The sequence below is a fragment of the Emydura macquarii genome, unplaced genomic scaffold (genome assembly GCF_026122565.2).
Source record: "Emydura macquarii macquarii isolate MOO-44397 ecotype Brisbane River unplaced genomic scaffold, CSIRO-AGI_Emac_v2 contig_1876, whole genome shotgun sequence".
Lineage (NCBI taxonomy): Eukaryota > Metazoa > Chordata > Testudines > Chelidae > Emydura > Emydura macquarii.
The window spans coordinates 24,980,896-25,123,091 of NW_027132013.1; the positions used below are offsets into that span (position 1 = coordinate 24,980,896).

At 43.5% G+C, this 142,196-nt stretch overlaps 1 protein-coding gene and 1 long non-coding RNA gene across 2 annotated transcripts; one reads left to right on the top strand and one right to left on the bottom strand.

Annotated features, from left to right (window-relative positions):
- Window positions 1–9,475: 9,475 nt before the first annotated feature.
- BAHD1 (bromo adjacent homology domain containing 1) lies at window positions 9,476–75,876 on the bottom strand. Its single transcript, XM_067557997.1, has 7 exons — window positions 75,764–75,876; window positions 28,406–30,049; window positions 22,727–23,088; window positions 20,366–20,525; window positions 19,265–19,341; window positions 16,541–16,632; window positions 9,476–13,014 (listed from the first exon to the last, which is right to left on the bottom strand). Exons 2-7 carry the CDS (start codon window positions 30,030–30,032, stop codon window positions 12,825–12,827), a joined length of 2,508 nt encoding a protein of 835 aa, XP_067414098.1. The 5' UTR covers window positions 30,033–30,049; window positions 75,764–75,876; the 3' UTR covers window positions 9,476–12,824.
- Window positions 75,877–92,030: 16,154 nt separating this feature from the next.
- Window positions 92,031–94,191, top strand: LOC137159692 (uncharacterized). The gene is made up of 2 exons (XR_010921695.1): window positions 92,031–92,140; window positions 93,126–94,191. It is a non-coding gene; the product is annotated as an uncharacterized lncRNA (long non-coding RNA).
- The last annotated feature ends 48,005 nt before the right edge of the window (window positions 94,192–142,196 follow it).

A 142,196-nucleotide genomic window follows, 5' to 3' on the forward strand; every position in this document is an offset into this window, starting at 1 on the left:
TCATTGTCCTTCACTTTTGTAAGTTGAAGCCTTATTTACATATTGTCGATGATCTCTGAACTACCTGTGCCTGTATCTTAGATTCCAAATTCAAATTCTACCCAAGGTATATGCAGTCATAGCCATTCATCACCTCCCGAGTTCTGCAGTCACAGAGACACTCTAGTGGAAAGCTGTGCTTAATCCGTGTCCTGCCTGATGGAAAGGAGACAAAGAGGCCATTCAGTATCCAAGAGAAGAATCTGAAGCATCTGTTTTGCTGGAACCAGCAGCAGAAGAAACTTATATCAGGCTTTTCAAAAAAATTTTATATTTCCCCAAATCTCTAGAACACTGGGAGAAAGAAGCCAGTATACACCGACAGAAGTGCTTAACATTTGTTTTCATTATCAAAACTGTCCAGGTGCAGGTGGGGGCGTACTTTATTACTTACATAAAACCATAGATATGCACGGTGCTTTCCAGAAGGAACACTGTGTCCTGGCCCTGAAGAATTTACTGAGGGACTATCTAACTCCCACTGAAGTCGATTCAAGACTTTTCTTTTACTTCAAAGGGAGTGGGATTGGGCAATACATACATTTACAGGAAGAGATGACAAGCACAGGAGAGGATTACCAGGGAGTAGGTAATAACACTAGAGGGTCACTTGGCTCCTGTTTTCTCGTGGTAGTTATTTATTTTCTATTAATACATATGACTAGTTTACAAACCTCCATTGAGTGAATTTTGAGAGAGGAGATTAATGTAATTTTATACATACATACAGATTATTATATATGAATGATGTACATTCAGTCAGTACAGTGTATTAAGGAATCATGTTGGCCACTCACCTGTATGATCAATAAATGATCTGAACCAAAACTCTGGATCCAATCATGCTTAAACTTTGCAAGAGTTCAGATCTACATTTTGACTTCGTGACTGGCTCTTTTTTTAAAATGGTTGAACACTCCTGAATTTTACAGAAGCTCAGATCAGACCCAAACTTTGCAGCTCAAAGTCACCTCTAGTCCTCTAACCTGTGCTGGTTGTGAGGGGTATATACAGCTTTCTAGAGGCACAGTTAGATGGTGCTTGGTGAGTCTTGAATAGAGATGAAAAGCTCCTCTACATAAAACAAAACATACAGTAGTGAAATACACACAGGGGAAGGACTGAACTAAGGATGTTTCTCCTTGTTAAATGTGTTCTGCAAAGGGAAAATCTAGGGGTGTGCCCTTTATTTCTCTGTCTGGATGTAGAAGACTTGAAAAACTTTTGGTTTCTTTTTCTTATATGAAAAATTCAGATCCTCGGTAGCCTGGAAGACTCTATGGTGATGGGAGAACCGATGAAATGTTGACATTGCAAGAGTCAAGAAACTGAAAGTTAAGCAATTGAGAGGGGAAGGGTTTTTTAGCCAGATAATTTAGAACTCTGGATTTTTCTTTGTTTTTACTAACACTTTGAACTTCAATAACTCATTAACATTTTGGATAAAATGTGTTTGTTAACTATCCTTACAGTCAGAAAGTTTTTCCTAATATCCAACCCAAATCTCTCCCTTGCAGCAGATTAAGCCCATACCTTTTGTCCTGCCTTCGGTGGACTTGGAGAACAACTGACCACAGTCTTCTTTATAACAGCCCTTTAAATATTTAAAGACTTATCAGGTCCCCCCCCCCCCCCCTTCACTCTTCTTTTTCTCAAGACTAACCATGCCCAGTTTTTTTAACCTTTCCTCACAGATCAGGTTTTCTAAATCTTTTCTTTTTTTTTGCTCTCCTCCGGGCTCTCTCCAATTTGTCCACAACTATCTTAAGGTGCGGCATCCAGAGTTGGACACAGTACTTCAGCTGACGCCTTATCAGTGCTAAGTAGAGCAGAACAACTACCTCTCCTGTCTTGTACCTGACACTCCTGTTAATACACCACAGAATATTAGCCTTTTTTTGCAACGCATCCCATTGTTGACTCATATTCATTTGTGATCCACTGTAACTCCCAGGTCTTTTTCAGCAGTACTACCACCTTGACCATTATTCCCCCTTTTGTAGTAGTGTGTTTGATTTTTTTTCCATCCTAAGTATAGTACTTTGTACTTGTCTTTACTGAATTTCATCTTGTTGATTTGAGACCAATTCTCCAAATTGTCGAGGTCATTTTGAATTTTAATCCTGTCTTCCAGTGCTTGCAACCCCTCAGCTTGGTGTCATCTGCAAATTTTATAAGCACACTTTACTATCCAAATATTAATGAAAGATACGTCCTCCAGTTTGACTGTGAACCATTGATAAGGACTCTTCAAGTATCGTTTTTCAACCAGTTACACAACCCCTTATAGTAGTTTCATCTAGACCACATTTCTCTCATTTGCTTATGAGAATGTCTCATGGGACTGTGTCAAAAGCCTTATAAAAATCAAGATATATCATGTCTACTGTTTCCCCCTTATCTGCAAGGCCAGTAACCCTATCAAAGAAAGAAATTAGGTTGGTCTGACATGATTTATTCTTGACAAATCCATGTTGGCTATTCTGTGTAAATTTATTATCCTCTAGGTGCTTACAAATTGCTTATTTAATAATTTGTTCCAGTATCTTTCCAGGTATTGAAGTAGTTTGATGGGTCTCTAATTCCCAAGGTTCCCTTTGTTCCTCTTAATATGTTGGAGCTCATGATAAACCTCCCTGTGACTTGTAAGAAGTCCTCCTGTAAAACCAGAAAAGAAAAGACTTGACATTCCTGATATTTCTCAGGTTTAAAACAAAAGCAGATTTTTTCTTTTAAACATGGAAAAGAAAATTCTCAGACATTCTTTCTCCATCATAAACAAACACAAAAAGGCAAAAGCCCATTTGTAACAAATCCTTTGCAGGTCACTTTTAAAGTTTTGCTCTTCAAGCTAGGGTAGAAGGTGCTTTTTATCTTGGCAGGATGTCTGTTCTCAAGTGTGCTGATCCATTAGTTCTGAGGAAGCTCACTCACCCAACTGTTCTTTTGTTGACGGTGCTGCTGCTACCTCAGAAAAGAACAAAGGCGGCATGATAGTAAACAGCAATTGTGTTTCTCTTGAAGACAAGTGTTGGGTTTGTGAATAAGACTTTCAAGTTTATAAATAATTATTGATCTGGGAAAATGGTGTTGGCTGAAAGGGAGAGAGAAAAAGTCTATATCTCAACTGCAGTCCCTGGAGGGGCTGCCTCTCTGTCAGACCCGCTATTCAAACCATGATTTGTCTTTCCTGGCTGTCCTACACTAGTTAATATGGGCCTATCCTAATGCTCCCACTTTTTCCTGGAAGATTCTCCCTCTCTCCGGGCCTGATCCTGCCATCTTTAATCAATCAAAACACTCAGATACACAAGCTGTTTTGTCCGTGGCTCATTTATCAGTAGTCACTTTAATGGGAGAAAGCTGTGGGAAAATTGTTAAGAGTATTCCATCACTTTAATCTGACAGTCAGACCTGCTCCTGTCACTTTGCTGTGATAATCTGTGGCACAATTACTGTCATTTGCAATTACACATGTTAACATGGCAGTTAAATGTAACCAACAGCTCATGGCTTTTGCTCTCTGACTTCATAACACTATGGCATCCAGGAACTGTCCACTAACTAGATGAGGGGGTGGGGTCCCTTCTGGTCTTACCCTCAATGAAATAAGTACCACACGTGATAAGAGTTTATGTCGCCGGAGGAAAAGCTGTGCATGGGCTAACCTATCGGAGTTAGCGTGGGTAACAGAGCAGTGAAGGCACGGCAGTATGGGCCTCAGCCCAGGTAGTACCAGCCTGGCACAAAGCCTGTAGAAATACCCGGAGTTTCAAGCTGACAGAGATGCACAGTAGGTCCCCCGTATTTCTCCATTCTACAGGTGGGGAAGATACCCTAGAATCCATCACTTGCCAAAGAATTTGGCTCCAGAATCTCAGCTTTCATCTTTTTAAAAAGTTTTTTATCTCCAAAATAATGAAGAAAAGCGTAATACCACAAAGCAAATGTAAACAGATGGTGTTGTCTTTGTGAGACTGCAGACAGTATGAAACAATAGCTCTGAGGTCTGAACTGTCTCATTCATCTCAGTAGACTTCATTCTGAAACCAAAATTTAACAATTTAAATGTCAACATCCATCTGATTTGCCACAACCCTAAACTACCTCCAATGCCAAATGCCTGAATGGTTCCTTCCACTGTGCCCAAACCTCCAGCTTCCGCCTGCAACTTCTACAATGTATTTACCCGTTTTCACTACAGATGTGGCACACCGACAATATGGAGCAATATGAATTTAATAGCTAAACAAACAGCACTCTGGCTCCTGCACTGCTTGCATTAATCACTGTCATTTAGTTCATTAAAGCAGCAAGTTTGTAATTTAAATGAAACTACCATGAACTCCTGAGCCTGACACATCAAAGTGCTCGAGAATCCACAGGTCCTGCTGCAGATCTTAGGTCCAGCTTGCCAGAGTACATGTTGCCTGGCTTATTAGCTCATACAGTCCATCTCTCTAGCAATGCATGGTTGTCACACCTATTATAGTGATCATAAGAAGGGTCATACTGGGTCAGACCAATGGTCCATCTAGCCCAGTATCCTGTCTTCTGACACTGGCTGGTGCTTCAGCAGGAATGAACAGAACGGGCAATCACTGAATGATCCATCCCGTTGCCCATTCCCAGCCTCTGTCGGTCAGAGGCTTAGGGACACCCAGAGCATGTGGTCACAAAGACCTCTGTAGCGAGCTGGACCCATTTGGTGTTTCAGGCCAGAAATTCCATGTCAATATCAGGTTCACAAAAGGAGTTTGTTTACTGTAAATATGAAAACGGTTGGTTGTAGGTACAGTATTCCTCCATGTTGCATGCTTTGATATGAAATCCGATTCTCCTTTACATCGTCCCCATGCTTCCGATGGGTGTCAGATTTGTGTTGACAATGCCTAGGGAAGCTAACAAGGTGAAGCTGGAGGATTTGGCCTTTGATGGAGGCCCATGAGGAGTTTTTAGCTGAGGAGAAGACATGGGAGGTGACTGGGATTGGGGGACAGAAATATTAGCTGGATTTTTTCAGCTAAAATGATCAGCAGTTAAATAGTTAATGCTGACAACATTGTCATTGCTGGGTTTCAGTAGTAACAAGCACTAATCACACACTTCCCTTAGAGCTATTGTTTCAGGCTCCCTCCAGACCCTGGAAGAAAAACAACATATTGAGTTAAAGTCGATTCAATTTTGCAAAGGATCTCTTTGCGACCAAAAGGATTAGATTTTATTTATTTATTTAAACAGCAGAGATTCTGGAGCAAAGGCCAGCAGTCATGGAAGCGGGAATACACAGGGCTCTAGCTCCTGAATTTATTCGTCTGTGCAGTCTAATTTAAATATTATAAGCAGAAGATCCCCACTTCCTTTGGGAGATTATTCCACAGCTTAATCAATTTCATTGTCAAGAGGTTTTTTTTCCTGATCTCACCCTACATTCTCTCTTATTTCTATCCATTTCTCTAGTTTACAGGTAAAACTTGCACAGAGTTTTCTGCAAGGAACAGCACTCGTAACAAGGATCCTTGGTAAAAAAACTGCAGGTAACGTATCCGCTGGCAAAAAGCATAATCCCCCGAAAAAGCAGGTCCTGGAGCTTTTAATGGAACATGATAGAAGACTGGCAGGGGCGGTATGAGAACACTCCCTTTAAAAGCAGTTCAGGAGCTGCACCTGTGTCTTTCTAAAAGCCAGTAAGGGCCTAACAACACTGCACCAGAACATGTCTGAACTGGGCTTTGCAAATATGGCTGGTTGTAAACACTTGTGTCCACACAGCATGATTCCACGAAGCAAAACCGTGTCTCAGCACTGCATATCCTCACTTACCATGCTTCAAAACAGTCTTTGCACCAGTGCATTGTGGGAGAGTTTGTGCATACTTGCAAGCTCAGGTTTCTGTGATAACATTTACTGAATCTTACTTGGATTCCTTCAATATCAGGAAGCGTTCCATAATTTTGAATTGTCTCTGAGGTTTATCTCCTACAACTCCATAGCTTCACCTTCACCCAGCAATCTGGATAAACTTGTAAATGAATTGTATCTGGAGGTAAAGAAAAGCCAAAGAAAACCCATATTCTTTAAGATAGCACAAAAAGAGACAGCCTAGAACTGGGATCCACGACACCCAAAAGGCAACTCTAAAAATCCACAAGAAAAGTCATTGTTCAGACAAGAGGTCTGTGTTGAGCTTTCACAGATCTGCAAGTTGTTTCTCTGTATCCTCACTGTCTGCCTACACAGCACCCCTGTTCTGAAATGGGCAAGGACAGGTAGGATGTGAGGAGTGGGTAGTAGTGAGTGTACGGGCAATAGAATAGCCTCCTGTGGCATGGAGGGGGTTAAAGATAGGATGCATGACTGGAGCTCTGGGAGTGAAAGCTGAGATTACTGCCCTCACCAGAAGCCAGTTCTGCTTTTACACCACTCCCTGTATTTATGACATGCTGGGCTGGGGTCTGAGGCATTTTGCACGCATGTGGTCACCCCACCTATGTCCCTTTGGCACCTTCTGTCCCTTCCACAAACCACACCAAGTCACTTCCTTCTCTATACTTGGGAGTTAATTCAGTATCAGTAACAGACATTGATTCTTTTTTCCCCCCTCCTCCCTCATCTTGCTCCCAGAACCTCATTCTCTCCCTTTGCTTGTGTATGAGGTCCATCTCTCATCAATGAACAACAGTCCATCACTTCTGTAAATTGTCCTTTCCATTTCCAAGGGCCTACAGAGAGGAAATCACTACCCATAATCCAAACTACTCTCTGTCTGCCCATATTGAGGTGCTCAGCCAAGCCTCATGGAATAGCACTCAAGGCATTGCTGAGTTTTGGAGAACTTCCTGGTTCTTATCACATGTCCGGGTTAGCAGCTCAGGGTGCTGCCCTCTATCCTGACCCTCCCATCCAGCTGCAGTTTTTCTCCGGACAGCTTATGCTTGGTGGGTGTTATACAGCTATAGGCACTACAGGCCAATCTTGCAGTCCTCAGTCCTTTTGAAAACAAAACTCTCATGGAGGGACGGGGAGGTTTCTTTTCTGTAACTTGAGTAAGGAATCCAGGATTTGGCTCCTTTTAAAGTAATAATGATAGTTAGATCAGTTCTTACCCTCACTGCCATGCACAGCACCCTGGCTATGCTTTCCAATCATGAGTCTGCCACCAGATGGCAGACGTACCTAATGGTCAAGCACTCCTCAGAAGTCCTGCTTCCCCTCTCCTCCTCAAAATCCCAAACTTTAAATTGTATCAAGATATACAAAACTATGCTCACCCCTGCCCTTCGGGGCTCTCTCCATTGGAGTCGTTTTTGCTTTTTTTCAAGCACAAACCCATTCTTATATGATTGTTTTACAGACCTGGATTGAGACAACATCGGCAGATGATGTCGTCACATGCCGCTGCAGATGGGTTTCTACACATGGAGGTGGTCACTGAGGGAAAGGCCATGGGATCACCTCCAATTTCCTAGTGCAGACAGCTCCACGTGTAGAATCCTTCTGTGCCTGAGTGTGGTGCTACTGCACTTGCTGCTACTGCACCAGGAAGAAACCAAGATACTCTGGAGAGAAAAAGCGCACAAGAGAGAATGAACGAACACACAGGTTACTATTCCACTGTAAAAGAACACGGCAAGAAGTGGCACTATGGCTTCCTCAAGGACTAAGCAGAGATCTGAGGTTTAATAGAAGCCTTTCTTGGAAGTGAGATGGGAAGCAAATAAATATATATAGAATCAGTTAATGCTGCAGAGAAAAGATTAAAGGCAGCAAAAATGCAGAATTAGAGCAGCCAAAGAGCGTAAGGGTGTGGGGGTGGGGGGAAAGAGGGGAGACACAAGGATATGACTAATATGAGAAAGTCAGAAAAAAAATAAAAGTCTATTACTAATTGTGGAGAGAGGATCAATAAATGCTCTTTGGTGGTTGTGATGCACAATGCTTCTCCAAATCTGTGCTTGAGAAGGAAAATAAAAAGGAGAGACATTTGAACAATTCAGAAGTAAGCAAAGAGCTTGTGAAAGCCACTCTTGATAAACAGTTAGCAAGGGATACTTGGGAAATTTGACCATGCAAGTCCAGAGACGTCCAACACTGTAAAATTTTCAAAATATAGAAATCAAAATAATGAAGTATACAGCTTTGTAACCCAATACATTCACTAACTCCCTGCATGCGTCACACCCTCCTCGTGCCTTCATTAACTGCTGGTGACTTTGCCAATAGATAGGGCTGTGTGCCCAGTCACCTGATGGTGCACACCATGCAGCCTGCAAAACCAAGTTTTCCCACCCAGCTCGCAAACCTCACAGACCTATTTCTGCAGCCACCTCAACCTCCAAGCTTTCTTCAACCTGCTGCAGTGGACGAACTTCCTCTCCAGGGGATTCCAAATCCCACACCAAACCTGCCAACATCCTCAGGAAAAACACAATATTTAATTGGTGTAAAATAAACCAGCGCAACGTAGATAATTTAGATTTGCACACACAATGATGGACAAAGAGAGTGAGTCCAATGGATGGTGCGTCAGCGTGGGAGTCAGGAGACCTGGGTTCTATACCCAGGCCTGCTGGGTGAGCATAAGCAAATCACTTCACCCCTCTCTGCCTCTGTTTCCTCTCCACCCTTTCTTTGTCCTATCTATTTAGACTGTAAGCTCTCTGGGACAGGGATGGTCTCTCGCTATGTACAATGCCCAGCACAACAGGTCTCACTGTCACAGCTGGGGCCTGTAGGCACTACTGTAATACAAACAACAGACATCCACTGATCTCTGGATGATGCTGAAGGAACACCACCCTCCTCTACCTCCTCCCTCCCCACCCCCAGGAGATAATCCATCTTCCCACAGAATGCTTTGCTGAACATCTGTTCCAACAGGAATTTCTGTCTGGTGTTTTGAAGACACGACTTGGAGGTCGGCCTGCAGAACCTTGGGAAAACACGAGGGGTTTTGCATTCACCATAAAGAGGTCTTCTGTTTTTCTATTCAAGAGGAAGATATCCTCTCTCAGATACTCCTGGGATGGAAGCCATAGAAAAACCAGATTTGAAAAAAACAAAACAACACAATGCTCCATCTGGTGCTCACTCAGCATCCTCCTCCTCAGGCACCTCTCCCAACACACTCAAAGATTCCTAACTACCTTGCCTTTCCCGGCTCATTCTACAACCTTACAGATATGCACACTTACATGAGTATCTCTCCCCACTCCCCATCCCCACTGCAAGTGTCCCATCAATCACACATACAAGGTCGCACATTAACATCTACTCCTAACTGACTCAATCTTGTTCACTTCTTATTCCTGGATTACTGGCCTCTACTCAATTCTCCTCTTACATTGTTCAAACTGAAAACTGGCCAGTGCTGGAAGGAACATGGAATTCTGAGTGACAGCGAAAAATAAAAACTGCACAACACTTGACATTTGTTTTCTAAATCAATACAATTTTTCAAATTTATTTTTTAAGAATTACTTCTAATATATCTTTCTCACAGAAGGAGGGTATAGGGAATGTTCTCATTCCATCTGTAAACACTGAAATACAGATCCGGGAAACCAGGGAAGAGACACAAAAAAGTGCATTTTACAAAATTATCAACTAAAATATATTTTACATGTATTACGTTTCAATTTAAATTCTACCAACTGCATTTTCAGTTTCAAAAAATATTTCCATATCTAATAGATTAAAAAAGCATGAAATATTCTCATTACGGATAAGACATTTTGATTCATTTACATGCTGTTTGCACAACAGCATAAGCAACCATTTGAATCTTGAACAATGTTCTTAGCCTGAAGCAGATTCTGACATAACATCAGAAGAGACAGGATTTCTCCTTTCCAGACGGGGGTAACAGCGCATCCCAGAGCCTGGGTAAATACAATTTTTCCTCTCCCCTTTAGGCAAGTTTGATTTCTTTTCCCCCGCCTGGAAAGGAGAAAGGACAAAGGTGGAGAGGGAACCAGGAGAAGAAAGATTTTCAGCAAGTTACTGTGGTTTCTGAGGCTGGTTATTAAACCCTTTACTGACTTTGCAGTAGTGTGTGGAGTCTGAATTAGCAGGAGAGCTGTCACCACACCAGTAAATAAAGCTACTCCTTTTGCAGAAGAGGATCACCAGGCATCTTAGCCTGGACTACCTGAACCCCTTTGATTCTATTCAGGATGGCTGTCCCAACGGGTCCCAACTCTGACTCAGGACATATCAGCTTGTCCACATAGGAGTTCCTAAGACTTTCCCATATCATCAATCTGGGTTGTTTCCCCTATATTAGTCCAACAGCTCAATTTTCCTTGCATGCCTCTCTGCACTCTGTCGCCTCAACAACTGCTCTCACCATGGGACCAGAAGGGCAGGTAGCAGCTACAGAAATTACAATATTGCTCCACAACCACACCGCCGTTTACTACTAGGGAGCAAGAGCCATGCCCTCCTCCATCTAGAATCAGTGAGCATCCCTGCAGGATACTCTCACTTGGCCAAGCAAGAGACCTGAGGTTACTCCTGACCCTGCTCTTGTGCTGTAGTGAAGCGTGCTCTGTAGTGCTAATGGCCTGACCTCCTTATTCCAAGTAATCGTTAAGGGAAATGCAGACAATTACTTGGACACCAACAGTACCTTGAGGGATTAGATGGGATTAAGATGCTTAAACGATGGATCTGTGCTCACTTGCCTAGGGTTAAACCTCTTGAAAATGAAGGCTCGAGACTTTCCCCCTAGGGCGCACTGGCAGGGACTTTGGAATTTTTCATCATCCTCTGGAATACTGAGCAGGAATTGTCCATTGAGATCAGGTGAACGTGTGCCACGCTTTCAGGCCTGGCCCTCATGGGCCTCAGACCTTCCCATCTTCTTTCAGGGTTCTCTCGTCCTCCATAAACATCCTCCTCTTTGGTATGTAGAGCAAATCTATGGATACAACTCCTGTGTTAACAGAAACACAGGCTGCGCAATTTTCACTTAACGGAAGTGAATGTGGTAGGGATATTTTCTCCAGGCCAGGTAGGCCTAGCCTCAGTGATCAGAGCAAGAGGGAAATCCCTTTGATTCCAGCTCCGTCAGTGTCCGTGGTGAGTACAGGTAGTGCTACTTCCACTTAAAGGACAACAACATTAAAGCAGTATGAACACTTCTATTGTTTAACACTAGTTCAGGCGCCCAAAAAACTGAAAATGCAGGTCCCTAGTTTAAATGAGTGACTCCAGCAGTCAGCAGGTACATGGACTGATACAGTGTTGATTCTCATTCTTTAAATTAGTGCAATCTACAAATGGATTCCCAGCTTTGTGTGACTGATTCAATGGACTCTGTTATGCTGTCCTTTGGTTTTCTTTTAGAATTAACGTCAATAGTTTGTGTTAAGATAAACTAAAGTATCTCTAGGATCTATACACATAAGGCAAGAGGCAAAAGTATCTGTAGGAATCAAGTAGCATTTTTCAACAATGCAAATCTCTCATTGGTCAGTTCCTTTCAGAAGCCACAAAGCCACCCTGGTGAGCATGTTCATGTCAGTACAAGTGGTAGGGTAGGAGGATGAAAGGCAGTGCCAAGGGAGAACACTGCTCATTTTCTCAGCAATACGACCATGCCCAAGACCAAGAGAGTCATGTCAGGTGTCATTTTTAGGATGAAATGGCCCAAGGAAATATTTTTCATTTCTTCCCCTGCCTTTATCTTACCCACCTATGGTGGAATGTGCATATCTAAGGTCTACAAGGACTAAACTACAGCAAAGAAAACTGAACTTGGAAGGGATAGAATAACCCATTTATACTGCTAGGGAAGGCCTCTGATGTCAGTTAGGGCAAAGAGATGAGTATTCTGGGGAGAACACAATCACGGCTTTCACCTACAGAGCACACCTTGTGCGCGCCAAGTCTTAACAAAACAGTTATGTGCCTGCTGGAGGTGTGCTTTGTTGGCCAAGGATCTCTGACAGACCTGCAGCTTTTCCATAATGGCGTGAGGTAAGGCTTATTATCCTTTGTCCCATTTTCTGCCTTGGAGCTGGAACACAGTTCAACGCCTGCCTAAAGATCCTAATCTGGGCAGTAAATCATAGATTACAGAAAAAATGTCCAGGGAAAAGGGGTCCCGTCCCTCTCCCTTTACAAAGCAAAAAGCTATTCAGCATGGCAGAGGGCCGGTTGGCACACAGCACAACTTCAAGAGGAACTGTTGGATTTCGAAGTAGCAGTGCCATCAAGAATCCCCCGCACTCTGCCTTTTCTGCTGAGCATGCATGACTATCTTGCGCTGTGTAAAGGAACTGGTCTTTCTCTCCCTTCACAGTAGGACGTGAAAACCATGACTCATACCTGCACCACATACCTGCTTGACTCATACCTGCACCACGGCATCCTTCCTGCATGTTCTGACCATCCCCACCAATGATGGCTTTGGATTTAGTATACTGGCTTTTCTCCCTTGCAAAACCCCTTTCAATATATGCATCTCTATATACATATATAGATATAGATTTAACACTTGCAAGTACCTATATCTATATATATATTTATTTATAGGTATATATTTTAATTTATGCTCTTTAATGAAGTGCTGTGCTTTGAACTGCTGCCTTCCTTGACAGGGATCTGTTCCTGAATGCGGAAATCTTTTCAGTCTTTGAGGACAGAGTGCTTGGACATTCCTTCCAGCCTGCAAGCAGTACTAGAAAAGTTGCTGAGCATGCATGGATGTCCCAGATGTTCAACCTGCCATTGGCTCTCTGGTGCCACAGTCATCGCCATAGCTGGACTAAAGCGTGTTACTACTGCGGATTCTTCAAAATGCGCCCATGTCGGAAATCATAGACATGACGGCAGAGGAAAACCAGGTCAGGATCAGTGTCCTCCGGCACTTTGCGATGTGGAGGTGTGGAATACTCTTCTGACGGAGGAACCATCATGGTTTTTCTGCCTGGAATCCCCTCAACCCGACGTTTTGCCAAGGCACAAAATCTGCAATGTAATTAAACACAGAAGGGAATCTTCATTTAGTGCCTTCACTGCTCAAGCTTTCACTATTCCTGCTAAAGCCTACTGGAGGAGGCTATAATCTTTGTCTGCTCCTTGGAGTTATCATCCATTATATTATATTCCTGACAGCATACAGCAGGAATGGAGAGGATAAAGTTATGGATTATCCTTTCTTCAAGAACAGATCTAGAGGTTGGTTGACAAGTTATAACTACTCTGAGCATTACCAAGTAGCACACTGGTTTATATTTCCTGGCTGGTAGATTCTGTACAATATTACAGTACAGAGGATTACAGCAATTAATCTGCATTGTTTAACCACCTTCACTTTATTTCTGTTGAATAGCACTGGAAAAAAAAATGGTTGCTCAAATAAAGATGAAGGTGATGAAGCAAGAACATAGCCAGGTCACAAAACATTCCATTCTCTGCGTCAACAAGGCCAATTTACTGGTCCTGCAAAATGACAAAAAAATTAAATTAATACATGCTGGAGTTGGATACTCTGCAACAATACCTGCCATTTGTGAGCCCTGGTCCGGGAGAAGGCATATGCCCTCATGGATTTCAGCCCTTTAAAACAATTTGGGGGGGGATCTCAGAAAAAATGTGTGCGTATAAAACTATCAGCCAGCCAGTCAACCTGAATTATATCACAGTATTTTAATTTATAAGCATGCATGGCAGGAGGCTACTGGGCACCTTCAAAATATAAACATTTGAAAGCACAAATTGACAGAATGTGCACAAACAGAGCCGAGAACAGAAGCAGAACAAAGCATGCCAGCTAAACACATTAAACATTAAAAAAAGTGAGCCTTGCCCAGTGGGATGACACAGACATGCAGTGGAGAGTGTTGAGAGGGACAGCATTCCCAGCCCTGCAGAGAAAAGCCTGTCTCCTGTCCTTTCTAGAGTTTATTTATAGCTAAACAGCTGTAACAACCTCATTGAGCTCAGCTGCAGCAGCAGGACATAAGCAGGCAATACCTGATGTAGAATAGCCCTCTTACATAAAGCTGGGTGACTATATCCATAAAACAGTGATACATTAGCTACCTGTTCAGCAAGTAAACAACCTATGGAATGTGGGTGCAAAACTTGGGGGCAAAGCTCTTGCACAGTAGTCAAGCTTGTTCTGCAATAGCTGCAGAATTGGAGTGGTTTTAAGGGCACAAGAGTGCACACAACGGTAATCCAGTCTAAAGATCAAAGGCTTGAATCTCCATGCTAAGGTTGGCATCAGGAAGAAAGCTCCTAAATTTGAAATATTTTGAAGATTACAATTAACCAACCAACCAATTTTTCACCACTGATGGAACATGGGCGTCAGTGATCAAACTTCTTGTTGAACATGATTCTTATGGTGAGAACCTTATCCATGTGCTTGGTACATAGCCCAGAGACAGAGCTGCCAATGAAGCAGCAAAATCCTCCATGCACAAGTAAAATCTCCTTCCTCTCTAGCTTGAGTTTCAAACACTTACTTTGCATCAACTGTGGTAGCACTGAGATGGAATCACCATGAACAAGACTTATGTAATTTTGGGTATCTGCTTAGTAACCCAGCTAGTTGAACTCTCACCTGGATAGCATAGAGGTATTTAGAAACGGGGAAGGATAGCTGCAAGAGCACAATGCAATGGATACCACAGATCATGCTATCTTATCAGTTCTTCAAGTGGTTTCGAACAAACATTGTGCCACAACAGTTGTCTCAACGGGAATCCATATAGGAGGTTCTTCTGAGACAGTAAATTCAGCTTTGCTGACTAGTTCGTGAAAACACCTTCCCACTGCCTGTGCTGATGTCTTTAGACTCCCTGAGCATTCAAACCAGTCTAGCTCAGGTCAGCAATAAACCAATCATACAGTGTGCAGAAGGTACATTTCTAAGGAACACCACCAACAGGTCCAATTAGCATCACATTTGTAAAGTTGGCTCCACACAGTACAGTAAAAATATATATCAACATTTGGCCACTGGGTCAGGAATAGCCCCTGTGGGTACTGAGAGGGGTAACCCCTCAGCAAACAATTTATGAGAAAAGGCTGCATACTAATCACAGCAGTTTCATGTCAGAGCTGCCGCAACTTCATAGATTCAAAGTAATTAGAGCAGAAACAAACCTATCCTATTTTGTTGGTGGTTTTTACCTAAACATACCAAGCAGATTTGTAAGAACTGCCTTGCCATCTCTTTTGCCAGGGCTCATTGTATAAACAAGCTTTTCTTTACTACATTTTCATTCTACGGCTCACTTTAGCAAGTGCTTCTGAAAGTTTAGTTATGCCAAAAGGAAAATGAGAGAAAATGATCTTTCAAAATTTATTTTAAATTACTCAGAGTGGATTTATTCCACTTTTATTAAAGTTCCATAAAGGCACATTTGGAATAGTTCAGAGCTGCTCTTGTTGCTTTAATGTAACATCCACCTGCCTCTGTCAAGCCATGCCACAGAGAAATGGGACTTCTCTTCAGAAGCTTCAAACCCATGCAAAACTGAACAGTATATTACACCCAGCCACCCATGTCTGCTTTTTAGGGGAGTGAGTTATTAAAAAAGCAGCAGGTAGGTTCAGAACCAGGATGTACATAGTGAACAAAAGAACTATTGTAAAAATTAGTATAAGTTCATTTAATTAAAAAGAACTGTTTAGAAACTAACCTTTGGTTTTAGAAACCCAAACTGTGAAGCACTGGGACATATCACAAGGACCTTTGTGAAACTGGTTGGGCTAGTTTTACTGTCCAAGATCAGCTAAGCATATAATGTAACCATCAGCACATAGTAAAAAAGCACGTATAACAGGATCGATTTTAAAAGGTTATTTTCCATTTTAATAATCTACGGTCTGGACTTTAAAGCTAATTTTTATTTTGCTACTGTTCGTTTAAATGGTGCAATTTGTTAGAAAATACAGATACTCTGCAGTCCTTGGTCACTAAAACAGATTAAAAATAGCAAAAATTAAACTGTAAAGTGAGTTAAATATTTCTCTAGTCACGATATTGGATAACCTAATTACCAAAACATCTAATACTACAGGCATGCCTACAAAATATGATAAGGACAACAAACACATTAGCATGCATTTTAGTTGAACTTGAAGCACACGTGCAGGCTGGGGAAATGTATAATCCTTGTATGGGTTCGCTACATTTTTCTATTGCACTTTAGTTTTGTAACTGAAATATTGTGTTTTACTGTATCTATTGATGACCATGTGCTGTGGTAGAAAGGTCGTGTATGTGTAAACACTTATAAACCTCTTAAAGTGTTTATAAAACACAAAGCAAATAGATATCCAAAGGAGCTACTAGTGTATGACAACACTCCTAGATCAGTATATCACACCCATTCTCTAAATGTACTGCAGTACAGATTAAAGTAAGCTGCAAAGCACACACAGATCTGTTGAATGATGTTGGGTAATAGAAACGTTGAAAAAAACTGGCGATACAGAGAAGTTTCGAAAGCAACAGCAAGTTAAGAGCACCACCTACCTGCAGTACTCTGCAAAGGTCAGAACGTAACACTTTTCCTCAATGCAGGCAACACTGTTTTCATCCTGATGTCGGGATGCAAAGATCTCATTCTGCAAAAGGATATACAACAAGGACAGTCACTCAACTGGACAGGAACACTTAGAGAGGCAAGGCAGTCATATGTACTCTCTCGTAATTGTAAAGAAGAGAAAGGTTATGCACGCATGCAACAACACGCTTCTTAAAGAGAAAGCACAATCCCCCCCCGAAGTCGAATGCGGCAATTAACCCAAACAATTTACAGTTATAATTTTATAGCCTGTCTAACTGCTTTAGTGACCAAAAGAACTTCACTGTTTGACTTTTGATCAAAATGTTATAGCTTTCCCATCATGTAACTCACCACCATCCTACTTTATATTAGCAGGTCTCCACAAGTACTGCTAGCGTTACAAATATAACTGTTTGGTAAGACGGCACCTCAGTGATGATGCTTATAACCAAATCTCTCATTTCAAATGCAACTGAGTGTCTGAGACTTATATTGTGATAAGCGTTTCTCTCCAGGTGACCTTTCAGAATGCTGCACTGAGTAATATGAATGCAGCTTTTTAAAAAAATGCTCTTCCAATACCCGGCACAGCAAGAAGATAATTTAAAGGGAAAACACCCTGTAATGTCTGTCAGAGAGACATTGCAAAAGGCCCAAGATGCAAAGAAATCCAAAATAAAGCCCCAGTAAAGACAGGATTTTTCACCCCATCCAATCTCAGCATCAGACCTCTGAAACTGGACATGGAAAGACTGGAAAAACTGCATGGCAAAGAATGACCCTTCTTATCCCCCACTTTCTTTAGCCATTCTAGGCAGAAGTGCTCTTCCTCCCAAATTTCCAATATCCTGGGGATGGTCTCACTTTTCTCTCTCCTGTGCTGGGAACCTTTTCTGATTCATTTTCACAAATAAGGGATATGAATGGAGTATGAAAGGAACTTAGTCAGCCTCTCCACTAACCTCTAAATTACTGTAGTGATCAGTCTCAGAGCAAATAAATTGTCCCTTTTTCTTCTCCAACACCCCCCCTCATCAATTGAGAGAGCCATTTTAAGTGATGAAGAAATGGCAGTAGCCTTTTCTTCCCAGTTGGAATCTCAAAAGCGTGCATCTAAAACAGTTAGGGAGTGGTTGACAAGTGCTGCCACTGGGCGTAGGCCAACCCAGCTGGAGCTAATTTAAAGAATATCAGGTGTGGTGATCAGAAGCCAAGAGGATCTGGGGTAATAAGGGTGCTGTTGTGTAAGTGTCTGGAAGCAGTAGCCAGCAGTGTGCTTCAGGGTTTGTTTCGCACGGAACCCCAGGGAAGCAGGGTAGGTGGAGGACAAGCTGCAGTACAACCTCAGGGGCAGAGTTTGGGAACGTGTTCAACAACTAGACAAGCAACAAAAAACTAACAAACCAACCCCAAGACTTACAGGTGTGTGAATGTTTTGGTTTACTCCTTAAATCAAGTTTATCTGAGTCACCTTTGGCAAGCCTATTCCTCCTACTCACCCCAGTGGCGGCCTCTCCTTTGAAAACAGTTTTTGTATAGCAAGGCAGGTGTGGGAAGAGGAAAGTGTTGTTAGTTCCTCCCTAACCCAGACTTCTTGGTCTCTACACACTAAAATGCAGCTAAATACACTTTGAATTAGTTTATGGTCTTAAAATGTTACAAGGTACCAAACTGGTTTCCAAAATAAAAACTGGGGACTGTACACGCAGCATGTACAACTACTGAACTAAATTTCAAAACAACACATCGTGGACTTTTTGTTGGATTGAAAAATGGCAGCAACTCATTCCTCTCAAATCTCTCAGCTCTTTTGATTTAAAAACGTACCTTTCCCCCTCCATGCAAAACCAAGCAAAGCAACAGACCTATGTTTGAAGACATACTGGGTCACAAATTTTACTTTTAAAAGTGAATCCTCTGTGTAGAAGCATAATATCCTTTGTAAATCTGTTTTAACATTCATAATAAATCCAGCCTTTTCTGCCCTATACAGATTTACATTCACATTATACAAAAAAGGAACAGAAGACTTTGGTCTTGTATGTCTAATTTCAGGCCAGAGGGATTGGAGTTTCTAATGTAAAGTCACAAATTCATAGATTTAAGGCAAGAAGGGACCCATTAGGATCATCTAAGTCTGATGTCCTGCATGACACAGGCCACAGATTCTCACCCAGTAATTCCTGCATTGAGCTCATAACCAAAGCATATCTTTTAGAAAGACATCAAATCTTGATTTAATACATAACACAGCAGTGAGTGGAATAGGACAGATCTGAACTCATGATTTTCTGATTCCCAACAAAGTGCACCTTCCCCTAGCTAAAGTCAAATAGCCTCTTTTTTAAACAAGGCACAATCTTGTTTTCAGACGAGAGAAAATAGTAAATTTTAAATCAAAGAAGGTCCAATGAAAGGTACAGAGAGTCTTCCATTACCACTTAAGCTTGCTACTCACGGCATTAGATTGCTTGTGCCCTACAAGAAACAGCTTTTATCCATTCAACACAAAAATATGGCAGCATCTATGGAGCAGCCAGGATCCTGCCTCCATGTGTTCTGAAGGGCTATGCATGAATGTTCAGCAGTGATGCTCATTCCAGTCGCATCTCCCTGGAATAGAGGGGATGTACCAGGATCCTTGCCAAATATCCCCTAACCTTCCCAGCTAGGGATTTGGAACTGCTCACCTGATGCATGCTGGGACTGCGACCTCCCTGAGTGTGCTCTGGTCTGTAATACCACAGGAGACTCATCATTAGCTCTCCTGGAAGGAGACAAGAGACATTTTAAATTCAGTGACGAACACACAACGAAGGAGTATCACCATCCAGTTTCAGCTCTCCTGTTTCATCCATCAGCCCTTGCATTTCCATAGCCCTCACTTAACTGCAGCTATACTGTGATAAATATTTGATGCTGAGCTGAGTTTCCTTTTGTTACAGCAACTGCCTAGGTAAAACAAATGGTGTCGCTATTCCATTGCACCCTTACCATTGAATAAGCACTCACAGTCCTAGGTTAAGAGGTCACTAGTGAACAAAGCCAAACGTTCAAATATGAAACAACAGCTGAGCTGGGATTTATCAAGTACACTAGTCTAAGGTTTAGGACTTGCAATATTTAGTCCTGGTAAATGCAAAAAAAAAGCACTACTAGCATGGTACCAGTTTACTGTCTTAAGTTTCGCTCTCTCACAAGCTGTCAGGGTTAGGACTTGCTCTGTACCATTTAGAATAACGAGCTTCCAATTTATACATAGAATTAGGCTCTAGCCCCGGATGCTTGTCTGATATGGGAACTTACAATCAAAATAACACTATTGCAATCAATCACCATTCAGCTTGTCCCTATTACATGATTTCCAGTGCTAATATCAAGAATTTCTGCAGCTACTAACCAATGCTTAATTTCCCAGCCTATAAACTGTCTAGAACACTTGCACAATTAGTGGTTCATGAGATACCTGCTCCTACAAAATTACTTAGAAGAAACTGTTGCAAAGATCTTTAGTTGGCAGATCTGTACAGAAGCTTTCAGGACAATTACTGGCTCTGGGTCAGCGATTAAAAAGATGAAATTTCAGTTCCGGCAGCAGAAATCACCAGGCACAGCTATGGAGCTCTGATTATCTAACCCCTTCCCTTTATCACCTAAACTGGTAATGGTGAGTTATTCTGGCAAACTAGCATCCACTGCTCAATTCTACCACTAAACCCATTTCCATTCAGTTCTTCAGGACTTGACAGGCAGAATGTCAACATACTGTCCTCTGACTTTCTGCCCAATACCTGTTTTGGGGTCTTCCCACAGCGCTGATATTTTTGCCACATAAGGCATAGATTTCTTTCGTGGTCCCGATTTCAAAAGGACTGTATCTCGTACGCGGATAATTTCCCCATCTCTCTCCACAGCCTGGTAGCTCTTACGAACAGTTGGCTCTGGCTCATTCTACAATGTTAGCAGAGGAAAGACAGGCAGAAAGTTAGGCTAAGAAATACTTTAGAACAACTATTCCAAACTGCATTTAATCTTCCTCATCTTGGTTAAAACAGTTCACTAAAAGCCCTGTCCAAAGTAGTGTGCGTTGGTTGCAAGAGATCCCAGAGAGAAGTCACACGGCACAAACCCACTCGTAGCATCTCTACACCCAGAGGGTCAATTTGAAAAGCGGGTGTGAACTATTTACTAATAAACCCAGAAAAAAGCCACAGAACAGGTTCCACTCCTAGGTTCAGTAACCAAGTGTCTTCAGATCAGGTAGGACCACCAGTCTGACTTTCAGAAAGGCGATGGAGAAAACATACGGCTATTACAGCACAGACTGCAGAATCTTCACCTCACCAGTTTAAGAATCAGTCTTAGTCTAAAAGGAAAAAGTAGTACTTCAAAACCATCTCTCCTGCTGTATTTTAAATTAATCCAAAGTGAGCACTCCTACACCTATGTACACACAAACCTGCTTTCAGGTTAGTGTCCCTGTGACAACAAATTTTTAATATCAATCTAGATATTGTAGGTTTTCAGCTACTTGTGCTACTGCTGCCAATGGAGACGAAATGTGTTGTTTGTTTTGAAATGTAATAGTTATGCTTCCGAAGAGAGTGCTAAAAACTATTTGTAAGAATGCAAAGCACGTAATATGTCCTCTTGAAAACATAGGCTAAATGAAATCTACTTTACCAGCCAAGTGAGGCCAAGGGGTTGTGACGACACAGACGGGACTGGTGCAAAAATGTTTGGGCTGAGTTACTTGATTCTTGGCTTCTCATTCTTCCTCCAATACTGCAGCAGCATATGCCCAACATGTCCCCAGCATGACATGAGCAAAGAAAAAGCCTAAAAAGGTTAAGGTTGCTTTTCTATTCTGTTCCCATCTGATCTCTTGGGCATGAGGAACAAAAGTAACAGGCTCTGTCTCTATGGGTAGGTCTACACTGAAAAAACCCAAAGACGACATTCCCACTCAGGCTGGAGCTTGGGCTCTGAAACTCAACAAGGTGGTTGGTCTCAGAGCCCAAGCTCCAGCCTGTGCAGGAACATCTACACTGCTATTTTTAGCTCTGCAGTGCATGCCAGAGTCTGTAGACCTGGGTTCTGAAACTCAACCTAGGTTGTTCCTGTTTTGCAGTGTAGCTAGAACCTACCTGTGAGTTAAGAGCCTTCTGTACTGAGATAGTTTCCTTCAGATTTTTTTTGCCCATCTCTGTGTGCGCTTCGATACTATGGATAAAATGAAACCGCTCAACAGGCTAAGCCTCTGTGCAGTAGAGTTAACTCACTGGAACAGATATCTACCCCTATACCTACAGCTTCAGACTGTCTGAGGTCTGTCGAAGGGGGAAGCCTAGTTGGAAAAGCTGAATGGAGAAGAACAGCTGGCTAAGCCACTATAAATAGGGCATAAAAGATGTGAGTTGTTGGGGCCCCGACTGGACTTACTTTGTGTCCTTCCAAGGACATGTACTGGGCAACAGAGGGGAATTATTGCTGGAGCTACAGGTACCACCAATGGCTGATGGGAAAGGCTCAAACAGCTTGGCAGTAGCTATTCTTGCCTTAGAATTGCCCTTAGACTGCTCCTTCCTCTATTCTCTGTAGTGGAGCTAGAAGACACCACTTGCCACTTCCCTGCTCGGGATCACTGCTTCCCTGATCCAGCACTTGTGTCCTGGCCTACAGGAGATAGTCTGGGTGATCTTTCCTTACGATGGACTGAGGTGAGCATGGGGTGCCACTCTCATCCTGGCTACAAACCCACTATCCATTATGTGGGAAAAGGTACTGGAGAAGCAGGTTTTCCTTTCAGGCTTTTTCTCTGCTTGCCTGTCACGCCAGACGCAAGGGCACACCAGGTCTTGTGCTGCTGCAGTACTGGAGAAAGAATGAGAAGCCAACGGTCAAGTGGCTAAGCCCCAAAGCCCAGCGAAAATGTTTTGCGCCAATCCAATTGTTTACATGCAGTGATATGCTGTTACAGAGGTAACAGTTCCCAGCAGGCAAGTCACTCTGGAGAATGTTCTTGTAGGTGCAGGCAAGTCTACGTAACCTGAAACCCTCCAACCTCCCTTCCTTGTCCCTACAGGATCTCAGTTTACTGTACAACATGCTTGGAGGCATACATAGGAAAGCAGTAATTTTCCAGCACTTACCACAACATACACGGCCTTTTCGCAGGCTGCACCCACGGGTATCCAGCCATTGGTCGCTCTCCTCCTGCTGATGCGCTGCTGCTTTGGATGAGAGTGACCTCCTGCTGCTTTGCTATCACAGGCATGTAAGCAGCCCATTGTATTTCGGAGACCAGATTTGGAGCCACTGGGGGGCTTGGAGCTCTGTGGACATTCTCGGGCCATGGTCTGAGGTTCCGAGTTGGGGGCTTGCAAGTGAGGAACTGGTTCTGCAGCTGGTGGCACACTGGGTACAGGACATCCTGAGAGTGGGTGGGCAGGTGATGCAGGGTGCCCTGCCACAGGGATTGTGAGGCTCAGCTGGTCTAGAGATTTGCAGCCTTCTAATGAGAGAGAGGGAGATGGGGAAAGAGTGGTATATTTGTACTATAGGTTCTGGATAACGACTAAATTAGCAAGATGATCCCAAGCTAAGCAATACTTTCCTACAGAGTTCTCTTTATTGCATTACTAGTAGTGGACAATACTTATATTTAAGGTAAACATGGACTCCTTGTACTATGAAGCATTGTGTACTACTGCTCGAGTCTAAAAGCAACGACACTTAAATGTGCTATGAAAATACATTGAATAACATCCTCACTACCACAAAGCCATTTGATATTCCCCTTAGTAGTGCCAGCCAACCATTGGTGGTTAGTGCCCAAAGTGATACTTGACTTCAGTGATTCCATCCTGTCAACATACATGTAAAGGGGAGTAGCTGAAGGACTTATATTGTGAGAGAAGTGAGAACTGGCAAAGGACTAAACTATACATTAAACATCTGTCAGGGGCGATCTAGATATACTTAATCCTGCCTCAGCACAGGGTGGAGGACTAGATGACCTCTTGAGGTCCCTATCGGCCCTACATATCTATCACTCTGTACTAATACAAAAGCCCAATTTCCTTCAAGGTGCCAAATTAGATACTAAATTTAGTCGGTGAAAGTAAAGAGCTTTCTCTAATGAGATTCAAATCAATGATAAAACATGGGGCCAAGCTTGAAAAAAGCATGTGCTGTTGCTTTTAGGACAGCCGTATATCCAAGAAGCAGACAGATTTAGTACATGATAGTCTAGCAAGTCAGTTGACAAAGCCTTCCAAAGCATTTTGATAATACACATCCAAAAGTCTCAGTGCAAGAAATGTTCAATCCATGACAACAAGCCTGAGTAAAAAAGAAAGAAGCTTAGATCTGAACAAGTCTAATGACACAGCATTATCAACTCGGGCAGAGAGGGAGTCCCCAGCTTAACAAACGGTCCAGTACATAAGAAAATCCCCATGCTTCATAAATCCGAAAACATGCATTCTGGAAATGCCAACAGGGCAGCTTCAGCAATCTCAGAAAGCAATAAGGTTCACAAAGACAGCTGCTTTGATACATCTGCAGGTCCCCAAGTGGGCACCGCCTTAAAAATCAAAGCCATTTAAGAGAATCAGCGTAATAACTGATTCAATTTACAGAATGAAGCATGACTGGGGCTACTCCAAACAGTGGGAAACTGCTGCCCCCTGCCTCCCACTCAATGAGCTGTAAAAGGTTATGAAACAATCACCATCCATGGAGATAGGAGCAGTAACAAAAGAAAGTTGCATTCACAGATTAGCAGTAACAGCTATAAAAACAAGTACAGCTAATAGAGCTGGTCAGAAAGATTTTTGACAGCTTGTAGTGCAGCTTGCAGACAGCTTGTAGTGCTACAGATGTATAGCACTGCTCCCCTTGAAGGGCATGTGTTTGCTGTCACTCTGCAGCTTCCCTCCGACTCTTTAGCTGATGGGGCTGGTGAGTGATTGTGATGGTATTTAAAAGATGGTAAAAAGGGAGGAAAAATGTTGGAGGGTGCAGGGGGGTAAAGAAGGAGAACAGAGCAGTTGTACTACGATAGGGGGAAAAGCTCAGAATGATGATGTAGGAAAGCCTTAGGAACTCCTAAATGGATTTGAGTCAGATTTGGGACCCCTTGGATAGCCATCCGGTGTAGCTTTATTTAATGGTGCGAAGATCAGGAACTGAACTCTGACCCCCTGTTAAATCTGCTAATTCCACAGATGACCTATGTAGTAATGTAGCAGCCTCAGGGACACTTGGATCACAAGCCATTCTCACAATGACAAACAGCTTCACTAATAGTTACCCACCCCCAGAAAGGGAAAGACTTCATTCATCAGGTGCTCAATTGGGTCACATGAACCCCCTTATGTCCTACATTCCCATCTGCCACGTACACATTTCCACCACCAAAAATGGTCATTGCCGAGGTTTAATCTCCCTAGCATCTCTTGACCACCCATTAATTCATCTGTTCCAAATGCTATCAATATAGCATCCCCCATGACTAAAAGAGTGAACCACTGCGGCTATCTCTTCATCTAGTCTGCTCAGTCTTAACCTTATTACCCTGCCTGCAGTTTTCCATAGCAGGCTGCTGTCACTGGAACACGAGTAATCCTCTCTCTCTCTCTGCTGGCTGTGGCGAATAAGCACTGCCTGGTCACCAGCCTAATTCCTTCACCTGTATACCACAGACCCCTCCGTCATTCACCTACAAGTGAACAAACCCTCCCCAGTGAATGAGACTGGCACCTCATTCTTACAATGCATTGTGCTCTTCTGAGTACAAAATCAACCCTTGTCCCCTGTAAAGAGAAGGCTAATATCTACGAACAGCATTTAACGAAACCCATCATCACCAAGGTGACAGCATTAAAAATTAGTTACCTCTACAAGGGCAGTTTGGCCCCACTGGGTACCCAACTAACCTCTCTAACAACAAACTGTAATCAACAATAGAGATGCCAGGCACTTGAGATGTCAAACTGGCAACACTTGGGGAATCAACCTTGACCCCTCTTCTCTGAATAAGACATTATTCAGGTTAACGTAACCCTTTTAACTCACTGAAACTGGCCTTTCCAAGGAAGATTCAAATCTTTTTCACAAACCTCAACAAACCAGCACTAGAACATTAAACTCTATTCTAAACTTCTTTAGAATAAGAGACCTTCCCCTCCACACTTCACCTAGGAAAAACAGAAACTCTAGAGTATTTCAATATTGCAGAATTCTAAATGGCAGTTACTCAGCAAGGAAGACAAGATAATACGGGGAATCCACACATTTGAACACACAACCTGAAGGCACCACATTTAAGAAGTTTGATACCTTGGCCCTTGCCTTTAAAAAGAAAAATCTAGCAGGGAAGGTCTTAATACTTTGGAGGAATCCTACCCATAGGACAGACTGGCACTACTCATGGCACCTGAGCTAACAAATCACTTTTCCAAGGCAGGATGACATCAATCAGCAAACTAGACTCTTCTCCCTCTCCATAGGAAATCACTCAGTACACCACCAAAACATCCTCACAATGCTTTCATCTGAATGTTAGGCTAGCATCACTAAGGTGTCTGACCCAATTCCTTTTAGTACAGCATAGACTGGTGTGAGTCGAGGCCCTATACAGAGGTGTATATCAAAGGCCAGTATTCTTATCTCTGAACTAGTCTTCTCAAGTATTATTCAGTTATGAAAACCCTTAGAGCTGTTATTAAGACCTTTATGTACTGTTTAGCATCAGGGCAGCAGAGATATATTTTGGAAAAAGGAAACCTATGCTTCACTCAAGTGCTCCGGAGTTACAGCAACTTCTTAGAACGGAAGGAGGCCATAAAACCCACCTCACCCTGTACTGATGACTTCGAAGATTCATCCACCTACCTAAAACCCCCCAGCAGTTTTAACTGGATAAGTTATGCTCCCCTTTGAATCCTAAACTGTACAGCATTGCTTCAGAGACAATTCCATCTCAGAGGTAGATGAAGCAATCCTGGTTTATAAATTACACTGTATTTTGGTAATAGCAACACACCCACCCCTTTATAGCTTGGTGGCTTTTATGCTGAAAATGTATGGGTATATGACTGTCCTGGCAATTCTGGTAGCCAGCTTTAAATATTTAAAATAGATATTTTTCTATATAGTGAAGAACATAGGAACATAAGAATGGCCATACTGGGTCAGACCAATGGTCCATCTAGCCCAGTATCCTGTCTTCCGACAGTGGCCAATGTCAGGTGCTTCAGAGGGAATGAACAGAACAGGTAATCATCAAGCGATCCATCCCACTGCCCACTCCTAGCTTCTGGCAAACAGCAATTCCTGCCCATCCTGGCTAATAGCCAGGCAAAACTCCCGGACAAAAACATAGTACTATGGCTGTGAAAAATACATCTAGGGAAAAAAAAGCTCCACAAATACCTGCATTATTTATTAAACAGATTACACTTCTGTGTTTGAATGTCTCACAGGCTACACATAAAACCAGGGAAAGGGATCTAATAGGATCTCAAGAATCCACTGACATTCAGTGAGTTAATTATCTCAATATACGGGGTGCAATTATGTTACAGATCTCACTACTAACGTCTTTTGGTGTTTTTCCAGTGGTACCAGCACTCTGATCACTGGATCACCAGGTAAATCACCCCAGAGTAAACCTGAGGAGCAAAGCTGTGCCTAATTGATAGATTGGGGTTGGGCAGGAGAGAACTACAAGGCTAATTAATCCATCAGCCCAGAAAGTAGAAAACACCCAGGAAGGATGTACTCCAGGGGAAGAGAGAGAGAATGGCAGGCAGGCTTTTCAGGGTCCGAGCCAGAACCAGGAGAGATCTCTCAGAAGGAAGATCCCTTCTGTCTCCCCTCCTAGGTTGAGTGAGCTAAGGAGCATATACTATTGTAAATCCAGAGCTGCACAAGTCTGGAATGATAGCAGGGAGAACTCTGTCATAAATTCCACAAGGGGGTTGTCCAGAAGAAGGTCTCCAAACAGTTTGGGGCTAGAAAAGGGACAGGAGCAGGACGATGCCCTGCCACAGGTAGCATCAGCTGAAACAGTGGATAACTTTGGTGTATTCAAAGGAAAGAAAAAAACCAAAGAAGAGATTTTGTGAGATCTCCATAAAATGTACTTTGAGAACGGCACCGCTGTTGAAAGGTGTCTGACAACCTAGAGACTGAAGCCCACAGATCAGGTATAGGGTAGAAGGCAGTGCCAGCTTCCACACACTGCCCAGTCAACCTACCTCAACCCTTCACTAACATGAGTACCTCTCAGGATGAAAGGGTAATTTGATCTCCAGGGTCTGCATCATCTTTGGATTCAGCTGGGACTATGAATTAGAGCACTTATACACAGTGGTGGCAGTTTGGCAAACTGGACCACTCGTCCACTAGGAACTAAACAGAGCACCCCCTCCTTTCACATAGATTAGATAGCCATTTTAGTGTGGTTACTTCCAACCTGGCAGAATTCAAACCAAGGACAAACTTCTTTCTGCCCCAAATCTTATTACCAGCCCTCTGAGTCTATTTTCCCAGACCCATAAAACATTCTAATGGAAACAGAGCCATTAGAGGAAAAAAAAGGAATGCCATAACATCTGGAAGTGTAGCTGAATTGCTACATCTTCCTCACCAACAGACAGTACATGTCCCAGATTTAGTTGAACCAAATACATAGGGAGCATACCCTCTTACTTGGTCATACATAGGCAACAAGATGCCCCCTCTCCCCCCGCTTATTAATGTACTAATCTCACCCCCTTCACTTAGGAATGCTAAGACCGTGATTTGTTACTTTGTCTTACCTGCTGCAAAAGGCATTTTGTAGGGGTAGCTGTTCCGTCCTGTATGCACACTGCTAATCCTGCTCTCTGGCACATGCATAACTCCACAAAGGCTGTAACTGTTAACAGCCGTTCCTTCGCCACAACAGTATGGAGAGTTACACCAGTGAAGTGGCTGGAAAGGAGTACCTGATGGCAATGAAGTTGGAGATACCAAGAGCCCCTCACAGGTAGATTGTGAAAGCTCATCCTTAGGGTAAACCGAGCAGGGAGAGTAGCCACTGTATCCACTTTGGCCATAATAAATGTAAAACCTGTTCAATGGAGTCAAATCTGAAGATTCACAGAGACATCCACAATCCGTGTGATTTCCTGGCACAGGCAAGGGATGGAACTGCTGCACGGGGAAGGAAGGCTGATGAAATTCCTGTTTGGGAGTAGGAGATTTCTCCCCAGGTCTCCCATACTCAGGCTTCATGGAAGCTTGCCCACCCGTAAGCAAAGGCAGTCTGTGGTAGAAACCCTCTGTGCTATCATAGGAATTAGATAATGGTTCATAATGGAGCGATTCCATTTTCCCATGGATTCGAGAGGAGTCCTGATGGTCTGCTTTCCTAAAAGCACTTGCAGGAACTCCTTGCCAGCCATGTGGTCCCTCCATTTTTACATTGGACATTTCCTTTTTGGATTTGACACAATTCTTCCTATTGGCTTTGGCCCACCTGAGCCTCGATTTGGAACAATGGTTCTCAGACTTGCCCTCTGCATCTGATTTACTCCTCTGCTTCAAAGGTTGGTCTTTTTCATGGGTCAATTTCAAAAATGCCACAGCATTGAGACTGGCCAATCGCTTTGGGGTGGGATGATGGGGCATTCCACTATCCTCCCTCTTTGTTCCATCTTCAAAGACCTCATCCAATGAATGATCAGAGCTATTGCATTTCTGACTTGATCCACTCTGATTCTTTCCCTTTACTGTTTTTACAGCTGATTTTCCCAATAAGGGCCAGTTGCCACTAGCTTTGCAGTGCAAGCCCTTAGTGCTACAATCTCCACTGGCTTTGACAGAGTCTTTCCGAAAACGCCTGCCAGATAATAAACCATCATCCCGTTCAAACAGCAGATTATTCACTGCTTCTGCATTCAGTGAGGCTAGTCTTCGTTTCCTGGGCTCCAAAGGAGTAGCACTGGGTTCCTGTTCTGTTCCAGGACAAGTTATTGTACACTTTTCCCCAAATGGATCACTCTTCCCTGTTCCCACAGTCTGAACTTGTTCTGGGAAACAGGCAGGTCTGAAGTCATCCATCCAGCTGGAGAGATCTCTTTTTGTGCCACTCTGGGTTTCTTTTGACAGTGATCCAGCCACGTCCTCTAGTCTGGTGAGAAGCACTTTGCACGTTTTTTTGTCCACAGAAGTGATCAGACGTTTCCTTAAAGGGTATGTCTTTCTGATCTCTGGCAAATTCCTGTTTTTGTTCACAGACGCAAACCCACTCTGGCAGTTTTGAATCTCAGTGGTATCTCCTTGCTCACTGCACTTTGTCTCAGTCCTATCCATTCTTTCACCGTCTATTGGTGACAAAGTTTGGCCAGCAGAACCAGCTGGATGTTTTAGAAGGAAAAGTTGTTTCTTCCGGGCATGAGTCATAGGACCAGTGTCCACTCCTGTAAACAATCAGAAAAAAATGTCTGTTAATATTATCGAAAGGGACCAATCTCCTCACAATATACCAACTGTCAATTAGGAAATATTTGGGGATGTGGGTTACTATATAAAGTAGAGTCTTTTTGGGTCGTGGCCAGTTTAAACCAATCAGAAAACAGAATGTAATGAGATGTGGTTTAACATTAAACCATAGAACATGACAGTAATTAAAGACATGGCTGAAACTGAAAGCCCCAGAATCCAGGAAAATCAGGGTTAAAGCCAACATTTAATCCCTCACATGCCTTATTATGCCTAACTACTATTCCAAGCATATTACATGAAAGTCCAGTCTCCAGTTACATTGACATGATTTTTATTAAGTCACAGATTTTAATTAAACAAATTAAAGTTAATTTAAACCCATGCCCAAGGTGTATGGTGTAAATACTTTCTATATTTTTGACTACTCGTGTGTTGTTACAAGCAGGGCTAGTTCACAGTCATTTCCCAGGACAATTAGACAAAAGATAACAAGTTCACCTTAGCAGGTCCTGTGAAAGCTGAACTTTAAAGAAAGACAAATGGATAGAGACTTGCCACCTAACACATTAATGTAACATATGCACAAATCCTTGTGCAGGTAAAAACTTGGCTAAGTGCTACTCCTAACGATTAGTCTGACATTTTTAATGTTTTAAGGACTACCACCTTTAAGCCATCTGATCTGTAAATAGGCTTGCATAATAATTGAACCCCAAGATTGCGTTTTAGAAGGAAAAGACTTTTATTCCACTAAATTAAAGTCTAACCTTTCACACAGATTTTAAGAGTCAAAAATGCTATTCAAAACTGAGCTAATGAGTAACAAAAATATGAAAGTGGATGTTATAAGCATCTGTCTGCAGAACAGGAACAGGTTCTTCTACCTGCATGGTTGAGTGAATGTATGATTGGTGTTTTCCTAGTATTTCAGTTCCAACTTTTTGCTAGCTTTGCATTTTTAAAACTTATTTCTGAGTTTGGACCTTTTAGGACTGTTGAGATAATGTCTGGGACTGACTCGACCTCAAATGTCTCAAAATATCTATGGACCTGCTCACTGACAGGATATATGTTTGGCTCCATGATGTTTGAGTTCATAATTACAGAAGTGGGGAAGGGTCTTCATTTGCATAAGGGTGAACTAATCAAACACATAAGGTGATACTAGTGACTTTAGAAGAAGATGCAATTCTCATCTGCCATGGGACTTCTGAGGAGAGTTTCCCACAGGGAGGAACCAGACACACCACCATCCTCAAAAACTGAAGGATAAGAAGAAGCCATTACTTGTTACTTCAGACTTGTTGTCCACAAACCACTGATTGCTTGCAACGACTGTTGCCGTCGCTGCTGTGGACTTTGGCTGCTGGCCTCTGGCCATGAGATACCACCATGTCTGACCACAAGGCCTGTGCTTCCTCCACCCTCCCAGGTGGCCACCAAGGGGTCGGAGTCCAGCACCATACAATATCGAAGTTTCGATGTCTACAAGCAAGTAGCTTCTAACCAATCAGCAAGTCCACCACTGTTAAAATATGAGCCAACAAGATCACCTGCTAATCTTTTCGACCACATACTAGCTTTCTCAGGCTGTCCACAAGAATTGATAACCATCCTGCATATGTATCAGCCTTTTTGGCTTGTTTTCTTTTCCAATTGTCATTAGTAGAGGAATACCTCTACCTTAGCATTCTTCCACTTTTAACTTCAGCAGATGGCTGATAATGAGCAGCAATGTGTATGGATAAAACCCACAGAATCTGAGAACAGCACCTTATAGAACAGTACCACCAATACCTGAAACTGCCATAGGTTAACCAACTTTGTTGACTGAAAGATCACACTCATATTTCATGGGTTAGGCGTTGAAGCTTGTTCCTGAGAAATCCTGTTTGTTTCACCTAAATTTGTCATTTGAATTTTAAAAATAACAAGCTATCATCTTGAACTGTACTGGAACATTTCAAATAACCCTGTGATTGGGGGTCGGTAGCGTGCAAGACTGGCTATTACCTAACCACCATTAATTATGGGCAAGCTCACTTAATTGGCATCAAAGCTCAACATTAACTTGAAGCTGCTGCCTTCCCAAATTATTAGATACAGCTTTCAAAGAACTGTTGATTGTGCTATTCTGAGTACAAAATTAACACTTGTCCCCTGTAAAGAGAAGGCTAGTTTTTTCCATACCTGATGCTGGAGCAGGAACACTGTTGATTTTTGAGGGAAAGTTGATTTATGTACTGATCACTTCTTCCAATAAGCAATGTAGGTTTTAGAACCTTTGAGGGGCTGGGATGGTGAATATCAGCTGATCAATCTACAGGCTGACCAATTCCCCTTATTTTCTCATATGTCAGTGGGCAAATTTAACTTCAAAAATATCAAGAGCAATCAGAAATAGGCAACAAGATCTTGTTCCCTCTATTTAAAAGAAATGTCAAATTGAGAGAAGAGTCTGACTTGGCCAGCAAACACGTACAATATGGGCAGTGGTAGTGCAACCATCTTACACAACCCTTCTACCAGATTACATGGACAATTAGTTTGTTATAGTATGGCTGTTTCTATGATCCTATTTCTTCTTGTCCACATCAAAAGGATAAGTCTCTGACATTAAGTGTGCTGCAGAGAATTATCCCCAGGTTGTCCAGAGAGTCTCTTGAAACTGACACCAGCTGTCCCCTTTCTCTGCTAGCGCCCACCATTCCTTTGTAAGACTCAATCTATTTCCCAATGAACAGGCATTTCTTTCCAATATTTTATAAATACAATTAATAAAATAGTAGTATTTTAATTATATCCATGTCCAAAAAGCCTGACTTAAATGGATGTTCAAATTTCATTAATATCCCCCTCCTCTCTAGTGGCCATTTACAACAAATTGCCCCTTAAATGAAAAAGGGTGATGCAAACTCACAAGGAAGGGGATTTTTATGACAGTAACTATGAATCAGTTTACAGCCCATGATACATCCCTTACATGTTTGGTGGCATAGCCAATGCTACCAAGAGACTAACTGCTTAAAATGCTTTTCAAAAACTGTAAATATGAATGCTGAAAATCATATGCCAACACACCTGAAAACTACATTAAGATATCTTTCAATAGTAAATATCACTTAGAATTCAGACGAAAATTCATACACTCCCCCAACCTTGGCTTTGAAATATATGTTGTATTGCACAATATCTAGGCAGAACATGGCAAGTTGTGGTTTATTTATAGCTAGTAGTTTAAAAAAACCATTCAACATTGAAGGACTCAAATCCCACAGATCAAGAGACACTGGATTTATGGTTTATTACAACAATCTATAACCCATTAACAACCTTCTCTAGCTTCTCCCTTTCCTTTTCTCCTTAACTAGAGGGGTGTTAGCAGGCCACTTCACCTTGAATGGTCCCTTGAAATACGTGTTTACCTATGCTAAACAATCTGCTCCGCCTTGTATTTAGCTGTGACACTGAGTAAGTTTTCCAGACCTGAGGAAGAGCTCTGTGTAAACTCAAAGCTTGTATCTCTCACCAACAGAAGTTGGCCCAATAAAAGATATTACCTCACCCACCTTCTCTCTTTCTACATATCAAGAGAAGCATTTACAGTAGTTTATCGTGTAAAGATATTATAATAGGTATCTCTATACAGTAAAACCTCACAGTTACAAACACCAGAGTTACGAACTGATCAGTCAACCACACACCGCATTTGGAACCGGAAGTGCGCATCAGAGACCACCAAAAAAAACCCAAATACAGTGCAGTACTGTTTTAAATGTAAACTACTAAAAAGAAAGGAAAGAAGCATTTTTCTTCTGTATAGTAAGGTTTCAAAGCTGTATTAAGTCAATGGTCAGTTGTTAACTTTTGAAAGAACAACCATAACATTTGGTTCAGAGTTATGAACATTTCAGAGTTATGAACAATCTCAATTCCCAGGGTGTTCATAACTTTGAGGTTTTACTGTACTAGAAAATAACACATTAAAAGGTAAACTTATCAAGAATTAATATGTATCCAGATTCCACACAATATGTTTAAGATGGACTGATTTAAATCAACGCAATTTAAAATCACCAATTTTAATCATGATTTCAATCAGTAAGCAGGAAACCTTGATTTAAATTGATTTTATTTATGTTTTGCATTTATATTTATTTTCTTAATAAAAGGTTGATTCTCATTGGTCGGTAACCAATTAATTGATTTGCAATTAAATATAACCTTAATCCTAAATTTGGTACTTCTTTTTGCTAATCAGAATACACCATATCTATACAATATTATTTAAGCCATTATATAGCTTAACTTACATTTACTCAGTCAGAATCTTAATGTTTACATTTTTATGATGTTAGAAATGGTGAATGAGGCATTTCTTATTTACTAGATTAATTTTTTTTTTTTTGTGTGTGTCAAGCCTGATACGGATGAAAATTCAAATAAATTAAAAATGTAAAAAAGAAATCACTTTTTAAAATTAAACTGAACTACCTTAAGCGTGCTGGATACATAAGAAAAAAGCATTTATCAGAAACATTTAGCATTAAAACTAACCGATTTATTAAACAAAGGAAGTATTATCGATACTTCATGAATTGAACGGTTTCCTGTTACCATGTCCTTCAAGATTTCAGAACTAGTATATCTCACACTGAGTTTTTATTCATAGATCGGATGAAGAAAACAAGCTTTCTTGCTTTTTCAACTCCCAATCCATGTCCCTACTATGAATGAATTAGTCTTTGAACTGAACTGATTGAAATAAACTAAAATGAAGAAAATATTCTCTCTCTCTACCTGCAGAAGAGACTACTGCTGTCAAAAGCTAGTTTAGCACTTCAACAACATCTGGTTGCAGGTGCTTAGCTAGCGACTTTCACCAGTTCATGGTTTGACTTTCTTTAAAACTTGGCAATAAACGTGCACTGCTTAATATTTTTTATTTAATTTACATGGTTTTGGTACACTACAATAAGCTTAGACCTTAACATAGGTTGTCAATTTCAAATGTAATGTTGAATAGGTTTATTTTTAAAATATAAACTTCTATTTAATTTAATTTAAAATCTTTTTCTAAAAATTCATCTAGATTTTTACTTACCCTGAATCTGATTCAAAGGTTTCAATTGAATTAGACCTTTAATATGATGAGTTGTTATATACGGTATTTACATAGTGATCACAAGCAGCTGCTTTTTAAAGGGGTCATGTATGCATATCATTCCTGTTCTTGTTAACTGATGTTATGAGAAAACATCAACTCCCTAAACATTTCTCCGCATCTTCAGAAGTCAAAGTCCCTTAAACATCACAAAAGGCTAATCAATATCAAGGACCATATACTCAGATTAAGAGAGAAAAAAATAATAAAAAAATAAAGGCATTTTTGGCATTATAGCCAAACCTCTCCTTCAAAATTTTGGTGAACAAAGTGCTGGTTTAACACAGAGATAATAAAACACTTTGAAAAGCAGGTTTATACAATGGAAGTACAAGAAAGATGGGATGGAAGCACAATTCAAAAAGGCATTGTAAGAAGTGTTACTGTGAAATTTCATATTTTCTATTTCAAGGATTTCTACATCAAAACTTACTCAGTTTAGAAATCAAAGCATGATTCCCCTGCCACCCTGCTGCAAGTACTGCAGACTCAACTTGGGACCCAAAAAGTCAAGGTTTTCTGGCTCACACATTATCACCAGTATCTGAGAGCGCAATCAGAGCTTCCATTAATTTTGTTGAAGTGGACAACACAGAAAAGAATCCAGCTCATTCTATAACTGTTACTCCCGTTGGAGCTGTGGAGTAATCTCATTTTTAGTCACCAACTCAAATCTGCTTGCCATATGTAGTTAAGTAAGAGGATACCACTTCTACACAGTCATTTTCCTGAGTACATCACCTGAGTATATCACTGCTACAATATACAGACATTCTTGGAAGCAAAACACTATTCTCAAAAGTGGTTTTTGCTTTCAGTGCTAAAGAAAAATCCTATTATACCTCTGGATGCCAGAGCTAGTACGTCTTGTTGAAACATGTTATCCAAAATATTTCTGGAGACATACTGCATCTCTGGATGCCCAAGTCCTCATGATGAATACAAAACGAAGAGTCTAGAGTCAGTGACTTGCACATCTCAAGCATCACCGTCTTAAATCCATTCAAATATTAGCGTTTTTCTCCTCATGCCCCATCATCTCTCAGAAGAAGTATTTTTTTTAACCTTTCTACCCAGGTACCAATCCCTCGTACCAACAATTTTGGCTGCATTTTTCTGAATTTTCTACAATTTGTCACCTAAAACTATGCAAAAAGCCAAAGCAAGAGAAACTTCAAGGTTTTCACCTATAGTTCTGTGACTGTGGATATAACAATGTTGGTATCAATAGAGGAGCTATATCAAGGTACAAGCGCAATGCATGACTGGATCATTAAACTGACATTGCCAATTTTGGTGGTTACTATTCTCAGCATGAAGAGAAAATTGAACTATTTTAGCAAACCAAACATCATACAAAATTCTGGAAAGAACAGCCAGAAACTACCACCCAATAGAACTCAAATAATCTAGCAAGATTTATTAGTAAACAAAAATACCAGGAAAAGAGTACTAGAATGTACTGAGTTTACCTTCTAAAATCAAGTTTCCTTTGGCTCCAAATTTCTGCTATATATAGTTTATGAAAGCTACCTGGACTACCTGACTCAAGTCTAGTATTCTCTATCCCTCGCCACAATACTACACAGCTGTAGCTTCCAGAGTAGTATTCAAAACTAGAACAATGACAGCTGAGTATTATTTCACAGCTCAGTATCAAAACCACACCGGCTTATGAAAACACACTTACCCTTGGTACAAAATACATTTCAATAGGAAACAACATTGTCAGGTTCCTCATCCCACTGCAGTCCCTCCTATGCACTACTAACTAACAGAGTCACGATAACAAACCAAAGAATGCACAGGAATGATTTATACTTCTTGGGTCCTCACAGAAACCTTGATGATCTGAGTTTTACAGTCCAGATCTAAGTTTTAAAAGTACTGAAAATTAAGTTAAGTTTTCTAAGGTCCGAAGAGCACTAGCCTGTACCTAAGGGGACAGAGGACAAAAAAGGTAAGTATTCAATCACTAGTTCTCAGCTTGTCCTCACCACCACTCCCCGTTACTTTAGAATTCACTAAATGGTAAACTATAGAACAATCACTTGCCAAACAGTAAAATCAGAAGAGAGTTAATGCCTCATTAGCAGGAAAATAACCAAATGTGTTAACAGCTGCATTTTCCGTAATCGTGCAGCTGCAGCATCTGTCTCATACTCTGCATCCCTTGATTACAAGCAAAATTAGGAGACAAACAAGCTCGGGACCATCCATTCAAGCACCCTCTTATTTAGTCTATTTCCTTTCCAAAGCTTTACCATAAAGATATATTCTCTCCAAGGAACTTTCACCAGGAGAGAGAAGGTTTAATTTCTGAGCTTTTTAAGCAACTGATCCAAGAGCATGGATAAGAGTTAAACATTTGGCACCTAGTACCAAAAAAAAAAATTATATGGCCTCAGGATTCGTCCATGATTTCATGCACTGCATTGTTTGGTCTACTTTTAGGTCTGGCCAGCATAAGTATTTGCACTAATTTATATTGGTGCAATTTCTGTGATCACACAAACCCTTCATCAGTTAAGCATCTTGTATATGGGATTCTTGTCTCCTTTTTGTTCTTTATAGTGAGAACATACTGGTGGTACTCAAAGAATAAACCCATCATAAACCTCGGGATGGTAGGGAGACAGCTTTGTCTGGTCAGCAGGAAGCGTCATGGCTCTTTTAAGGGTTCCCCCTGCCTTCAGGTTGGGGAGGCATCCCCTGATTGGGAACTGGCCAGAGGAACTCTCATAAGCCACTGGCTCTCTGTGCACTAAGGCAAGGTGCATACGCCCTGTTCCTCCAGAGAGAGCCCTTTCGCACACCCTGCTCAATATCATGCTCAGAATTTGAATGACTCAGCAGGATACTGGAACAGACAGTGGTACAGGAATCCTATTTTAAAAGAGATGGTTCACTAGCTGTATGATTTCCTGTTTGTGGGCAGAGCAGATTTCGGAATGTGCCAGCCTGCTGGCCTCATTCTACACCGTGGCTAGAAGGGTAGGAGTACCACTACAAGAAGAAAAGACATAAGGACCCTCTGTTAAGCTGACCTACTTAGGAAATGAGTTAGATACACAGGCTGCTATCTCTAGACACCCAGCAAATAAACTGGCAGAATTTTTGGGATTGCTCCAGAGGGCCAGGGCATCCAAAACAGGTATAGTAGAACCTCAAAGATACGAACACCTCGGGAATGGAGGCTGTTTGTAACTCTGAACAAAAAGTTATGGTACAGTACCCTGCAGTCAGTGTCTTCCAGCTGAGGCTGGGAGAGATCGCTGCAAAAGTGGCACCTGGCAGCACTGCCTGGTTTGCTAGCAGCTCCCTGCCCTGTTCCTGTTTCTTGCCCTTGGGCTGAAAGAGGGGAGAGGGGGGCCTGCCCTTCACCCTTGGCACTACAAGGCCCAGCCCTCAGCCACCTCTCCCCAGGGCTTGCTCTGCTCTGTGCACTGCCTGTTGCGTTCCAGAGGCAGCCCATGGCAGGTGGCTGGTGCCAGCCCACTGCCAGCGCCCCTCCTTCCCCTGCCCCTTGCACTCCCAGAGGTGCTGGCAGGATCCAGAAGTGCAGCCACGGGCAAAGCTTGGGCTGCATCAGTGCACAGGCTGTGGCCATTTAAAATTCCTCCAGAGCACAGTTCCTCCACTCCAGCTCTAGGCCAGGATTTGGCTGCAAAAGCAGCAGATCAGAAGCTCCCTGTGACAGCTTCTTTCTCCAGCTCCAGACTAACCCTCCTGACAGGTGTGGTGGTAAAAACAGCTTCTCTCTCCCCGTGGGGTAGGGTGTTGGGGAAGGGGGCGGGGGGTGAAACAGCACCCATGGCTTACAGGAAACAGTGCAGATCCCAGGGTACTTCTGTTCTGCATGCCTAAGATGCAATACAGGCACAGTATAGTACAGGTATTTGCTTCTTTTTCCACTGCTGCCTGATCGCTTACTTCTGATTTCACATGGTGTTTCGTTGGCCGGTCAGTTTGTAACTCTGGTGTTCATATCTTTGAGATTCTACTGTTCATTGCATGAACTGCAGGCTATTACTGGTCATCTTCATTTTGTATGCCAAGTCACGGTCCCAGGACAGTCATTTTGTGCCCACCTCTCAGCTGCCACCTCTGGGATAACAAGGTCCAACCAATTTACCAAAAAGAATGAATAAAGAAATGAAAGGGGATTTATGGGTATGGAAGCAGTTTATGTAGTATGTAGGGTATGGGAACCATTGTAATGGAGATTTCTATTGGAAAAAACAGATGCTAGAGGCAGACCTAAAAATTCACTCTGATGCATCAGGAAGCATTGGGTTTGGGTTTTTTGTTTTTGTAAACACACACCAGGGCAAGTGGTGTTCTCAGAAATGGCCCAATGAAAACTATCTCCTTTTGTAGCCAAAGACAGAACATTCCTGGAATTCTTTCCCATTTTAATTACAGTGACGATTTAGGGGAAAGGAGTTCACAAGAGAGTGTGATTCTAGAATGACAACCTGATGGTGTGACATGTTATCAATTGCCAGTCCTTTAGATCACTCAGTGTGATGAGGGTATTTGTCTCTCAGTGTTTAACTTTACTGTTTTACTGCTAAACACATGCCCAGTATTAATAATGGTGTAGGTGATGCTTTGTTTGTCTTGATTGCAGGTGGAGGGATTTTGAGACGTTATTGGGACATTGCTGACCCTTCAAAACCTTGGCACGACTGCTATTGGATTTCACAAAGATCAGTAGCACGACAAACATTTATGGTTTATAATAGGAGTTAATCATTTTCAGATGGATGCCTATTTTGACCTATTCCTGAAGATCAGGTACTTCAGTATATGGTGTCATTGATACACCATAGGCTGGCATCAACCACCATCTCTTGGCTCTCATCATTCTATAGCAGGATAAAAGATTACCCAGCTTCTTGTAGCAGGATTTTAGTTAAGAAGTTGTTAGAGGAGTTGTCTCAATCCAAAGATGCAACTTCTTCAGATTTTTTGGGATGTGGTGTGAGTTCTCCAGATATGCCAATGAAGCAGGAAGACATCCTAGTTCAAGGCTGCATTCGTGATGGCATTTTTTTGAAGCATTTAGAGTCAATAATCTGGTGCCTGGGGTCAGCAAGGGATACCTCTGGTAGGGCTTTGGATTTACAGAGGTCAGCAATTAGTCACATTAACCCTGAGGACATCAAAGACAAATCAGGGAGGGTAAGGGGACTCCATAGTGCTGCAGGAGGTGGCAAGGCAGGAATTTACCCAGTCAGGGCATTAAGGGTATATACAGCACTGAGACTGACTGGGGATGGGCCTCTCTTCATCGCACCTCACAGAATACCAGTTTGAGGCATTCTTTAAAGAGGGGCTTAGAGCAGCAGGGCTCCTGCTGTGAATTCAGGTCCTGTTTGTTGAAGCTTGGTGCAACGACAACTGCAGCCCAACTGGGAATAGGGACTCAAGAGAAACAGACAGAAATTAATTCTCATTCGTTGGAATGCCAGAGTCCAACAGTGTGAGTGGCTAATATTACTATGTATTCTGTTTTCAGGAGCAAGGGAATGAATCATGCAAGCTGCTGTTTGGATCTGAGGATGCAGATTCGTGCATTGGGTCCACAAATGGGTTGCCCATTCACCTGGTGATGGCAAGGCAACTGAATTGGGACAGAAGGACAGCTGTGCTCTGGCACTAGCTGATTCCCATCTTACAGTCTTTAGCAGCCGCTGAACATGGTTATTGTACGTGTGGGTGAAAATGATTTGTGATTTTATAAGAGGGGTTACTCAGTCAACAGGGCAAAGAGCTTTAGGACAGATGCAGGACTTTTTCCTGGGGGCAGCAATAAACTGGTCTGAAAGACTGCAGCAGAGGATACAGCAGGGACCTGCCAAGCCTCCACTGGTTGACAAAGCCACAAGACTTGAATCAGGAGGTGGCTAAATTTGTATATAAATTGAGAGGATCAGTAATTATCCTTCAGAAAATATCATACTGGGCACCTGTGTTATTCAGGGAAGACAGGATATATACGTTGCTAAGTGGGAAGCAGATATATTTTTGGTCAGTTTTTTGGTAGGGAGGTAACAACTGGGATGCCACTAGGGATGCAGGGGAGACAACTAATTGCTGGCGTCTGCTGGTGGCAGGTGTCCAAATGAAGGTACTAGTTTTATAATGGGAGTATGGTTTCTTCACAAACCAGAGCAGAACAACATCCTTTCCCCAGCCCTTCAACCCACAGATCAGGTGACAGTGGTGGGTTCCTAGGAGGTTGGGACCAGATTTGGAGTGGTGGGAAGCTGATGCCAACCCTCAAATAGATGGAAACAAGTGAAGAAGGAATGACGACCTGTATCATGTTTATTGCCAGAGGATTCCCAGATGAGTTAATACAGTTGTGGCCTGTAATCCATACCCCTTACATCTTGTCTTTCTTTCTGCATGTCTAGGATGAAATGCATTACAGGGAGCAACACAATTTCTGTAACGATTCGGAAACAGGAATTGTTAGAAAGTGGAGCAAGATAGTGTAAAAAGATCAGTTGTTCCTGCATTTAACATAAAGCCATGCTGATTCACCTTAGTGTCATGGAACCCTTATAATGAATGAGGTAGATGTGACACCTCCACTTAATTCCTTCATAAGAATGACCATACTGGATCAGACTAATGGTCCATCTAGCCCAGTATGCTCTCTTCTGACAGCAGCTGGTGCCAGATGCTTCAGAAGGCAAGACCATAACTTGGCAACTTCAAACGATCCATTTCCTGGTCCTACATTCTAGCATTTGGAAGCTTAGGGACACAGGGAACATAGGATTGCGTCCTTAATCATGTCGGCTAACAGTCATTGATGGGACCTATCCTACATCAAATTTAATTCTTTTTTGAACCCAGTTATACTTTTGGCCTTCACAACAACACCACACTTCCCAGGTTGACTGTGAGTTGCAAGAAGAAGTACTTCCTTTTGTTTGTTTTAAACCTGCTGCCGATTAAATTAATCAGGTGATACCCTGCTTCCTGTGTTAAGTGAAGGTGTAAATAACAATTCCCCTTCATTTTCTCAATACCATTCATGATTTTATAGATAAGATTATCCCCCTTACTTGTCTCTTTTCAAAGCTGACCAGTCCCAGTCTTTTAAAATCTCTTCTCATGTAAAAGCTGTTTCATACACCTACAATAATTTTTGTTGCCTTTCTCTGCATATTTTTCCATTCTAATATACCTTTTCTGAGATGGGGCAACCAGAACTGCACCCAGTATTCAAGTTAGGGTGTATAATATAATATATATATAATGGCATTATGATAGATAGTAAAACAGAAACTAACCCTTTTGTAATGGTTCCTATCATTATCTTTTTTTGACTGCCATTGCACATTGAGCAGATATCTTCAGAGAACTATCTGCAATGACTCCAGGATCTCTGAGTGGTAACAGCTAACTTAGATCCCAGCATTTTGTACATACAGCTGGGATTATTTCTTCCAACATACATTACTTTGCCCTTATCGACAGTGAATTTAATCTGCCATTTTTGGGTATGTCTACAGTGCAATTGAACACCTATACCTGGCCCAGGTCAGCTGATGGGGCTCATGTTGCAGAGCTGTAAAACTGTGGTGCAGACATTGGGGCTTGGACTAGAGCCCAAGTTCTGGGGCCTCGGGAAAAGGGAGAGTCCTAGAGGTCAGGCTCCTGCCTGAGCCCCAACATCTACACTGCAGTTTCACAGCAGAAGCCCACTTCAGCTGACACAGGTCAGCCACAGGTGTTTAACTGCAGTGTAGACACATCCTTTTTACCCAGTCACCCAGTTTTGTGAGATCCCTTTGTAACTCTCTGCAGTCAGCTCTGGACTTAGCTATCTTGAGTAGTTTTGTATCATCTGCAAATTTTGCCATCTCACCCTTCACCTCCTTTTCTGAATCATTTTATGAATATGTTGAACTGCACGGACCCCAGTACAGATGCTTCAGGGACCCTGCTATTTCTCTCTCCCCATTGTGAAAACTAACCATTTAGTCCTGTCTTTTAACCAGTTACTGACCCATGAGAGGACCTTCCCTCTTATCCCGTAACTGTTTACTTTGCTTAAGAGCCTTTGGCTTTCTGAAAGTCCAAGTACACTAAATCACCTAGATCACCTTTGTCCATGGTTGTTAACTCCATCAAAGAATTCTAATAGATTGGTGAGGCATGACTTCCCTTTACAACAGCCCTGTTGACTCTTCCCCAGCATATCATGTTCATCTATTGTTTTTCAGTACTCTTAAAACACTTTTAAAAATAGAATCCTGTTTCAGGCTGAAACTGATCTTTCTTGGTTTCCACCTAAAGTCCATCCCCCTCCAAATGCCACAAAAATCTCTTCAGCCATTTGAATAACCTGACCACAGAAAAGTGTTTTTTACAATGCGTTTTTGCTATAACTCAAGAATAGCTTGGTTTTATACCACCATGCTTTCTATGTACTAAATCCTAATGATTTGCAAGCAACTTTCTGGAGGTTTGCAAATACTGTACTGAGGAATGCACACAGTACATAGTTTCACTTCAGAAAGATGTACCAAGTGGATCTGGAAGCCGCTCTGGCTATCATAGAGCCAACGGAGGGAATTTGGAATTTTTATTCAGGGTCAGCACTGTTCACATCCTTGCCCCACAAAGGTAGCTTTCTCTAACTGTATTCTGAAAGCTAATGCAACAAACACACACAGCACATAAAAGTACAACCTGTAATAAATTACAGGATTCACAATACATTGCAATTACAACCAGCTGCTTGCAAAATGGCTACATCTGTCTGAAAGTAATCTCAGATTAAGAGTTAAGCATGTTTGGGTGCAGTCCATACTTGCATGGCTGACCACCTGAGTGGTCTACACTTGTTAATTCTCTGTGAAATCTGTTGTTACTTTCAATGATAACTGTTCGATTGCTTTAGAGAGTCTATCCTGTGCTTAATTTGTAATGAAAGAGGTGCTGGGGCTCAAGCAATTGGTCAAGGGGCTCAAGCAATTCTTTGACATTCATAACTGAGGCAGCAAGCCTAGAGGTGCCGGGGCTATGAACTGCCAAGCCTCGAGGTGCCGGAGTTCAGCCCTGGCACAAACTAAGCACTGGATCTATCCTCTACTTGATCATCTATTTTGACAATCTGCCTATTGACAGTGCTCTGAATTGCATTGCAGGAGACCAAAGTTTGACTCCTTGTGTCTCTCACTCTCCAAGGCTAACAACAATTATTTTAAACAAATCATTACTTTGTAACCCTACCACCACAGGCTGATCTAATCTCACACCAACCAGGCAAGCTTGGACACTGTCATTACTTGAGAAACCACCAAACATGTTTTTTTTTAAATATATGTATTTCAAATGCAATATGGTTTAATTCAAATTCATCACCCCAATCTATGGTTGTTCTAACATAGTCTTCTTGAGATTCAGAGTCAGACTTTAAGAACTTGTTGGCCTCAGCTTCCTTAAGAATACACCTATTCCCTTCACAAACACACATCTTTCTGGGGAAAGATAGCACAATCTAATTTCTACCTTGGCACTCTGATAGTTTCATACAAACTATCAAAGAATCAAGCAATTTATTCCAACCTGCTTTGAAGGAGGAGATGCTATTCCTGTTTTAAACACCTATTGATGTGGAACAGATACTACAGTGATGGGCACCATTTACAAGAAAAGAAAATTTGGTGCTGAAATTTTAAAGAAAGCTTCTCAAAAAGTTTCCCATTAAAAGGAAAATCTTTTTTTTTTTTGCTGGCTTGGGAGATTTTAGTAGTATCTGTCTAATGTACTTTTTTGAAGTTTTTTTTTTTTTTGCCTCAATCCCAATGACAAAACTATGCTCTATTCCAGCTTGAGTGACCACCAATTAAGTTCAATATCCAGCCATACTATATTAAAGAACTATTGGCAGCAGCAGACATATGAGAGTTAGGCAGGCAAACAGCCAAATTACCAAAAACAGAAACAAACTGTAGATTTATTTGATTACACAAGTTTGGTCAAATAAAAACCAAGGCTCATTACCCTCTAAAGCCTTCATTTAACACTAGTGTAATTTTTAAAGGCATAAGCAAGGCTTGAAAAATCTACTTCTTATAGTGGATGAGAATTTAGGCTTTCATTTCAAAATAATCACATTTCTAGCCCCTACAGAAAAAGCTAACTTTTCAAATATGACCTGAATGTAAAACAATGGAATGGGTTATTTTCCTTAATCTGCAGAAAGCTCCAGTGCATCGGATGTTGCTCATAGCTTTGCCAAACAACACAGTGAAATTCTGGCCAGTTGTACTGATGCTATTCAGAACTATGGTCAGCAGTGAAACTGTCAAGAATCATGTCAGTTTCATACCACCACCACCACATGTTGGCAAAGCCAGGAGCAGAGGCAAGCACTGACTTATTCACAGGGGAAGAGGAGACCTCAAAACCAAATGGAGCAAGGGATGACGACAGCGGGAGAACTCTTCCCTCTCAAAACAGCTAGGAGACTCTGGTGCAAAGGGAGCATAAAGGATCAGTTTTCTCCCTCACAGCAACAAGTGCCTTCTCTCTTCCAGCAGGCTGAGAGGTTGTGGAACTTGAAATTTAGACATCTAGTTAGAGGCTGATATATGCTATGGAGATCCCAAGTAGGGTGGAGGAACAGCACCCTGGCAGAAATCCCACTACACAAATTCCCCCAATGATTGGAGGAGGTAAGGAGTATGCTTCTTACAAGATATAGTCCCTTGATCACAATCATCTCTTCTTCTGGCAGTAAGTTGAAGAGTCTGGTTTAAAATGTGTTCACTGATTTTTGGTACTCAACCTGACTCACCTTGGGCCTGATTTTCAGAGATACTGAACATCCAGAACTCCAACTGAAGTCAATGGGAGCTGCAGCTACAAGCACTCGGCATCTCTGAAAATCATATTCAAAGTCTCTCAAGTCTGGCACCCGAAAACGGGGTCAGTGTCCACTTTAAACATTTTGGCTTTAGTGGGTGTCTGACATTTTTCAAAGTGCTGGTCATAACATTCCGCTGCAGTGTTCACAACTCAACCCTTGCAGTATTGCATTTAGGAGTCTTTAGGAGTGTATGTGGGAGGAAAATCTCTGCCTACCTTTCCCAGTTCAGGGGTGTAGATAATGCCTTCTTGCACCTTTAGCCTGATCCTGCATGGGCTCCAATTTTTATGTTTATTTCTATTACTCAGGCTCAGGGTGCATAAAAATAAAATTTAAAAAACGCAGATTTTATTTAAATTGGATTTTTTATTTAAATTACAGTTTGTTTTTTTTAAAACGAACCTACTTAAAATTAAATGTGAAATTATGATAATGTATGTTAAGGCCTAACCTTACCATTGTCTATTAAAATCATTTAAATTAAATAAAAATAATAAGCAATACATGTGCTGTCTCCCTGGAGTGAAGATATGTGACGTAACAGCAGGATTAGACAAGATTATAAAGCTGTCTGGCAAGTTTTCTCTGATGAGGATACACGCTAAAACCAATGACACAGCATCACATGGAACTGCTCAAATTAGGGAAGACCTCAGGCACCTTGGAAGGGAGCAGAAGAAAAGGAAAGCCCAAGTGATCTCATCAGAGATCCTGCCAATCCAATGAGCAAGAGAAGGCAGAAAATACCGAAAGTGAATTGTTGGCTGCACAGCTGGAGTGAGATTTAAGATATAGGTTTGGTGGAACATTGGGCCACATTCCAATGGGAGAGGGAGTAATACAGGATGGCCTGCATTTCACAGGTAGGGGGCTAACCTTCTCTGTAGGAAACTAGCTGGATCAGCTAGGAGGGCATTGAACTACCAGCACAAGGGGAGATGCTAAGGAGGCAAATACAGTACAAAACTCTAACTTAGTATGTCGTGAACAAATTGAACTGATGCGGCAAAACACCCGAAGAGAAGAGATTTTTCAGTTGCTTATATACCAAAGCCATAAGTCTGGTTAACTGCTAAGAAGAATAAGAAATTCCTATTGATGAGAAAAACACATACAGTAGAACCTCAAAGTTATGAGCACCAGAGTAACAAACTGACCAGTCAACCACACACCTCATTTGGAACAGGAAGTACACAATCAGGAAGCAGCAGAGACAAAAAAAAAAAAAAAAAAAAAAAAAAGCCAACACACTACAGTACTGTGTTAAACTACTAAAAAAATAAAGGGAAATTTTAAAAGAGATTTGACAAGGTAAGGAAACTCATTCTGTGCTTGTTTTGTTTACATTAAGATGGTTAAAGCAGCGTTTTTCTTCTGCATAGTAAAGTTGCAAAGCTGTATTAAGTCAATGTTCAGTTGTAAATTTTTGAACAACCATAACGTTTTGTTCAGTTATGAACATTTCAGAGTTATGAACAACCTCCATTCCTGAGGTGTTCATAACTCTGAGGTTCTAATGTACAATTGGCAGTACTGAAACCTGGTGAGACAATTCACATGAGGGATTATCATCTGTTCACGAATAGAGTAGGTAAAAAGTGCGTGCATGTCTGTGTGGGAGGGCACTTTACATTAGACACCGTTACCTGTTTTACAGTTATTGATAATTCAGCAACACAGGATCTTGAATATATATATGGATCAATGTGGTAACTAAAGCTCAGGATGTGGTCTGGTGGTGGTCTGTTACAGGCCACCAAACCAAACCAGAGAACAGAAGGAGTTATTCCTGATAGGTGCTTAATATATTGACAGAAATGGTGGTTTTATTTAGGAGCTCAATTTGGGAAACATATGCTGGAGGTTTCATGCAGCAATCAATGTATAGAGCAAATAGTGTAAATCAGAAGTTATGAAGAACAGAAAATGGATAAAGGAAGCTAAAGACATCAGGGAAAAATGGATGGCTGGCCAAGCTAAGGACAATAAGAGAGAACTTTTAAAGAATATTGGGAACTAAGTAAATCCTAGCAATGGTATAGGGATAAATATTGGATTCTCTGTAACCTGAAGTCTTTAAACTATGATTTGAGAACTTGAGTAACTCAGCCAGAGGTTATCGGTCTATTACAGAAGTTGGTGAGGTTCTGTGGCCTGCAATGTGCAGGAGGTCAGACTAGGTAAACATGATGGTCCCTTCTGGCCTTAAAGTCTATTAAAATCAATGTTTATTGCCAAGTTTTAAAGAAAGTCAAATCACTGAACTGGAGGAATCATCTGGAACCAGTGTTCACTGAAGTGCTGAACCAGCTTTTGACACCGCAGCTTCTTCTGCATATGCAGAGAGAACATTTTCTTCATTTTAAGTTTATTTCAACTAGTTCAGTTCAATGACTAATTCAATCAGTGATGAAAAAGCAGGAAATCTTGTTTTCTTCTTCCAATCTATGAATAAAAGCTAGGTGTGGGAGGGTCAGATCTACTAATTCTAAAATTTTGGAGGATATGGTGACCAGAAACAATCAGTTCAATTCATTAACTACACATACTTTCTTTGTTTATTACGTCGTTTTAAATGTAAAAAATGTTTTGATAAACTTTTCTCTTGTGTATCCAGGACCTTTAAAGCAGTTGTAGTTAAAATATATATATATATATATATATATATATATATATATATATTTTATTGTTTTGTGCATTTAAATTTATTTGAATTTCCAGCCACATAGAGCTTGACATGTGAAATACAAAATTAATCTAGTAAATAAGAAGTGAATCATTCACCATTTTCTAACAATCAAAAACGTAAAAAATAAGACACTGAATAAATGTATGTTAAGCTATATAATTGCTTAAATGAATGTTTATAGATCAAGTATATCTTCCTGGTTAGCAAAAAGCTGCAAATGTAGTGTAAATGCTATATTTACTTGCAAATCAACATGTCTTAATGGTTACCAACTAATAAAAACCAACCTTTCTTTTGGAAAGTAACTAAAAAGCAACAATCTTTTACTACTAGTACTACTAAGTCACTAAAAGTAACCAAAAATGCAAAACATCATTAAAATATTTTAAATCAAGATTTCCAGCTTGCTGATTTAAATGAAAAAACTGATGATTTAAACAGTTTTGATTTAAGTCAATCCATCCTGCTCAGTCTCTGCATCAGAAATCTTCATTGCTCACACTTGCCCCAGGATCTCTCACCCTTTCTAATGCAGAAGGATCCTGGGGCACATTTGAGACAAGATGAAGGCTACATGTGGCTTAGCAAAAAGCCAGCAAGCTACTTCAGAGGAAGAAAAAAAAGGCATATATAGGTAGAAAACTTGAGGTAAGAGGGAAAAGCAGAGTTTTAAAAAGTGTGAAGAAAGTTTATCATTTATAATTCAACTAATATTATTTATCTTGACATCAGGCCCAAAAGCAAGTGTTACCCTGTGCCATAACTGTCGTTCTTTGAGATTTGTTTCCCTATGGGTGCTACACATCAGGTGTGCACGTGCCTCAATCAGAGATTTCTAGCTAGCAGTGCCCGTTCTGCCCACACGTGCGCCCTATGTCTCCTTGTGGCAAATACCGAAGCTATACAGGTGTGCATGGAATTTCCCTCAGTTCCTTCTCTACTCAGTCACACAGGCCCTAGGCCACAACCGAAGCAAAGGGGAAGAAGGATGGGTAGTGGAGCACCCATAGGGACACACATCTTGAAAAATGACAGTTATTGCACAGGGAGAGTAACATTTCCATCTTCAGAGCACCCATTGGGACACTACTTGTTTCAGGTGACTTCAGAGCAGTATCCTTAGAAGGAGAAGGGAACTTTGGTTCAGGATCCAGAACTCAAGATGGTACTGCAGAGCCAAGTTCCACATTGGATCTGACAGCATGGATCAGGATGTAATGTTTTGAAAACACAAACACAGAGATTGAAGACCAGATAGTGGCTCTACATATCTCAGATGCTGGAACATACTTCAAAAATGCAGTAGATGTTGCTTGTGATCTAGTTGAATGTGCTCTCACTCTCTGGAGGGATTGAACACCTGCAGACTCACAACAGATATAGATACAACCTGATATCCATTTAGAAAATCTGAGCAGAAATGGGAGCATCCTTAGATCTATTCACAAAGGATATGAAGAGTCTAGACAGTCTCCTAAACTGTTTAGTCCTATCCAGATAGAAGGTTAAGGGCCTTCTAGCATCCAGAGTTATGGGAATAAGATTCCTGCTGGGAACTGTGACATTTTGGAAAAAACACTGGTAGATGGACATATTGATTCAGATGAAAATCAAATGCAACTTTGGATAGGAACCTAGGATACAGACGTAACGAGACCTTATCATGAAAGAACATGGTAAAGGGGGAGAGGTGAGAGAACAATCTGCTATCAAGATCTGCTATCCAATCTCCCTGACTCTAAGGGCCAATGTGATGGCAGCTAGGAAGGCTGTCCTCATCGACAAATGAGGCAGGGAGCCATTGGGGTTTGAACGGATGTCTCGTGAGGTGGCTGAGAACTAGGTTGAAGTCCCAGGATGTAATGGGATGTGTAATCTGGGGGAAGAGATTACCCAGACCCTAAATTAATCTTGATGACACCAGATGAGCAAAAATGGAGAATCCCTTAACTAGGAAATGAAAAGCTGATATGGCAGCCAGGTGTACCTTGACTAACTGATGGTTAACCTGGATGACTTCAGATCCATCATGTAATCTAGGATGAGGGAAAGGGGAACCAATCCAGGCCAGAGGTAGCAACGGCTGCAACAGTGGACGAATCTCTTCATTTCTGTGGGTAAGTAGTGTGGATTGATGTTTTTCTATTATTTAATAATATTTACTGCACCTCTGCAAAGCAGGAAACCTCCATTCTTGAGAGCCATCCAGGAGCCAGGCTGAGACTTAGAATTGACAGGTTGGGGTGAAACACATGACCCGCATCCTGTGACAGAAGACAAGGAATGGTTAGGAGCTTGATCAGCAGTTGGATGCAGAACTGAAGCAGGTAAAAGTACCAACTTTGTCTTGGCTAAGTAGGTACTATAAGAATAACTCTGGCCTTATCCTGCCTGATCTTGTTCATCATGCTTAGAATAAGGGTAATTAGGGGAAACACATAAAACAGATTCCCCTTCCTTACTGATGAACAAGGGCTTCCCTGAGTCATCCCTACCAGTCTTGACAGAGTCACAAATCTGTCTAAAGGGAGGTACACTCTGTCATGGAGTCCAAGTATGCGCCTATAAACAGTATCCTTTGCAGCGGTACTAACATGGATCTCTTTGCATTCAGCAGTAAGCCCAATTACCAGAACACAACAAGGGCCTTCAGAGTGGATGAGAACACTGCCTTGAAAAAGCGGGCTTTGAGAAACCAGTCATCAAGATACAGGAAGGTGAGAATCACTTCCTGCCTAAGGTAAACCAACACCTACCACTAGAACCTTTGAAAACACCCTGGGGGCCAAAGATAGACCAAAGGGAAGCACTCAATACGGGAAATGGCCTTGGCCTGCAGAAAATTTTAGGTATTTCCTGTGTGATGGGTGTATAGTTATATAGAAGTAAGCATCTTGTAGGTCGAAGGACAAAAATCAATCCCCTCTCTCTAGAGAAGACATTATAGTTGCTAGAGTCATTCTGAATGTGAGAGACTTCAAGAACTTGTTTAGCTGGCTTAGATATAAGATTGGCCTCCAACTTGGGTCCTTTTTTGGTACTAGAAAGTATTTTGAGTAGAATCCTGTGCCTCTCTAAAGGGAAAGGATCGAGTTTATTGCTCCTAGTCGGAGAAGGAAGTCCACCTCTTGCCTTAGTAGAAGTTCAGGAGAGGAGTCCCGAAGAGGGATGAAGAAAGGGGATGGAAGGGAGAGAATGCCAAAAACTGGATGGTGTAGTAGCCCAATGTTATTAACTCCATTGGTGATCTGCTCCCAAGCCTGGTGGATGTGATAAAGTTGGTTTCCAACGGGAGGGAGATGGACTAAAGGATGTAACCGTAAAATCAGAGGAGTGAGGATTCGAACCCCCCAATCAACCCATGCTGTTTAGAAGATGCCTGGGTGGTCGTGGAGTGCACTTGGACAGCCCTCTTCCTCTGAAACCTGTCTCTCTTTCTGGAAGTTCTGCAGGTCTTTGGGATCCAGAGAACTGAGCAGGGCATGATCTCTGTGCAGTCTGTGACCTATTGAAGCTATTCTTGCTTATAGGTGTGTATATGACCGAGGAATGTAGAGTAGCCCTGGAGTCCTTCATGGTCTCCAAGAAGTACTTATGACCATCAAAAGGGAGATCCTCTACAGCGTTTTGAACCTCTCTCAGAAACCTAGAAAGCTGGAGCCATGGCACCCTGTGCATAACTACCACCGTGGAGATACATCTAGCAGCAGTGTCCACAGCATCTAGGGATGCTTGGAGAGCTATTCTGGCCAATAGCTGACCCTCTGCAACAACAGACTGGAATTATTCCCTGCAATCATGTGGCAGTTGTTCAATGAAGGCCGTGAACTTGTTGTAATTAGTGAAGGTATGTTTGGTCATAACCACCTGATATTTTGCAATCCAAAATTGCAGGGTTGTGTATGAGTTAGACTTTCATCCAAAATGATCCAGTCCTTTTCAGTCCTTGTCACCAGGGGTGATCTCAAAAAAAATGTCTCCCCAATTCATTCACGACATCTGCCATAAGGGAGTTAGATTGTGAATGGGAACATAAAAAGAGTTTGAATTCTTAGGGGGCACTTGTCTGCCCTTTTACATATTGGTGGAATAGTGGCTGGCATCTGCCATACCATCTTAGCTGGATCCAGGAAAGCCTCATTAATAAGTAGCACCACTCTGGAATGAGTTGCTGACTGCAAAATATCTATCAGCTTATGCTGCTTATCTTTAACCCCATCCACAGCGATCTGTGGAGTGTCAGCTACCCTTCTGATGAGGTCCTGGAACTATCTGAAGTCATCTGCAATGGAAGGAGGTATAACCGCCTCATTGGAAGATGATGATGAAATGGAAGTCTGAGGGGTGACTTATCTGGCCTGGCCTCCAGCTCCTCAAACGTCTCCTCTTGCCATGAAAGGGTAGGAGGAGGATGTGAAACCCTGATTTCCCAATGGTCTCTTGAATTGTTGATGGGCAGCTCATGTGTCCCAATATAGCCATTTGCGGGGGTGGCACACAGTTCATTCCATCCTCCTTAATGAGCTGCAAAGTTCTCCCAGCACAAGGGTATATTCCCTAAGTGATATGTAGGAGAACACCTAACAAAAATCGAGGAGACCAACTGAGAGTCCTTCTCTTCTTCCTCCACATCCTCCCATCACATCCAACGGGAGCAGCCAATGAGGACAAAAAAGAGTTCTGTGCCATTGAGTGGCCACTCAGACAGAGATCTCAGTGCAGAGAGATGTTCTGCAACAGGGACTCTAGTTCACCCAACATCAAGAGGTCCTGAGTACTGGAACTCCTATGGTACCAGAAGGAACAATGGTACTGACTCTGTAGCCAATGTCACCGTGGCTGGAGTCAATGGTACCAATGATGATGAGTGTACTGCAGGCTTTGTGGATGTCTGATCCTGATGCTTGCTCAATACAGAGGATACAGTTTGTACAGGCACCCCCAGCTGAGCTAATGGCATTGGTACTAATGGCTGGGTTAAGGCATGTGCGGTGGAACTAACTGAGCGAGATGCTTCACTGCTGATGACAGGGCTGAGTTAGATGGTGCCCTGTGCTTATTCACCTCATAGCAGAGGATATAGGTGCCCTATCAAGGCCGTGCTTCCACTCCCTGGAGCTCTGGGGCTTCGCTGGCCTGCCAGTACTGGAGGAAGAGTCCTTGGCTTCTCAAAGACAGAAGACCTCAATGGTGACCTGGTCTTCTTTGAAGCTGGCTCCTTAGATACAGAGTCGATGCTCCTTTTTCTGGAAGTCTTCCAAGTGTGCTCCAAAGGCTTTCTTTTCTTAGGGGAAGCTGGTGCTGAGGTTGATGGGGTGTCAGATGTGTCCTGGGACAGCTGTACATGAGGGTAGCAGGATTTCCTGACCTGGCCCAGAGGGTGGCTGCAGAAAATGTTCCATTACCAACAGTCTGAGCTTTACCCCCCTATTCTTCCTAGTCCTAGACTTAACAGTTTAAAAAAAAAAATTAAAAAAAAAGGAGCACTTCTGGGAGATGTGGGATTCCCCCAGGCAACAGGCCTCCCAGCAAGAGAGACAGCATTTAAAGCCTCATGAACTTGGCATACCCAGCCAGAAAAGGATTAGTTTCCCAGGGTAAAGAAAAACAATTATCTTGTCTTGCCTAACTAAACACTAAACACTAACATCAACTCTAAACTAACTACCTTTGATAGAAAAAAAGTAAAGAGAAAAGGCAAAGTACACTCTAGGTGGACACACTAATGTTGCAGCTTGGGCCAAGACAGTAAAGAAGGAACAGAAGACAGCTTTGGCTGTGCACCCCAATAGCCTCAGGGTATGTCTATACTGACGGCACCAAAGTCGCTGCCTTCAGATCGATCTTTCTGGATCGATTGTAGACCCACTCAATCGATCAGGAAACTGACGTACTAAAACCACCTCAACTAGTGTAGCGCTGCATCAACAGGAAGTGCATCGATGGGAACGGGCGCAGTGCAATGAAGACACCATGCAGAACAGAAGTACAGCAGTTGATGTGAGTTACGCAAGCTACACAGAGTAACTCCCATCGACTGCCACCGAATCTCCAGGTAAGTGTAGACCAGGGCTCAGTGTCTGCCACGAGAAGGCATAGGGCACATCGCAGGCTGCTTGAGCACTGTTAGTTAGAAATCTTCAGTCAAGAGCTTGAGAGGCATACGCTCTTCCATAGGTACACTACTAAAAGAAGTTTAAATTCTGCAAGAACAAGTTTTTATTAAAAATAGGATCAGATTAATTCCACGATTTTTAAAAAAAAATTAAAATTGATTCTTAAACGTTCTAACTGGATGTTTGAATCCTAAATACTGCAGCACTAAGGAATGAAACATTAATTCTTATTGTACAAGATGAAAAAAACACAGGCAAACAGAATAGTGACAACTAGATTTTGAAGTTTAATGATGTGAAATGTTATTTGCAAGGAATTTATTTGCAACCCATAGTTTAAACTAAGTGTCCCTTTCTGACCAAGAGGAGAAGAAATTATGATGAATAGGTGAGGGTAGGGTTGCTCATCTCTAACACTTTTAAAGGGTGAAAATATTGTAGGTTAGATTCTCAGATCTAAATTAGCACTGTGTTACCCTTTTTATTTTTTGCTAGTATTTTTCGCTGCTTCACTTAATATTTATTTACACAAAATGGAACAGTGTCAAAAAGGAGAAACAGAGAGATCCACCCCAGAACAGCCCATAGCCAGAGACTGGGGCACTCATCTGCAGTGTGGGAGAGATAAATTCAACTCCCTGCTCTGAATCAGGCAGAGCGGGGACTTGAACCTACATCACCAGAATCCTAGCCAAGTAATCTAGCCACACGTATAAAGAGGGCAGCACCACTACCTCCTTTTCCAATGTTTTTTTAAATGGCACCTAAGTTCCCTTGGGAATTTAGTCCAAAAAAATATTTTTTGGTCGAGACTGGAAATTTGACACAAATTGACCAAACAGTCTCAGTTAACCCTGAAACTGCATTTTTGGTAGGTCAACTATTCATCTGAAACATTACACCCAGCTGTACTCAGTGGGCATGTATCACCCTTTGGCTGGAAAACAGGATTCCCACTGTCACTTTCTTAATTAATGACACAATATTTTCCAAATATAGCCCTAAACCCTTATCTACATTTGAAACAGCAACTGGTCTAGGAGGCAATAGATTGATGCTCTCCGTAGGATTTCAAAATGCATTATTTACAAGTTCAGGTAAACTATTCTCTCTAATGAGCAAAGTAACAGCTATTGCTCAAGGAAACAGTCAATATTTGCTTTATTTTTTTCTATTCTTTTCTTTCCATCACCCAAATCACCTGAAATACCATAGTTACTCCATACCACTGCCCAAAAATTAAAGAAAATCAGCACACCTTTTCATCTGTCTCCTGAATAACTCTGCACTTTCAAAAACCTATCATCTCAATTCCAGTCCAGAATTCACATTATTCAAAAAAGCTTTTATAGAACTTAAAATCAATAGAAGTGCTGCCAGTTTTTTAATTTCACCAGAAACATCTTAACCAAACATACATTTTCCCTTTGATGTTTGCAACTCAAGCAGCAGCACTGAACTCCTAAAAGTAAAAGTGACCTAAAACAAAACAAACTGACAATTGATTTTCATTTCACATGACAAGAGAAATGCAAAAAATAATGGAATATTATTTTTTCTGAGATGTCATATCACAGGCTTCTCACGCTGGGTCTTACGTGAAACCAGGTATAACTTCCCTAGGTCACAGTTTTTGGGACCTGTTAAGTAGTGACAGTAGTCCTCTACACCACACTGCAACACAGTTCTTGCCATCAGCTACCACTTTCCAGCCAAAGAACTTTCCAGCCAAAGGCTAACACTCCCGATTCATGATAGATATAAAGATGAAAAAAAATGGCTAAATACCATATTTTTAAGACTAAAATACTAGAGGATGTACCAATTTCTACATATTATCTACACGTGTATATATTCATGTGTATATACAGTTTAATAATGCGGCAGCTCAGCTGTCACTGTAGGCAAAACTGCCTTGCTAATTCCAATGCAAGCCTTATTTTAACAAACACCCCTGTTTTCTGATGCATGCACACAATTTGTTTAAAGTGTATAATGCAGGCATGAAGAAGCTCCTCAGAGAATTTCACAACTCTAGCTGTTTTCACACTCCATTCAGCCAAAAATTACCACACCAAGAAGCTGCTGCAGTATCTCACTATTTCTCATTCTGTTTTTCTTAATAGAATATACACTTTTTTATTCCTAAATTGGCATTGGTACTGTTTGGTCTGTATGCTCCAACACAGCACAGTTCAAGTTATGAAAAGAAATAATAAATTATTAAACGGATGCCCACCAAGGTTGATGGTGGGTAAAGATCTGGGTGGATAAAAATCAATGATTTTTTTTAATTTAAATTGGATTTTTTTTTTTTTTAAATAATCAATACTAAATTTCTCTCATTTAAAAAAATAACAGTTACAATTAAATCTCATCACAAACATGCTAAACCTACACTTACAGTCTCATAAAAATGAATTAATGGCTCTAGTCTGTCCAGCCTAACTACCAAGTTTTGCTTCTTGAAAGTTCTGGGCTTTCAGTTTCTGTTTCTCAGCAGATAAAGTCACATGTGCAAAGACACAGGCTGGATAGGACTGTTGTTGTTCTATGCTTATGTGGTGGTGGAGCTGGGCCAACCAAGGCAGAGGAGTTAGTTAAAACACTGTCTTAAGACAGAGAGAGAATATTTTCATCATTTGGTATTATTCACTCAATGTGGCAAACGCGTCAAAGATGAGAAGATACTTAGAAGAAGAAACAGAAGGATGCTCCTTAATAACATACGGCTGCAGTGCCCATTTAATGCATCTTTTAGCCAGAGACTTAAGTCTTCTCCAGGAATAAAAGAAAATGTTGTTGAAGTCGCAAAATACCTCTGTAACAACCATTTTTGCTTCAGCTTCACTGAAGGGAGCAGGAGGATCCAAACTAATTCTCCCTCAAGATGTTCAATGGAATTCTTGGTTGATTGTTTTGAACAATTTATTAAGAATTGGCCTATTCTCATAAAACCTTGTGAAGAAAACCATGATAAAATAGATGGAAGTACCTCATCCAAAGTATCTAACATTGGATTAAAGAGGAATGTAGAGGATATGCTCAATATACTGAAGCCTATACCCATAGCCTTAAAACAAACTTCAGAGAAATTGTTGCTGCATTGCTGAAGCTGTCGAAATTTGGAAGGCACTTCAAGAGACATTGAAGAAAAATACCTCACCAGAAAGTTAAACCACAGGCAGTAAAGAAGCGAATGGAACAAGCACTAACTTCACCTCATTTTCTTGCAAACATTCTTGATCCCAGATAAAGCTAGATGCCTAACTTCTGAAGAAGGTGATGCTGCCATGGAATGGGCATCTAAAAATCACTCCTCAGTTATGGCAGTCATAATAAACGTCAGGGCTGGAGTGGAACCATTTAAACAGTACATGTTTACTGATGATGTTTTGAACAAAGTCACTCCCTTGAATTGGTGGAAATCATTAGCCAGGCACCTTGAAACAGAGTTCCTTCAGTTGCTAAGCCAACTTTTCACAGCTGTAGCTTCCTCTGCAGGCAGAGAGAGAATATTTTCATCGTTTGGTATTATTCATTCAAAGCTAAGAAATAGACTGGGAGTTGAAAAAGCAGGAAAACTCGTATTTCTGTGTCAGTCTATGAATAAAAATGACAGTGGGAATGGGGAAGATGAGAGCTAGTTGTAGAAATGATAAGGACAGTGTATGTTTAGTCTTGTGATGACTTGTCTGTTAGAGTTAATACAATTTGAAAATTAAAAAAAAAAAGTTTAACGACAGCCATCAACTGGCAACTCAGGAGACTGCTGCAATTGCAAATGTGAAACATTTATGTAACATTTGAGGTTTATTTTAAAAAATATAAATGCTATTGTGTGAGAGAGAGATTTAGTTCTTACCATTCCTAATGTACTGCTGCTGCATCTGCAGTTTGACACAGGTAATGAGTATTATGTACTATTTCCTAAATTAATAAAAATCAAGTTATCTAAAAAATTACACAAAGTATACCCTCCTAGATGTTGTAAAATGCTGTACTGAGTTGTAAATGAACACATTTTAGTGATCAGATTTGCACCATTGTTTAAGAAATATGTGAAGACGTATCCGTGGGAAACTTGATTTCAATCTATTATTTTCTTGGTGATTTAAATCAATGATTAAATCGCCTTGATTTCAATCAATTCACCCTGGTAAAGATACATAGTCTCATTAGCCAGAAAGCACAAAATTGTTTTGATTTTTATGGCCACCTCCAATTTGACAACAGTTATAAATTCTAGAATTCAGCCACTAGTACATAGAACAGGTCACTAGAATTTTAGTTTTGAAACAAAAGCTAACAGTCTATCAGATTAGATGATCTACACCAGCTCTGAGTGATTACAGTTAATTGCCTGGATATTACATTTTTCATTACTAACCAATTAGCACTTAAACATTTAAGTGCTATGCAGTTAACAGCCTTCCAGAAACACTAGGAGTTAGGGAGTAGCCTGGTGGGGTTGGGAGGAACAGAGCATTGAGCAGGGGAGAATGGGAGGCTCCAAGTTTTGTCATTCAGGCAACTTTGGCAGCTGGCAGATCTACTAAAGCCTGACTGAGAGGAGCCTTGGTCTGGACGACAGTATGTAGTCCAATGGAATTGTATTTCCACTCCTGAAGACCTTAGCATAAGAGGAGAATGGATAGGCAGAGGAAGGTTGGGTGGTGGCTGGAGCCAGGGTGCCAGCACTGTCAAATGTTTGGAGCTGGAGAGTTAGGCAGGCTGAGAAGCCAAGTCTCCTTTGGACCATGGCTCCCCAGCCTGCCTCAAAACCAGGCAGAAAGTCCACTTTTTCACATGAAATGGCTGGCATGGTATTACATCAGTCAGATTTACAAAAGACAGGAGGAAATTCCAAAACAGAAAAGACCGAAGTTCAATTCAAGAGTAGGCCTACTATGTAACTGTTATTAAAACATTAAAAATTATGAAAGTCAAGCAATTCAGACACCTGTAAACAAAACCTCAATAACCAGCACCCAACAACCATAACTCTGTTCCTGCATTTATGTTACTCTTTCAGGAACCTACTTAGCTTCCATGGACACTGGGATCTGACTCTTAACTGTATAGTTAAAAGATATTTGTTTATATATATATATATATATATATAAATTTAATTAATCAATCATATATAATGTATCATTCATTGCAACACAAACACCCCTGTTTTAATATAACAGACAGTGTTTGGTGATTTGATTTCTATGTCCATATAGTAATTGTTGCATGGAATTTGATCATTAAGAAAATAATGCAATTTGGATGTACTTATTTATAATGGTGACGGGTGCCTGCAGGGTGGATTGTTTTAACTCAAAGTGATTTAAATCACAGATTTTAATCAACAAGCAAGAAACCTTGATTTAAATACATTTTAATCTCATTTTGCATTTGTACTTTAGTTATTTTCCTACAGAAAAGTTAATTCTCATTGGTGGGTAACCATTACAACAAGTTGATTTGTAACTAAATATAAATCTTTACACTAAATTTGGTATTTCTTACTAACCAGGAGAATACACTACACCTACACACATTTTAGCCATTATATAGTTTAACTTACATTTATTCAGAGTCCTATTTTGTACAATTGTTTATTGTTAAAAAAAATGCATCAGCCACAATTTTCTATTTAGTAAGTGACAAAAAAAATTAAACTCATTTTTCTGTCAAGCTGCATTTGGACGAAAATGAGCTAAATTAAAATGCACAAAGATTTATTTAATAAACAATTTTTAAAGTGCTATCTTAAAGGGGCTGATTTATAAGAAAAGTTCAGCAAAATATGTTTTGCATTTAAATATAATGGATTTATTTTTTATTAATTATTATTAACAGATGGACACACTATCTGTGCTTAGTGAATTTAACTGATTGTGTTTCTGGTCACCATTCCCTCCAAGTTTGTGGTTAGAACCAATAAATCTCATCCTCTCACTTAGTTTTTAATCTAGAGCTTGGAAGAGGAAAAGAAGTTTTCCTGCTTTTTGCAATTTTGAATGAACTAGTCATTGAAATGAACAGATAGAATGAACTAAGAAGAAAATATTCTGCCTGTGCAGAAGAGCCTAGTTTAGCATTTCAGACTCTAGATTAAGGTGCTTAGCTAGTACTTTCAGCAGTTCAGTGGTTTAATTTTCTTTAAAAATTCAAACATACTGCTTGAAATTTCTATTTAAATTATTTTAATAAGTTACAGTAAGATAAGGTCTTAATATAGGTTTTTAAATTTGAAATTTAGGCTTTTTTAAAAGTATTTAACCTAAATTAAAAAAATAGAGTTTATGATTTTTTGAAGAAGTTTCAAATCTAAGGTGTTGTAAGACATTTTCAATAAAACAAATCAGAATACCTGAATCTAATCAAAGCATTTCTTGATTTAGTTGGTCCTGTACAGGTGGAAGAAAGGCCAGACTCCTTTAAAAAAAAAATCTCTGAACAAATAAAAATAAGGTATTAATATTCAGGTATAGTTCTGAAGGAAAGCTTTGGGATCACTGTTTTTGTTCCCTTAGGTTAATGATTGTGAGTTCTCTTAAAGGAGCAGTGTGAAGTTTTTTAGGGAGTTACTGAGGATTTCTGTTCAATGGTGTGCACACACATGCATGACTAGGGATTTAAAGCTGATGTCAAAATTTATGCAAACAGCTTTGATTTTTTTTTAAAAGGTGTGTTCACTGGTAGGTCATCTCTTGAATTGCATTTAGCAACCTTAATTTAAGATTTTGGTTTGAACATGATAGTGGTGTGGTCTAGAAAGCCATCACTGATGCAGGGTGGAATATTATTGGCTCGAGGCTTAAGCAGGGGATATTTGGAGGGAATTCCACATCTTTAGGAACCAGAGGGAACTGTTTCTCCCTTGCAGGTTGATAACTGACAAGATGGTGTTTATCTGAAGCAGCTCAGGGCTTTGGAATGTTAGGATAAGTCCCAAGGGAGATGGATCAGTGAAGCAGCTACAAGTGCATGATAAACTGTAATCATGTGACAAATTTAATCACACAGACATCACCTCCACATGTGATATGCATGGGACCATATGCACAAGTGTGATATAAAGGTCCTACACCAGCATGAGTTTTAAATTGTGGCATTATTCCATCTAGAATGATGAGAGAGGTGTCTTCTACATTATCTGATCATCAGCAAAGGATGCAAGAACACAGCTATGTTATTCACAGGGAGATCACAGTCCAATAACCTAATGATTTTAGACCTTAAGGAATCCAGGACAGGGACTAATAAACCCTGCTGTCACAACTGACTTCCATAAGAACCCAGAAAAGGCAAAGTGCTTTATGGCCAAGTTGCTGTGTTATTCAGTTCCCTGCTCCTGTGAGTATGTATTTGGCCTCTGATGAGTCTTATGATCAGTTCCCATCGGCGCAATGCAGTGAAGACACTGCGCAGAACGGAACTACAGCAGGCGATGGTAGTTATGCAAGCTACTCTGCGTAGCTTGCGTAACTCCCGTCAACTGACGCCAAATTTCCAGGTAAGTGTAGACCAGGCCTAAGTCCTCATCAGTGAAATTAGTACTACTATCTCTACATTCATCTACTTGTTCCTATACAAGACAGAATGGCATGGTGCAAGTGGTAGTAGAAGAGCCATTGTTGTTGGAGGCATTATGACCTGTTACAGAACAACTTTTGATGAATGTCATGTTCCTTAATATAATGCTATCAACGCCAGCTCCAGTTAATGCCAGTTTCTGACCTAAAAGGCACAGGCATCTTCCTTGATGCAGGGAGCTCTTAAAGATACAAGAGCTTCAACCTGCATTGGAACTGGGACAGCTGCATCATGTCAAAACAATGTCACTTTCAAAGCAACTGAGGCATGAAACTGAAAAATTATAGGCAGTCAATATACACTGCCACCATTAAAAAAAAATCAAGGTTCTACAAATAATGCTGCATCTATACAGATAGGATTATTTAGAGTAGTGGTTCCCAACCTTTTTGGCTCGAAGGCCACAAATATAACTTTTACAATCCTGCAACTACAAGCCAGCAGTCCCCCACTGCAGCCAGCGGGAAGGAGTTCAGCAAGGAGGATCTCCCGTCCCCCTGGCTACAGCAGGAAAACCATGAGCTCCACCTGGGTCCCCAGACAGTGGCTCCCTTCTGCAGCCAGGGGAACAGGAGATCAGTGCTCCCCACCCTCTGGCTCCAGCAGGGACCCCAGCACCTACGGGCCCACGCGGAGCGCTTTGCTGTGCTCCCTGCTACAACCAAGGGGAGGGGAGCGCTGATCTCCCCTCCCCTAGGCTATAGCAAGGAGCCTGCACCAGCAATGCCTGGGTACTTAGGCAGTGACTCCCTTCTGAAGCCAACAGGAGGGAGGCTGTAGACCCCTCTGAAAGACACTGTGGGCCATGGGTTGGGAACCACTGATTTAGAGTCTCTTGGCTCCTCATACTTTTAGAACTTCTGCAGAGGTAAAGCTTCATCAAGGGGAGATGTCAACGTCACCATGAAGCAACCAGAGAAGTGTATCTGGTGATCCTGGTGGATAACTAGATTTGTGCCCATCAGGGAGTGGTGCTAACAACAAATTCAGGTGTCCAACAAAGGGGCATGACTCAGGCTTCTTCAGGGAAATCTTTCAGAACAGTACAGGCAGCATTTATGGAAATATCTTGAGGTTGCCTCTAAAAGAGAGCCTTCAGATACACCCCCTTGAAGTCAAATAAATCTGGTCAACACTGCAGATATGAGATGTGTGCATATTATTAGAGTCCCAAGAACAAAATATAGCAACTGTGTTCATTTGTGAAGGACAATCTGGGGCCACATCAACACTTCAAGAATTGACTTGGCTTCCTTCTCAGGCATCAAGGAGGAAAAAGACATCCTGAAAAAGAAGAACCCGAAAGAAAAACATAGCCATATCAACTGGGGGAAAGGACAACTGCAGTGTCAGATGGGAGAGTCAAGATGTTAAGCCTTGAGAGTGCTGACTGAGCAACAGAGGGTGTCATGACCAAAATGCACTGAGATGCAGAACACATTGAGGTAGAATGTCTGCAGTTCACCACGTGGCAAGAGAAATTCCTCAAAGCATCAAGGGCATCAATGCAAGATCACCAAGACAGACCCTCTTAGGCAAAAACAAAAACAGCTCAAAGCTGCAAACTCAAAAGGAGCCCAGACTGTAGCTTGTACTTTGTCTCTCGTTCTTTGACAATTTGTTAAAACTGACTGGAGAGAAGATCAGTGAAGATTGCCTGAAGCTGAGGGAGCTGCCATGTGGAGCAAAGCCAGAGTGGCAGCAGGAGACACTTGCAATTCCCTGTCTGACCACAGAGAAACTGGTTGAAAGTTTCTAGGAGCTGAGGTACTGACAACTGGTGGACTTGAGAAAGCAGTGGAATGCTTTACTAAGGAAATTATGTAGGCTGCATGAACTAAGAGTGCAGACAGCTGAAGCAAATAGTAGTAGTTGTGAAATCTCCCTATGCTGACCAGTGGTTCTGCAGCAGAACAAACAAAACGGTGAGATTATAGTGTCATGAAAACCTGGGACAATCAGCAATGGGAACAGAACTTCTAAATGAGGAGGCCACATTCTTGGAGCTGTGTGAAGAGCTTGCCCTAGTGTCAAGCTTGCAGACTCTGACGTGGGACTACAGCTGCCTCACAGCAAAAAGCTTTGAACTAAAGAGCTTCTGACCTGTCTCTCATTGATATCTTTACTCTTGGGTTTTGTCATCCCAATGCAAGATTTTCAAAGAAACTGGAATTTTAATATTCAGTTTTAGGAATCTGTCACATTAATAAAACCATATTTAAAATCTGATTTTAGCTGAGTGTCCTTTTAAAATAAGGAAGACACTTGATGTTCTAAAACAGCATGATTATTACATTCTAAGATCAACATTTTGCTTAACGGCTGTATAAACAGACTGAAAAATCCAGTCATCTTGGGAACACAGAGGAAATCTACAATTGCAACTTCTACAGAATTTAAGCTCTTCCTTAAAGATAGTTCCCTAGCTTTTACATTTGGAAGGAAATTCTTTCAAACAGGAACTGAGCACAATCTCCCTGAGCCTGCAGACAGCTCCAACGTCTCTGATGCTGCATATAGCTTTACCAAACAGCAGAGCAATATTAACAAAATTGGTTAGTTCCATTGATACTATTCAGGAACCAACAGGCAGCAGAGAAACTGCCAAGAATCATGTCAATTTCATACTGCTGCTGTGAAAAGATACCAGTAGCAGAGGAAAGCAATGTTATTTGAGGAGCAGAAACAAAACAATCAAAGTTGAGGGAGGTGGAAAAATAATGAAGATCATCTCTTGCCCACCCATCCCCTCTTTGCAGCAACCAGGAGGCTCTGGATTGGGAGACTAGACAGAGTCCTTCACCTTTCTAGCAGATTTTTTTGGTGGGGGGAGTCACGAAGGAGAGTGTTTCAAATATGTAAGATACCTATTAAGTCAGAGGCTTCTATTAATGATGAAGTCCCCAAGTAGGAAGATAGTAAACTGTCAGAAAATCCCAGCATCTGCCCTTTTCATAGCAATTGGGAGTGGCAGGAGGCTGGATTTTTCACCAGGGAGTAGCCTGTGGACCTCAATGGCAGCCCTTCCCTGCCTTCTGTATCAATGAAGTAAGTTTGGTGTTTCACAGCCAATAGGCAGCTAGAAATCCTCAAGCCAGTGTACAAAATACTCCCTTAAAGCATGTTATATTGGTTATGGGATACCTGAAGCTTGTACCACATGCTCAATAACTTTCCTAATTCTCAGGTAATATTGTACTACTGCCATTGCCCTCCAAAACAGTGCATATATACACTATGATATGCAGTAGTAACAAGCTATTGTTTTTCTCTTCACTGGTTTAAAAGGATGCTGCCAACCTAAAAGTCTTTAATCTGTCTAAGTATTTTGCCTACTATTACAAGTACCAAAAAGAGAAAAAATCCTACATTGGTTGCTTCATGCATTTAATCATTTTTACTGTGTCCCCCTGTCCCCCCGATATGTTTTAGTGGCTCTTCCATGCAGCAAAAGTGGAGAGAAAGTCTTAAAATACAAAAATGTAATTGTAAGACCATAAAAATAGGCAAGGGACCTCACAGACAGGGGCAGTACTTCAAGTTACTTTAACTCTTTTTAACGGAATAGATTTTATCTATGCAGAATGTAGGCCCCTCAAAGAGAGACCATTTCACTGTCACCTCCTATACGGTTTTATTCGTGGTTGCTGCAGTTAACTAGATTTTAATAATGCTCAAGTATTTAGGAAGTAGAAATGCTTGTGTGTGTTCACTTTCCTTCCACTCTAGGGTCCATTTCTACAATTGCCTCTGATGGTTACCTTGGAAACATATGCAAGTTAAATTGGATTCACGTCCAATAGTAGTGGACAGATGGAGTTTTGAACAGGCCAGTGCATGAGATTCAGAAAACAGTAAGATTTGGGAAAAGTTCACATCAACAGTTAAAAAAAAAAAAAAAAAAAAAAAAAAAAGGCGGGGAGGAGGGGGGGGGGGACACGCGCGGAAGCAGTTGCACCCGCCTGTTCTCCTCCTCCTACCCAGCAAGAAGGGCAAGTGATCTATTATATAGCAATGGCTATGTGAGCTGTAAGCTTAGCATCATAAACCCCAAAATGCCCTCTGAACTTTTTATGTTTTTGTACAGATAGCAAAACAATAGGCACCTTAGAAATTCCCACCAAGACGGTTGTATGGATTTTTGTATTTAGGCCAGGACAGGATAGTTCTTAATCTTGGTTAGTGGCTTCAAGCAGGACAGCTGACATAAATTAAGGCTACATCTACCCTGTGAGCTAGGGGGTGTGATTCCCAGCTCTCATTCACATAGTCAGACTAGCTCTCATCTGAGCTAGTGCACTAAATACAGTAGTGTAGCTGCAGTGGCATGGGCAGTGGCAATAGCAACACAGGTTGGCCACCCCAAGGACATACCCACATGGGGTTCAGATGGATTTCTACTTGGAGTGGCTAGTCTGTGCCACTGCTGCCCATGCTACCATCAGCTACTCTGCTGTTCTTAGCGCGCTAGCTCTGATGAAAGCTAGCACAAGCATGCATATGCAAGCTGAGAATCACACAACCCATCTCAAAATGTAGACATAGCCATATATGCTTAGTGCTGTGGAGAGCTTTTCTTAGGTAGTGATGCAGCACTGGTACAGTATTTATACTAATGGTGTTGAAAATAACTGCTATTTATGCACTTAAATTATTTCTAATGACTGTTGAACAAGTCTCACAGCATGTGGTGTAATGTACCAACACTGACCCACAATCCACAAGTGAAATTCTGGCCTCTTTCTACATCTATTAGGAGAGCTTATAAATGTCTTTCTTTACAATAATGCCCTCAGGACCATAAAGTCTAATTTCTACTCATTTCCAGAGATGTTGGTAATCCTAGTTTCCTCTTCAGAATTATCTCCTCCCTCCCACTCAACTCCAGCTTGCCCTCCCCACCCCAGCCAGATGTAAGGAAACTGCTTCCTTCTTTCAATCTAAGATTGCCCAGGTTTGACATTGTCTGCCCTAATTCATAACTATTTTCTCATCTCCCTTGTCCTCTGGAATAACCAGTCCCTTAAGAAAACTCTATTCTCCCTTAACCCCTTTTTCTTTGATTGTCATTCTTCTGTTGCTCCCTACATTACTACTGTCAACTCCTTTTCTTCTGATAGCTTCCTCAACTTGCCAAAGTCTGCTGCTGCCCATCGCCCTATTGTAAACAATCTTTATTCCTGACAATAATTATCTTCCTACGTGCCACCAACCTCCAACATTGCCTGCAGACCCCAATGCCTCAGCTTTACCTCTGTTGAGATATTCATTTCTTCTCACCTCAAATATTTATTGTCTTCCCAAATCCCAGTTTGCCAGACTTCAGGCACCTACAATCAAGAGTGACGACATCATGGCCAATCTCAGAGAGATCCGTTGACTCTCCATTCATTTCAGGATCTAGTTAAAGTTACCCTTTGTTTTTAAGGCCCTCCAGAAACTTGGTTCATCCTCACAAAACTTACTTTTCATTCTGTTCTGTTCCCTGCTTCTAGCACTAGCCCGCTCAGTGCTGTCACATAATCTTGCAGCTGCTGATACAAGTGCTTCTGCAGCAGCTCTTTCTGTATAACCCCACTTGAGAGCAAACTCAGCTAAACTGAGACTAACTTTTCTCCCTTGCCTATAGCACTTAATGTCTTCTCCTTTATAGTTAAATTGTATTATTTACAAGATATTCTATAAGCACCTGAAGATAAGGTCTGTACAAGAGACACTATATAAAATTGCACTGTACTTGAAGACCATCTAAGGAACACTTTTCAGTAAGGGACTCAGGGCCACAGCCCAGAACAATAGAAAGCTATGCATGGGATATCCATGAAGCCAGCACACTTTGGATATACCCGTGGATCTTTGTTTCTTCAGCTCTAAGGTCTCATTTAAAGAATAAGATTTAGACAAAGATACATTTGTGAAGTAAAATGGTTTTACATAATTTAATGTCTACAATTTTAATTTCAAAGAAAACTTCAGATTAATTAAAACACACTAAGTCACACATACACAAGAGCTTACAAAAACTTTCAAGATGTTATTTGATAAAAATCCAGCCTACTTTGTTTTGGAGATGCATACTTACACCCTTGAACATTTAAGGCAATATTTTGAATAAATACTCTAACAATGGGTGCAAGGAAACATCACCATAGCATGGCTCACAAAGGAAAAAAAACCCACACAATTAAGCTGTAGCTAAACAAGGAACAAAGTCACAGCCCAAGTTGAGAAAACTCACACACTACTCACAACATGAGAACTGGCAGCCCTGAACTAAAGCTATAATGTGTCACATTCAGAAATAAAACGCTGTCATAAATCCCAAATTATCCCACTTTAGCCATCCAGGGGCTTACCTGTATAGAGAGCAATTTCTAGGAAGACTTGCATTTATCCCAATAAAACAATGCTACACCAAATATTTGCATATACACCTGTAAAGAGAACTACTTCACTGCATTTTAGTCTTTCCAACTGGTGTATAAAAAGGTTGCAACATATACAAGTCATCCAATTCATGTACCAATCCTTCCCAACACCAATCACGTATAATAATGTAACACCAGCTCTCCCAGCATATAACAATGTTGTACCAAACATATGCATGGTATCAGCTGATACTAAACACCATGACCAAAATCTGTTTAGCTGTCATTCACAACATTTACCTGTTTGAATTTAATTGTGTGTCTGCCTATAACTGAACATTTAACAGCGTACCTATCTGTAAATGCCACCAAAGCATACATGGTTAAAAAAAATTCCCAAACACCCTTGCATTAGTGTAGAGAACCAGAAAATGAAAATGAACAGAACCACTTCACAGCAAAAGTGAAACTGACCAGCTTAATGAAATCGAGAGATAAAAACAGCAAATTATTTTCTCCCCAGTGTTAATCTGTTAACTCATAGCTGGGAAAAGTGTATAATGAAAGTGAAGTTTCTAGTCCTGTCAGTTGCAACAACCTTAAAAATGTAAGTCTCTGGAAGCACTGCTGCTGTGATGAGTCTGCATCCTGACATACCAGAGTATAAAAATATAGGTTTCTACTTTTTCATCTTAATGGGTGTTTATTAGCTGCACTTCACTGCTAATGACATACTAGCTACAGACAAGTGCACTTGTTTAGTGCAGTTGAACCTATGGCACATTACGTGTCCTGAAATTCCACAACTACTTGCTGCCAGAACACATTCACCCTTCCCATCAGCTACAAAGACAATTATACAGCAAACTGGTGCAACTTGGCTTATTGCTCTTAGCAGAGGGCCCATGCAAAATTTGGGGAGATCTGCATGTGCCACTTAAACTCAAGAGTTTTAGCTAAAACAGTGTAGCCTTTTATCAAAAAACAACGAGAGTCTTGTAGCAATTTAAAGACTAACAATTTTAATTTCTGCAGACATAAGCTTTTGTGGGCTGTGCTACAGGACTCTCATTTTTGCTGTATACCGACTAACACGGCTACCCCTCTGGAACCTTTTATCAAAGTTTCACAGTAATTGTAAATAAGTGATTAGTTGGATACACAAGTGGTAGAATTAGTTTTACTTGTCAAAATGTTTCCTCATTTCAAGAGCCCCTATTTAAACAAATTTGTGTAAAGCAGGACACCTACCCTAGTTCAGGAAGTTTTTTTACAAAACCTTTAAAGGGTCATTAAAGTATACTTCTATGTGGATTTTAAAACCTACAGTGTCTACAACTGAGATTGAGTGGAAGCTTGTTTGGGCAACTGAAAGCACTTTGTCTACTCAGTTTCACTCTTTTCCCTTTATACTATGTTTTCCCCATTTTTGTGGTTTTCCCCCACACAGCAACAGGAAAATGGGATTGTAAAAATCACAAAAACTGGCAAAGGGACAAAAAGTAGGTGTAAACCTGAACTCATTTTGAAACGAATTAGATTTAATTTGACTCCTGTCTATATGGACACTACCAATCAATACTCAGCTTTTGGTTTTACTTAAAATCCTTTTTCTTAAAATAAGAGCATATTTTGTTATTATGCCAATGGAAGAATTTTTTAAAAATTATTTTTAAATTAGACATTTCGCTGAAGTGTTTGCAACTCAAACATTGCAGTTTTGTGTAGTGCAGGAAGAATGAAAAGTGAAAATGACTATTTTGTTGTCGAAAATAAAACAGTAAAAACTGATTTTATTTCAGTCTTAATAAATAAAGGTGGTATGAGTAACATTTGTAAGGAAATTTGCTTTCAACCCTCCCTTCCCCATTTCAGATTTATTTTTTACTCAACAGTACATATTCAATAGTGAGGATCCACAACATGAACTTAAAAACCACCATTAAGATTTAACCTTCATATTAGCACATACAGACTAGGTACGGATTGGGTGCTATTGTTTGCGCATTTACTTGTAACGATAACATGTTTTTGGCCCAGCTAAGAATGGTGATTCATTATGTTAAACACCATGCACATTCTAAGATATCCCCTGCCTCAAAAGTGTTTACAGTCTAAATCATGTTTTGCTATTTACATTCTTTATAAATAACTGCCTACACAGAATTCTATAAAAGATGCCACCTAAAACGAAGGTTTTAATATGTTCAACACACTTAGCAGTTTTGGGAAATATCTAAAGATACATATTGGCATTAGTGAATCATAGCCAGTTCACTTGCTGTTGAGCAATACATTGCTTTGATGACGGAGGAAAACATTCTTCAGAAATTCCATGGAATTTAGAGGGAAATCCTAGGACACTTTTACTGAATAGTCATATAAAATATTATCCCTGATCATGGCATAGTCTGTGGTATAAAATGTACAATTTGTATTTTAAGCATTTGTTGTTGTTTTTCTTGTTTCAATGTTTGTTGTGGTATGTTAAATTAATTTTTCTATAGTACACTTGCAAGTTAATTGTACCATTTTTCTGAACTTCTGTTTTCATTTGATTATTCACCGGGACAACACTTGTGACTCTTAATTAGTTCAATCGATTTTTCGGGTTCTCTCTCCAGGGTGACTTTTTGGGTGCATTTTTTTTTTTTGGCCACCATACGTGTTTTGTGGTGGCTTGCTGAATATTAGATGGGGGCAAAAATCAGTGTGGAGCTGTGTGTGTGTGTACGGTACTTAGACATCTATGAGTATTGTATTCTCAAAGTTTTGAATACTAAGTCTGATCATCAGCAATAGATACACTACTTTTCTTGTGGTCTGTGTTTAATGACAGTGTACTGCATGCCTATGTTTGCCTAGGATTTCTAATTATTTTTTCAATTGTTTATTTTGGATAGGTTTGCTGTTAAGAGCTTGGTTTTAATACTGAAGTATATCAGGTCAATGTTTGAAGAGTATATATTTCCCAAATCATTATCCATCACCTTCTCAGTAAAATATCCACATACTGTACAAGCACAAGAATAATCTGCTCTCAATATACTCTCTCTACACAATGACAATTATTGCTAAGACATAAAACTAAATGAATCCACAGTTTTGACTAATAATGAAAATGAATAGAGGTAGTATAAAGATATCATACAGGAGACCTGAAGGTGACAAAAATTACATTTTACTTTAAAAAAAACGAGTTACTGTAATCCACTTTAAATGAACTGATGCACAACCTCAGAAGCTTTGAAAGTAACCAAATCCCAGATAGGAATCCAGTATTATCAGTCCACCACGCTGCTATATCAAGAGGGCACATCAACATTAATGCTAGAAATCTGAAGATGGCTAAGTCATATTTTTTTCCAAGACTTGAGCCCCATGCGTCAGTGAAAGGACCTATCAAACTTCAACATCAACAACAGATTCAACCAAGACAAATCCTAAAGTGTGGGACTACTTTAGTCATTGGTTATAATCAATAGCAAAATCCATCATTGCACAGAAGCATTTCACTAAGGCAATGACACTATATTGTTCAGTAAAACTATTTTAGTTGATAGCAAACAGGATCATTCAGATAAGATCCTAAACATGAAGTTCCACAGCGAATTATTCTTCCTTTAACAGTAGAGCTCTGGGTCTTTAAGCTGAATTGTACACCGATAAGCAAGGCTGTACTTCAGTGAGGTTAACCTAAATTTTGCATCAAGGACTCTGGATTCTGCAGCATTCATAGTACTGCAACCTGGAAACAGAGGCTGCTTCAGCTACATTTAAAAATGGAGGGATTTACTGAATTAAATATGAAAATGAATACGAACAATTAATGCAACACTCCAGGTATTTCATCCGACTAAATTAAAAATTAAAATTAGTTTAACGTGATTTTATATTGAAGTTTAAAAACTACATCATACAAGTTGTCAAGGAATCTGAAGTTTTTGGCAGCTCAGCAGAGGAGTTGGGATATCTGTCACTTGGGAAAGCATGGGGAATGATTTCAGATTGTGGGATAAGCACATTAGTTGGATATTTCTGCTAAAATGATCAGTAGTGAACTAGTTAATGCTGGCATTTTAGATATAATTAGCTTTCAAATGAAATGAATAGTGCCCACTGCATCATCTTGCACTTTGGAAGGTGTCCTTCACAACCATAAGGGCTAGAAACTTACATTTTTTAAAATGAAAGCTTAGATTCTGGAGCACAACTTTGCAGCCACAGAATCACAGGATGCACTGAGCTCTGCTTAGAGGTAGTAGTCTGGAATTCTCATATTCTAATTGTGGCAGATTGATGGACAGATCAATTAACTGTAGTACCAACTGCCCAGAAATGTTGTTCTCTTAAAAGTTCATCTGCTCCTGATGATTATGACTTCAGATGGGGAATAAGTATCGGGGTATCTGTACTCTTAACAAAAATCTTGTTTGCAGGCTACTATCTTCTTTAGAAAGACATGCCATACAGGCAAAATACGTTCTAATTTTAATATTTTCAAAGTTGTCTTAAAGTATCCGTTGCTCTTTTCAAAGAGTTTGGGTTGCAATGGTGCACTGTAGGTGCCGTGGGTTGTAATAGGAATAACCTGGGATTTTAGCATCTCCATTTATCCAGCTCACTGGTTCTCAAACCACAGTCCACAGAGCACTTGCTAGTCTACAGAGATCTGGCCAGTCACATGGTGCTGGCTCCTGTGTCTTGCAGAAGCAGCTGGAAAGAAGGAGCCAGTGAAGCTGCCTCTATTAGAAGCCACTGCTACACAAAAGAAACAAGCTTCTCTCAACAATGAGAGCCACCAACAGGAGAGAGTGTATCTAGGAGGATGGGAGCCATGCAAGTGGACAGCATGTGTAGGGGAAGAGGAGGAATGTTTAAAGCGAAGAGCAAAGGAAACCGTGTAATTAATCCACATATATCCTAAACAGAACAATTCCTTATTATATTCAAATCAGTTAAAATGCAATAAATAGTCTTCTAATATTACTGTATGTAAATTATTGCTTTAGTTGCCAAATATTAATTCAAAACAGAGGAATGGTCCAGCCACTCTATTAACACATGGTCTATACTATGAGAAAGTTTGATCACTTACTGCTTGATGAACATTTATTCCTAGTACAGTTATTCTAATTTTTAGCTCACACACAAGAGCGATCTGCTCACAATAAACCACACAAAGCTAACTACCTACCATTATGTATACCTTTCAAACCTCTGTTCAAGTATAAAATTTATTTAGTTCCCTAGATCCTACATTAAAGATATTTGGAAATAAATACTACCATGAAACACCAACAGCCCTTATACTTGCATAAGAAATGATATAGGGAGCACACAGTCTGCTCTCCATCTATCTAGGTGTTTCAACCCAATGTACTCACAAATAAAAAATTTGGCATTTCCTCCTGGAATCGCATTCAGATCCCCATAAACGTTTCTCTGGAGGGGAGACAAATTATGCCTTGTTTTCATTCTCTGTGAGAAGTCCACTACCCTAACAAATTCCTTCTCCGTTTTTCTTAACATGATGTTGCTTCAAACACATGTACCACCAGATATACAAACTCAAGTTTATGTTTTCCCCCCTTGCTAACACACTCCACTTGAATCAATATCAAGTTATTCTGTGCCTTGCTCTTTCCAGAGAAAACCCATCAAGATTCGTTTTCAAGCATTTTTCCCTTTAAGACTGTAATGCTTAGTCACTTCTCCAGTTTTTTTCCCCAGTTTCAAATTGCCTGTCAAGTTGCCCACCATCTAGGAATCAAGCATTCTGTTTGTCTTTGTCCTTTACAGCCATTTTAATAAGGACATCTGTCTCCGAGTCTGGCATATCCAAAAAAGAAGTATCTGCACAGATTTTGCAGTCCTCTCAGAATTAGCAAATCGTAAAAAAATTCCTATGACTTTAAAGAGACAGACGAAAGGAGGAAAAATAGCTGACCAAGGAGCACAAACCCCATTTGTGTGCTGCCCCTGGGCCCATCACATGCCCTTCTCTACATCATTTGGAGTTTCGAAGTTAATTGTTTTATTACATAACTTTAAACCTAAAGCTAATCCCAGAGCAAAGCAGCCTGGCCATAGATATGATATGGCTCTGATGATACCAGGGAGTCATAGTCAGAGCTCAACCCACCTGCCACAAAGGCCATTTCCTCTGCTCTCTGGGGAGGGGGAAGCCGCTCAGACAGCAGGGTGATGGGCGGGGTAAAACAGGAACAACCCATTATGTCCTTCAGCTCGCCCAAGTGCCAGCCTGGAGCAGGATGCCCTTTGCGGTCAGATCACCCCCCATCTCCCTGCCTAAAGGTAACAGACCCGCCTGCCCCCGCTTCGCTAGCTCGGGAGGAACAGAGCGTCCTAAGGAACAGATCCTTACAGTGGCTGAGTTGTGGGAGGCCGACGCAGCCTGAGCCCCGACCCTGGCCACACGCGAAGGAGAGCGGGGGCCCATGCGGAGATCGCAGGGCGGGGAAGAGGATCCACCGTACCCAGCCCCACATTATCTGTCCACCTTATGCCGCCGAGCACGGACCGCCCCCACTGGGCAGGGGGCTCCCCTGGGAAAGGGGGCTCGGATACCCGCCGGAGTACCCCGCCTTCCCTCAGCCGGATCCGGGCGGAAAGTTCCTCGCCCTCCCGACCCGGCGCCCTGGCCATGGGCGTCCCGCAGGAATGGCTTCGGGGGCGGCGGGAGCTGCGTCCCCTCCCCGCGGCGGCACCTGTTCCCATCACCCCGCTCTGCAATGGAAGTTACCCGGGGAGACGGAGCCGGCCGAGCGCCACTGCCTCAGTCGTGCGGGATCCCGGGGCGGGCGGAGCCCGAGCACCATCGCGTGGGACTCACCGGGGCGCTCTCCCGCGCTGCTCCCTGCCCGGCCCGGCCCGGCCCGTCGGGGCCCAGGGCAGTCGGAGGCCCCGGCCGGGATGGAATCCAGCAGCTGGACTCCCCCCGGGGCGCCCGAGTCCCGGGCTCCACGCTGCTGCGTCAGTGCCGCCGCCGCCGCCGCCTCCCCCTCCTCCGGAGGCTCCCGGCTGCGGGATGGGGATGGGGTCGGCCCCCCCCCCCCGGGGCGCCGCGATCAGGCTCCGCCCGCCGCACACAGGCCGGGAGCAGGCGGCCGCTACGGCTGGGACAAGAGGCTCCTCCGCCGCTGCCGCTCGGCTCTAACTCCCCGAAAGCAGCAAGCCCCTCCGTCCTCCTTCCTGCTTCCTCGTCCGCAGCCAATCAGCGCCCTCCCCACCAGGCCGCTTCTCCACAGCCGCCAATCACACGGGCCCCGGCCAGCCAATCCCCGCTCCAACCACCCGCCCCAGCCCGGCCAGCCGCCCCCCCACCTCAACCGGGTCCCAGCGCAGGAGGCTCCCAGCAGCCACGGCATGGCCACCACCGCCCCAGCGCGTGGGAGGAGCCAGCCCCATACGAGCCTCAGCATCCCCTGCAGAGCATCGCCGGGCGAGCCCCTGACCCAGCCCGGCTGTCTGCGAGCCCCCTGGGATCCCTTCCTCATCCCAAACCCCCGCTATATCCCCCAATGCACCCCCACCCTCTCCTGTATCCTCCCAGAGCCCTCAGCATCCCCCTACCACACCCCCGTTCCTATCCCAAACTGCCTACAAGCGCCCTACATCCTGTCCCATCCCCACTCCCCTGCCCCCTCTTCCCACTTCAAACTGCCTCCCCCAGTCCTTTACCCCCCATTCCACAGAAATCCTTGACTACACACTCATGTCCGACCCACTGAAGACCATCCCTAGTCTAGTCACTGCGCCAGTCTCCCACCCACTCTCCTCCTTTGTGACTCTACACACACCTCATCTCCAATCCCATTACCGAGCTTCCAGAGCCACTCTCCCACCCGCCAGCATTTCCCTTGCCTTGGAGGAGCTCTCTGCGGCACCCTCATTCCTTTCCCACCCCAGAGCATGAATATCCAGGTCACTGACATTCCATGGAGCCTCTAGTTGTGTCTACTCCCCCTCCACAACTGCCATATTCAGGTCACTGACTCAACTTGTCAGTCAACCTCCAGTACTTCCTCCCCACCTTAAACGAGCCCTCTGCTGCACTCTGCAAAAGCCTTTGCTTGGCAGTTGGTGATCTGGGATAGGGCTCTACCTAATCTATTACAGTTAGAAGTGATCTGAGTTTAAAATTTACTAGCAATTGCTGTATTAATCTACTATCAGGCAGACTTGAAATAGAGGAGGATTTCATATCAACACTTGTACCTTAAATCAGATTCCAAAAAGGAGGTCCGTGGCATGGGGTCTGATCACATTCTGACTCCTTTTTTCCATCTGCTAAATGACATTAAAAAGGTAAAGATACATTAAACGCCTTTCTATTTAAGCAACTGTAGCTGCCACAGGGATGTTGTGCGACTGTGAATGGGAGAGCTGTCTGTGTCAGTGCACATGGGAGGACAGGCAGTCCACATAACAATCTTTGTATTAAGTATGCCCCATACTATGAAAGAATAGAAACCCCTGGATTAAATCAATACTTGTTAAGCACTCATTTCTCTAGTTATTCTATTAAACTAACCCCCCTCCAGTGATTACCGCAAATCATAAACAGGCATACTTGTAAGGCAAGAATTACTGTTAATGCTGAGAAATCAAGCATTCACACATAAAGGAAATAGCCAACATTAAGATTCCTACCATTGAAATGACTTTGTATATCCTGTAAAATATATGATTATAGGTTACATGGTAGTACGATACGGATTTCATTTCAGAAGGTAAATTGCAGTAGAAAGTACACCTCTGAACATAACTGAATTAACACTGTGGTAAAACCTTAACTTTTTAGATTTCCTAAAGTGAGTTCTTGATTTTGTAACTTTAATATCACATCAATGCTAATTTTTGTAGTCCATTTTCTCTCTCGAGTGCTGGAAAAAAAAACCCCAAAACAGTGCACTTTTACCTGACATCTTAAAGTAAGATGGCTATAACTGATAGATTCTTTAATAAAGATGTCCTTAATTGAGGGCATCCCCTATATGCTGGCATCCTTACAAATGCATCCTCCCCAAATCATTAACTATTCAAATGTATAAATTAATCAAATGCAAAAGAGGGAAAAATACACTTAATTTAACTGAAAGATGGAACAATTTTGTCAAAATTTTCCAAAAATAAAAATTCATTTTTCAGCTGAAAGAGAAAAGTAAAATTAGTTCAGGAAAGTTATAAACATCTGGGAAAAGTGGCAGTAGCATAGAAACGGGAACTCAGCCTTACCTATAAATGATCACTACTAGCAACAGCAATACACCACCTTTCCCAGTATTTACATTGCAGAGTCTTCAATAATAATCATCGTTCTTCAGTGCTTTTCCCATTTACATTGTTTTCCCTCCGCATTCAAGGTGTAGATCAGGTTACTTTTCTCCTGGTACATAGCATAGCAGAACAAATGAAGACCACACAGATATTTGTAAACTGGGTCACATGAACATCTGGAGACAGGCATGGCAGGGATGGACTCCTGGATGCTGTGGAGTAATATGAAGATAGGAAGTGTAATAGCAAACTACCCCTGCTGCCCTATCACCATCTGTAGGAACTCATTTTCTGGTTTCCCAATTACCAGTATATTACACTGTCATTATAGCATAAATAAAGGCATAATCTCCCTCTTTGAGAGATTAGATAGCAGGAAATAGGCCCTTTTCCATGTCGTGTCGTCGTGACCTCTCACAGAAATGGAAGCACAAAGAAAGATTCCCCCTTACTGGTTCACTGGCACAAACTCCTTTTATAAACAGTTTTGTAACCTAACATTAGCAACTTTCCTGTTCCTTCAGAGGGAGGCCATTTCTACTCATTAGCCGGGAGGGACCAACTGCCACAGAACCTCCCCACTCCAATATTCCAGATCTTCTCCTGCTGAAGGGACACATTGTACTTGATAGCAACAGGGAGAGGGGGGGGCACACCATATGTGTATTGTGACATATGGGGCAGCTTCAATGGCTGCAGGAGCAGAAGTGACTATCATTACAGTAAACAAATCAGTTAAGAATCTGTATCTTACATATTTTAGTGGAAGTGCTGTTGTCACTAAGGGCTTACTTTTGTAGTCAGCTACTGCTGTTCCACAACAGGAGACTCTTACCACACTCACCCCTTTCTGATTTTAAGGAGAAAAATATTTAAAACACAAAACCTTACTTCATTATCATCAGACTCAGCACTCACCCAATACGAGGCCGCAAGGATAAAGGGCTGTCTAGGACCAGCTCTGGAGGCCAGCCATGGGACTGGCCATCCATTGCGAGCAGCATGCTTGTTCAAAGCTGTGGTACTTAGCTGCACTATCCAGCCTAGACAGGCTGCAAGAAGGAAATGATGCCCCCAAACAGGTATCAGCCTAAAGTACTGACTGGAACCAGCATCAGGGCATTACCATTGATAGTCAAGTTTCTACTGATCTATCATCTACGTGTCTTTTCCATTCTTTGCCACTCTACGCAGAGAGGTGGTATTAAACCAAGGAGACAGCTGTGATGGTTAGCTCTCTCCGGAGGAGCTGCAGTAAGAGCCACATAACATGATTTACAAACTGAAAGCTGTAACAAGCAGTATCCATCTTCTCAAAGATAAAAATGTGTGTTACTTTCACTGAGATTAGGGCAGGAAATACATTTTCCTATTCTCTTAACTTATAGCAGTGAAGTCCCGCTCCCTGATTTCCACCAACTCATACCATGCTATCCACATCTTAAAACTTATCCATCAGCTTTAACATGTTTGCTGCTCATTTCACCACCACTACAGTTCAGGAAGACTTTGGGAAGCAAGCACATGCCACACAGGATAACCCAATCAGAGTGTGAGAGTGTGTCTAAATAGTAAGCATATACCAATGAAAACACATTGTCAACTAAACCATAAAAAAACCCTACGCTAAAATTATATTTACAAGTCGGGTTGGAATTCAACAAAACCCAAGGAAAGTTAAGAGGCTGAAATACTCTCCCTCTTCCTTTGGGTCTGAATACTGCAAGTCATAATGGCTGATCATGCCTACCATGTTTTGAAATCCTTGTTGTGCCAGAGTGCAATGGGCTAGGAGGTAAAAGGGAGCATTTCAGCCAATTGGAGATATTGATCCATTTTCTAAATGACATACACACACCAAACTCATTATTTCCTTAGGCAGTTTGTGTAGATATAAAATTTATTTTAAGACACAGCTCTGCAGCCTTCTGTTCATTCACCTACCTGCCATTTCAATGAGACGGCATAACTTCTCTCAGCAACCAGGATTTGTAAGCTCCTGATAATGAAGTCTTCACATGATGGTAAAGTAAAATAATTTTATAACTCTACCACATAGGTTATAGCAATGCTTTCACATATAGTACCACATGCAAGGGGCCAGAACAGGGTTCACCAATGGTATATTTTTCCAGGCTAGCCCTGCCCCGAGCAAGTGGTCAGCCACTATAGATAACGCTATGGTGAACGATGACCCAGGCACTTGGACCTAGTATCCTGGCAAACTACCATGACAACTAACAAACACGTTTTTGGACTGAGCTAGGATAACTGATGATATGAGGCCTGAAGTTTCATTTGAAACTTGGCCTCTCCAGCAAAGAAATGTGAACTACCTGTGACCATGGTACATAAGATATGGCTGAGGCTGCTTGAAAAATTTGCTATCATCTTTGATAAAGAACAAAAAAAAAAAAAGATTTATCAGCTATATCAACTACACTGCTGAGAGCCAGAGGGGATGTACAACAACAATTAGCCTTCATCCAATGACATAACCTCCTTTGTGAGATCCTTATGTTCTGAGGTGTTCAGAAGACAGGCTCTGTAGAAGTGAACAGTACTAAGTTCTCTCTTCCTTTAAGGTAGCATTAAAATAGAAAACAATCAATTCACAGACGCATACAGGAAAAGATAGTTCAGTCTATCTTATGAGTACTTAAAGTATATGAATATTATTTACCCAGAAGACCATAATGGTTGTAAAGGAACACTTAGTCTCATGTAGATCCATAAACTTAAAGAAAGAGTTGATTTCCAACTTGACAGCATGCAACAACTCCTCAATGCGATCAGACTTTTCAGAGTCAAGACTGCTTTCAGATCAGCTTCCCTTATGCTTTAGCAACTTGATTGCAGTCCTGCACTTAAAGAAAGATAGAGGGAAAGGAGGTATTATCAAAACATTCCCATTATACCTTCATTTCACCACGTCCTTCAAGAGTCCTGTAGCACAGCAACACGCCCTTAGGACATGCAGTTACCCTCCCAAAACCCATCAATGCTCATGAGCGTCAGCTAGAGAGAGTCACCCAAGGACAAAAGGATACTCCCTTTTCCCAGGGGCTGTATGCTGCCTACGCATTGCTCCCAACCTGAAGAGTGAGAAAGTCAACCTTTGAGAGTCAGCAGTATATTTTACCACTGGACTACCAAACTGACCTATACATTTTTAAAACAGGCACTCTTGCTCCAGTGAACAGCAGCAATAAATTAACTAAGGTGCTGCCAAATGCAGAGCACAGAAACCAACATAGTGATCTCACTTCACTCTTCAGAAGTGTTTTAATGACTCTGCAACCATACCACTGTGGACTGTGATTTCATCAGCTAAGGAGGGTCAAGCCTGGTCAGTATTGGGATTGGAAACTGACAGATTTGGAAATGCTCTGAAATAATTTATGAATACTGAATGTTGACCTCATTATTGGGATGTGTATGGTATGAATATATTAGTTGAGTTTAATAGGGGGCTGTGAGGGGAAAAAACAAGCAGGAAAGAAAAAGAATGGCTCAAGATACGCCATTTCTCCACAAATACTCAAGGGTTAAGAGATAGGAGATTACAGGAAAAGGTGTGCCCACACCAGAGATCAAAAAGACCACAGCAGTTTAGAAATACTCAGACCTGCTGGGTAAGCATAGTTGATCCAGAGTGTTGTAGCCCAGAACCCAGTCAAAGAGCATGAGAATTGCAGAATGCCACCCCAGGAGAGATAAAGGCACGAGGCGTGAAAACTGTGAGGGTGCTCTCTGAGAGACCAGAAAGGGGACAGATGTGTAGCTAATCCTGTAACCATGACAGAAACTTCCAAGGAAGCAGGTGCAAGCAGGAAATGGTGCTTATGATTCAGCAGATGGCACTCTTCCCTTTGAGTCAGTGCTGAACCAATATCCCAATGTGGTGTTAGGGGTCACTGTGCTGCCGGACGCAGGGATATCTTTAAATGACCAGACTCCAAATCAGTGAGCATGCAACTATCCAAAACAGCTGAGTCAGCCCTGCCCCCACCTGATGCAGAGCAGCAGCCTCAGCATAAAAGGTGCTCACACTGCACAGTCTACTGCTTAAAGAGACAGTTTCCATTTCTTTTTCATGGAGAAAGAGTAAATACTCCAGGCTAAATTACTTTCTGGTGGAAATCTATTAATTTATTTGGAATTACATTGCACTGAGGGTAAATTTGGACATCGGTGTCTAGCTACACAACATACCACCTTTAGTTACCATTGCTATTTCTTTTGAGACCTCTACTTAAACATCAACTTTTCTATATTCTTTTCATAGTGAATTTTTTCCCTTTTCCCATGAAAAGTAATCTGAATTTTCTGCCCTGATGAAGAAACAGACTCAGTCATGGAGCTCTGTCAGCCATCATAAAGGTGCCATATAAATCAGATATTTAATTTATCTGGAAAAATAAGAACATAAGAATAGCCACACTGAGTCAGACCAATGGTCCATCTAGCCCAGTATGCTGCCTTCTGACAGTGGCCAATGCCAGGAGCTCCAGAGGGAATGAATAGAATAGGTAATCAAGAGATCCATTCCATCAGCCATTCCCAGCCTCTGGCAAACAGCAACCCCTGGCTATCCTGGCTAATAGCCATTGCTGGATCTAGTCTCCATGTACATATCTAGTTCTTTTTTGTAGTTGTAGTCTTGGCCTTTACAAAATCCTCTGCCAAAGTTGAGTGTGCATTGTATGTAAAAATACTTCCTTTTGTTAATTTTAAACCTGCTGCCTATTAATTTCACTTGGTGACCCCTAGTTTTTGAGTTATGCGAAGAAGTAAACACTTCCTTATTTACTTTCTCCACACTGGTCATAATTTTATAGACTTCTATCATATCCCTCCTTAGTCATCACAAGCTGAAAAGTTCCAGTCTTATTAATCTCTCCTCATATGGAAGCTTTTCCAGACCCCTAATCATTTTAGTTCCCCTTTTCTGTACCTTTTCCAATTCCAATATATCTTTTTTTTTTTTTGATGGGGCAACCAGATCTGCACCATATGTGATCACTGGATAATTAGAACCCCAGACTTTATATAAAATAAGAAGATTTTTAGTACAGTTATTGTGCTTTTCACCCAAAGGTCTCAAGGCACTTCACAAAAGTGTATGTAAGCTTCATTAGTCACATTTTACAGATGGGAAAACTGAGGCACAGAGACATTAAATGCCACAGTGAGTCAACAGCACGGCTGGGAATAAAGACATGGATTCAGCAAAAGAGCTTAAGCACATTCTTAAAAGTTAAACACATACCTAAGTGCTAAATTGTGAGGAACTTTAACTTGGGAGCCAAAACCAAGGACTCTGTTTATGCACCGGATGATGCTACCATTAGTGAAAATTCTTATGTACTATCAGATGTTTAACCATTCATAGATAACAATTTTATAAAGTGTGATTCACAAAATCTATAGTGAGACTGTAGTAATATGAACCTGAAACTCATGTCCCAAACAGAAAATATAGTACATAAAGCAAACACCAGTTATATAATCATCTGCAAATGCAATCTGAAATGATAGATTTGTAATGGGTTTGGAATGCTGATGCAGTTGTTCCCAGAGCATAGAAGAGGGTTCTATAGTATACAGTCAGTAAAAGCCAGAGCCCTGTCATTTTGTTGATGAGTGCAGGTGACACAGTGGATACAGCGGGCTCAGATAAGTCACTGTGTTCAAAGACACGAAGGGTATGTCTACATTGCAATGTAAGCCCAGGATTTGAACTTAGGCTCAGGCCTAAGAACCCTTCCGTATACACTCAAATCGCACCAATCCAGAGCTCGGACCCAGGGTCCTAGGGTCCCACGGGATGGAGGGTCCAAGCTTCAGTCAAGCCAGGACCCTGGATTCAAGCCCTATTGCTTTGCAGTGTAGACACAGCCTCACTGGACTCGTGCTCTAAGAGTCTACCAAAAGTATTCCACAATCCCTTGGACTGACTTTCATTGTCCTCTGTCTGGACAGTCAGGTTTTCCCATACTGCATCACGAACAAATGGCTAGACTAGCCAAATTTCAGGAGAGCTCTAGAAAGTCTGGGATATGGTTGGTTGGACTCAGGTCTGTGTGCTCAGTGTAGATGCTGTAGTCCTAGGTTCAGGTTAGAAAATTCTTAACCTAGGGTTGACAATCAGTGTAGATGCTCAAGCCCTTGGTTCTCTAGGCAGCTGCCAGTGGGTCGGTGGCAGCAGCAGCAGCAGCTTAGCTTAGCCTCCTCTGGCTTATTATACCTGCCACACATGAGCTCAGTCCAACACTTGTATGCAGAGAGGAAGCAGATGCAACACCAAGAAAGCTACATCTCTCTCTCCTCTCTTCATGTGCCAAGTACAGAGGGACTCAGTCCAGTCTGTGTACCTTCCAATTACATTTACAGCCACTTCCAGGTCCCTTTATGCTGCCAGAGTGGAAGGATGGTCCACTGGGTAGGATGCTAGCCTCAGACTCAGAAGAACAGGGATTCAATTCTCTTCCCTACCAGAGTTTTCCTTTGTGAGCTTGGGTAAGTTATTTAGGCTCCCAACTTCCACTGAAAACATTGGAACACTGAAATCAATGGAAGCTAGAAGCCTAAATATCTTTGAGGTTTCGGGCCTCAGTGCCCCATCTGTAAAATGATAATTGCATTTCCCTATCTGTTAGGGGTGTTGTGAGGATAAGTACATTAAAGACTGTGAGGTCAATGATAATGATACTCCCATAGATAGACAGAGTGATGTAAAGAGGCCTTAGTGTAAATGAGAATCACGCCCATAAGTTCAAAGGAAGTACCAAAACCACCCCAGTCACTGTTACTAGATGGCTCAGCAGAGCATATATTGAGCAGGAGGTAAATTATTCATTAACACACCTGCAACTACCAGTCAACTGTCTGTGGATGTGAAGAAGATATTGTCTCAGTCAGGGTCCCGCAATGACACTTTATCCTCTACTGGTAATGTCTATGGGCTTGTCTACACTTACAGCGCTGCTGCAGTACTGCTGTAGTGCTTAGTCAAGACACTATTTATGCCTATGGGAGAGCTTCTCCCATCCACATAAACTCCACCTCCCTGAGAGGCAGCAGCTATGTCTATGGGAGAAGCCCTCCCATCAACATAGCACTGTCCGCACCAGGGGGTTAGGTCGATATAATTACGTTGCTCAGAGGCGTGGATTTTCCACACCCCTGAGCAACATAGTCATACAGACATAAGTTGTTATGTAAACCAAGCCTATGTTTGCAGCACTCTTTGGCATCCCAAGTTCACAAGAATTCCAGGATTCTCTCAGGATATAGATAAGACAAACAGATAGATGCATGCTCTCGGAACCACTCCCTTGCACTTCATGTATACCATTGCATGAATATAGGTGCTTTGGGAAGCATGTTGCCTTCCCAACTGAAACATCAGATAATGGCCAATGCTGAGGTAAGGCACCTGATTTGACAGACCAGTAGCCTAATCCAATATGGCAAATCACACATTCTCAGTCCCTAATTCTGCTCTCAGTTACACCAGTGTAAATCTGAACTAACTGAATTGACTTTGTTAGAACTTCTCCAAATTTACACCAGTGTTCCTGAGATCAAAATTTGTTCCTAAGAAAGTAATTCAAAATCTGATAAATTGTCCAGGATCCCTACAGTCTCTTCCAAGGAAACTGTTGTGCTCTTCTGATGTGCAGACATACCGATTCAGACTGTAGTGTAGAACCTCACTAATTTACAAGGAGACCCATTGCAAATGACTGAATTTTGTTAATTACTGACTAAATGAACAAAACAACAAAAAAGCAGGCTATGGTGTCTCAAAATGAACTTTGTTCATTTATTCTGTCAATTTCAGTTTAGTTTGATTTATTATAACACTTCATACTGGTGTCTGTAGTATATATTGTGAAAATAATGAAATCTTACTCACACCAGACCTCACTCCATTAAATCTTTGCAGAGATGAAGAGAGACTGCCATTATTTTGTGCAGATTATAATAAATTGTGCAGTTTAGTGGAGAATGGATTACGAGGTTCTACTGTAACTAGTTGTCATTCTATTCCCCACCCTTTTTCAATAGTTGCTGATATCTATCTCAGACAAATTCCTTATGTGTTGAAATTTTCTATGCTTAGTCTTAAGCGCAAAAGTGAATCGTTTTGAAAGTTTGCAGGGGTTTTTTCATGGAGCCCTTACTTTAAAGAACCTATAGAACACAAAACATGCATGGAATCCATTTATCATCAGATCACACTTAGTCACTTTTAATTCTTCAGACCTTCAGAGTAAAATTACATTGTAAAAGTGACAGTAAAAATGTTACTTTCTTACTTAACAGATCTTCTTCCTGGGAGCTTGATTTTCCATGGCCTTTCACTTTGTGGAGTCATTTACACCTGCGCAGAGGATGTAAGATACAATCAAATCAGAATTCTCCACTCACTTCAGTGGTAGGGGTCATACACCTGTTCAGAAGGGATGTAAGAGTTGGATCAACAAAGCAACTTAGGTGATGCAATGCTGAGTGTCATGGTGCCTGACTTTTAGGTGCACAGAAAATCACAGAAACAACACAGCGATTCACAAAACCTGAGCTCAGCACCTAGGCACACAATGAATGGGTAGAAATAGGCATCTTAGAATGCAAGCCACAAAAGCCAGCACTAGGCAGGGAGCTCCCTAAATTAGCCAATGGGAAATACTGACCAGAGGGGTATGTTCTAAGCCTGACCTCTCACTCAGAGACAGGCACCTAATGCAAGGTTGCAGGGAGACACCTATCTCTCTTCAGAGATCCATGAATGGGAACCTGCTGTCTGGAATCAGGCAGCTTAGGTACTAAGCATTTTCTTGGTGGAATGGGTTAGATGCCTGCCTCATTCCACACAAAATGGAGAAGCCCATCCTATCATTTTTACCCCAGTGTTTAAAGCACTTGCCTGGGATGTGGGAGACCCAGGTTCAACACCCCCCACCCCCTTCCCAATCTCTACCAAAAGGATAGAAAGGATTTGAACAATGGCTCTCCTGCCTGTCAGGAGAGTGCTGCAATCACTGAACTATGGAATATTCTCCCTCATTCTCTCCTGTTGGAGCTGTTGTACTCTGGATAACTAACAAAAGAATGGTTGGAGCAGTGGGATAGGACCATGAATCTCCCACCTCAGGGTGGGTATCCTAACTACTGGACTAGAGCATCATTCCCTTTCTCTCTCTCTCTCTGGCCCAATGATTACTTAGGTATCTATCCACAGTGGAACAGTCACTGGACCAGAGGGCAAGGGAATGGGAATTATGGTAATACATGGTTAGGGCACCCCGCTAGTAGGTGGGACACCCTGAGACCACTCCCCTTGCTCAAATCACTCTTTCATTATTTATCCAAAGAGCAACACTTTCAACAGGAGAGACTAAACAAGACCCCCCACCACCACCTTTGGCAGAAAGGGAGGAATTGAACTTAGCTCTCCCACATCCCAGGCAAATGCACTGATCACTGGGCAAAGAGTTATAAGGTCATCATCTCCTCATTTCTGAATGGGACTCAATCCAGCAGGTATCCTCAGAGGCCATCTACCAGCTCAGGCCCTACACATGATTTAGGTGGTCAAACGCCTGTCTTCCCCCAGTTCATGGATCATTCTGGGGCATAGATGGGAGATAGGCATCCATACGCCTAGAATGAGACAGCAATGCACATGCTCAGAGGCAGGAACATAGGTGCCTAGGGAACTTTTATTCTGAATAATTTAGGCACCAAGGGAGTTTAGGCATCTACAGGCTTCAGCTGGAATTTTATGGATCATAGTGGAGCCAAAACTGGGACTTAGGCATCCAAATATGGGATTTAGGCACCTAAGTACCTTCATGAATCAGCAGCTGAGTGTATTCAGAAATATATGTTTACGTCACTGGGTAAAATACGTTTTTACTACACAGCTAGCTGTGTTGGCTTTGCTGTTCTAAGAGAGAGGCAGCCGAATTCTATTTCTTTTCATACAGCCAAATTCTTTTGCACAGCCAAATTCTGCTCTGAATGAAACCAGCACAACCATCTCTAAACAATGGAGTAGCATAGGTTTAACTGCAGGTAAGATTTGACCTGCCATCTACATTACTGGTGGTGATGAATAGGCAGGCAAGAACGCAGCATCACATTCATAACCCAGTTTGAGTCTGGTAATTAGGAAAAAAGTGTCTTATAATTGCAAACTGAGCAAATCTGATCCGGAGTCACTGAGACAAACTAAACATGGAACCCTATGATACCATTTTTAAAGTCGCTTTTCAGAGCAGAATCTTCTGTTCCTTCACTGCTGAGTTGCCTTAAGCATTTTACCTGTAATGATGCTCTTACAGCATTTAAAGCTTTAAAGTTAAAGGCATGCTTACAGGCACCTGACTCTTTAAGGTGCTTCTACACTAGAGAGAAAAGCCATTGTTTCTGGCACCCACAACATATGGAAAATAGATTCTGTCCACACAGATAAGCGCTCCGGATCTCACCAGTACCACTATGAATGTACTTTCTTGAAGCAAGTGTTAAAAAATGCCACTTCCTGAACCGTTCATTGCACAGCTACATAACATCATGCAAATGCAAACCACAGGCTTTGAGCCACACCAAGGTTGCTGGTCCTTTCGGCTAGGTTCAAACGTGCTCTTCCACCCCTATCAATAACCGTTCTCCTGTTCTCTATTCCAGGAAGATTCAAGAGCAGCCAAGGTGCTGCTCTGTTCTCTCCACCCCCAGGAGAGAAACATCAAATAGCACACATAATCAATGTTTATTTACATAAAGTTTTGACTATGACATTTGCACATAACGAATAAAAAATGTAACCAAAGCTGTTCTCACTTCATTTACTCCTGTAAAATATGAAATGGAGAGAGGCTTGTGAGCACAGACTACAAATACACACTGCACACCCATTAAATAATACTATAGAACTTAATTTAAAAGGGGCCAGGGTTTGAGTCATAGTTTGGAGTTGCATCAGTTTCACCTAACGGATGCCAGCTATTTGAAAAAAATAACCAGCAAAAAGGGACATTAGTGGAAAGTCACTGAAATGACAGATCCACAGTCATTAGGCAAGGCTATCCCCAACCTCCAAATAAATCCTAGCCCTCTAGTTACCTTTCCACAGTGTATCAACCTTCACTGATCCTCTGCTACTGAATCCATTGCCCCCAACCATGGTACATGCTCACATTGCTAGGGATGTCTGGAGAAACTAACTGTGCCAGAGAGATTCCCCAGAGAGAAATGGTCCCTCTGGACTCTGCCCATACCACTCCCATGCCTGGATCTTAGAGGGAAAGGAAAGAGAAAACAAAACTCAGTTCAGTAACTGACAGGGCATGAGGATGCAGCCCCCATTCAGCCTCTGAACAGAAAGCAGGCTGTATAACTTAACCCACAAGGCAATGCATAGAAAGTATAAAACTTTATATTTAAATTAATTTTAAAAGGAGCAAATCAAGTCTCTACCCATGGAAAATCATTACCCAAAGTTGTAGCTGTTCAGTAACAAGGGTAAAGAGTCAGAGAAAGCATAATTTTCTTCTAACACTGAACAAGGGTCTTTATTAGAATAAGAAAAATAATATCAACCCTAAAGATATTTTGTCTCTCAAGACCAGACTTGTAAAGGTATTTAGGTGCCTAAAGATACAGTTAGGTGCCTTGTGGGGTTTTAAAATGTGCCTAAGTGCCTAATTCCCATGTGCCTCCTAGGTACTTAAAGATGTAATTGGGTGCTTTTGATCTAAGTAACTATAAAAATCTGGCCCTCCATGTCTTTCTGCTTCATGGAAAAATTCTCCTTAGAACTTTACCCAGGCCCCTCTTGTCTGGCTTCCTGCTACAGATTTAAAGAACTGCACCTATATCCTCACAGAAACAGAAAGCAAAACACACCTCTGGTTCTTTACATTAGAACTCAAACTATGTAATACTAACAGCTGCAAATTATATACTACAAGTATGCACTTGCCACTTTGCCATGCACCTGTTCCAGGGAGCTGTGCCAGGAGCGGTGTGGCAGGCACCACAATGCCCAGATACAATAACACCTGTGGTAAATGCTGTGGGTGGATATACTACAGCCACTTGAAAAAACAAAACAAAAAAAAGCAGTCAGGTTAGTATAGACACAATGAACCATTGCATAGATAGAAGAATCTGGCAATGGTTAGCCACGTCACTTGCCCCTGAAATACACAACTTCTATGGTGCAGATGGACCTTAAGAGAGCTTAAGGTCACCGTCATCTATCTCCCTTTTGTTTCTTTTTTCTTTAAAAAACTAATAAATGCATGTTAAGGCTGAGACGTCATGAACACATAAGTTAGGGTAACTCCCACAATGCTAACTCTACCATATAGCACATCTTATATCATTTACAGTACATGTTAGTAACATGCAATAGTATAGTAAAGGAGATCTGCAAAGGTGCAAAACAGAACAAACCCATTCTTTTTCCCTTTGCAGATCCCCTTTGAAGCTTACATTTAACAAGGAAGACAGCAATGAAAAATACTACATGGGTGTAATATTATTATTATTTGCATTATCATAGCACCTAGAAGCCCAGTCATGAACCAGGACCTCTTTACGCTAGGTGCTGTACAATATGTGGGTGTGATTTAGCACTGTGGCCACAACTTTGAAGTGATAACCTACTATGCAATGTGACAGTAAGAATTGTACCTTCTTACTCAATATACCTGTTCTCTGTACATTTTCAGAGGCATATCTGCTGACTTTAGTGCCTAAAATACATTTTTATTCTTGTGAGCACAAAATCAACACACTTATGCCAGAGAGAGTTGCATTCTATTCTGGCTCATGCATCATCAACAGAATTGTTAGCTAAGTTCTAACTGCAAAATCTTTTTTGTCGATGCTATGTGAACCCAGTTTGACTTTCAGATTCTGGATTGAGTTTACAGGGCTGGCATTTAGAAAAAACAGATTTTTACTTGTAAACTGAGCGGGTTTGATCTGGGAATCACTGAGAGATCAAAAAGATGAAACCCTACAATTGTATTCTAACAAAGTCACTTTTCAGAGCAGAACAGTATCTTAACTTTTGAAGGATCTAGATTTCTAGGTTTTTTATTTTTCACTCAACATTTTAGTAACACAATGTTCTTTAAATTTACTTTCCATTTTTTAAAGGAAAAAAAAAGAATTATTTGGCTTACAGAGTTTACAAGTTCAGTCAACTTCTAAAGGTAATACAAGCTCCACAGACCTTCAGCTCTCACAAAGCCATCATTAACTATCCTTGTAAGTTCCTTGATACATCACTATTTGCCCTGCAGAGCTTACAAGCTCAGCTGGCTTCAGGAAGGCATCCTTAAACTTTTTTTAACTTGGTTTATTAAGACTTAAGGAAAGCTACAAAAACAACATAAAGGCCCAATTCTGCCTTCAATTACATATGTGCAGTTTCCATTTATATAATCTGGAGCTCAAAAATAGAACTCTAGAAAGAACTGGGTCCTAGTTTTGAGCATCTAATTGTAGATGTTTCTGGAGTTCTCCAGTGTAACATTTCTGATCAGAACATATGGGGAAAATATTAGTTTTCATACTTAAATTACTCAAAACAATTTGCATCTGCTTTAGTCAAACTTCAAATCACCTCTGGTTAAAAGCCAGGTAGAAACATTTCAACCCCAAAATAATGTGATTGAGGACAATTATAAGCAGCTGAAACAGGCAATTAGAATTGGAGTCCAGCTTTCATGCACAGAACTTGCTCACACACATCTATATAAGATATAAATTCTGACACCATGATTGATGCCACTGGACCAAACATGATGTACAGCTTCAGCTATGTCCCACATTCACCAGAGTGGACCAACATACACACAACAGAAAAGGGAATAGAGAACAGTGAACAGTTAAGAAAATGATGGTGAGTCCTCTCTCCTGATTCCTCTTCTCCCTCAACTGGTATTAGAAATATCTTGGCTACTAGTTTAGATGAAATAACCATGTTCCACCAGGTCTTAATCAGACTTTCTGTAACACAGATGAAATTGGTTTTGTCCCATCTAACAAACAAACCATTGCTAACACATGTTAATGGGTTGTCAGGGAGAAATGGTTTCTAATCAGTTTTCTCAGCAGTGGGTGACGTTCCTAGTATAGAAGAGATCTTAGAGGTTAGTCATGGAAGTAAAGGCAGCAGGCACGGCAAGCAAATGTCCTACTAGGTATTAGCCTCCCCTTAACACTTCAGATTTTATTGTTTTATATCTCGTGAACTATAGGAATCAGAGCTATGGGAAAATCTGCCCCATTACTCCTGTATACTCTTGGAATCACAGTTATACACACCCTTGCTCAATGCTCACCACCAGCTACACTGTCTATTTCCTTAAAATCAAGCTCCTAGTCCTATTTTTCATGGATGTCTTTTCTGCACATTCTCTCCTCCCATCATTTGTCACATTTTAACACCTTCCTTGTCTCCAGTTCATTTCAGTTCCATCAGCAAGACAGGGAGCAAGCCTGCAATGCAAATGTGGATCATAGGGGAGGCATATTTGCAAAACAAAAGGGAGTTGGGGTGAGGAGAAGCTTACAGTAAGCCTAATGTAAAGCTCCAAAGTCCAGATGCAGCTTTTTCTACTGCTTCTCTCACACACACGACACAGAAGGGGTATAAAAGAGGGAACCACACACATTCTCAGGAAAGGAGAGAGCAAAACCCCTCTGAGGATACACATCTTGCTAGTGATTATCCTGGCAAACATGCAACATAGCCTATAGCTTCCATTGTGGGAAAGGGCGCTCTGCCTGCAAACTAAAACCCGAGACCGTATGCTAACAGGGTGTGGAGGGGGAGTTGTTTTGGTTTTGTTTGTAAACGATCTCTGTTCTCGTACCTCCTCCAGGAGCATTTCTCTCTGAATCCACCTCAACGCTCTCCTAGAGGCTTAGGCAGAGGCGAGCCGGAGCTGCCAGTTCACTAACAAGCCGGAAATTGAGCACGGGAAGCAGCAGGAGGCTCATTAGCCAAAGTGCTGGTGCTCCGCCAGTGCATTAGCCACCCAGAGAGAGGGCGGCGGCGGCGGCTGCTGCCCTGCCTTGTTAGCACCAGTGGCCGGCTCGCACCTCTGCCAGGCGGGGGCGGCCGCAGCCGCCTCTCGGCGCGACAAGCGCATGCATGGGCTGCAGCCGGCAGCGGGGAAGCGCGCCGCGCAACGAGGAAAAGCAACCCCAGCCCGTTCCCTGGGGCGAGCCCAGCCAGCCCGACCCGCCACCCCCGCGCCCGTGCAGGGGGGCACCGAGGGTCCGTCCTGCTGCTCCTGGTGTCCCCCCCCCTGCGCCAGCCTCCGTCCGCTCTCACGCGGCAGCGCCCCCTACGGGCAGCAGCAGCGCCTCGCGCCCCCCCATCCAGCTGCTTCAGGAGTCGGGACTCTCTTGCGCCGGCGGGCGGGTGGGCGGCTCCTCCTGGGCCAGGCAGGCACGTGGTCCGCTGGGCGGGCGGGGGACTGGACAGGACAGGACTGAGAGAGAGCGAGGGAGTCCTTAGCCCTCCCGCCCCCTCTGCCCTGCGCCCGGGGGGAGGGGCTCGGCTGGCTACGCCAGAGGGGAAGGGCGTGGATGGGGAGGGGAGCGCGCTGGGTCCAGGACTCGGCGGGGCGGGGTCTCGGGAGGCGGGGGTGTGATGTCAGGCCCAGAGCCAGGGCGCCCCCTGCGGCTGGAGGGAGGGGGAGACTCGCGGGAGGGTGCGGGGATTTCGAACCCGGCCGCGCCCGTGCCTGTCCGCGCGCGGCGCCTTGGAAAATCTGAGCCCAAAGGGCCCGCAGGCTGCGCTGCGCTGCTCACCTCTCCCCCCCCGCACAGGGCGCCCTGCCCAGCCCTGCCGCGTCGCTGCCTCCTCGGCTAGGGCTGCACCCCCACTTGTCAGTGCACAGGCCCTGGAAACTGTGGCATTGCGGAGATTTGTCGGGGGGGCAATGCCAGTCAATGTTCTTTGACCCGGCAGGGACCCCCGTGTCTCCTCCCCCGGCAGGAACCTTGGATCTCCCTCGGCCGGGGGGGGGGGCTCCCCCCTTTCTTACCAGCACACAATACATGAGCCGCTGCCGCCAGGACTCAAGAGCCTGACTAGTCCCCCGTGCTCTGCCATACAGGAACAGACTCCCAGGTGGCAATGCTCCTGCCGGCTCCAGCAGTGGGCCGAGATTTAGCACAGGAGCGTGGCTTAAAAGTGCTCAGTCCCAGTCCCTGTCCCCTCCCCCCCATCCCCAGCAGCCTATGGAACTTTGAGCAAGTGCAAAAACCTTGGGGGAAGCATCTCCGTCCCCTCTTCCCCCCAACTCCCTTAACTGGCACCACTGTGGGGAGGGGACAGAGGTAAGGAGTTAAGAGTGTGAGACTGGCACTCAGGGCCCTCCAGTTTCAATCAATCAATCAATTTTTGATGGGTGGGGGCACTTGAAAGCAAAAAGATTCCCCTTTGAGCCTGCCACGCTGTATTTTAGATCCCAAGAGAGTGCAGGATGATCATGGGAAGAAAATGGGAATAGCTCTGTACTGTCAAAGACCTGATCTAGCAAGATGCCAAGTATCCTCCACACCCATTAAGTTCCTGCAAGGTTTCCAGTTGTCTGAGGAGAAATTCTTGTTTTTATACACTGATGCTTGCTCTGCGGCAATAGTTAAGAGGTCTGGTCAGTAGTTTTATTTTAAATTCCCATTCTGTTCTGTAGTCCAGCTGAGAGGTAATGAAGGTGTGAATAACTGAGGCCAGGTCATTCTTCACCATGATGGGATGGAATCGCCTAGCCAACCAACAATGGGGAAAGCATTACTAATGGGAGCTGCCATGTGAGAGCTTAGCATCAGCGTACAGGAGCAATTCTAAACTATAGGTTGAATTGACCAGTTGTGGGGATGTGCTTTCAACCAAAGGAGACTGCACCATGACTGCAAACTCTGCAAAGCACTTTCCTCTGCTGATCAGCATCACCTCTGTCTTGCTCGAGCTGAGCTTCAGCTAGATCAGGCACTGGTCAATCTTGGTGGTAATGGTATGGTCAAAAGCGGTGAAGGAAAGGTAAAGCTTTGTGTCATCTGTATATTGCTGCCACATAAATCCACGTCATCTGACCAGTTCACCTAGTGACTGCATGACGAGAGAGAATTGATCCTTGTGGGACTCCACAACTCCGTGGTGGAGATGCAGTTTCCCATCACTACTCATTAAGTGTGTCCGTCCAGAAAAGACTTAAAACATTTCAGTGCAGTTCCCTGTAACTATGCCACCTGTGTCAGGCAGGACAGCAGTATCCCATGGTTGACAAGTTGCAAATGTTGTAGAGAGGTCAAGGAGGACGAGAATGGAAGTCTGTCCATCATCCATTGACAGCAGGACGTCATGCATCTGACATCCATTTGACTCATGGCCAAAATTTTTAAATTTGGGCACCTAGATCACTATTTAGACATTTAAATAGAACTGACTCGATTTTCAGAGTTCTGGAGCACCTGCAGCTTTTTTTGACATCTGGCACCTGAGTTTGAAAATGTTGGCCCAGTTTTTAAGCATTTATAAATTGGACCATATATTAGAACAGTGGTTCTCAACATATTTACCATTGTAGGCTGCATATGCAGCTCTCTATGTGTTATGTGGGACGCATCCAAACAATATATATACTACCTGTATGGCCTTGAGGATATCACATGGGCTGCAGCTGTGTGCTGATTGGGCCATAGGTTGAGAACCACTGAGTTAGAATGTGCAGCTGGCTGAAACTGTGAAGCAGTGCAGACTAACAATGCTTTTTAATTTTTTTTAAAACAAAATGCTACAAATCTCTCCGATTTTAGTTTATGAATCTTTAAAGAATTAAAATGTAGTGGGTGTGGGACATGTTAGTGTGTAGCTGAAAACTGGCAATGCTTCTAAAATGAACTTTTCCATTATGCAGTTGAGCCTTGTTTGTTTGTCTTTGAAAATAGCAAGCAAAGTCATTCATATTTTCATTGTCCATGTCCAGTAACTTATGACATTGTAATATGCTTTTGTGTAATATCTCCAGTCTAACAATTTGTAATGAATAGTCTTTAGATGTTCCTGTCAAAAGTCTGTGTAATGGCATCAGAGGGTCTAGTATGCCCTTTCCCCCATTAGATCAAAATTCATATTTATTTCTTTATAAATTACATACATTCATGTTTCCCTTATGAGACATCTATGCTCCCAAGGAAATTAGAAGAGAAAGAAAGCTGGCAACAGACGTTTTGCAAGCAGACACTGGGAAAATTTCTTCCACATGGCTCTGCCAGTTTTTCTCAGTCCTGACCTGAAGCAGCTTCTGGATCACTACAGCATGATGCCAATATACTTGAAATGCCCTGCAGTTCCAACCTTTAATTCCCACACAGCTTTCCTTATGCACCTCCATAATGATCTTCTGCATTACAGCTATTCCAAACCAGTTCCTCTCACACCAAAGAACATTAGTGATATCAAATTATGCCAGACTGGCTGCTAGATTCTCTGATGTAGACAGATGTCCACTGGATACTAGTCTGAGACCATCAAACTCATTTCACTTGTATTCAAATTTACCTTAGATCACAAGTCTCCAAATGCAAAAGGCTAGGTTATATAATCAATTACAATTTTAAACCATTGTATTTTTCTTTCCTTATTAACTAACATAAAAACATGAAATGCAGACTCATGCACACACATTGTGTTTGTGTATTATCCAAACAGTGCCACAGAGGTGCATGACATTTTACAGATAGTCCACGTCCTGGCAGTGAGATGCTGACAGTCTAAGGACCGGGGCTTGCTCTCTTTGATACAAAAATCAGACCATAAATTACACTTACCACACATTAAGGGATGATAGACAAAACTGGTGTGAGTTTTGAGTGAGGAGGTCTGCGACTGCTCGGGAATCCAGTGTTAAGAAACTGAGGGACACATGCACACACCCCATATACATAATATTCCATATTTAACCCCATGAATGCTGTGAATTATTGTGAAGCACACCAAAGAACCAGAAGATTGTAGGATCTCTGTAGAGGATATGAACAATAAGGCCATGCACATGCCACTTTTATGGCTGTATGTTGAGTACCTGTAGAGTTGCAAAAGAGTTAAGATAACAAGAGGGCAGTAAGTTTTACTGTGAGGTTTGGAGGTTAGCTGTGAAAATCCTCTTAGCATCAGCATCAGCTGTGTGGCTAAATCCTTGCATTTTGTACAGAAAATGAACCCCTACAGATCTGGTTTAAACAGACAAATGCCAGGAAAATGAGAGTAAAGATTGAAACTCCACCCTTATAGAAGGTTGCACCCAGGTACTGCAGCTCGTAGGGTATGAATCAGCCATTGCTTGGCGACTCCATCAATAATGGGGCTCTGTTAGGCAAGTCAGTGCCACAGAATGGCAGTTCCATTAGCATGTGCCTCACACCTCAAGGAAGGCAGTGCAAATAGCTAGGGCAGTTGACATGTGATGTAGTACATACCAGTTGGTGTCTAATGGGGAAGGGTGGTCCCCACCAACATTGACATTCACACATATAATCAGCAACTGACACAGCAAAGAGGGAAAAGAAGAGGCTGAAAGAGAAAGACAAGGTAGAAAAGGGATCAAAAGGAAAAGAAGAGGCAGCCAAAGAGGGAAAGGGAGCTGAACATGCGGAAGGACAGTGAAAAGAAAGAAAGGGGCAGAAGAGTGAAGGGAAGACAACAGAAGGAAAGATAAAGAGAGAGAAGGATCCAGAAGAGAAGGGGGAAAAGGGGCAGAACAGGGGAAACACAAGGACCTTGAGGGGAAGAAAATATAACCAGAAAGTCCACAAAATTTTGCATCTGACAACTATAAACATTCCAATTTTGACCCCCTTGATCAAAAAGGCTTATCATCAGTGACCAAAGCGGAAAGAAGGGAAAATATAATGGGCTAAATTTCATCCTTAAATTTCCATTTCATTTGATTCTGTCAATTTAAACAAGACAGTGTAGGTTTCAGTATCTGTGCATAAATAATCTGCCTCTGTATTCCACTGGGAATTCAGCTTTCAGTATGAAAACTTGTCCTTTAGATAGGAACTTTTAAAAAAGTTTCTTTTTCTTTTCCTTTGTAAATTACACTCCTGTTAAAACAAAACAAACAAACAAACAAACAAAAACCAACCCACAATTTCCTTCAAAGATTGTTTGAAATTTATGTCAGTGTCAGTATCATTTTTGATCAGTCAGCACCCTTGGGAAAAGAAAAAAACATTTAATCTTTTCTGTTTCGGAATTTACACGTCTGTCGACAAGCCAAGTTAATCTTTCGGCTTCTGGGAGCTTAGCGCAGTCCTTAGATATGGGGGCCTGCCTCATGCATGTGAACTCTTTGCTTTAAGTTATCTGTGTTCCTCAGTCTCTATATACTCTCTTGTGAAGCCTGGACAGTACTCTGGTACCCCTGTAATTCATACCATCACCTGAATGAACAGCTTCCTGTCTTCATTATGATTAGTTGTGTTCCTCGGTTCCCTTTTTTCTTTTGTGGGTTTGTACTCTCTAATAATACTCCACAATAAACCTCACTAGGTAATGTGGTAAACAGCAGACACTTGGAAGCAGCTTGTTCACTAAGCCCTTCTTTACATCAAAAAATACAGTAAGTGCTGAAGTAACCACAGGCAACACTCAGCTCCTGATTTAAAATAACCAGAGGAACTGTAACAATAACTTGAATAAATGTTAGATGAACTCTCATAAGGGGTTCATGAGGCACAGCTGGGCAAAAGAAATTTCAAGGGAGATAACGGATTTGTTTGTGTCAGCTCCTTTAAGTCCTTGGGAACAAGCAGCGGTTCTCAGGCTGTGCTCCCGTGAAGCATTGGTAGATCTGTAGGGAGCATGATGGTCACATGGTGCTACCAACCCTCCTCATTTCACATGATAAATTGGGTTAAAAATGCATTAAATTTTCTCAGTAAACAATTGCTAGAGAGACAAGGTTGATGAAGGAATATCTTTTACTGGACCAACTTCTATTAGTGAGAGAGACAGAAGGAGAAGTGACCTGTGCAATCACAGCTACAAGGATAGATGATCCATGAGACAATCCCTCTACTGACATGTGATCCACACTCTAAAACAGTTTGAGAACTCCTGCTATAGAGAAGCTGTTTCAGGCAAAGAAAGAGCCATAATCCTTCTCAATTAGTATTATTAACATCAGTTTTTCGGCATCCATAATGTCTTGACCAACCCAATTCAGGATCCTGAACCACACTATAGGTGGGCAGGAATTTGACCGGGGATGCTGCAGAAGACATATGTCTAGAATAATGATACTTACCTGTGCCATCCTTTGTTACAAGTGTCTCCACTAAAAGAGGTACATTTCACATGTACTGATTTCCTCTTAGATATTCCACCAGACAGTTATCACCATTCTGGCTGATGAGCCCTGTAGCCGATAGCCCACTTCTTCAGGGGCCACCCAAGCCAGCAGCAAAACCCTTTACAATAAACTTTGTTTCTAAAAAATTGGAGAGGGGCAAAGACCCCTAAAAGATTCCAGCCACCCCACCTCCGGCTGGAATCTTTTCAGATTGTGAAAACTGGGCTGCTCAGTATGTGCCAAAGGACTTGTACATACTACCACTTATGTCGGTATAATTTATGTCGCTCAAGGGTGTGAATAAGCCACCGCCCTGAGCAATGTAAGTTACACTGACAGAAGCAGCGGTGTGGACAGCGCTATGTTGGCGGCAGAACTTCTCCCGCCGACATGGCTACCGCCTCGCTCGGTTGGTTTTATTATGCTGATGAGAGCGCTCTCTCCCATTGGCATAAAGCATCTTCACCAGACATGCTACAGTACTGTAATGCTTCTAGTGTAGACTAGCCCTAAGAAAACCTGGGATAGTGCAGGAAGTAGTGATACAGTAGGTGGCTGTAACCAGGTGTGGTCGTCCCTCGGCATCTGCCCCCGGGGGAGGCCACGCCTCCTCATTGTCTGAGGAGTAGGAACGGGCTCCAGAGGCAAAAGCGGGGGGGGGAGGGGATTTAGCATCTGTCTATGCGCCTGGCCCTTCTGGCAGGGTGGGGCGACACACAGTGAGGGGTCTGGCCTGCAACCAGACAGTCCCACAGTAGTCTATAAGCTTGGGCTGTCTGGCAGAGAGGGACAGCAAACAGAGCTCTCAGGTAGGAGTGAGCACCAATGCAGTCAAAGAGCTCAGGCCGGGGTGAGTCTGCCACCCCAAGGTGTTCCACCACTGGGATAGCAGGGCTCCAGCCAAAACTCCCTGACTGGTGCTCAGGCAGAAGCACAGCCGGACTGTTGTCCGCTATCCCTGGGCTACTTCCTACACCCCTTTGTGATGTACCTGCAACTTGGGGTTGTCCTCCATCTCCCCGGGGTACACTGCGTGTGGCAGTCCTAGCAGCTGCTTGGCATCTGTGTTGTCGGGCAACTCCAGCGGGTCAGGCCAGTCTGTGGTGCAACAGAGTCCACTCCAGGTTCCCACTCCCACAGCGGATGAGAGACAGCCTCAGCCTCCTCCAGCAGCTCTCTCCTGAGTGAGCTCAGCTGCAGGGCCTGGCTTTTATACCTCCCCTTCCTGTCCCGCCCCTCCACTTAGAATCATAGACTTATAGGAGATTAGGGCTGGAAGGGACCTCAGGAGGTCATCTAGTTCAACCCCCTGCTCAAAGCAGGGCCAACCCCAACTAAATCATCCCAGCCAGGGCTTTGTCAAGCCGCACCTTAAAAAACTTCTAAGGATGGAGATTCCACCACCTCCCTAGGTAACCCATTTCAATGCTTCATCACCCTGCTAGTGAAAAACCTTTTCCTAATATCTGACCCAGACCTCCCCCACTGCAACTTGAGACCATTGCTCCTTGTTCTGCCATAACCACCACTGAGAACAGCCTAGCTCCATCCTCCCTGGAACCCCCTTTCAACTAGTTAAAGGCTGCTATCAAATCCCCCCTCATTCTTCTAAACAAGCCTAGTTCCCTCAGCCTCTCCGCATAAGTCAGCTCCCTAATCATTTTCGTTGCCCTCCACTAGACTCTCTCCAATTTGTCCACATCCTTTCCGTAGTGGGGGGCCCAAAACTGGACACAATACTCCAGATGTGGCCTCACCAGCGCCGAACAGAGGGGAATAATCACTTCCCTCAATCTGCTGGCAGTGCTCCTACTAATGCAGCCCAATATGCTGTCAGTCTTCTTGGCAATAAGGGCATGCTGTTGACTCATATCCAGCTTCTTGTCTACTGTAACCCCCAGATCCTTTTCTGTAGAACTGCTGCCTAGCCAGCAGCAACTGCTGGCGGGCAGGTCATGACATACCCGGTTCTGTGCACCAGGTGGCATGCGTTATCCCTCGGTGTTGGCCCCTGGGGGAGGCTGTGCCTCCTTGTTACAGTGGCACTCTTACTTTTGACAATATATTGAACCAGTGCCCCAGAGTGGGGTTAAAGGACACTGTGTTGATAGAGGGGCTCTCTTTCAGGAGAGTCTTAAAATCCATGTTTTGGCTCTGGTTCTTTTTGCAAAAGTAGAGGTGTTAACTCTAGTGTCCTGGTTAATTACCAGTTTGGGTTAATTATATTCTGCCAGGTGTTAACTCTAGTGTCCTAAATAAATATATTCTGCCAGCCTAAAATAAGTCTCCTGCAATTTCAGCTGGCTGGGAATACAGTGTTCCTCTTCCTCCATATATGAGCAGAAAATTCTTTAATCTTATCAGACAGGCAAAATGAAATCCAATGGTTGGAAGCTGAAGCTACATAAAATAGGGTAGAGAAAAGGTATACATTTTCAACAGTTAAAGTATTGGAACAATTTACCAAATGATGTGGTGGATTTCTCATTACTTTATATCAAGATTGGATGCCTTTCTAAAAACATGCTTTAGCTCAGCCACAAGTAATGGGCTTGATGGCAGGAATTACTGGGTGAAATCCTTTGGCCTGTGTGATACAGGAGGTCAGACTAGATCATAATGGTCCTTTTGGGCTTTAAAAAAAATCTATGAATCTATTAATCTTTCCTAAATTTCCATTTGGTGTGCTAGGTGCTGCTAAACAGCTCTGTTCCTCTCTAGAGTTGGCTGCATTCCATTCAGGGGTGAAGGGATTGCAGTATGGATATTTTAAAAATAGAAAACTGCATTTAACAAGATAAGAAAGCAAAGTTGCTGAGTGAGAATAATGTACATACCTATTACGTCACTGGGAAAATCCAAGCACTTACAAGCAAGGAAATTAATAGTTGAGGACATCATAATGCCCCCATAACAAACAAATTATTTTTATCAAGTATAAGTAATGGATATTTCATCACAGCACAACCACCTTAACTCTGATGCCAAATGTATACTTTCTTTCAGAATCAAACATACAGTGGAATTCTGGCCTTAAACTCTATGAATTAGTCCTCTATGTAGGAACTGGGACAGCACATGCAGTAACAGCTCAGGCTTAGATCCCACATCATCACTGGGCCTGAACAGGAAGAATCACTACTCAGGATGAATGAATATTTCAGTTTCTTTGTGCTAGTTCAGCTCTTGGCATCTCTTCTGAGTGTCAGCAAAGGTGCCAGTTAGTTCCAAATGCAATCATGGATTTTGTTACCTTTCCAGCAAAAACTAGACTGAACTACCAACTTATTTCAGATGGTCATCATATCGTAGCTGTCAGTCACTACCAGTTTGGATGGGATTTGAATGGACAACCTGGAGATGAAAGGCTTTCTATTCTATTACCAGTCCATCATCCCAATATTATTCTGCATGTGTCCCTTAGGAGGGCCTTGGGGTCAGAAGTGGGGTTACCTCTTTGAAGGGGCCCTGATTTGTTGCCTAATAACAGTTATACTGTATTGAAAAAGGGATTCCTACAGTGTGCATCACTAGTGTGTAGGAAACATGGTGAATAACAAATTTTGACCCTAGCCTCACATGATGGTTTAAATACAGGTGCCGTTGGCACAGTTTTCTTGACCAGTATGGCAAGGGATTGTTTTCTAAAAACAGCGCTAACTAAATCATGTCATAGACTAGCCTCATAGTTAGCACAGTTTGGCTAGCGCAGCTCTGAAAAGAAAAGAGTATTCACACATGTCCTGGAAACTATACTAGTATCTTCCAGGTTTAAACAAGGTGGGTTATTAGCACTGTTTGGACAGAGCCTTATATCAAAAGCCATTTATTCTGCTATTACTATTCATTATTCCCTTCAGTGTTACCCTGGATGTTTGAGCTGGGATCTGTATAATCCCATATAACCCATCTTCTCCTTGTGCCAGAACCTGTAGTGAAGTCATAATTCTCATTTTGCAACATCACAGTCTGTTGCTATGGGAATGATAGTAATGGCGTAGATTCAGCATTACAGTTCCATTGTAAGAGCAGATAGAAGATGGCTTAGAGTGGAGAAAGAACCCTTGTTTGAACCCAATGCTCTTTGATAATTAGCCAGGGAAGCTACAAATCACACAGGCAAAATGACCGAGTTTATGTTTAATTAGGATCTATTGGAGAATTGTAGAAAACCCTTTTAAAATAAACATTGATGTTTGGTCAGACTGACAGATGAGATTAAACACGCATTCTTCAGAGCTGAATCTCTTACATTCAGAGATTCAACCAACCAACATTCATACAAACCAACCAACCAACACTGGCTGATGAAAGCAACATTGAAAAACCCAGGTTTTGTTTCCAAATCTGTAATGACACATTATTATTAATGATTGATTCCAGGGCTACAACATCCCAGAAAACTGGGGAATTTGAGCACTAGCAGAGAAGCTGCCAATCAGCTAAGGCACCTGCAAAACTGACCAATCATTTGCTCCAGATTCTGGCAGTTATGTTCTGCCAACCCAGATTTTGTAGGCAGAACAATCTTGATCTTTTTGAGTTAGTTTGTGAAACTATTTTTTTTTTAAACTTTATAAGAGACATTTTTGCACATAGGAATTCATAGCTGGCTGAATTTTAAAAGTTGAAATTTATAATGTAGCTAATCCTCACCCTGGAATAATCCCCTATTTAAATTTAGGGAAATAAAACTTATGACAATAAATGAAGTTATGAGAGACTGAGAAAACTGCTTTTGCACTATGACATTTCTCCTAAGTGTAGAATTATTATACTGCAGTTTATGTGACTGTCGAGTGAGGTAAAAATCAATTCAAATTTCTCCAAATGTTTTTGTTATTTCTAAATACTTGCACAATAGTTTAGACAAACAATTTTCAGCCAAAGTGGTGTTTAGCAACTGTTCACTTTGAATATACACTATTTTTGATGTGTGATTGGTCTCAGGAGTTGTTTCTGCTTCCTGAGTGGAAGAATGGAACTTTTTAAAACAGGAGAATAATGACTGTAAAATAATGCCCAATGTGCTGCCAGTACAAATATTCAGACAAATAATCATTTGGGCTAAACATTTTGAAATTTTCAGAAGTTGTGACCAACAAATAATACAACTCCATGAATAGCAGCAGAGCAAAGCTATTTTTTTAAAACACATACCAGCATTGTTTGATATGATGTGTGTTTGTGCTGCTGCTTCATTGAAGGGTTTTGGAGCTGTAGCCATCTGTGGAAGCATGCTGAAAATCAGCAGCAATTAACCATTCATGTCTAAGGGTATGTCTACACTGCTGAGTGAAGTCGACTTACTTAAAGTCGACTTTCAGCAGCCGATTTTTAGAAGTCGCAGCAGCATGTGCACACCACGCTGTTTGTGCAGGTCTCGTGAGTCCACACTCACCACGCTTATTTCAACTTTCAAAGCAGTGCACTGTGGGTTGCTATCCCACAGTGCAACTAGCCGCGGTGGCTGTTGAGATGAGTGTCATTGTTCCATGATGCAACGCTGCTTCCCCCTCCCTTCTTCCTCCAAACAAACAGGAAAAGAGCTTTTGCGCCATTTTTTTACTCCTTGCACTCGCCATTGCTGCAGAGACATGGAGCCAGCTCAACTCTGCACTATTATTGTGAGCGTCACAAATACATCACGGCTTATCATCGAGTATTTTCAAAGTAGAGCAAGAAGCCAAAGCACAGGCAACAGCGATGCCACCGAGGCTGCCCTGCTACAAGCCATCGAGCAGAACAATTCCCAATTGCTGCAGGCTGTAATGCATCAGCTGCAGCCGGTAGAGCATCGGTTCTGGTCCAGGGAAACAAGCACAGACTGATGGGACCGCATCGTTATGCAACTGTGGGATGATGACCAGTGGCTGCAAAATTTTTGTATGCAAAAGGCAACTTTCCTCGAACCGTGCTTGGAGCTGGCCCCGTCCCTGAGGTGCGTGAATACTCGCTTGAGACAAGCTCTGATGGTGGAGAAGAGAGTCGCCATTGCTCTGTGGAAGCTGGCAACCCCCGACTGTTACCACTCAGTTGGGAATCAATTCAGAGTCGGTAAATCTACAGTGGGCGCCGCCGTGATTCAAGTATGCAGGGCCATCAGTAGACTTCTGCTATGAAGGATAGTGACTTTGGGAAATGTGCAGGACATAGTGGATGGGTTTGCCATGATGGGGTTCCCAAACTGCGGGGGGGGAATTGATGGAATGCACATCCCTATCTTAGCGCCTGCCCACCTAGCAACCGAGTACATAAACCATAAGGGGTACTTTTCCATGGTCCTGCAGGGCCTTGTGGATCACCGGGGTCGTTTCACCGACATCTATGTGGGGTGGTCTGGGAAGGTGCATGATGCGCGCGTATTTCATAATTCGGGACTGTTCTCTAATATGCAGGCAGGCACTTTTTTCCCCAACCAAAAAATTCACATCGGGGTGTGGAAATGCCCATAGTGATCCCGGGGGATCCTGCTTACCCCTTGCTGCCTTGGCTAATGAAGCTGTACACCGGGCACATCGACAACGACAAGGAGTGTTTTAATAACAGGTTAAGCAGTTGCAGAATGGTTGTGGAATGTGCCTTTGGGTGTTTAAAGGGTAGATGGAGGAGTCTCCTCAGTAGGCTGGACATGAGTGAGAAGTATCTCCCTTCGGTAGTATCTGCGTGCTGTGTTCTTCATAATGTGTGTGAAGCGAAGGGGGAGAGGTTTCCCCACGGTTGGGCTGTGGAGGCAGAAAGACTGGCCGCCAGTTATGAGCAGCCAGATGCCAGCAGTACGCTGAGAGCTAACCGCGGAGTGCTTTGCATTAGGGAAGCTTTGAAAACCAGGTTCTGCAATGAGATGCAGGACTGATTTCTGTTCCTGTATGTTGTTTGCTTTTGGTGAACACCCCCCCGTCGATATCTGTACCCTCCAAATCCCTCCAGAACAGGATATGATTTAATAAAGAAACATGTTGAAATGATGCAAACTTTTATTTATGAACATTCAAGTCATGGAATGGGGGGAGTGTTCATTCACTGTCTCAAGGGGTAGTGTGGTAGCTTGCTGGCCAGCTGTCAGCATGTCCGCCGCTGCTTTCTGCTCGCCTCCACCGGGACTGAGGCAAGCATGTACTGCAGCCTGGCCAATCTCCTCCGAGACCTCTTGGGGGCGGGAGAAGGGGAGGGCAGCAAAGCCCTCGGTTGAGGAGCATTATGGAGGGGCTGCAGTGGGACTCTGTCCTACCTTCACTCCTCCTGAAGCTCCACGAGCCACTGGAGCATGTCTGCCTGGTCCTGCATGATTGGCAGCATCTCCTGCATGGTACTGCGATCATGCTCCTGCATTTCTCTGCGACTCTCCCTGTCCATGTCCATATTCTGGGACAAGGTCAGCCGCCATGCTCTGAGCTTTGTCTCTGCGGCCGCTGAGGCGTTCATGAGCTTGCCAAACATGTCATCTCTTGGGTTTTTTTTCCTCTTTCTAATCTGCAATAGTTTTTCCACAGCATTTCTTGAGGGTGGGGCCAAGGCTGAGGTGTCTACAGAATGAAAAAAAATTCACATGGTAGCCATTGTTAGCAGAGTGAAGAAAATGATACAACTGCAACAATGTAGACAATACTTCCCATGCAGTGCACAGGGCAAACACAGACTCTCATTCCATTCCTAACATCCCAGAAGGGTCTGCTCGCTGTGCCCTTACAGAGATGGTAAGCCAGGGGATCTGTGGACAGTGGTGTGGGGGGGGGGGAGTGGTATATAGTCTCTGCTTAAACCAAATAAAAGTAATCAAAGTAACTTGATGGGACACTACAATGGGGAATGCAAAAGTACAGGGCATCTTTTGTATAGCTCTGGTGTTTTAAACATGCGCAGTCTTCCCTAGATGACCATGAGCGATATCAGTCTCCTGAGGGTCACGCAGGAGGAAAGGGAAGATTTGCTGCACACCGTGGGGTACCAGCTGTGTTCCACCATGATGCAGGCTCCCTTGATTGCAGTGTGGTGCGGCAAAGTATCCTACCCGTGGAGGGAGGAACAAAGCAGCCCTCCCCAGAAAACAGATTACCTAAATGAAAGTTTCCGGGAGATATCAACTGATGATTATCGGAGCATTTCTCATCACAGAAATAAACTGTTCCCTGGGTAACTCCCCAGTACAGTCACTGAAACGCCTGAAATCCCCTTTCCCCCTCGCCCCCAATGTAAAAGGACAGAACTGCTAAGAAGAAAAAAAAGCTCACCAGATGTGCCTTCCCGGGGATCATTAGTGTTGTCCTGTGTGCTGCTGGACTGCTCCGGGGTCAGGAATATGTCCTGACTTTCTGGGAGAACGGACACCCTGATCTCCTGCACCCTGCTCTCTTCAGCCTCCTCCTCCTCCTCCTCCTCCTCGTCCACAGATTCCTCATCATTTTCCATGGACTGTGACCTAGTGGAGGTATCGATGCTGCGGGGCAGCACCGTGGTGGGATCGCCACCGAGAATTGCATGCATCTCATCGTAGTAGCGCCATGTTTTAGGCGAGGAGCCGGAATGGCTGGTAGCATCCCTGGCTTTCTGATATGACTGACGCAGCTCCATGATCCTCATGCAGCACTGCTGTGTGTCCCTCTTGTGTCCCTTCTCCAGCATGCCCTGTGATATCTTCCCATAAACATCCAGATTCCTTTTGCCGGCTCTGAGCTGAGCCAGAATGGACTCCTCGCCCCACAGACCGATGAGATCTAAGACCTCTGGTCAACTCCATGCTGGAGCGCGTTTGGGCTTTGCAGTAGCCATGAGGAGTACAGTGACAAAGCTCTCTCCACGCTGTCAGCACAGGAAATGAAAATTCAAATGTTCCCGGGGCTTGAAGGAAGGGGACATTTCCTGGTAGCGTGACCACAGAACAGCACAGCATGAATGTCAAGGACAGTCACAAGGGGGCACTGAGGGATACCTCCCGGAGGCCAATAAAGTCGATTTAAGTGAAGTTGTGTGTACACTGACACTAAATCGAACCAATAAATTCGAATTAGGCGCTATGCCACTTGCAGAGGTGCCACGACTTAAGTCGACTTAACTGTAGTCGTGTAGATGTGTAGATGCAGGTGTTCGGAGATCGACATACGTGACTTTACGTCGACCTCCGTCGCCAGTGTAGACCAGGTCTGAGTCTCCTTTTCCTACCTTTCCTTGTCTTCTGTTTGTTTTGTTTGTTTGTTTTTAAAGAAGGAAATTAAGGCTCAAGTCCTGGGAAATGTAACAATGCCCTTGTAACAGAGTTTTGCTACAGGTGAAAATCTCTTCGGCCCAACTGCACAAGACATCTGTGCAGCTGTGCTGTAGGGTATTGGGGAAGAGGGCATAGCAGATGCAGCCTGCTCCTGCCTCTTGGGCATGTTTTGGTTCAGTGGATCCATACTGTGCAAGAACCATCCACCCCCATGCCTCCCTTTACAGTGTGCTGGGAAGCCCCGCGCACCACAGAAAGCTTCCCACAGTGGAAGGGAGTGCAGAGTCCCTTTGCAGAGAGTCTCCACTGCTTTTGCCCCCCTGCACAGCTAAAACACAGCTTTCCGTTGATTTTAGGTCTTAGGTGCACCAACGGGGCTTTCCAGGGTTGGGCCCTAAGGGTAGGTCTACACTGAAGCTGGAGGTGTGATTCCTAGCTCAGGCAGACATACACACACCAGCTGTGCTCGAGCCAGCATGCTAACACTAGCAGGGTGGCTGCAGAGGCATGGACTGTGGCTCGTGCTAGCTGCCCGAATACCTCCCTAGGATCTCAGACAGAGTTGTGCTTGGGCCGCCCGCTCGAGCTGCCACCTGTACTGCGGCGGCCACGTCGCTAATTTTAGTGCACAAGCTTGAGCAGAGCTAGCATGTGTACATAGGGTGGCCGGACAGCAAGGGTGAAAAATCGGGACACTTTGGGAGGGGGGAGGGGATAGTTGTGTATATGAGACAAAGCCCATAATACCAGGATGGCTCATTACCCTGTGTGTACGTCTACCCAAGTTAGGGATCACACCACCCAGTGTCAGTGTAGACATACTCTTAGGTTTAATGTTGAAAGCTGGACAAAAAACAGGGGGGAGGGGCAGGGAGAGAAGCAAAAAATGTCACATTTTTTTCCGGTCTTCATTTAAGATTTGAAACAGTTGAAATTTTCTGACACTAGCACCATTAAGCTGCTCACTTTCCATGTAGGCAGCATTTTGGATGATGACGGAGAGAGTACAGTGTGTACGCTAGTCCATAAGGTGTGTGCTACATGGGTGAGTTCACGTTGCTATGAAACACTGACTTTTGCATCCCCTGGCATTTCAGAGTTTACATTCATAACCGTAACAGTGGGTCTGTGCACATTTTTGCCAGGTATAAGTTCTGCTGGCCCTGCCTCATGCCAGCACGCACAGCTATGCTTGGAAGCCATGTGGAACTAATCTTCAAGACCTCTCTGTGTGGGCCAGGCATGTTGCCCCACCCTTGAACTCTAGAACCATAATAATTCTGCTGTATCAGGGGCTCTGCACACATGCAGAAGAGAGTGTGGGTGTAATAAAGAGTGACACTCAGCTAAGTGACTGGTCTTTATTCTCTGGGCCCCTGTAACGTAACATGTGTCAGGGTAACGAAAGGTTACTGGCTGTGATTTTCAGAGAACGCCCAACTCCCAGTGAATTGCAATAGAATTTGGGTGCCTAGCTCGCTTAGGCTCCTTTGATAATCCTGGCCTATACCCCTGTCACACACCAGGCCTCAGAGTTCATTGACCCCCCCAGTTGATATTGTTGTAGGGGTGGGCAGTGACTGGCCAGCATGAGGATACAAATGCAATGCCCTTTCATTAAAGGGGAAGGGGTTTACTCTCTCACTAAAATCTTTTAAGTGGCAGAAACCAAAGCAGAGTCTCATTTCCTCACTCTCATTTGATAAAATGAAAACCTAAGATTAGTCCCCTAGCTGTGAAGCAGGAGCAGGGAGGGACATAGAAGGGACCAGTAGCTAGATCTGGTTGCACTTGTCGAGGGATCCCTCTCCCCTCCCTCACCACATTCAGCTCCTTGAAAACAGCAATACATTGGCCTTCACTAGCCCGGGACGTGCTTAGTATGGAAAGTGGTTATAGTAGATTAAAGAGGAATTTCTAAACTAAATATTTTCATGTCAATGCACTATTCATTAGTTAGAAACACATGGAAACTTTGCTTGTAATAGACACATTCTAAACGTGATTGTTACTCTACAGTGAAAGCGAGAGCTGGTGGGTGTGGAAAGGCGCTGGAGGAGCTGTGCTTTTCAGTTATTTTAAAAGAAAATAATTATCCACGCATTGTGTCAGGCCTTTTTCCTCGTCAGTTCGGCAAGGACTTTCAAAGTCAATCATTTACATTTTGCAGTGCAACAATCCTCGGCTGCAGGAGTCTCACCAGCCAGGCAGCAGATTTATGCTGGAGTGAGAATTCACAGTACAAGCTGCATATAACTTTCAAGTGCCCCATGACCAGATAAACTGTAATTAATTTGCTAATCACTGAATGACGTTGATGCTGTACAAGCACTAATTGAACACAACCCCACCCCTAAAGACTTTACTTTCTAGTAGACAAACAGAGACTATGGACTGAAGTTGGAAGCCCAGAGGAAGGCTCAACATTGGATCAAAGAAAGTTCCCATAACCCATCAGACCAGTGGCCTGTCCTGCATTCTTTCTTCAACAGTAGCCAGTACCAGATGCATCAAGAAGGTGCAAGAAGCCCTTTAATGGACAATTATGGAATAACCTGCCTGCTGGGGAAGCTTCTGGAAAACTCCAGGCATTTAGGCACTGGTTTGTGCCCTGAAGCAAGAGGATGTATATCCTGTATAGTGTAATTGTGGTATAGGGAGTATAATCAATAGCCAGAAGACATGGCCAGAATGCAGCTGCACTCCATGAGGCCAGGAGCAGCTGAGTTTGAGACAGAATAGCCCAGAGGCTGGCCCCAGAAATGCCTTTTCTCCCCATCCATTTCTCAAGCAGACAGGAATTTGGACAAAATTGAGAATCAGGCTAAATATCTCCTCAGTCTGAACTAGAAATGGGTCTGAAGCAACCCCTCCTGAAAGTGGGGGAGGTCTGGATTAGAAATTGAGGGCTCAGACCCATCTCTCAGCTGAGCCCTTATGTAAGGGGGCTATTAGCCCCTTACTGAAACTTAGTGGGTCTTTTTGGTTAGCCATCTCTGGAGGAAACAGGACCCTGAAACAGACACAGCCCGCAGGGCCAGTGGAGAGAGACCAACTCAGGTCTGATTGACAGGGCGGGCAGGCCAATGAGAGCCAGGAGGGTGGGGGGGAACCTCTGCCCTTCTGTGAGCTGGAGCTGCCTGCCTGGGCAGAGCTGATTGGAGCTAAGGACAAAGCAGCCAGCAGCTGGAAGGCTAGAAGAGGAACAGGGAGAGCTGAACTGAGCTGAGCTGAGCCACAGCAGCAGAACCAGAGGGACATCCCAGAGAGCCGAGCCGAGCCGAGCCGAGCCGAGCCGAGCGCAGCTGCACTGAAGTAGAGCGAAGCAGGAGCTGGGGCTGGAGCTGGAGCTGTCTGGAGCTAGGTGCAGTGAGCAGCTGGGGAGAGCGAAGGGGACCCTGGGAGTGTGTGGCTACTGCCAGAGCAAGTGTCTGACTCTGCATCTCTGCAGTGTAGCCGGGGCCTGGACAGTGGGCCTGCGACATGTGACACAGACTGTGAACCTCCCTTACACCCCAGAAACACTGTTTGTGGTGCTCCTGTGTCAGGGGGCAGTGTTGGGTATTTTCCTTTAACCTTTCTCCTTTTTTTTTTCTTATTTCTTATTTTTTTATTTGATTTTTGATTGCTGTTTGTTTAATAAATTGTATTGCTTTGCATTGTATGCAATGATTAGTGGGTCAGGTTAGCGCCCAGTGCAGAGTTAGTACCCCGGAGTGGGGTCACCCTAGCCCCTGCCCTAAGAGACCACGGCAAGATTGGGGGTTGAGCCCCAGGAATCCTGGGCTCAGCCTTGTTGGGGTTACAGGGACCCCACCACACAGGAGAGTGGGAGGGGAGCCCTCGAGATCAGGTGGGCCTCTGGGTAAAGAGAATGGGAGCAGGGACTCAGATCCTTTTGCTAGTCAACTCTACTGGGGTAGTGTACAAGCAAGGAAAGTTCCCCACAATAGCAGGCCCATTCCCCCACTTACACTTAGGGCCTGTTAACCAAGCAAACTGACCATAACATGAACCCCTGATACGGTCAGTTTGCCTGTGCAGATGGGCTCCAGGTCAGCCCATTGGGGAGACACACAGTAGGTTTCAGACATGCTTGTTATGGGTGGAGTACCCTGAGAGGAACAAACTACATCTGGGGGACTATGTTACCAGCCTCTGCAGTAGGTTTGATTTCCCCTCCCGCTCTGGAGACAGCTGGGTTTTGGTGAAGATGGCTGGAGGGCCACTCTCCCGAAGAGACACTTCTTCCTTGTGTTGCCCCCGACATGTTTGGGGCATCATACCTGTCCCCTCATGTATGCGCCCACCCCAAGACACCCACACTGTGTACATTTCCCTGAGAGATCTGATTGTTCCCCCCTCCTGCCCCCCGAGAGAGACACTCCATGCAAGCTCCCCTTCCTCTGTGAGACACCTGCTTCTCACCCACATGACAGGTATTGTGGCTAAGTGAGCCTATGAATAAGAGCCAAGCACTGTGGAGAACTAATCCCACCTACGCCACTGACTCATTCTGTGGCCTTGAGGAAATACTTAACCTCTCTGGCTGAGTCTCTACTAGTCTTTTTCTGAAAGACTCCTCACCATTGCTGACCCCAGTACAGCTCTAGCAATGGTAGCAACGGTAAGAGCACTAGCATAGACACTGCTGTGGTGTTTTACCCCCAAATCATCTCATTCTGCTCAGAGCAGGTCTACCCAATGTTTTGTCTGCACTAGTGCTACCCCTGGGGGAGCTGTGCAGGTATTAGCAATGGCAAGACATTTTTCAGAAAAAAAGGCTATTTGTAGACAAGGCCCCCGTGTTTCCATTTCCCCATCTATCAAATGTGAATGCCTCACCCAGGTGCTAACTATGTGGGTGAAACCAGACAATCGCTAGGTCCTCGAAAGAACTCACCCAGGAAAATGATAAAAGACAAAAATACCCTATCACCTTTCACAAAACGACCACTCTATAGCTGACCTCTCAGTCCTCATCCTCAAAGGAAACCTGCACAATACTTTCAAAAGATGAGCCTGGGAGCTTAAATTCATGACTTTGCTAGACACTGCAAATCATGGACTGAACAGAGATACTGGATTTAGGGCTTATTACAGCAATCTATAACCCACTAATAACTCCTTCCACACAGCTTCCTGCCTCCCTCTCCCCCCCCCACCTTTCTGACTGGAGCAGTATTAAATGGCCACTTCACCTTGAATGGTCCCTTGAAACAGTTAACTGCTTATGCTAAATAATCTGTTCCACCTTGTATTTAGCTGTGACACTCTGAGTGCCTTTCCCAGACCTGAAGAAAAGCTCTGTGCAAGCTCAAAAGCTTGTCTCTCTCCTCAACAGAAGTTGGCCCAATAAAAGATACTACCTCATCCACCTTGTCTCTCTAATATTGTGGAACTGACATGGCTACAACAACACTGTGTATCACACAGGTGCTGTGAGGATTATTTAGTAAATGTCTGTACTGCTCCGTGGAGATAATAACTCAACATTTACATATTGTTTTATATCTCCAGACGCTACCTATGCAGGTTTCCCTCCCCTACTATGGGGTGAGGTGGGGTGGCTACTTTTTCCCCACTGGGTGACTTCAAAGAATTGCACACACACAAGAAAGGGAAACAGTAGCCTCTCTTGGCCCAATTTCCAGTCCATGCTCACTCTTTCACAAAGAGGAAAGCTAAGAGAGGGCAGCATCTCCCAGTCCAATCCTCCAAGGTCCTTTCCTGGCCTCTTCTCTTTTAGGGAAAGTGTTATTTCAAAGCCATTTCTCCTCACAGTAGAGCATAGAGTTGGGGTGGGTGTGAATAGGTTCACATAGCCAGATCCTCCCCCTCCTTCACTGAAAAAGAGATAAAGGGAAGAAAGGCCTCTCACATCTTCAGTGATGGAACACACTACATCCAGAAAGCGGACTGCGACAAGACTTACCATCTGTAAGGCCCAGTGCAAGAGTCTTCTCTTCAGCCAGGTCTTCCACAGCGGTGGAGATATGTGATGGCTCAGCAATGTTGTTTCCTGGAAACCAAGAGGAATCCCCACTTGAGAACACTGTTTCAAACAGAGACGAGAGCTGGGTCCCTCTTTAAGACACATAGAATGTCACTCTACATTTTGCACATGGCACCTAAATAATATGGGTACAGATGCATTAGAAATGGCGGGGTGGATAGAAAAGAATGGATGTATGCTGTTCATTTGAGATCTGAACTCATGTCTGAAAAGATACCATTTCAGCTGAATAGGATAAAATCAGGAAATAGCTGTATGTAATCTGAATTTTACTTTGAGGAGGTGGAAAAACTCCAGTTTGGAAAGGAAGGGTCAGTGAAGGTTATTAGAGAAGATGGGAGCAATGTTATAGCTCCTAGTTACTGTTGAGATAAAACTCTCTTTCTCTCTCAGGGGTTTCTATAGTGCTCATCCATAATAAGTCTCCATTTTCAGTGCTTATAACAGTCACAACCCTTATTTTTAGGAATGAAATTTCTCAGCTTTGGTCTTACCCCAAAAAATCAAACTACTTTGGATGGAAAGTTTAATAAAAAATTGTCATTTCCCTCCTCCCCCCCCCCTTTTTTTTGTTTATGTTTATGTTTGTTTTGTTTTGTTTTTGTTTGAATATTACAGAAGTGGTTTTCATCCATGGAAAGATGGGTTCTACTCCTCCCTCCCTTCCACACACTTTTTTTGTCCCCATTGATGGCTATTTCCAAACTGCAGACTTGGCACATACACAGTCCTGAATGAGGAATTCACCTTGGAAGAAATTGGCATTAGCAGTAACAAAGCTATTAATATTTGAAACTGAGCATGCACTGTGCACTTTCCTCACTCATTCAAGTCCACACCAAAGTGCAATGTTCCCAGGTAGAGAGAGGAATTTTGGGCTGCTCCTCACCCATGATTCAACTCCATTTAAAACTGAGGCAGGAGGGAGTAAGGATTGGTTTGCACCTGGCAATCAGTAAGCCCCAAAGCGCTTTCCTCATGTGACTCCTTTGTCAATAAATGCGCCCTCTAAAGAGCCGGGCCCTTTTGGTCAGGTTGAGTCCTGCTCAACACCCTTTCCCTGCAGTAATTATCCTCCTTAACTTTCAAACATGCCACCTGCACAGTGGTTTTTAATATTTTAAAGCTATTGCTCTAACAAACTCAACTAGCACTCCAGCAGATGTTTAAATGCACACTAGGCTGAATAAATTATGGGAGTCCAAATAGGTTGCTATTGAGAAGGATGTTTTTGAGCGCAGATGTAATTGATTTAAATTACAGTGTCCAGAGCAATCATCTGGGATTATCTTTTGGGGTATGGTCAAAATGTGAGCTGCAGCATTTCATGATATTGTGATAATAACAGCAGCGGTATGAGTGCATACAACTTGTACTAGAGAATCTGTCTGCAATTCTTTCTACTTTCCCCTGCTATATTTATATTAGTGATGAGCCCCACATGAACATCTGAACCTAGATGCCTGCAAAATTTTGAAGGGGGAAATTTGGAATTTGATCCCCAATCTGAATTTTGCAGCTTCTCCCTATAACACACACCAAACTCCCAGATCTGAACAACCCTGAACTTCAGCTGGGGAAGGTGGAAGGGTGAAATCCAGGTTTAAATGTGAATTTTGTTGCTTAGATCCATCACTTATTTTTATTTCTATTTTGACCTTGGACTTCATGTCTGTGCAATTGTGTATCTGAGGTAGTGCATCACGGTTACCAGTCTTCTGTGCTCTCTTAATTTCTGTTTTGGATAACATTTTTTTATTGTATTTGTTGAAAAGAGCAGAGGGGTGGTCATCTGGACATATTTGATCCCATCTGCTTTTAAATGCTAAGCAGGTTTAGTATGTGGCAAGAGGGGCCACCAAGGGAAAAAGGAATCTGAAAATATATAGTGTGGGTGTGATTCTCCTTATACAATATGTAGTGAATAGGAATTTGGGTGTATCCCTTTAAACAGTTTGTTAGTCCTGTAGTGGCCTTCACTGTTTTCTGTCTTTCAGAAGGCACCAGAACCCTGCTAGAGCAGCAGTGTGTATATGTAACTAGGCCTTGCATGTTGTGTATATTTGGATCTCACCTTGCCCATAAATAGCAGGTGAAACTTTTCTACCATTGACTGATCCTGTTTCAGAGACACACTTGAGAACAGTATTTCTCAAACACCTATGAAACAACCTTGAGGAACTTTTAAGGTTTTTGAATTTACTGTGCAGAAATCAGCAAAAAAGAACATCCTAAGAGGCAAGAGGAAAAAACGGGGGGAGGGGGAGGGAGGGAATTCCACATTGAGAATTATACATTAAAAAAAATCTCATTAAGGAAAGGAATCAAGTTTGATTGGCGGTTGAACAAAACCCTGGAAATGAAGAGGCCAGACGAAAATTGAACGTCTCAAAAGAAGTTGCTGTGAAAATAGCTGAATGTAGATGAGGACACTGGGAAGAGACTTGTGAAAGGCTGGATCCTCGCAGAGGAAAAAGATATATGGAAGATTCTGAAGCAAAATGGGAACAAACAGACTAAGGCTTGCAATCTAAAGAATACCAATATCCTGAAAAATGGACTTGTACAGGCATTAAATGACAAAGTCTGTGAATATGCTGGTTGAACATTATGCCGAGATTAGAGGAGGATAGAGCCATTACAACACATGCAAAATGGAGTATTCAGGAGAAAAGAATCTAAAAACATGCACACAGATCCAACTGAGTATCCTGGCTTCCGAAAGATCTTTCTCATACATGAGCTAGAAGATGCAATAGCAAAGCTTGAACCAAGCAAATCCCCTGGGCTGGACCTCATCTATGGCAATTGATAATGCAATTTGAGGAGAAGACTAAAAACAAGTTGTTGGACATCATAAATGAATCATGGATTAAATGGAAGGTATCTAATCTGTGAAAGTCAGCAGTTATTGTTCCTCTTTTTAAGACTAGCAAGGATCCCTCTTCTCTGGGCAGCTATCAGTCTGTATCTTTAATCAGTCACCTCTGTAAGATAATGGAAGGAATGGTATAATCAAGTGCAGGAAAATAACCGTAAGACTAAATGGTACTTTCCTCATTTGAAGACAAGGACATTCAGGGTGGGAGTTCCTCAGGGCTCAGTTTTTGAAGTCCTCTTCTTTTTCTACCATATTTCTCCAGACTGTCGGACTGCTTGAAATCATCTGTAGACACATATGTAGACATATTGTGCTTCCTAACGTAGGTCATGAAATAGATGTATTGGCAAATGAACTGAATGAGGACTTGGAAATTGTAACTAGGTGGGCAAATTAACATAAAGCCCAGCTGAATCCAGCAAAAACAAAGTCCACCTACTTTACCACGAAGAGGTTCAACTACAGACTGAAACTGACATTGGATGGAGCAGGTATTGCCATGGAGAGAAACCCAGTATATGTTGGAGTGACCTTGTACACAACTAAGGTTTGGACCACAAGTCAGAAAGATGGCAGCCGAAACAAAGAAGAGACAATCTTCTACAATGTATTGCTAGCACTGGCTGGGACTCATGTGCTAGGACAATGAAAACGACATACTGCTTGATAGTTTGCCCAATACTTGAATTTACCTCATCTGCCTGGTCACATATTGCACTCAGTAACCTTGCCGGGATCAATGTTGTGCAGTTGTCTGCAGTTCAGACAATAACTGGAGCTGTAAGATCTTCTCCAAGAGCAATTTGTGCACAAGAGTCTGATGTTCAAACTCTTAAGAATTATAGCAAAGAACAGCTCATTCAGCATGGAACTCATCTTCATTCCTTACATAAATATCATCACTGTTCAGCTCTGCTCAGAAATTGGAAAACCAAATCAAGACTGAAATGATCATCTTATTTCCAAAGGTTTGTAAAGGCAACTGGAGAAACTGAAGCATCTGATGATGTTAGGAGGATAGAGTGCATGAAGAAACTTGTATGCCCAAGAATTCTTCCACATAAACCTATTTACTTTAGTAAATGTCTCTCCCATTAGGAACCTTGCTTGAACTAACACAGAGAATAGGCCACACAAAGGAAAATTGCAGAAGAGACCATCCAACAGTATCAGTGACAAAGCAAACAGATTCATGTGTACACTGTTGGTTCATCAGATACCTCCTTCAAGAATGATGGTTGTGGTGTCATCATCCAGTGGCCTAACAGAGGGAGTTCAAGAAAGAGCTAGAATTATACAGCTGAAATGACAGCTATTCTCACTGCACTTCAAGAAATAAACAGAGCAGAAATAGAGGTGGATGTTGTGATGTTTCTTGACTTGCAGGGGGCGATCGTCGGTTCCCTTTGAATGTTATCAGCAATGCAATTCATACAAACGCTTGCAGGATCAGAGAGTGAGGAAATGAATTGACCTTTCACTGGACTCCATCACCCATTAGTGAGGAAGCTGATGATCTAGGCAATGTTGGAAGATCAGAAACTCAGGTTGAAATGACAACAGTTGAGGATATTGGTGCCTTAATCAGGAAAATATTAGCTGAAATAAATGGTCGAAAGATAAAAGACCCTCTGATTGATGCCAAAGCATTTTGGAAAAGAACATCCACTATTGTGAGAGTGCGGACAGGGCACACTAAAGGAATGAAAATCAACACAGAAGGGACCAATGTATATCTACTCTGCAAGTTATGTAGGGAGCAGGCTTTCATGCCTGCCCTGGCTTTTAAATGTAACATCGTAAGAAAAGTGATGCTCTTTGGATTTCCAACCTTGGATCAAGCCCTTACAACAGACCCTGTAAGAGTTGCCGAATTGATTCTCGAACTTCATGGATTGATATAATTATCATGGGACAAGACAAAAACAACTACTGTGCCTAAGAGGTTCCTTCCTGTAATGTTTGCTGTTAGGGAGCAAAAGACACAGCACACCCATTCAATTCCATTAACCTCCAGTGGAGTTTCTCCTGGTTTACACTGGTGTAAATGGGAGGAGAATCTCATGTCAAGAACCATACAGGTTTTTGTGACTCAAGTTGCTGCTTACAGGTCTTAAATGCACAGAGATAAAGCAGATTCTCCCCTAGTTTGCCTTGTTATATGTCTAGGAACAAGGAATGGAGGCCAGAACTATAGAATGGGGGACTGTAGACTGGAAAGCAGTGACATTGAAAAGCATTCCAGTGTCCTAGTGGATAGGCAATTCAACATGAGCTCCCAGTGCGATGCTGTGGCAATAAGGGCTAAAGTGATCCTTGGATGTATAATCAGGAGAATAGTAAGTAGGAGTAAGGGGTTGATTTTACCTCCATATATGACATTAGTGAGACTGATACTGGGACACTGCTTACAGTTCTAGTATCCATGTTTTAAAAACTGGACAGGGTGCAAAAAAAAAAAAAAAAAAAAAAAAATTATTCAAGGGCTGGAGAATATGCCTTCTAGTGAGAGATTAAAGAGCTCAATTTATTTAGATTTCCAAAAGAAGACTGAAGTGACTTGATTACTGTACCATTACAGGGAGAAAATATTGGGTACTAATGTCGTAACAAGAACCAATGACTGGAAGCTGAAACCAGACAAATTCAAATTAGAAATAAGATACAAACTTTTAGCAGCAAGGGTGATTAGCCACTGGAACAAATTACCAAAGAAAGTGGTGGCTCTCCATCTCCTGATGTCTTTAGATCAAGATGGGATGCCTTTCTGGAAAACATGTTTTAGCCAAACAATAGGTATGCTTTAGTCAAACGCAAGTTATTAGACTCTGTACATGGGTAACTGCGTGAAATTCTATGGGCTGCATTTTACAGTAGGTTAAACTAACTACTCTAGAAAGGAAAGATAGTCCAATGGTTACTGTGGTAGCCTGGGACTCAAGAGAGCCAGGTTCAATTCCTTGTTCCGCCACAAATTTCCTGTGTGACCATGGAAAAAGTACTGAAGCCCAGACCCACAAAGATACTTAGAGGTCTAATTCCCGTTTAAATCAAGGCCTCTGTACCTCCATAATTGGGGTGTACTTTCTCCTCAGTAAAACTAGGATCATTGCACTTCCCTACCTCCCAGGGGTGAGTGAGGATAAATACATTGTAGCTTGTGAGGTACTCAGATACTATGGTAATGGTGGCCATACAAAATACCTTGGATGGAAGTAATATTCCTGTTACAAGGCCATCCTCTCTGGCCCGGTCGCTGGGGCCCTCCCTTGGGTCCAGACTCCGGGGGAGGCCACAGCACCTTCCTAAGGGGGGGAACAGTTAGCTCTCTTGTGGGGCTTAGCCTGGCCCTCAGGCAGGGCGGGCAAGCAGTCTATCGCCCTGGCCCTCAGGCAGAGCGGGCGAGCCAGCAGTTTACAACTCTGGCCCTCAGGCTGGGCCAGTGAGCAAGTAGTCAAGTGCTCCAACCCTTAGGCAGGTTGAGCCAGCAGTTTCTAGTCCGGACCTCCGGCAGGGCGGGCGAGCATACAGTCAAGTGCTTCACCCCTTAGGCAGGGCGAGCGAGCTGTGGATCCGCTCTTGGGAGCAGTCAGGAGGAGGAGGCTCTCCCAGGGTGGCTTGAGAAGATGGGGGAGGGAGACGCAGGCCCACCCATCTCCACTGCGTCCCAGCCCAGGGCCCTAGTAGTGGCAAAGGCGTTGCCACTGAGTCAGCAGGGCTCCCGCCGCAACATGCCGACGGGGCTTGCCCCTGTCCTAGCCACTCACTGTGGCTATCCCTGGGCTACTTCCTCCCCAAATCCCCCAATATCTGGCTCCTCAGGGTTGCTGGAGCACTCCATCCCAGGGTAGGCCCATCAGTCCCTCCTCGTCCACAGGCGGTAATAAGGAGAGCTCCTCAGCAAGGGGCAGCTCCTCTAGCTCCACAGGGCTGAGGAAATGGCCCAGCCTCAGGCAGCTCGCCAGGTCCTGCCCCGACTCTGGGGGTTCGGTGGCTGGCAGCTCCTCCAGGTCCCGTCCGGCCTCAGGGGGGGGATCTCCCACCTGGGTTGCTCTGGGGGCTTGGTCCAGTCCAGGGGACTCGGTCTGGCCCCAGGGCTCTGTTATCTCGGCCCAGTCTCTTTGGCTGGGTTGCCTGGTCCAGCTACGGGAAGGCCCTACCCAGTCTCTAGGCCCGGGTTGGTCCGGGGATGGTCAGGGTTTTTGCTCCGGCCTAGGCTTCAGCCGGCGGGGCAGTACATCTGCCTCCGGCGGGGGTCTCCTCCAGACTGAGCTCTGGGGCCTGTCCTTTATACCGTCTCTTCCTGTCAGGGCTGTGCCCCGCGGTCGCTGATTGGGCTGACCAGGTGGTCCTATCACCACTCGGCCCTTCTGTTGCCAGGCAGACTTATTCACTATACCTGGTTCGGTCCACTCAGGCTGCTGGGGCCCTCTCTCGGGTCCAGACTCCGGGGGAGGCCACAGCGCCTTCCTACAATTCCCTTCTAGCCTTAAAATCTATGTGCTTTACAGGTAGCTCTGCTGCCTTTACATGCAGAAGTCCTGGATGCTATTATTTGCTTAAATGGATTCTTTAGCCATAATACATACACTGCTGCTCTGGCAGCATTCTAGGTCCTTCTAAAACACAGAAGACAATAAGGTTGATACTCAATTTGTTGTTCACCCTCTTCAATACCTTCCTGCAGTTTGCAATGTCCACATCAGGTCTGCAGTTATCAGAACTGTCATCTTTTATACAGTTCCGTCTGTATAAAAGGAGACAGACTTCTTCTGTCTACATTTTATAGTGCAGGAGCCCGGCAGAAATCATCTCAAGTTGATAATTCTGTCATGCATGATCTAGAGATTTTGGAGACCATCTTGAGTGTGATGTCACCATAAGATAAAACACCCGTATTCAACACCTAACTAAAGTTTTACCTATAAATTGTATCTAATTGAAAGTCTGCTCAGCAGCAGTTACGAGACTTCACACATTAGTAATAAATACACACCCCATATCAACATGAAGCTCGTGCCACTCATTTTTTATATGCCTAACTTTCAACTAAGTACCAAGGCACAACCAAAGCACATATGTAGTGAGTCAAAAAGCCCATTGGCGGCACATGTAAAATCCGGTTTGTCCAATATTAACATTCTCTGCAAACTCCAGATAAGGGGAAGGCTCATTCTAGTGCTAGCTGGTGTGCTTCCACTGCTTTTGGGCCACTCCCTAACCCCAATTAAAATGGCTGATCAGACCAGGTTGATAATGGTTTTCCACCAGCCTCCACTTAGCCTGATAGCAACGCCTGCCCACAGCAGCTATGACATATATCCCATTTACTGCAGCCCCCAACATCCCCTACTCATCCCCGTCCCTCACCCCACAGCCCAACATGCCCCAGCCTCCACACAATAGCTCACCACCAACTCTTTCCCAGCTCCTCACCCACCGCCTCTGGCACCTTCTTGGCTACCCTCCAGGGCACTCTAGGCTCAGCACTCTGCTCCCATCCTGGGTTAGGGAAGTTGCTCCCAGTCCTGGCCATCCAGCAGCTCTGCTCACTCCCATCGCCTGCCCCTCACTCACCTGGCGCAGACCAAATTTGAGGGACGAGTGATCTGGCACACAGGCTTGCCCTGCCACTCAGGTTTGACCTGGTGGGCCACCCCCTATCATGACAGAGGGGCAGCTGGGCCAAATCTGAGCAATGTTGCAACCCTGTGCACCAGGTCGCAGCGCTACTCACTCAGATTTGGCTCCATCATTATGGAGGGGCAGCCAGGCCAAATCTGAATGGTTTTGCAACCCGCGGTGCTGGGGAAATGCTGGAGTCTCACTCTGTCCTGGATTTCAGGTGCCGGAGCAATGGTCTCTAGCCCTGATTACACTGGCCAGGAACCCGTGCCGCATTCTAACCATGACCCCCACTTCACAGGCACGCTGCTGCCAGCAAACCCTCTACATGGGAGGAGGGTGGGAGGGAATGGTGTGGAATGGGCTGTGATATCTGTACACCAGCCAGGGCTTCCTCCATGCCAAGGAGAGAATTAGCATCCGGTTGGGACAGCGTCACAACCCATTTATATCACCAGGGCAGTGCAAAGGGGCTAGCTGGGAGCTGAGGCTCTGATCCTGAGTTAAAGTTTCCCCAGGAATGTTAGACCCTATTGTGATCTCACTTACTCCAGTGTAGACGAGGAAGTGTGGAAGCCAGTGGCCTTACATCAGTGGTGGTGAAAGTGAAATCAGAATCAGGCCCTGCCCTCTGCCTCCTTGCACGGAACAGGATTTTCATCAGCTGATCATACAAACTTTTACTAAGCATGGGTCCTAGTGACCCAAGAGGCTCTCTGACCCCACGGCCTGCTAAAATGGTTGAGATCAGTGCATCATTTCTAGAAATACACGAGCTGAGCACTAAGCACTAACCTCAACACGCCAAGTATGGTTTTTTTCAGCCACAAAATAGAAGCATTTCCAGCAAGAGCATTTCATGGAAGTTTGTTTGCCAAGTGGCAGTTCCCCCCTCTTTGCTTATGCGAATGGTTTGCGTTTAGCCGGGAAAACAAACAGATTCCCAGCGCCCCCCCATGGCTCAGCAGTATGTTCACACCCCACTCATGGGGCTGATCATTGGCACAGGTCCCTGCCCACTGCTCAATTTCCTGACAATTAAAATCTCCGCTTTAATGATAGTTTTTGCTCTTCTCAGGTGCCTGCCGTCAGAGATGCTCAAAGCATTTCACAGATGTTAACAGCTCGCTGCCTGCCTTGGTCATGCTGATGTAAATCTTGATGTCAGCACTGTTGGTCCGACGTCACACTAGGTCCGTGAGAGCAGAATGTGACTCTAATGGACTCCTGTGAAAAGGACAAGTGTTATTTCCATTTTACATAAGAGAAACTGAGGCACAGAGCAGTTAAATAACTCATTCACACAGTGAAGCAGAGCTGGGACCAACAGCAGTTCTCCTCGCTCCCCGTCTGCTGCTCTAACAATGGATGGGCTGGTGGGGGCTTGGCATGAATGTAGTTTTTGCATTTCAGAAATAGCTTTCGTTGAAACTCTAGTGCTAGCTCTGCCTTAGCTATCACAGCTCTGCACCAGACCCTTTTAATTAATGTTCTCCCTCCAGCTGCTCCCAGCTTGCTGGTAATGAGGACATTCATACTACCTCCTCCAGATCTCTCTCCTACTGTCTCAGAGGCAACGAGCTCAAATAACACAGCGCACAGAAGGAGAATGATTCATACAGCCCAGAAGAGAACACCCAACACACCACAACAGCCAAAGGGGATGGGCCTAACCAGCCATTAAAATGCCCATTCACTGCTCTGAGCACAGACCCAGCGCCCAGGCAAACATTCACCTCCTGTATGAAAGCACAGACATGTTGCTATATAGAGAGGGAGGGCTGTGCAAAGGGAGGGCAGGGAGAGTGCGATCAGAAGGGAAGAAACCCAGTTACTGCAGCTTGAGGAAGGCATTGAGACTGAGACAAATGGCACCCTGCCTGGGATAGGGCTGTCAGGGAAGGGGGCAGCCTGGAGTTAAATCCTTCCCAGCACCAGGTTTTTTAAGCAGTTTCTGGAACTTTAATTTGAAAAGTGTGTGTGTGTGTGTACGTACACACAGTGCCCAGCTCAAAGGGGCCTCAATCCCAACTGGAGCGTCTGGGTGGTACTGTAATGAAAGCAATGAATGTAAGGTTTGTGAAGTGCTTGGGGGAGGAAAGGCGCGCCATTATAATGAAAGCAACTTTATGGAAAGCTGCAGCAAGACTTTCCTGCTGCCCAGCGACACCTGGTTTTCTGAGTTATACTGAATCAGGGTGAAGTGTGAGCACATCTGCCTGCTGCAGGGTTCTTGCATTTTCCTCTGTAGCATCTTCACTGTTGCTCACAGAGTACTGCACTTAGGTGGACCCCCAGTCTGGCAATTCCTACAGAGACATGAGTAATTCTGACCCTCTCCCTCAAATCCCCTGAAAAACCAGTATGGAACAGGAATGGCAGAGGCCATGAGAATGTGAGGAGTGGGCATGGCAAAAGCAATATTCAGAGAAACACCAGAAAACACTTTCTCATTTGTGGGAGCTTGGTGGAAAAAAAACCAGGGTGGGCTTCTTAGGAAGTGGGATATACATTGTGTCGAGGAAAGTCTCATGATTCATTGCCTCCACTGGGAAGTGGGCTACACACAGAATGAATAAATAATAGCACCTCGCTCTTTTATAGCACTTTTCTTTAGCAGATCTCAGATATAAGAAAGCCAAGACTTGATTCTTTATGCCACCAGTAAGCTGCTGTTACCATAGGGAGAACAGAAGGGCTACAGCTAACTATGTGTTAGTACAGTTACAAAAAGGAGTTCCAGTCCCTGCTGACAGGATTGGTCCCCTCAGGTCAGGGGTTTGGGGGTTCCACTGGCGGCATGCAGAAGCCTGGCACTGAATTCCCTGTGAATACCTCACGGTCCAACTGCTACTGAGGATTTCAGGCTACGGGAAAGCTGTGAGATGAATACAGAGATAGAGAGGAAAGAGCCACAGGTGAAGAAGTGAAATCAGCGTAGCCTCTCAGCTGACGGAGAAGTCAAGGGCAAATAATGATCTGGCTACGCACAAAACTACTCCTGCTGAAATGCAGGAGGACGAAAGTCTTTTCGGAAGCCCTCAAAGTGCCACGGCCCAATGCTCCCCATCCTGCTTCAGTGGCATTCCTCAGAGCTCAGCCTGTCAGAAGGGCATTACAGAGTGACTCCAGCCAGCCCAGAAGTCAAGGGCTAAGCTAGACCAAGCCAGGTAGATGCCCGTGCAGCAGTGCTGGGGAAAGAGCCAAGATTTTTGGCCTATTAAGCAGGGAAAAGCTGGACGTGCCTGAGAACTGCCTGCATTACAATAACCTTCTGCTAAGGCTCGTAGGGCTCTTGCAGCCTCCAGAAGATAAAGACACTGTGTGGGGTTACAGATTTACTTACAAAATACTTCAGATTTTCCCTAGTGCTCTAAAAACATTAGCTAATTAATCCATTTACTAGCGATCATCTCTTGGCCTGCACTAGGAGAGAGGAAAGAAGGCAGAAAAGGTCAGTTCTGAGCTAAATAGGGAGCCCTGGCTGCATGTGGGCAGAATGTCATTGTCAGACAATGGCCTGAGATGTGCAGGTTTCCATGTGTTTGTTTCCTTTTTAATAAATACAGCCATTTCCTTGGTTTAGCCAGTTGCTGGGCTGTGGTTACACCTAATCTCTTCTCTCAGGTAACTGCCCACATTACGTGTGTTGGGATCACTGACTGTGCATTCTTTTCCGTCTCTCTGATAACCAGCATGCTACTCATCTCCAGGGTTTAGCTGCGGCGGGTTTCTGATTTCACCTTCGGTAGCTTGTCTTTGGGACTATTCTTATTTCAGTGGGCGTGGGAAGAATTCTGATCTCAGAACGCCAATGAATGTGACCTTTGGGGTGTGCATGAATGGAAATCATTTGGAGGTTCTCTCCAGGGGATGGGGTCAGGGCAGGGAATCTAATTTTTTAAAATAATTATACAAGCATCTGGATTGCATTACTTTTTTTTTTAATTGTGCCGAAACTCCGTCCAGTCAGGGTTGTGCGGCTCAAGTTCTGGGTTGCTCACAACTGACTGCTCTTTTTGACACAGACATTGTAGCCGCAATAGAGCTGGAGAGAGGTCATTAGATTAACAACCATGCCAGATCATCAGAGCTGGCAGAACAGATGGAGATTTAATGTTAAATGCATAGGTTCCGATACAAAGACTTATTTTGTTTTATAATGACCTGTATTTTCTGTGGAGAACAGTAGAAATTTCCTGGCTAAAACTTCCCCCTTCATAATAAATTCCCAATAGCTCATTTGTCAGAAAATGTGTTCTTTGGTAAGGCAGAGGTGGTAGTGGATTCTGCTCAAATAATGCTAGCCAGGTGTCTTTTCTCTTGCTTGGCTCACATGCCAGGTGTGTCTGGGAACGGAGGGGCGCATGTTTTGGGGACCATCCTTACTTGGTGCTCTTTCAATGCTATCCTCTTTGGGGGACAATTCTTTGCTTTCATGTGGTGTCTGCAGAGGTGCAGTTGCTTGGAAGTCTGCCCATGTTAATGCTTTTCTGCTTTGCTTTTGGGAGCTGTGGTTAGCACCCTGCACTGGAGAACTAACTGATGGTTTACTCATGTCAGGAAAAGGCAGGATTGGGCACCTGATCTGTAAACTGTTTGTGAGCAGACATCTGCCTTCAAAGCAGAGGTGGTCCCTGATGCACCTCTGATTTACTGGGAGCTCCTTTCAATCACTGCACTGAGCCTTGAAAGTGAGGTACATAAGTATGATTTGTATTGACCATACGTGGCCAGCTGTGATTGGATATCCACACAATGCCCACTAAGCTCCCTAGCCCTGGACACACAGGTTTCAAAGCAAAACTTGGGAAATTTCTTGTTGGGGGCAGTTCCTTTTGGTTGTGCCAACATGCTGGTCAGGCAAGGGAGGGGCTTAGATGGGAAATTCAGCTTTGGAACTGGCTCCTAATCCAAACTTCTCCGAAGTTCAGGGTTGTTCAGAACCTGTGTTCCAGTTGTGGGCCGTCTCTGCGATAAAGAGAGGCTGTCACACTATTGCTGCAAATAGAACCGTTGCCGCTTCTGTTAGTGGTGTCGCTTTTCACCTCTTATTCCTGCAGTTTTGGGTGGCTAAACGTTTCCCTGCAGTGCTCTGCTTCTCCTGATGCTGGTCCCTTCATTGAAAGTATAATCCTGGGGTTTATGACTCCATAACTTGTTACCAAGGGAACAGCCATAATGTCACATTCACCAGAAAGATCTCACTGGCTGCTAAACTAAGAGAAGCAGAGACTGGCTGGGAGCGGGGGGCGGCAAGCCTACCTTTTTTAGCCACAAATAAATATTCTTACCTGGGAAAAAGGAAGTTCCTTTAAAAAAAAAAAAAAAGGGGGGGTGGGGGGGTGAAAAGCCAACGATCCATGTTTTTAAAAAGATGTTTTGAACAGAAACGGAGCTGAATCGGGAAGTTTGGAGATGGCTCTGGAGCAAATTTCCCCAACACTCAGGGGAGTTTGGACTGCATGCCTCAGTTTGGGCCTCTCTCTCATATGAAGGTTTTCCAGAGAATGGCTGCTCCTCTTTAGCAGACAGAAAGATCTTTGGCAGATCACCTGCTCCTTAGCGCTGTTGCATCAAGAGGCCGGTTCCTGGGTTCTAAAGAGTCAATTAGCCACCTGAGAAAGAGAGGGCTGTGTCTGCTTTCAGATTGGCAGGCTTTATATAGAGATTAGTGTGAGAGGTGAAGAGTCCTGCCTTTAACCTCTTGCTGTGGATCATTCGTAAAGCTGCTGTGACTTGGACTGGCCCTTATGTAACCTCATTTGTGGCTGAGAGGGAGGAGGAGGAGGTAGGGAAAGCACTGGTCCTTCAGTGGTACAACCACACTGCTCTCTCACAAAAGGCCATGCAGAGGCCTCCTCCTGTCTTTGGTTTGGCTAGGTAGGAAATTTACATTATGTTATAGGCTACTTTTGTTGACCATTTGCACTTTTCCCCACAGCCTGACTGTTCCTTTTCCCCCTCCCCCTGCCACTGGTCATCTCTAGGCTATTTGACTATGGAGGGTGACCTCTAAAAATACAATAAAACCAAAAATTATAATCACTTAGTTATAAATTCTTGTGCTGCAGCCCGACTGCCTTGAAAAGTGCTTAATAAATAAAATTGTTGCAGTCCTGCTAGATACAAAGAAGTCTTTGCCACAGAATGGATGTTATTGTGTGCTATAAACTCAGTCAGTGATACATGCACACAATGGCTTCTGAGCTGGGATTCTGTTACCAACTTTAGATGAATACTTTATTATTAGAAGCAGGCCTGAAATCCAAATCCACATTCATGTTGGAATTTGCCTCTTAAACCTCTCTCTGTATAATGTTGGCCCTACCCCCAAAAACCCAACCAAAAACCTCAACACCCTGATTTTTGGAGGTGCTTGGATTTGGAGATGGATTTTCATCCACAGTTTTGGAAAGCGTTTAGCTCGACCCTGTCACTGCTGAATGTGAATAAATCTTCTAATGTAGACTGATCTCATTTTTTTCCTTTTATCTACATTTTGTGCCAGATTGTATCATCCATCTCAGAATGGAGCAGGCCCTTACTCCTGTGGGCTTTGGTCAGATTTCACTTACATCAGTTTTACATAGGTGTAACTATACTGACTTCAGTGATGTTCCACCAGCATCAGGGAGATCTGAATGAGGCTGACTGTGTCCGTTTGCAGAGCAAGGCACTGGTCAGGGTGAGTAAGGGTGGCAGAATTCTTGCTCTGTTGAAAATATCAGCCGGAAATAAAAGGAGTGACATTTGTCTATGACAGTCACAGAGAAGGGATGGTGAGTCCCCCTTAATAAAAAAAAGTTTCTGCATATTTCCAAAGTTTCTCTGCTGTCATTGTTTGGTGAAGAAACTCTCCACAGGCAGTAGCATGCTCACGGAGCAGACTACTGATGGCAAAATGAGTGGGCTAAAATGACCCCAACATGTCATTCTTAAGCAGGGACTCCAGTAGATGTTGGTGGATCCAGCCACACACGGTTCTCAACACTTTTTCTCCGGGAGAAGAGGGAGGGAATGGCATGGACTTATTTTAAAATGGAAACCACTGGCTGTGCTGCTTCTATCAGAATGGGAGAAGCCATTTCTTTGTTGGCAGAGAAGCAACCATGCATTGGCACAGCTCACAGCAGAGATGGATCGGGCAGTCTGCAAGGAGCATTTACAGCAGGAGAGAATGATTCAGAGATATACCCGTAGACACAGGGATGGGACTCACTACCTTATATACCCTATAAGGAGACAAGTCCAAAGAAAGGTGGGGGTGAGGATCTGGCCCCCAGGAGCTCTCCAACTGGATTTATATTAGAGAATTCAGTCAGAGAGGCTTTCATTGGCAATCCCCTCCAGAGCAGAGCATTGGATTACTTCAGCCTTTGCCGTCAGGCTGTGCCCTCTGGCACAGAGGCCTTCCTTGGCTGAGCCTTAGTCCTGGCGGGTGCTCCGCAAGGCAAAGACTCAGCTGAATGAACAATAAGATATGACAGGCAATGCGTTTCCAGGGGATTGTTGCAGGCCTCAGGCAGTTATTGCATCCTGTAGGATGCTCCAGGCTAAATGGCCTTAACCACCCAAGAAATGTGCTGCACTGAGTGTCTGATTTCCACTATGTAATGGGATTTGTAAATAAAGATGCAGCAGTATCAGGCCATGCACATTCTTGACACAGAAGCAGGACTCAGGCACCAATTAGTGCCAGGTTGGGTTCAAAGTTCATAATCCAAACTAGATGGCAGGTGAAGCACTTAGAGAGCCGCTCTGCGGCACATTCCCGCTGCATTACAAGAGAAGACATGGCAGCTTTTCCACAAAAGACAGACTCTGGCTGCAGGAGATTTTAAGCCCAGAAGGGCCCATTATGACCATTCAGTCTGACCTGCTGCATAATACAGGCCAGAGAGTTCATTCAGGGAAGTGGAACCATTTCCCAATGACAGTCATCAGCAGCAACCATTTGAGTTTTCAATGCGACAAGAGCCATTGCACCAGACGTGTGTGTGAAGCAAAATTGGAGGGGGCTGGAATCATGCAATACAGGACAGCTGCAGCATCAGCGTGAAGGTGCATGCATGAAATAAGCACTGGGCACTACTGCCCCCTCCAATCCGGCCTCAAGTGACCCTGTGCCATTGCTAAGGCTACCCGAGGGCCAAGGCTCAAATGTCAAAAACCTGTGCCCCAGACAGCACTGCCTGAGGCTGAAGTTTCAACTAATTCTAATCTCTACCCCAGGGATGCCATGCTGCCCCATGGCGAAGGCTCGGCTCAGCTAATGCGTGACCAGAGAGGGCTGTTTGATTGCAAAGGCTCAGCTGCTGCTGGTCCCTGCCCTTGAGGGGCTGTCCAGCCTGAAGGCCCAGCTAGCGGGAGGGAGCCTCTGCCCACGGCTGGAGGCTCCAGTCTGGAGGCAGTGATTATTTGTGCCTGTAATCTCTCCCCTGTCAGGTAGATTAGTCAGAGCAGAGCGAGGGAGGTGAAGGCCTCTCCCTCCTGCTGCTCCTGAAAGGCCCTGTGTGGTTCCTGTCGCTCCAGCCCAGCAGGATGCATGGATTTCGACAGCAGTAAAGTGACTTCCTACAGAGATGGGCTGCTTGCCAGCTGTGCACGCTGTGCAGCTCTCCTGCTGGGCCGCAGCCCCGAGCTCATGGCCTGGCGGGGCAGCAAGACCGCCTCAGCATCCTGCCACTTCAGTCACCAGGGCTTCGTTCTCGCAAATGCAGTGCCAGCAAACTGCGGGGGAAATTGACAGACTAACCCCCCCACAACGGCTACGCATTCAACTCACTTTATAGACTCCTCTGCCAGCTCGTGTGCCCAGGCACCTACTGAGACTTCAGGGCAGGGGGTGTCATCCTTGCTGCTGGTTTTGCTTTGCTGTTGCTGCTCCTTGTGCTGCTCTTTCCCCCTTACTCAGCACAGCACAGCACAGCACAGCACAGCAAAGCTATGGACCGAGTACAAGCTGCAATGACTGCAGCAACGTTTAACCCACACAACGCCCGCCCACTCACACAGCAGCAGCTGAAAATGAGTGTGTTTGGGATCTGCTCACCTGCAGCAAATACGATTTCCATGCATCCCCTCCCTGGGGCCGGTCGCTGGTGGCAACAGCATTTAGAAGTTCAGGAAAGGACTAGAACTTCCATCTCCTCTTCCCTCTGTGCACCCCTCAAGTCAGAGTCTGGTGGGTAGAGAAGGCCAGAGACATGCCTGTTGATCACCTGTTTTCACTACAGAAGAGAGGGTGATTCCCCCACCTGCAGTTACTGGAGGTGAAAGTCAGTAAGCTGCTGGGCTCATAGCCAAGTCAAGCGCCACTAGCATTCAAAATGGAGTATTTGTGCATAGGTGCAGGATGGGATGCCTCCCCAGCATCCCTAATTGCTTTCTCCATTCTCTTTTCTGAAGGGAGCTCTCTTTTCCAGGGTCCCGAGCTGTGCCAGGTCTCTGCCCAGCACAGCTCAGGAGAAGCAAAGTAAAGGCGATTCCACGCAACATTTGCACCTCCCTGATCCCTGCAGCAGACGGTGGGCATTTGGCATAAATTAGAGCAACTGCAGGACTGCAATTTACACCTGTTTGTAACAGTGCCGTAGAGGATGGTTTGCTAGCTGAGAATTGCTGGAGTATAGGGTGTTTTGCCACACACCCCCTGCTGCCCTCAACACTTACCTTGCAGGAAGTGGGGAGAGATTTGGGTGGGGCTAGCAAAGTACAGCCTGTGTCTGTTCTACATCAGTCAGGGATTGCCCTTGCCAGGGAAATCCCCAGCTGCCCTTTCAGAGCTGTTTTACAACTCATTTGTGCTGTTGGAGCAGTGGAAAGGGTTTACAGAGCAAACCAGGATCTAAGCTGGAGGGTCTGATTTGTAAGAGAGCCCCCAATCCAGCCCTCAGTTTAACAGATGCAGTTTTGCGTTCACAAGTAACTGTGCCTTCAATTTGGCACCCCATGTAATGGGTGCAAAGTTGTGTCTAAAAACCAGGCCCAAAGGGTTTTTCCTAACTTGACCATGCTATTTGCCGGTTATGTTAAGAGAGACATTCATCTGTCTAACAAGATTCTTACTCCATGAATTTAGTGCTGGTTAAAGGTATGGGACTTAGATCATGAGCGTCTGAAGTTGCCTGTTTATCCATGGATCAGGCCTTACAGCATGCACATTACAGCAGCTTTGACTCCCTGAGATATTGGTAAGTGGGTGTAAATATCCCCACCTTAACCATGAGTGCCGAATTTGGCCCACAGTATATTATACAAGCATCTTGGCTATGCAAACAGCAGTCACCGGTGCAAGACTAACAGAGGGAAGATAATTTTGCATTTAAAGGTTTGTTGGTTCAATTTAAAAAAAGATTGTGTCATCGTCTTTGCAGCCATTAAGGACAGAACTATTACTGACGTGGCCAGCCAAGCAGCTGGCGCTAAAAACAACCTCGGCTGGATCTGCCTGAGCCATGTCAGCAGATCAGGTATGTCAGCTCTGAGCAGCAGGCGAGGGTGGAACTGTGTTTATGTTATCTGGGTGTCAGTTTGCCTCAGGTGGGTTTTTGTTCTTAATTCCACAGATTTTGTGCATGGGAAAAGGTGCCAAATTAGAAGTTGATGTCTTCTGTTTCTCCATAAAAAATACACAGCAAAGTCACTGGACACATTGGCTGCCCAAAAATCCATATTGTAGGTAGGGTTTTATAACATTCTCATTTCTGTAGTAAATGAGCATCTAGAGATCTCAAAAAAATGTTAGAATGGGAAAAGGTCCAGAGAAGGGCAACAAAAATGATTAGGGGTATGGAACAGCTTCCATATTTGGAGACATTAAAAAGACTGGGACTGTTCACCTTAAAAAAGAGACAACTAAGGGAGGTATGACAGAGGTCTATAAAACCATAAATGATGTGGAGAAAGTGAATAAGGAAGTGTTATTTACTCCTTCGCATAACACAAGAACTAGGGGTCACCAATGAAATTAATAGGTAGCAGGTGTAAAAACAAACAAAAAGAAGTACTTCTTCACACAATGTACAATCAGCCTGTGGAACTCATTGCCATGGGATGCTGTGAAGGCCAAAAGCATAACTGGGTTCAAAATGGAATTAGATAAATTCATGGAAGATAGGTGCATCAATAGCTATTAGCTAAGATGGTCAGGGATGCAACCTAATGCTCCAGATGTCTCTTAAACTTCAAGTGCCAGAAGATGGGCCTGAACGACAGGAGATAGACCACTCTAAATTACCTTGTTCATTTCCTCTGAAGCATTTTGTGTTACATGCACACTAGGGCACTCTACCTTTACCCCAATCCACTAGGGCTCAAGGCATAACCCAGTTAAGGCACCTCCACCCTTTCCCAATCCATAGGGCTCTGGGTTTAACCTGGTTAATTGAAGTACTCACCCTTTCCCAATTTGTAGAGCTCTGGGTGTAATTCTCAGCGGGTTTGCAGGATTACCAGTGAAGGAGCTTTACACAGTAATATCCTTATTCTCTATTTACTAACAATTACCAAAACAGAATACAAACGCTAACCATACAATGCTCACCACTCCCAATAAGGCAGACAAACTTCTCCTGGTGGCCAATCAGGATTAGATTATTTGGGGACTCCAGCTTCTGCACAGTATGGTTGGCAGGGTGTTGAAGTCTCGCAGCTCTGATCTTGGGCTGTGTCCTGGAGTTAGGTTCCAAAGAACTTCTTTTTGGGCCTTAGTTTATATCAGTGTTTCTTAACCTGGGGTTTTAGAGGGGTCACAAGTGCAGAGCTGGTATTGGGGGTGGCAAGAAAGGCAATTGCCTGGAGCCACAGGGGCGCCATGAAACTAAGTTACATGCCTCAGCCCCGTGGGGGTGGGACTCAGGCTTCAGGGGTACAGTAGTTTGGAAAGGTTAAGAACCACTGGTTTATATAGTTAAAGCTTGGGTCCTGCTTAGCTGTACCTTAACCAATCATTTTAAATGAAAGTACTACAAAACACCAATCCTAGCCCAATACAAAACAGTCCTTTAATCAATTATATCTCACCACCTTAATTGATTTAAATAGGGCGCACACAGTTATGCAACAGGCAGAAACAATCAAAGAACCAGAGAGAAATATTTCAGATAAATCAGAGAGAATTGGGTACCATAAAGACAAAACAAGAAGAAATGTAGATTTTACAATCACAACTGTTGATAAGTGATTCCTTTCCAGACAGAATGCTATCAAACAGAGTTTTATTTAAGCTTCTTAAGTTCTGTTTCTTTATCTGGTGGTGGTAGGTATTATTAGGACAGTGGCACCTTATTAACAGCCTGATGTTACATTGTCTTGAAGTAATTTCAGGAATGTGAAGATATGACCACCTGCTACTTAGCTTATGGCTGTTGTCTCTTCTAATATGGCTGCTACTGCTTAGCCTGAGAACAAGGCCTAAGCTTCGCCAGAAAAACAAGGCCTCAGACCATACAGTGGCTCTGTCAGAAGACAACAAGATACAGGGAGTGGGGGCTAGATGGACCATTGGTCTGATCCAGTGTGGCCATTCTTAGATTCTATTTGTTCACAAAAAATACACAGCAAGTTCACTGGCAGTGCTGGCTGCCTGTACTCCCATGTTGTAGGTAAAGTTTTACAACATGTTCATTTCCGTAGTAACTGAGCATCTAGATGTCTCAGTCAGCACCAGTAAGGACCACCCTAGGAGTGGAAGACAGATTCAGTTTCCATGGCTCAGTCAGGAAAAAGGGCCTGCCAAAAAGAGCAGCAAACCTCATAGTGGAGCAACATGCCAACTGGGATGACAGAGACCTGTCCCATAGCATTGGAACAAGGCATTTCCCATAGCAATAACTTTTCATCACCACTGAACAAGGCCAGACTGAAATCTGGTGAAAAGCCTCTTCTTACCGAACACCTGAGCCATCCACTTACCTAATCCCTTCAGCTCCTCTGAAGGACAGTGGGGTGCAATGACCCTTACCTCACATACTTCTGCAAAAGGAAATGTTTCCAATTGCTGTCTGCGACAAACTGCCCTAGATCAGAGGGGTATGTTGGTAAAGCAAGAAATAATTATGTTCACCCAGAGACACAGTTTCACTCAGACAGTTCCAATATCAGCAGTTGGAATCCTCCTAAGGGATTTTTTGAAATGCCCGGTTCTGAGAAAGGGCCAGTAATGAACAAATGCCAGGCCTTTTGCTCCAAATAAAGGCAAGGCCCTGTGCACTCCACAGCAAGTTGACCCTACATCAGAATATGAAGGCATAGGGCAACAATGACAAATACACATAAAACTTACAAGAAAGTTTAACTTTGCCAAAAAAAAAAAAAAAAAAAAAAAAAAAAGGGGGGGAAAGGGGGTGGATATGCTGCTTGTTTCATCCCAAAGCCAATGGTGAGTTTCACTTAAAGATGAGATACAGTGAGATCTACTAAGTGGTTTCCTGTCATGCATCAATACAGTTGCTATGAAGGCTGGGTTCAGTTTAGCAGGAGAAAGTCTACCCCTTAAAACACCCCCTTGTCTTCAGCACAGAAGAGGTGTCAGGGCCTCCCTTCAGCACCCCTGCAGACATAGGAGGCATTAACACCCTCCTTCTATGATAGGTCCCTGGAAGGCATTTTCTTCACTTTCCCAGTGGGGAACAGCTGTAGCAAGACAAGCCAGCTCTTCTTCACTTCCTACCAAGACAGCTGCAGCAAGCTCTGGCTAGGGACAGAGGACATAGTAGTAAATACCTGCTCTGTCTACATTAGTGCTCCCACAATTGCTGCCACCAGTACAGACGCACCAGGTGGGAGAATCCACAGTGTAGAAACAGCCCAAGAGTCCATTGAAATCTGCTGAAGCAACTCCACATTTTCACCCCCCTCTACTCCCTGAGGGTTCCACTTCATTATACATAAAGCAGCAGCCTGACTGATCAGCTGACTGGTGACACCCAGGCCAGATTTTTAAGTGCCCAGCTCCCATTTAGGCCCCTAAATAAGGGCCCAGCTGTTCAAAAGTGTTCAGCCTCTAGCAGCTCCCTCTGCGACATTTATGGCCAGATTCTCAGGAGAGCATTGCCGACAGGCTGAGCTCGTGCGAAAGTCTCTCCCTCACAGCCCAATGCAGTAGCAGTCAATCATCCTTGTACTGCACTAATTGGCCCCCACTGCAGCTGTCTCAGCAGGGGCCAGGGATCGAGTGTGAACTACAGTACCCTCGGACACCTTCGGGAGCTTCCTGTCGCTCAAGAACAGCCCACAGTGGTGGGGTGCGGAAGGGAAGCTGGTGGTGTTGCTCTCCTGGACACTTGTTCTGCCTTCATCTCTGGGGGCGTCAGGGTAGCACTTTTCACCAGCACAAAATAATACCGAGTCCTGGTGGTTTGACACGAACATTCACTTGTGTACTTGAGGGACACCAATAGCTGAGGATTCGGGATGTTTTAAATTGGAGTTGAAAGGGTGAGAGTCGCCTGCAAGAGTTCAGGGTCATCCCCACTTCCCCTAGATCTGTTTGAAACTTCCCCCTCCCAGCTCCGCAGCAAGGCGGACGATTCCTCTCACCACTCCCGTCTTGCCTATTTATCCTTTCACACAGGCCCACTGGGCTGGAGGTGGAAGAATGTAGACTTGCAGCGCGCTTTTCTACTACAGCCCTGCCTTTGGGGGATTCACTCACCCCCAGGCCCAGCCTGTTGCTCGTGGGTGTCTGAGCGATGTCCAACACCCACACACACGCTCCTCTCCTCCCCCTGCATGCGTCTGTGGATGGGATGCCGGCCGGGGCCTTTGGCAAGCACACTGTTCAGGGGCTCCTTTCAGTCTGGCCGACAACTGGGCCTCAGCATCAGCTGCTTACTGCTCAGCATCAGCCTTTTCAGCAAACAGCAGGTGCAAGTGGCGAGACCATGGCGCTGCTACAGTAATCCCTGCCCTCCCTTTCACATCCTCCCCCCCAATATTTGTCTGCTTTGCTCAAGAATGTTTTTGTCTTCCCTTCACAGTTGTGAATTCTTTTATATTGAAAAGAAAGTGCCATCTAATCTTTGCGCCCAGCAATTCCTCAGAAAGAAGCCAGGCCTGTCATTGTAACCAGGCCACAGGCACACTGCCTGCACAGCTGTGCCAAGTGCAGGCTGCCTCCTGGGCCAGGGAGAGGAGCTGCGGCCTGTGTATCAGCTGCCACATTGTCCAATTGGCTTCCCTGGTTTACGAGGATTGACATAACAGAGAGAAGCAGCGTGACAGCTTGGCCCTAAATGTAGACTGATCTTCTCATTCCCTGTACCGGTCACTCCAGGGGCAGCTACAGCATGCAGCTGGATGGCGTTTGCAAAACAGCTGCACCGATTCTGGTCTCCTCCTCCTTCCCCCCTCAACACATAGGCTGCATGACATGCAAGAAGTTTAAAAATAAACAATGGCTTTCTGCTGAGTTGCCAGGGTTTCACTCCATACTAGATCCTTCCATCATCACTAGGAAGGGCTGTAATGGAAGCTAAAGCCAAAAGCCCAGCAGATCAGAAAAAGGCTGGATACATAGCAGAGTAAGGGCCCTATAAAGCCCATAAAACAGTACTAGGTATATTATTTGCTAGCATGAATTAGTTTAATTGAGTATGATGGAGCTATTCATGCTAATACATACTATGCTTGGTACTGACTGCAGGATCATGCCCCAAGGTCCCATCTACACTGTGAAAACTAGCATACTTTTATTATGCATCACATTATCCAGCGAAGCTGATCATGGAGGAGAAACACCTCCCTCCCCACCCACTACCACAAGCCTCCCTCTCCTTCATTCATAGCTCAGCCTAGAAACCACATCCCTTACCACACACACACAGCCTACTGCCACACGTCAGCTCTGAGCAATCCTCCTTCCCCAGAGAGCAGGCAGCAGTGACCAAAAGGGAGCAGGGGGTCCCCTGGAGTCCTGGCAGAGCTGGAGGAGGGTTAACAAGGGGCGGTGTTAAACATGAGCTGGGGTAAGGCTTGTAGGAACTCTGCAGATCAGGCATTTCACAGGGCAGGCAGAACACCAGCTGGGGAGCTCCGCAGGTACATGGGAAACGAGCCAGCCAGCGGTGCCTGCTCAGGCTCCACGGTGGCAGAGCTCCTACAGTGCACACCCAGGATCTCCTCTCCTGCGCACCTTAGGAGCCCACCGTGTGGAGAAGGCGCCTGAAGGGCAGAGCTGTAAAGCTCTCCCAGAGCAGGCACTTTGCTCTAATGGGACTCTGCAGAGAAAGCAGCCTTTCCTCCCCTGGCTGCCCGTACTGTCTGTGGCCTCCAGGGCTGCTGGCTGGTCCAGTCTCCAGCAACCATCCTGGCTGCCCATTTTCAGGATACAAAAAGGGATCTACGTGACAGCTTTGCGAAGGGGAGAGTGATGCGGGTATCCCTGGGGCCACACAATTCCATAGTGAGGGGGTCTTGACTGTCCTCTCGAGGGACCCGTTTACAATAGGATAGATCTCCTGCAGGTATAGGATTCAATCTGCAACCTGAATCAGCTCTGCTGTTGTCCCCTGCCAGTGGGGAGGGCTCTCCTCCTCCTACCTATGGGATTGGCGTGGTGGCTGCGTGCCCTACTCCTGTCTTCCCCCACCCCCCTCTGCGCTGCGGAGTGAGAGGTGCTACAACTTCTTGCTCGACACACTCGGTGGGCAGCCGGAAGGTGGCGGCTGGCAGGGGCAGCCTGACCCACAGGCAGGAGGATGAGGAGCGCTGACCTGCCCTGAGACCAAGAGGATCCAGTTGTTTTCCCATCCAGCCTGACCCAGATCCAACAGTTGGAGTCGGGTCCTGTTGGGATTAGATCAGGTCGGAGATCTCTAGTGTGACCTTGTCAGTGTATATGGGACTTGTTCTTAACCACAGCCCCAAGCCACACTATAGCTGATGCAGAGCCTGTAAATGCAAGCGTGTCTGTGAAGCATAGAAATCATATACACCAACCAAGTACACCTAGACCATCCCTGATCAATGTTTGACCAACCTGTTCTTCAAACCCTCCAGTGACGGGAATTCCATAACCTCCCTTGGAAGCCTATTCCAGTACATAGCTACCGCTAGAGTTAGAAAGATTTCCCCAATATCTAACCAAAATCTCCCTTGCTGCAGATTAAGACAATTACTTCTTGTCCTACCTACAGCACACAGGGAGAACAATTGATCACAGTCCTCTTTATAACAGCCCTTAACATATTTGATCACTGTTATCAGGTTCCCCTTCAGTCTTCTTTTCCCAAGACTAACCATACCCAGTTTTTTAACCTTTCCTCACAGATCAGGTTTTCTAAATCTTTATAATTTTTTTTGCTCTCCTCTGGACTCTTGCCAATTTGTCCACATCTTTCTTAAGGTGTGGCACCCAAAACTGGAAACTGTACTCCAGTTGAGACCTCACCAGTGTTGAGGACATCAGAACTCCCTCCTGTGTCTTAAATACAACACTCCTGTAAATATACCCAGAACGATATTAGCTTTTTTCACAACTGCATCACTTTGTTGGCTCATGTTCATTTGTGATCCACTATAACCCCAAGATCCTTTTCTGTAGTATGATTGCCTAGCCAGTATTCCCCATTTTGTAGCTGTGCATTTGATTTTTTTCCTTCCTAAGTGTAGCACTTTGCACTTGGCTTTACTGGATTTCATCTTGTTGATTTCAGACCAGATCTCCGATTTGGCAAGGTCCTTTTGAATTCTAATCCTGTTCTCCAAAGTGCTTGAGACCCCTTCCAGTTTGGTGTCAGCTGCAAATGTTATAAGCATATTCTCCATTCCAAGTGATTAATGAAAATATTAAATAGTACCAGCCCCTGTAGGTTCCCCCTAGATATGCCCTCCCAGTTTGACAGCGAGTGTCATACGTAGGGCAGTATCATTACTGCCCCTGGGGTGGCAGTCAGAGGGATGGATGTGCCTCAGCACCCTTCCATAAAGTCTCAGATACAGGCTTTAGGCAGGCAGCACAACTCCTGGGATGTCACGCCAGGTAGGCAGATAAATGTGTCCATCTCCCTTAGAAGGGAGCCCTCAACCACCTCCATCTCCTCCACTTGGGTATGGCAGCGGAGAGTCTCCCCAGCCACTGGGGGCTGCTCCTCACCTCCTGTTACCAGTACAGCATACTGGGTCTTGCCCTTGATGGGAGGGGGAACTGGGTGGGGGAGGGAGCTGTCTACTGCCTGAGGTGGCCAGGAGCCAGTCTCCTCTCCACAAAGCACTTGTGCAAAATTGATCTGTGTTGTAGTCACATCACTCAACACTAGCAGTATCCCACAGATGAGACCTAAACCAAACCTCCTTTGTAATGTTTGCAAAAGAAACATTACCACCCACCAGCGGTTTCCTAAAACAGAGTGATTGATTGTTTAAAGTTTCAGTTTTGTCTGGGGAACATGGGAGGGGCCGAGGTCCCCCTAAACTCTCCCTCTGTGAGAAGCAGCATGAGGTAGGTTATCATGATAACTACAGCAGGAAGCTCTGACACAGGAGACTTCACAGCCTGTCTGATCCACTCACATCTCATTCACCTTCTTTCTCTCCTTCCCACTCACTGGAGGCTTATTCTCTCATGCTCTTCCACTTTCCCTCCATCAAGGTCTTCTGCCCCAAATACATTCCTGCATGTTCTCTTCTGCCTGTACTCTAGAAAAAAGCAATCACAATAGGGTAAGGAGATGGAGCTGTGCCACTGTGTCCTAACTATGGCCATTTAAGTCCTGTTTATAGACAAGAAAGTACCTTAAGTGTTTACCACAACCCAGTTATGACATTCAACAGCTGTAACTGCAACCATCTGTGGGGCTTCAGTGCAGTTAGGGCAGACAGATGGGAGTGCATGACACTGGATTGGCTGCA

What these genes read in the sequence shown, in the direction of transcription:
- BAHD1 (XM_067557997.1), bottom strand. Translation starts at nt 30,032, where the DNA reads ATGACTCATGCCCGGAAGAAACAACTTTTCCTTCTAAAACATCCAGCT. An exon ending in CAAAATGCCTTTTGCAGCAG is followed by an intron (nt 23,089 to 28,405) that starts GTAAGACAAAGT and finishes CTCTCTCATTAG; the next exon opens with AAGGCTGCAAATCTCTAGAC. An exon ending in ACCTTTGCAGAGTACTGCAG is followed by an intron (nt 13,015 to 16,540) that starts GTAGGTGGTGCT and finishes ATTACATTGCAG; the next exon opens with ATTTTGTGCCTTGGCAAAAC.